Here is a 144,179-nt window from a genome sequence, read left to right as displayed (position 1 = left end):
TTTTTTTTTTTTACGTGTGTGAAAAATGCATGCAATCCAGATACAATCCGGATGGGAAAAAAAACACACACACTGAACACAATCGCAGAGAAACTGATTGAACTCGTGTTCAAAAGTTTTTTCCTAAACAGAGCCTGACACAATCCGTATCTCTCATGTGAAAGAGGCCTTAGGCCGAATGCACACGGCCATGTTCCGCGTCCGAGAACGGTCCGTGGTATGCCAGGCTGGATTCCTGTTCAGAGCAGGAGCGCACGGCGTCATTGGTTGCTATGACGCTGTGCGCTTCATGCCGCCGCTGCACTACAGTAATGCACTCGTATGATCTATACCAGTGTATTACTGTACAGCGGCGGCATGAAGCGCACAGCGTCATAGCAACCAATGACGCCGTGCGCTCCTGCTCTGAACAGGAATCCAGCCCGGCATACCACGGACTGCTCTCGGCTACGGAACACGGCCGTGTGCATTCAGCATTAGGCCTCATGCACACAAACGTTTTTTTTTACGGTCTGCAAAAACGGGGTCTGTAGGTCCGTGAACCGTGACCGTTTTTTCGTCCGTGGGTCTTCCTTGATTTTTGGAGGATCCACGGACATGAAAAAAAAGTCGTTTTGGTGTCCGCCTGGCCGTGCGGGGCCAAACGGATCCGTCCTGAATTACAATGCAAGTCAATGGGGACGGATCCGTTTGACGTTGACACAATATGGTGCAATTGCAAACGGATCCGTCCCCCATTGACTTTCAATGTAAAGTCAGGAGTCCCTTTTATACCATCGGATCTGAGTTTTCTCCAATCCGATGGTATATTTTAACTTGAAGCGTCCCCATCACCATGGGAACGCCTCTATGTTAGAATATACTGTCGGATTTGAGTTTGATCGTGAAACTCAAATCCGACAGTATATTCTAACACAGAAGTGTTCCCATGGTGATGGGGACGCTTCAGGTTAGAATATACTAAAAGAACTGTGTATATGACTGCCCCCTGCTGCCTGGCAGGTGCTGCCAGGCAGCAGGGGGCAGACCCCCCCCCCCCCTGTTTTTAACTCATTGGTGGCCAGTGCGGCCGGCCCCCCCTCCCCCCTGTAGTTAACTCTTTGTTGTCCAGTGCGGCCGGCCCCCCTCCCTCCCCTGTAGTTAACTCATTGGTGGCCAGTGGGCCCCCCTCCCTCCCCTGTAGTTAACTCTTTGTTGTCCAGTGCGGCCGGGCCCCCCCTCCCTCCCCTGTAGTTAACTCTTTGTTGTCCAGTGCGGCCGACCCCCCTCCCTTCCCTGTAGTTAACTCATTGGTGGCCAGTGGGCCCCCCTCCCTCCCCTGTAGTTAACTCGTTGGTGGCCAGTGGGCCCTCCCCCCTCCTAATTAAAATCTCCCCCCCTATCATTGGTGGCAGCGGAGAGTACCGATCGGAGTCCCAGTTTAATTGCTGGGGCTCCGATCGGTAACCATGGCAACCAGGACGCTACTGCAGTCCCGGTTGCCATGGTTACTTAGCAATTTGTAGAGGCATCATACTTACCTACGAGCTGCGATGTCTGTGTCCGGCCGGGAGCTCCTCCTACTGATAAGTGACAGGTCTGTGCGGCGCATTGCTTAATGATCTGTCACTTACCAGTAGGAGGAGCTCCCGGCCGGACACAGACATCGCAGCCTCGCAGGTAAGTATAATGCTTCTACAAATTGCTAAGTAACCATGGAAACCGGGACTGCAGTAGCGTCCTGGTTGCCATGGTTACCGATCGGAGCCCAAGCGATTAAACTGGGACTCCGATCGGTACTCTCCGTTGCCACCAATGATAGGGGGGGAGATTTGAATTAGGAGGGGGAGGGAGGGGGGAGGGCCCACGGGCCACCAACGAGTTAACTACAGGGGAGGGAGGGGGGCCGGCCGCACTGGACAACAAAGAGTTAACTACAGGGGGGAGGGGGGGCCGGCCGCGCTGGCCACCAATGATAGGGGGGGAGATTTGAATTAGGAGGGGGAGGGAGGGGGGAGGGCCCACGGGCCACCAACGAGTTAACTACAGGGGAGGGAGGGGGGGCCGGCCGCACTGGACAACAAAGAGTTAACTACAGGGGAGGGGGGGGGGCCCACTGGCCACCAACGAGTTAACTACAGGGGAGGGAGGGGGGGCCGGCCGCACTGGCCACCAACGAGTTAACTACAGGGGAGGGAGGGGGGCCCACTGGCCACCAATGAGTTAACTACAGGGGAGGGAGGGGGGGCGGCCGCACTGGCCACCAATGGCAGCAGGGGGCAGTCATGTACACAGTTCTTTTAGTATATTCTAACCTGAAGCGTCCCCATCACCATGGGAACGCCTCTGTGTTAGAATATACTGTCAGCTCTGAAAAAGCTTTTATGCAGACGGATCCGTCTGCATGAAAGTAACCTACGGCCACGGATCACGGACACGGATGCCAATCTTGTGTGCATCCGTGTTCTTTCACGGACCCATTGACTTGAATGGGTCCGTGAACCGTTGTCCGTCAAAAAAATAGGACAGGTCCTATTTTTTGGACGGACAGGATACACGGATCACGGTCTCGGCTGCAAAACGGTGCATTTTCCGATTTTTCCACGGACCCATTGAAAGTCAATGGGTCCGCGAAAAAAAAAACGGAAAACGGCACAACGGCCACGGATGCACACAACGGTCGTGTGCATGAGGCCTTAGCCTAGGTTCACATTTGACTAATTAGCTGCAGATTTTCTGCTTCTAATCGGCAGCAGAAAAACTGCAGATAAGGGCTCATGCACACGACCGTATGTATTTTGCGGTCCGCAAAACACGGATCCACAAAAAACACGAATGGCGTCCGTGTGCATTCCGTATTTTACGGAATGGAACAGCTGGCCCCTAATAGAACAGTCCTAACAGTCCTCCAGCAAAAACGCTGATGTGAAAGTAGACTTAAGTAGGTGCTTATGACCTCTTAGTAAATTAGAGATAAGGGTTATTAGATGACTGGTACAAAGTGTAAGCAAAAGTGCCAGTCACACAGCTGGACAGTTAACCCATTGTGATAGAACGGCTCAATATGTTTAATAAAGACCAATTGAAAAAAAATATTTTTTGTCCAAAATGAGTAAAATGCAATCATAAAAAATTTGCCCCTGAAGGTGTACATAGCCTTTAAAGAGGACCTTTCATGGGTCCAAAGAATATGAACTTAGTAGCAGGCTGCATGGAGCGGCGCCCAGGGATCTAAGTGCGCTTACTATTATTCCTGGGCGCCGCTCAGGGAAAAAAAAAAAATCCCTGGCTCTGAGCTCTGTGCTGTGATTGGACAGCGCTGCTGTCAGGGAGAAGGAGAGACACTGGCGTCTCCTACTTGCACCGAATGTTGAGAAATTACCGGGGGCCACAGCGGACGAACGGAGCGGCGCCCAGGAATAATAGTAAGCGCACTTAGATCCCTGGGCGCCGCTCTATGCAGCCTGCTACTAAGTTCATATTCTTTGGACCCATGAAAGGTCCTCTTTAAGTTCCCAGTATGCCGCTGGCCTCCTTTGCAGGCTTGATTCATTTTTTAAATCATACTATATACTGTTCATATCCAGGGGTTATGACCACCCTGCAATCCAGCACCTGTGTTTGGACACTATAGGAAAAAGCGCTAGCCTCTCTGGTGGCCCAGACAGTGGAAGCACGCATAGGCACACATGCGCAGGAGCTCCCATCCCAGCCATCCCCTATCTGTACTGCAGCAGTGGCCGTAATCCCTGGAAATGAGCAGTGTATAATGTGATGAAAAAATCACAATACATAATTTTTTTTCTATATTAATAGTTTTTATTGGAAGAATAAAACAACAAATACAAATTACCATACAATAATCCATAAACGTTATTGCTTTCCTTCTTTTTCACAAATTTTCAACCCGCCCTCCCCGTTGCGATGCGTCTACTATTACATCAGCAGATGGAAAAGGGATCTGGGTGAAGAGGAAGCAGGAAAACGTAAAACTTTCAACTCCCCCATATCCTATTCCATTTCTCCTCAGCTTTGCTTTGCTTATATACAATGTTTTCATATCTCTTAGGCCCCTTTCACATGGGCGAGTTTTCCGTGCGGGTGCAATGCGTGAGGTGAAAGCATTGCACCCGCACTAAATCCGGACCCATTGAAAATCGCAGCATGTTCTATATTCTGCGTTTTTGACGCAACACAGGCCCCATAGAAATGAATGGGGCTGCGTAAAAATCGCAAGCATCCGCAAGCAAGTGCGGATGCATTGCGATTTTCACGCATGGTTGCTAGGAGATGATAGGGATGAGCTACCCCGGACCCCATTAAAGTAAATTCACTGTATGGTTATAAGGGAAAATAATAGAATTCTTAATAAAGAATGCTTACTAAAATGTTGATTGAGGGGTTTAAAATAAAAAAAAATTAACTCACCTTATACACTTGATCGCGCAGCCGGCATCGTCTTCTTTCTTTTTCTTTCAGGACCTGCAAAAGTACCTTTTGATGACGTAATCATGCTCACCGCGTGGTGATGTCAGCGCAGGTCCTGCTGAATGAAGATAGAAGGATCTTCTATCTTCATTCAGCAGGACCTGCTCTGACGTCACCGCTCTCACCACGTGGTGAGTGCGATTACATCAAAGGTCCTTTTGCAGGTCCTGAAAGAAGAAGAAGAAAGAAGAAGATGCCAGCTGCGCGAACAAGTGGATGAGGAGAGTTAATTTGTTTTATTTTTTTTTATCAATTGTCTTTTTATTGACGATTTTTACAAGAATAAACATGAACATACAAAAAAAAGCATGACTTTGGAGTACATTATTCCTGATACAAAGATATAACTGAAGTAATTTGAACAGCAAAGAAAAAGTTAGCATACATCATATTTTTGTGCATGTATATCTCTATATTGAGTAAGTCTGAGAAAGTACACACACAATGGTCATAGATGAGTAGTACTGTAATAAAAGCCTACAGGCTACTAAAGTAACAAATTTTCTATTCTTCGCTTTAACTATGCAGAGCTATATAAAATTTACTATAAGAAGGATTCGGACATACAAAGGGGAATGACAAGACTTGACACATTAGGGTTAGGATGGGTAAGGTAAGGTGTAGATTCATTCAATTTGAGACATCAAACACCATGTCCCATTGCTTCCAAACCCGGTCAAATTTGTCCACCGAGGCAAGCAATGTAGCCGACATATGTTCGAGGCGTTTGACTTCTAATACACTATCTATGAGTTCAGCCCGTGATGGGCAATCTATTCTTTTCCAGAATCTTGCCAGCAAGCGTCTAGCCGCAGTCAAGATATATAACATTAACTTTAATAAGTGTTTCTTCAAAGGTATGTGTGGAATATTCAGCAAATATATGTAAGGGTCTAAGGGAAATCTTATTTCAAACAAGCTGTATAGAATTTCCTGTACCATAATCCAGAATGGAGTTAGAATCCGGCATTCCCAAAAAATATGGATATGTGATCCCACCTCCGTGTTGCATCTCCAACAACGATCCGAAACATCAGGGTTAAACTTATGTAGTAACTGTGGAGTGTGGTACCAAAACATCATTATTTTGTAAGTGTTTTCTCTATGAATAGCACACGTTGATGTCATCGCAGCTCTCTGCCAAATTATCCTCCAATCATCTACTGAAATAGAACGGTGTAAGAGCGATTCCCACTTAGACATATATGAATGACGGATAGATGCCGGAGAGGCCGGGGAGGAGAGGAGCACATATATTTCAGATATAAGACCCTTAGTAGACTCCAAGAGCTTACATGTCTTCTCAAAAGACGTGGGGACAGATACCTGTTTTGAGTGAAACAATGTAGTGAACAAATGCTGGATTTGCAAGTACTGATATCTAGTGACTTCCGTAAGTGACCGAGAACTTCTAAGCTCATCAAATGAAAGTAATTGTAGTGTTCTATAATCAATCATATCCGCAAACCTAAACATTTTCTTGGAAAACCAAGCTTTAAAAAAGGAGACTTTTGATCCAGCATTGAAAAGCGGTGTAAACAGAAAAGATGTCATGGAGGATTTCTCGAAAACCAGGGAGAAACGATGTTTACAATGTTGCCATATTTTGTACGTATATAACATTGGTCCTAATAATTCTGGCAATTGAACGTGTGGAATTGGGGACCATAACAAAGAGTTAGGATGTATCGGAGCAATCCACAATTTTTCAATTTCCATCCACCTAGAATAGGCATAGAGTTTAGACCATGCTGGTATCCGTCTAAGATGCGTGGCCCAATAATATTTGGTAATGTCTGGAACTGCCAACCCCCCTTGAGATTTCAGGGCCATAAGGGTACTACTAGCTATCCTATGCCTCTTCCCATTCCATATGAATGTCCTTGGTACATGTACTGGGAGGGTCTCAAATAGGTAGAGCAGTTTTGGCAAAATGGACATTTTAACTGCCGCTATGCGGCCAAACATGGATATGGGAAGAGACATCCATTTAGCCATCAGACGCTTAAGCTCTAGAAAAAGGGCGGGGAAATTATGGGAGTATATAGAAGAATACGTTGCCGCTAAATTCACACCTAAATAACGCAAGGCAGCATCTTGCCAACGAAAGCGATAGTTAGACCGTAACGGAGCTAATACAGCCACTGGTAAGTTTAAGGGAAGGGCTTCTGTTTTTGTTTTATTTTTTAACCCCTCAATTTACATTTTAGTAAGCATTCTGTATTAAGGATGCTATTATTTTCCCTTAACCCTAACCATGTTATAAGGGAAAATAATAAAATCTACAGAACACCTAACCCAAACCCGAACTTCAGTGGAGAAGTCCGAGTTAGGGTCTGGGTACCACATTCAGTTTTTTATCACGTGTGTGCAAAACGCATTGCACCCGCGGGATAAAAACTGAACGAAGCAACGCAATCGCAGTCAAAACTGACTGGTTTCCCGCAATGCACACGCGACGCATCCGGAGAAAATCCGGGACGCCCGTGTGAAAGAGGCCTTAATCTTATTCACCAAATTTAACGATTTATAAGCACCAGGGGTATTTCGTGAGAACCAGACTCTTGTAATCGTAAGCTTGTAATCAGAAGTCTCGCCAAAAACATTATTTTGATTAAAAGGGTCTTTTTATACTTGCACCTGCTCCTAGAGGCTCCATTCGCCCACCTCTTTCAACGCCCTTGTTCACTTGATTGACAGGGCCAGGCCAGCGTTGGTCTCCTCCTGCTGGCGAAATCTCGTGCCTGCTCCGTCCGTTTAAGTATTCGGCGCCTTCGCAGTGAGTAAAGGACGCTCGCCGGCTGCTGGCTTACTAACTGCGCCTGCGCTGAATACAGCCAGCATCGCAGAGAAGAGGGAGGAGAGAGCTGTGACGTCGCTTGATCCTCCTATGTGGTAAATATTTGCCTAATTGGCCAGCGCTTTATTCCCACTGATACAACCAATGATCAAGGGGGCATTAGAAGAATAAATATTTTATACAAAAAACGTTCTACCAATAATAATTATATTTATGACCACTATATCACAAACAAATCAAATTAATTAATTTGGCCACCAGATAATATATATATATAAATATATATATATATATATATATGTGTGTAAATCAAGTGTACAAGGGCATTGAAAGAGGTGGGCGAGGGGAGCCTCTAGGAGCAGGTGCAACGCCCCCCCCCCCTGCTCCTAGAGGCTAAATAGCATATAATAAAAGTTGAAATTGTGCAGTAAGGGGCGCATCCATAAGCATAAGAATAGGCTAGTTAGGGTCTGCTGACATTAGCACATCGCTAATGTCAGACAGTTTAATAGGGTTAATCCTGGTGACAGAAACCAATTAAGACAGTTAACCTGGGAGAGATCGCCGAGTATCCAACATTGTATCGTAAACGGAATCACTACTTTCAGTTTTTGGGCAATGTAATTATTAATTGCCCTCCAAAATTCTATCAAATCTCTATAGGACCAGAACATATGTCCATAATCAGCTCTAGGTGAATCACATTGTGGACAATTAGAAGTATTTCTTAAACCACACTTATTAAGCCATACTGGCGTGACATACTGTATACTCTATGTAAAATATTAAATTGAACTACCAAGTGATTAAAGTTATGAGACACTAGTCTTAAGTTACCCAATACATTTCCCCAATCACCTAGTTGAATCGTTGAGCAATCCACTCCCCAGGCCCTTTGTCCGGGGGAGCGTATATTATTGAATAGTGCTTCCAATAACAATTTATAAAGTTGGGAAATCGTGACCTTCCGACCCAAGTTTCCCATTAAATCATTCAAAGGTGTAGAATTGTCTCAAGGATAGACTTATCCTTTACATTAAAGGGAGTCTTTCATGCAGATTCACCCTAATAACCTAATAACAGTGTTATGTCCACGGCATCCCCCCTATTAAAACTGTGCTTACCGTTAGTTCCTTGCTATCATCGTTCTGCAGAAAAACACTTTTAATCCACATGCAAATGGCAGTTCCTTCCCTGAGGCTGAGGCCAGCACAGGGAAGGAACACTATATCGGGACTGCGCATGCGCGAGCTCGCATATCGCGAGATTACGGCAATCTAACTGTGACAAAAGGAGGAGATTCGGAGGACGCAGGCGGTGCTGGGCTCCTTCACGGGGGGGCATGGCTGGGCACCAAGAATGTTAGTACAGCCCCTTGGGCTCCTTACAAGGCTCATTTACATATATATAAAATAATTTTTTAAACAAAATAAAAGCACACAGCCCTATAGGACAGGTATACTGCGGACATGCTAGCGGCGATCTAGCCGTGCACGTCCGAAGCTCTATAGCCTAAAACGAGGTGACAGAATCCCTTTAACTTTCTCTGATTGATTTGCTGAAGTGAGACAACCCCTTATATTTTTATACCTCCAAAACAGAGCTATTACCTTTTGAAATTGCTTGGAACATTGATCTATCTCCTTGCCTTGTCAATCAAAGTATGACTGTTCTCCAGTCACACCTGCAGCAGATTGAGGAGCCGCTGAATTCCTACACTGAACCATTTTCTGTTGCTAACTAAATGCTTTGCAAAACCCTGGTACCAGGGGTGTAGCTAAAGGCTCATGGGCTCTGATGCAAGACATCAGCTTGCCCCCCTTCCCTCAGTGCTTTGTGGCCAGGGCAGGGAAGAACATTGCCTTTGTGCTGCCTGAGGCAAAAATTGAAACGGCAAACCCACAACCACCCCAGTGTGCCATGCCAAATTCTTGATCTAACTCCTTCCCTCCAGCCAGAGGTGTAACTTGACCAGCATGCGCTTTCTATAATACCAGTGTCTGCTTAGCGTACTTTCACACTAGCGTTTTTGTTTTCCGGTATGAGTTCTCTCCTAGGGGCTCAATACCGGAAAACAAACTGATCAGTTTTATCCTAATGCATTCTGAATGGAGAGAATTCCGTTCAGTATGCATCAGGATGCATCAGTTCAGTCCCTCTTACATTTTTTGGCCGGAGAAAATACCGCAGCATGCTGCAGTTTTCTCTCCGGCCAAAAATCCTGAACACTTGCCGGAATGCCGGATCTGGCATTAATTTCCATTGAAATGTATTAATGCCAGATCCGGTACTAAGTGTTTTGGAAAACCGAATCTGGTTTCCCGATCTGTGAATGCGCACACCTTTAAAAATGAGAAGAAAAAAAATACCGGATTCGTTTTTTTCGGATGACAACCGGAAAGACGGATCCGGTATTGCAATGCATTTGTGAGACGGATCCGCATCCGGATCCATCTCACAAATGCAGCTGTTTGCGTCCGGATTGTCGGATCCGGCAGGCAGTTCCGGCGACAGAACTGCCTTCCGGAATCCTCTGCCGCAAATGTAAAAGTACCCTTATGCGGCACAACGGTCTTTTGCTGTGGCATAACTAGAAATGACTGGGCCATACCGAAAATTTTGAATGGGGTCCCCCAGGCAACTTCGCAGCCTGCTCCTCCCATGAAACCCCCACTCCTGTGGCTAGTCAAGATCGCTCTCTCAGACCAGGCCCGGTAGCTGCTCCGTCCATTTCCTTTTACTTATCTAAGCCATTGTGAGATTGTTTTCTCGTGACACATTGAACTTCATGACAGTGGTAAATTTGAGTGGATATATTTCACCTTTATTTATAAAATAATCCAAAATTTACCAAAAATTTTGAAAAATTTGCAGTTTTCTAAATTTAAATTTCTCTGCTTTTAAAACAGAAAGTGATACCTCATTAAATATTTATTACTTAACATTCTACTATGTCTACTAGTACTATGTCTACTTTATGTTCGCATCATAATAGAATATTTATTACTTAACATTCCACTATGTCTACTACTACTATGTCTACTTTATTTTGGCATCATTTTGCAAATGTCATTTTATTTTTTAGGACGTTAGAAGGCTTAGAATTTTAGAAGCAATTCTTAAAAAATTTTAAGAAAATTTCCAAAACCCACTTTTTAAGGACCAGTTCAGGTCGGAAGTCACTTTGTGGGGCTTACATAGTGGAAACCCCCCATTAATGACCCCATTGTAGAAACTACACCCCTCAAGTTACTCAAAACTGATTGTACAAACTTTGTTAACTTTGTTGACATTTCTAAATTTCACATTTTTGGCAGATTTTCCATTTTTATTAATTTTTTTCTTTAACACATTGAGGGTCAACAGCCAAACAAAACTCTATATTTATTACCCTGATTCTGCGGCTACAGAAACACCCCATATGTGGTCGTAAACTGATGTAATGCTACGCGGCAGGGCGCAGAAGAAAAGGAGTACCGTATGGTTTTTGGAAGGGAGATTTTGCTGAACTGGTTTTTAGATGCCATGTCCCATTTGAAACCCCCCTGATGCACCCTTACAGTAGAAACTCCCAAAAGATTACCCCATTTTGGAAACTAGGGGATAAGGTGCCATTTTTATTGGTACTATTTTGGGGTACATATGATTTTTAATTGCTCTATATTACGTTTTTTGTGAGGCACGGTAACAAAAAAATGTCTGTTTTATATTTTTTCTTTTTTACAGCATTCATCTGACAGGGTAGATCATGTGCTATTTTTATAGAACAGGTTGTTACAGACGCAATGATATCAAATATGTCTACTTTGTTTGTTTGTTAGTAATGGCCAGACTTTGGGGCGGTAGCCTTTAGGGGAGGCTATCATGATGGGGGATTGGTTTAAGGAAGACCCCGGGGTGGCAATTGGCTAGTTCAATTTAAGGGGGGCGGGAACCAGAGGGTTAAGTATCTGGAGTTTGGGGAAGAAAGAGGCCATTTTGCTTGGAACTTTAGCTTCTAACAGGTTACCAAGTACTCACAGTGATGGAGCTGGACGCGATGCTAGCAGAGATGAGGGCGGCAGCAACGGTATAAGGAGCCGGGGCAGCCGAGGCACGTACCTCGCCTCAGCCATCTTCATTACGGCGCTCCTCAGCCTAGAATTGTCTTTCCCTCGGGCTCAGTGTGCCCTTCCCAGGACCCTTCACGCCTGCAGGCGGCGGGTACAGCTCGGAGCCTACGAGAAGGCCATGGCAGGCCTTCCCAGCATGTGACGAGGGCGTCTAGGGGAGCAGGAACGGCGGACATCCACTGGAGCTCGCTTTGCCAGGACCAGTGCAGAGGACCGGACATCAGGAGGCAGGATCTACGGCTGATGGGGTCACAGCACCCAGGGAGCCAGGTGAGATGCTATGGGGACTGTCACAGTCGTTACCTCTGACTGTGACCTTCCGTCCTTGCTCGTTCAGCGCTCCTCACTGAGGTTTCGTTTCTGTGTGTTTGTGGTTCTGTATGGGTTAACTCCCCTGTGTTCCTATTAGGAGTTAATCCTCTGTCTGCTCCATGGGTGTGGCCTCTCTGCTGCACCCATGGAACCTGCATTTAAGGCTGAGGTTTCCTCAGTTCTGTGTCAGCTCTCCTGGTGTGTGTTGTCTGTCCTGCTCCTGGTTTGTACTCTCTCTCCCATGCTGCTGACCCATGGGATCTGTGTCTGTCTGTCTGTGCTCTGTGAGTTTCCCTACTTGTTCATTGATGTCTTCTTTCCTGTCTTTCTGTTATCTGTTCTGCCAGTTATGTTTTAGTTACTTTGTATTTGCCTGTATGTTATGTATGCCTATGTGCCGTCGGTACCTTCTGGTACCTGTTGTCCATTTGCTCCTGCTGTCACTGTCTAGTTCACGCTCCAGAGTGGACCCTGGCAACTTCCTGCGGCAAAGCCTAACCTTACCTTCTGAGGCCCTAGTGAAAACCAGGAGTTGCTTAGTCACGCCCCTCTGGAGTATTACTAGACAGTGGCGCAGTGGGGGTTTTCTCCCACTGTGCTGACGGTACATAGAGCTCATGTTTTGTCTGTGCTGCCTTCCATGTTTTTGTTTGTGCAATAAACTCTTATGTGTCTGTACCTGATTTCCGTTTATTGCTTGACGACGCGGTGGTCTCTCCTGGGACCTCCAACTCGTGACAGAATGAACAAGTGAACTTTCACAGAGTTTTTTTTGTTCTGTTTTCTGCTTATCTGTGGTCTGTGTGCATTCTGTATTTCTCTCTTTATGCTACCTGTAGGTATCGGATTTGGTTGCCTTGGTGTACTGGCTGCGGTGTTCTCCGTGTATGCTGGTTGCCAGGGGTGACGTCCGGTTTAACCTTTTGAGCTTGCAGTTCTGCCTACGGCCGTGTTTTCCTTTATCGGCGCAGGTATCTGCTTCTGGTCCTGGCCTCCGGAAGGGGGTGTCAGCATGTCTGACCAATCAGTTCTTGGCAGACATGCCATTCTCCGGAGGGAGAGTGGAGGGGGAGGTGTTAGCACACTGCAGTTCACCATGACTTTTGTGGCCGTGTAGGCTGGCTGCATTCCTCTTGGCGTACTGGCTGCGCTTACCGTGTAGGCTGGTTGCTAGGGGCTGCGTGCTGGCTGCAGTCGTAGTATGTGTTCTGCTTGTGTACCTCTGTACCCCTTTGATTCTGATTTTCTTTGGATTTGAGTTTGGTTCCTGTTCATGTCCCACGCCTCCGGAAGGGGGTGTCAGCATGTCTGACCAATTAGTTCTTGGCAGACATGCCATTCTCCAGAGGGAGAGTGGAGGGGGAGGTGTTAGCACACTGCAGTTCACCATGACTTTTGTGGCCGTGTAGGCGGGCTGCATTCCTCTTGGCGTACTGGCTGCGTTTACCGTGTAGGCTGGTTGCTAGGGGCTGCGTGCTGGCTGCGGTCGTCTTATGTGTTCTGCTTGTGTACCTCAGTACCCCTTTGATTCAGATTTTCTTTGTATTCCTGTCTGGTTCCTGTTCCTGGTCCCTATCCTCCGGAAGGGGGTGTCTGCATGTCTGGCCAATTAGTTCTTGGCAGACATGTCATTCTCCAGAGGGAGAGTGGAGGGGGAGGTAACTTCTTGGTGCGGTTCACTTGACGTGTATGCCGTGTTGGCTGGCTAGCTTCCCCTGGCGTACTGGCTGCGGACCTTCCGTGTAGGCTGGTTTTCAGGGGTTGGGCTGGTTGGGGTCGTCGTGTGTGTTCCTGCCCTTGTACCTCGTCACCCCTTTGATTTCTGTCCCCTTGCCTGGTTCTGTTTGGTTTGTTGCCCCACTTCCCCTTTCTGTTTGGGAGGAGAGGGGGGGGGGGCGGCTTTGAGGGGTGGGAGTGTCACAGTCGTTACCTCTGACTGTGACCTTCCGTCCTTGCTCGTTCAGCGCTCCTCGCTGAGGTTTCATTTCTGTGTGTTTGTGGTTCTGTATGGGTTAACTCCCCTGTGTTCCTATTAGGAGTTAATCCTCTGTCTGCTCCATGGGTGTGGCCTCTCTGCTGCACCCATGGAACCTGTATTTAAGGCTGAGGTTTCCTCAGTTCTGTGTCAGCTCTCCTGGTGTGTGTTGTCTGTCCTGCTCCTGGTTTGTACTCTCTCTCCCATGCTGCTGACCCATGGGATCTGTGTCTGTCTGTCTGTGCTCTGTGAGTTTCCCTACTTGTTCATTGATGTCTTCTTTCCTGTCTTTCTGTTATCTGTTCTGCCAGTTATGTTTTAGTTACTTTGTATTCATATGTCTGTGTTCAGCAAGCCTTTGCAGCAGAGTGGCATGGCAAGGCCATGCAGTTTACTACTGGTGGAGCAAGTCCTTCTCTGCTCATTGCCACTTCTGCTCCCTTGCGTGAACTCCTGCTTGTATTATTAGTTGCCCTGTTTTGTATTTGCCTGTATGTTATGTATGCCTATGTGCCGTCGGTACCTTCTGGTACCTGTTGTCCATTCGCTCCTGCTGTCACTGTCTAGTTCACGCTCCAGAGTGGACCCTGGCAACTTCCTGCGGCAAAGCCTAACCTTACCTTCTGAGGCCCTAGTGAAAACCAGGAGTTGCTTAGTCACGCCCCTCTGGAGTATTACTAGACAGTGGCACAGTGGCGCAGTGGGGGTTTTCTCCCACTGTGCTGACGGTACATAGAGCTCATGTTTTGTCTGTACTGCCTTCCATGTTTTAGTTTGTGCAATAAACTCTTATGTGTCTGTACCTGATTTCCGTTTATTGCTTGACGACGCGGTGGTCTCTACTGGGACCTCCAACTCGTGACAGGGACATTTAGTTCAGTTGGTGGCTAGTTCGGCCACTGGGGGATTTGGAGTCCCCAGACGGAGTTGGGTATGGGGTTAGGGTAGTTGTTGGGGGGTTTAGCGGGGTTATTGGCAAATTGGAGCATGGGGAGGGTGTCCCCATTGCCAGCATGGGGAGTGGGGTTCGAAGGTTCAGGGGCGGCCATGTTAGGTTTACGGGGAGCGCGGCGTCGGTGCAAACACAGGCGGCGGTTATGGGGAGGAGGAGGTGATACGAGTGGATGATATGGCGAAGGGAGAAGTCTAAGTCTATGGCGCATTTTAAAACAGTAGGTTAGGGAGCGAATTTGGAAAGGGGAGTATGTGGATATATTTTCTCTTCTCCCCTTGGAAAAGTTCAACTTAGATAGAGCAAGGACGGATGAGGGTAGGAAGGAGGATGAGAAAAAGCGTAGGCACCGTTTAATACCGCGTACGTTCCCGAATTGGTTACAGACATTCGCGATATTAGCTAGCGTGATAGGTGAGAAAGCACCAAAGTGCTGCTCGGTGCTTTTTTGTTATTTGGACACAATTGGGGAAGCTTGCCGGATGTATGGGGGATTGGCGTGGCTGCATTACGACGAGAAGTTTAGACAGCGGAAGGCGGTACGTCCGAATATTAGATGGGATCACAAAGACATCGCGTTGTGGTTAAAAGTGACGGCGCTGGTTAGGTCGGTTCAGTCCTTTCGGGGAGAATCAGGGGCCGGGGGACAATCCAGCTTTGCGGCAGCATCCGCAAAGGTATTGTGCTTCTTATTTAATGAAGGGGGGGTAAATTTGGAGCTAAGTGCAAGTTCAGGCACGAGTGCTCCACTTGTGGTGGGTCCCATGGAGCCACGCGGTGCTTCAGGGGTGGGGGGGGCAAGGGTACTAGCAAAGGGGGAGATGCCGGTTCCTCTGGAAAGGATGGAACCGTTCCTCGATAGATACCCGGATAAAAGGGACGCAAAGTTGTTGTGGGACAGGTTTTTGTTGGGGTTTTGAATTCCGTTTGTTCCGTCTGGTGCGATGTTAGTTAAAAATAAAACTTGCGATCGGCAAGAGAACACCCAGGCATAGTTGGGGAAAAGTTGGAAAAGGAGGTTAGGCTAGGTAGGATGGCTGGCCCGTTTTCGGAACCGCCTCATTTGTCTTTTCCGAAGGAATCATCAGTGATCTATACCTCGTTTGACGCGGCAGTGCAGTGGGTTAAGAAGTTCGGGGAAGGGGCGCTAATGACGAAGACGGACATTGAGGCAGCCTTTCAAGTTATTGCCAGTGCATCCGGATAGTCTGCATTTGTTGGGGTGCTTTTGGGATGGGGGGTTCTTTGTGGATCGTTGTTTGCCGATGGGCTGTTCATTGTCATGCACGTATTTTGAGACGTTCAGCTAATTTCTGGAATGGGCAGTCGTGGACTCGTTTTGATGTGAATCACGTGTGTTCTTTGTTGCTGCACATGCAGGTGTAGCGGCACAGCACCATTAGGTTAGGTCGGGCGTTAAGGGCGGATTTACAAGTTTGTTCATTTTTGAGATGTTATAATGGTCGTTCACTGTTCATTGGGGAGGCAATTGATGCGTTTGATTTTGAGCTTTTTTCTGATGCGGCGGGGGGAGGTGGCTATGGAGTTTACTGCAGGGGTCAATGGTGTGCGGGGGGTTGGTCTGAGACCTGGGTAAGGAGGGGCTGGGTGAGGAATTTGGCCTTACTGGAGCTTTTCCCTATTGTAGTAGCGGTAATGTTGTGGGGGGAGAATTTCAGAAACAAGAAAATTAATTTCCACTGCGACAATTTGGGAGTGGTTCAGGCAATTAATGGGTTGTCGGCCTCGTCACCGTTAGTGGTGCGTCTATTACAGAGGCTGGTCTTGGAGTGTCTGTCACTTAATGCGTGGGTGGTAGCTGTGCATGTACACGGGGTCGACAACTGTATTGCTGATGCTCTCTGTCGTTCGCAGTGGGAGCGCTTTCGTCAGCTGGCTTCAGAGGCAGAGAAGGGCGGGCGGGACTGCCCAAGCTGCCTATGGGAACTTCTGGAAAGCACCATACTGGGGCTTATCCGGTCATCACTTAAAAGCCTGGCAGTGTTGGGAAGAGTGGAGAGCTAGATTGGGGGTTGAGAACGACGATTTGGAAATACCAATGTTGTTGTTTATAGGTCAATGTAGGGAGGAGGGTTGGTCAGTTTCGAAAATGAATAGTTGTATTTTGGGATTAGCTTTTGGTTTTAGGCTGTGAAAATTGCCGGATGTCACGAAGTCTTTTTTAGTTGAAAGGGCGTTGAAAGGGTGGCGCCGGTTTCGGGGGCGGGTGAGGATGATCGGAGGCCGGTGTCATTTACCTTGCTTCTGAGGTTGGGGGAACAGCTTGGCAAAGTTTGCAACGCAGTGTGGGAGTTACGGCTTTTTCACTGGCATTTTCTGGGGCGCTGCGTTTAGGTGAACTGGTATGTCCAATGGTTCGTAGAAGGGGTGGGTTGTTTGGGGATGATGTGGACCTTTTTCCAGATAGAGTGGAGTTTCTTATTAGGAGATCGAAAACGGATGTGGAGGGTAGTTCTGCTTGCGGTACCGGGTTGCTCAATGTGTCCGGTTCATTGTATGCAGGAGTATGGAGCTGAGGTATGTGGGAAAGATTTTCCTTTGTTTGGTCAATGCGGATGGGTCTTTCCTTTCCCGTTTTTTGAGTTCATAGCGGTTTTCAGGAAGTGTTTGGTCCAGTTGGGCATAGGGCTAGCGGGTTACTCTAGTCATTCTTTCAGAATTGGGGCGGCGACGGAGGCGGCTCGATGGGGACTGGGAGAGGATGTCATAAAAAGAATAGGGAGGTGGGAATCTATTCGGTTTCGGTCATATATCCGTCTGGAGCGGTTGTGATAATGGGTTTAAAAAAGAAGTAAAATTTTTTTTTAGATGTAGCCTCTCTTTTCTGTGGGATGCTTCTTTGTGTTTTTGTTCATCTCATTGCAGGTTCAGATCCAGTGTTAGTTTGGATATTGGGACATTCGTATGTCTTCTGGGGGGCCATTCGGGCAGCGGTTCGGCCAGATGGTAAGCAGTTGGGGTTTGCTCGTTCAGTAGCATCGGTAAGATGGCTGGGTCGTAGTGGAATGGTGTGTGTTGGGGGGGGGGGGGGGTTGCCTGAGGTCCACAGGTTCATCAGGCAGGACAGGGCTCTGGATGTGTTGGTTCTGCATATAAGTGGCAACGATTTAGGGGCACGGCCTTTTAGGGAACTGGTGAAGGATATCAAATTTGACCTCCTTAGGTTGTGGGCGCTGTTCCCGAGGCTCGTGAAAGTGTGGTCAGATATAGTTCCACGGAAAGTGTGGAGGGGCGCGCGCTCGATGGAAGGAATCAACAAGGCTCGGGTAAAGGTTAATTGGGCAATTGGGCACTTTATGGCAATGAATGGGGCAGCGGCGGTGAGGCACGTGGAACTGGAAAAAGGGGTTGGGGAGTTTTGGCAGGCTAATGGCGTTCACCTGAACGCTGTAGGGCTGGATATGTGGTGTCTGGCCTTACAGAAGGGCATTGAGACTGCTGTGCGGATGTGGAGGGACGCACAGGCTTAAAGGGAAACTGTCACCGGGATTTTGTGTATAGGGCTGAGGACATGAGTTGCTAGATGGCCAGTAGCACATCCGCAATATCCAGTCCCCATAGCTCTGTGTGCTTTTATTGTGTAAAAAAAACTGTTTGATACATATGCAAATTAACCTGAGATGAGTTCTGTCCCTGAGATGAGTCAGGGACAGGACTCATCTCAGGTCAATTTGCATATGTATCAAATCGGGTTTTTTACACAATAAAAGCACACAGAGCTATGGGGACTGGATATTGCAGATGTGCTAGCGGCCATCTAGCAACCCATGTCCTCAGCTCTATACACAAAATCCCGGTGACAGGTTCCCTTTAAGGAGTCAAGCCTGTACGTTTTTTTTGGCGGTGGGAGGTCCTTGAAGTTGGAGAGATTTTAAGGTGAGGAGGATGGGAGGGCTCCACGGTTGGGGCTGGACTCCCATGGTTGGTGGTCGGTTGTGGCGGAATTTTGGGGGGCCGTCAGTGGAGCCTCCAAGCTGGCGCTTAACGGCTGGAGGCAAGACGGCTTAACCTGGCAGGGTAACCCCCTTTTTGTTTGGGGCTTCAAGGACTTCCCCCGTTTGGATTCAGGAATATATGTTATACATATGTTATGGTATTTAAAAGGTTATTTATATGTATTTTATGTTAATAAAACGGCTCCTGTGGCCGATATAATCCAACATGGTGTCTGTGTCTTATTGGGTTGGTCAAGTCCGGGTTACGGAAGGGTTGGGGGAGGGTTGGGCTAGTTAAGTAGTTAATAGGGGTCGAGTGGAGAATAACCAATACCTCTGTCATGTTTCAGTTTTACATAATAAAAGTTATTATTTTTTTATTATGTTTTGTGTCTCCATTTTCTAAACGCCATATTTATTTATTTTTTCTGCCGATCGTCTTGTGCAGGAAGTGTTTACGTTTTTATTGGTACCATTTTTGGGTACATATGATTTAGCACAAATTTTATTAATTAATTTTTCACCTGAGGGGTTAGATCATGTGACATTTTTATAGAGCAGATCGTTACGGACGTGGCAATACCTAATATGTATACTTTTTCTTATTTATTTAAGTTTTACACAATAGCATTTTTTTAAACCAAAAAAATGATGTTTAAGTGTCTCCATAGTCTGAGAGCTATAGTTTTTTGTTTTTTTTTTGAGCGATTTTATTATAGGGGGCTCATTTTTTGCAGGATGAGGTGACGGTTTTATTGGTACCATTTTGTGGGGCATACATTTTTTTGATCGCTTGGAGTTGCACTTTTTGTGATGTAAGTTTTTTTTTATGGTGTTTATCGGACGGGGTGGATCATGTGATATATTTATAGATCCGGTCGTTACGGACGGACGCGGCAATACCAATGTCAATTTTTTTTTTCTATTTTTTACTTTTTTTTTATTTCTTTATTGGGGCTTTTTTTTTTTACATGTGAAACCTTTTTTACATTTTTTTTTAAACACTTTATTTATTTATTTTTTTTACACTTTTCGACCCCCATAAGGTCATACTAGACCTCTGGGGGACATTTAACTTCCCTTTTTTTTTTTTTTTTCACTATTGATTTCTTTTGTAACTGGGGCTGACATAGTAGCCCCAGTTACAGGGGAAATACAGCCCCCAGATAGGCTGTACAGAATAATACAGTGCTGTACAGCCTTAGTGCAGGGCTGATCGAGGTTTATGGAAAACCCAACAGCTCCTGCATTCTCCCGGCCCCAGCGGTCACATGACCACCAGGCCGGAAGAGGTAGCGCATAGCGATCTAGAAGGTAGGGACACCCAGGAAAGGTACCTGCCTTCTCTCTGGGGTGCCCTGCTGTCACTAACAGCGAGCCCCCCGCTCGGCAGCTGCACAATTAGCGTGCAGCTGCCATCTCTGAATGGACGTTCCAGAACGTCCATTCAGAGATAAACATCCACCCATAGGACGTTTATATCCTATGGGCGGATGTGAAGTGGTTAAGCATGTTGAATTTCAGTGCCCAATTGTTTTGTTCACAAGGTTTCTTGCCTTCTCCTCGTGCAGAACACTTTCACAGCCAACATACTGTGAACAGTAATGTGCATTGCCAGATTTTACCACAAGAGGTCACTAAATCCTTGTTTTGCCTGATTAAGTGGAAGCACAATTAAGGAACGGGGGGGGGGGGGGATTTTCCATTTTTGCATTTTTGTTTTTCACTCCCTGCCTTCCCATAGTCCAAACTTTTTTATTTTTCCCTTTACATAGCCTTATGAGGGTTCATTTTTTTGTCGGGACAAGATGTACTTTCTAATGGCACCATTTTCGGTTGCATACCATGTAGTAGGAAGCGGAGAATCCAAATGAGGTAGAATTGGGAAAAAACACAATTCTAATAAAGGTTTTTAATATATATATTTTTTTACACTATACACTATGCAGTAAGATTGACCTGTTATCTTTATTCTCCAGGTCAGTACGGTTAAAACGATACCACACTTTGAGGAACCTTTGAGGGGAAAAATATATATAAAAAAATGTTATAACCATATTCTGACCAACTATAACTTTTTTGTAGTTAGGTGTATGGCGTTGTGTGAGGGCTCATTTTTTGCGGGACAATCTGTTCTTTTCAGTGATACCAATTTGAAATGTGTGCGACTTTTTGATCACTTTTTATAAAAAAAATTATTGGGTAGTTGAAGTTACATAAAATGGCAAATTGGCTGTTTTTATTTTTTTCCCGTTACGCCATTTTCCATATGCCAATTAATATTGTTATATTTTAATTGTATGGTCATTTTCGCACGCAGCGATGCCCATGATGTTTATTTTTTTTGTTGGTTAAGTATTTTTATTTTAAGGAAAGTTTTATTTATTTATTTATATATATATTTGTAAAAACTATATATGTGCTGCGGGTCTCTGCTATTTAAAATAGCAGAAACCAGGCGACTTTGGCGCCCGCTCGCACGTGCAGCATGCGCCAAAGTCGCCGGGTTTCTGCTATTTTAAATAGCAGAGACCCGCAGCACATGTATGCGATCAGCCAAAAGGCTGATCGCATAGATTTTACCCTTCAGATGCCGCGGTGAAAGCGGAAGCGGACTGGACTTCCTCTGTACATGTACGGTGGAGGTCCTTAAGGGGTTAAAGGGAACCTGTCATCAATTTTATGCAGACCTTACTTAGGGCCACATAAAATTGTGACAGAAATGCTGATGTCAGCGGTGTGTCTCTCATGAACTAAAACTAAGTTTTTGCTAAGAACCAACATCATAATGATTACAGCCCAGGCCTTGAAAAGAGTCACATCTACCTGAGAAGAGTCCTGGTTATACATAATCTCCTGCTCTCCTCGCCCATCTGCTGATGGTTGGCAGTTCTCTCCTAGAGAGAAAGGGAGAAAACTAGGTAGAAGACGGTCAGTCATCAGCAGGAAGAGCAGGAAGTCATGAATAACCAGGACTCTTCTCAGGTGGCCGGGACTCTTTTCCAGGCCCAGTCTGCAATGATTATGATGTTGGTTCTCGGCAACCACTTTTAAATGCAAGACTGACAAAATCATCTCGCCTGTCTGTACTTTATACTTCCATTAGTATGGGCAGCATTAAGTTGATGACAGGTTCCCTTTAACACAGTACCACAAAAATCCCACAGCTTACCTCAGCCAATGGTAAGAGTATTAAAAGCCATCAATAGGTATGGAACAACCGGGTCTGGTACTGTTATATTGGCCAAAAAAAAATACAACAGGTTGATTTTTCATATCATAATTCTGCCCTAGTTAGGCAGAACTATGGACATCTTGCAGGATGGTGCAATCACATGACTAGGTCACATGACTGCTGTGTGTAATATCAGTATGGACCTCACGCCGCTGAAGGCCACTTTTATTACATGTGACCCTAAGTTTATAGCAAGGGCCACAATGGAGGACCACAGCATTAATTATAATAAAAAAAATATTAGTAAACTGTCCAATTCACGAGTAGAATAAAAATCTACAAGTAAAATAAAAATCAATTCCTGAAAATCTCTTAAAGCCTGTAACAGAAGATGTGAGTCTTTCAAAACGTATTTCCTCATTGGTCACATCAGAACATTAGCCCTCACGTATGAACCACACATCTGCTCATTCCATTAGCTGCAGCTGGAGTTTCACAGGGGTAGAAATCAGATATGGCAGCTGAGTATAGAAGACCGCAGCTGGTAGAAATAGTAGTCACCTATTTTGCATAATCTATTCCTTTATTAACACCTCTAGCATGTCGACCGCACCCTCATAATGACAGGTAGAGTTCCCCCATAAAGCCACTATCAGACAGTGCATTTTAGCGTCTGTATAATAGGTGCACCTGAACATGCTTCTACTGATGACTCCCATGTTGAATCAGTTTTTTTTCGGACCCATTGCCTTCAATAGGTCAGTAAACCGGGCAGTTATAGGACATGTGCTATCTTTTGCCGAACAGACAACAGACATACAGATGCAGAAAGCAGACGGATCATCAGTGTGCTTTCCGCATCTGTATGTCCATTCCGCGAAGGATAGAACATGTCCTGTTCTTGGCCGCAAATGCGGACCATCGACCCTGTAAAGTCAACTGGTCCGCAAAAAAATAAATAAAAAATCACACGGGGACGCCATACGTATTTTGCAGATCCGCGTTTTGCGGACCGCAAAATACACGCAGTCATGTGAATGCCCCCCAATTCAGGGAAAACGCAGGATGTCCAGGCTTTGGAGTCATATTATGAACATCTAAAGGCAGCCTACAAGTGGTCGTGCAGCTGCAACAGCTAGTGACTAAATACTCGATGGGCCAACAGCCGTTTCGACCCCCCTCTCATCCATATACAGTACATGCACACTCATCTGGGCATGCATGTATTCTGAATAGAGGAAGGGGAAAAAGCCACTGCCATTCAACTATGGCAGCTTCACATCTCCCTGGACATCTGCCACTGGGCAACAGTCAGGACACCCCCCTAATCTCTATAACCCCCGCTACAACAGATTCACAGATAGATTGTAGAAGACTTGCTTCATCTTCTATTGGAGACAGCTGGCAATCCAGGAGGGATTGGACCAAAGTTACACATTTCTCATTTCTGTATTCAAAAGTTTGTAGTCAGGGGCATAACTAGAAAAGGCTAGGCCCCATAGCAAACGTCTGACTGGGGCCCATCCAGCTGTACACTTATTAAACTTAAAGGGAATCTGTCAGAAGTGACCTGCTTGCTCTTGTTACACCATATCGTCAATCTTTTCTGTAGTCAGTCCCTTCCTGGCTGCTTTGTCACTGCCTGACCTCAGAAGACAGAAACCGTTTATTACTGCATCTGCCTACTTTCCTCAGTAAATAGCATTTAGGCTACTTTCACATTAGCGTTCGGAGCGGGTCCGTCTGATGTTTCATCAGACGGATCCGCTCCTATAATGCAGACGTTTGCATCCGTTCAGAACGGATCCGTCTGCATTATAACTTAGAAAAATTTCGAAGTGTGAAAGTAGCCTGAACGGATCCGTCCAGACTTTACATTGAAAGTCAATGGGGGCGGATCCGTTTGAAGATTGAGCCATATAGTGACTTACATTGTAAGTCTGGACGGATCCGCTTGCCTCCGCAAGGCCAGGCGGACACCCGAACGCTGCGAATGCATTAGGGCTGGACGGCTGCGTTTAAACGGAGCTCACGAGCGGACACCCGAACGCAGGTGTGAAAGTAGTCTAAATGAGCACCATGCAGTGAATAGAAGAAGCAGCTATGCTGCCTCCTCTATTGGATTGGACTTCCAGTATTTAGGTATGACCAGGCGAGCGGCTTGTACAAAAAATCTCAGGAGGCCCTTCTTCAAAGTGGGGATAGAACCAGGGAACATAGAAAAAAGCGCCCCTTCTAAAGTCCACCTTCCGTACAACCACTGACCCGGTCATAGAGGTCGTTCAGAGTTTTCCAAAAGGGTGTCAATCTACTACACTACCACCAAATATGGGCCATATTACCCTCCTCCTGTCCGCACCGCCAACAGGTACTGGGGCATGAGGGATAAAAGGAATGCAACAATTCGGATGTCCTGTACCATCTTGACATGATCTTAAAATTATTTTCCTGTAGTCTGCAGCTAATGGACGCCATTATGTGATAACACAAATGCCTTTTCCCATCGGTCCGAAGAGAATGTTTTCCCTAGTTCTCTTTCCCAAGCCCTTACAAAAGGCAAGTCAGAAAGGGAGTCTCCCTTCTTCTGGAGCTGCCCATAAACCAGAGATACTAGATGTGTAGGGGGTGTAGATTGGAGACAAAGTGATTCAAAAGAAGTGAGGTCCCTAGAGAGTTTAGAAAAGTTTTCAGACTAGCGTAACAGAACCATGCCCCACCCGCCAGGCCATCTGGGAAGGAGGACAGCGTCCGAATAGAGCCATTCTCAATGACCTGAGATACAGTAGGATTGTCAACACGTTCAATACCCAAAAGTGAAGTTCGACCTATACACAGAGGAAAGTCAGGATTGTCAAAGAGAGCGATCATGGGGCCAGGGAACGTGGTGAGACCTAGAAATACTGCACTTCTATCCCATATCCGTAGTATACCAGAAGTAAGCAAAGGCAGACGCGGGGCAGCCTTATGGTATTTCGGGAGATCCGGGACCCCCGTGCCTTCCCTAAGCTTGTGGTGTACCAGATATCGGATCCCCAACCTAGGGTTAGAACCTGCCCAGATGAATTTCAGGAACATGGATCTAAAGGTCTTGAAGAAACCATTAGACAGGGGTATAGGAATGGTGCGAAAGAGGTATAAGATCCGACGGAGTATATTTATTTTAAGCGCATGTATCCTACCAAACCAGGATAACGGTAAGGTCTTCCATTTCTGTAAGTCCTTCCTAATATCTTCTATAAGGGGAGAAAAGTTTAGTGAAAAGAGATCTGAGGAGTTAGAGGGGATAACTGTGCCCAAATAAGTGATATGACCAGGAGCCCAGCGAAATGGAAATGAGGATTGCAGATGATGAACCATGTCTGGAGGAAGTGTAACGTTAAGTACCTCGGACTTATGGAGGTTAACTTTGAAGTTGCTAAGACCTCCAAAGGTCGAAAATTCCTTTAGTATATTAGGGAAACCGACTAACGGATCGGAACACAAAATAAGGAGATCATCTGCATAAATCGCGATCTTCGACTCAAGTTCACCTAGTCTCAGGCCCCTAAGAGATTCATTGGCTCTAAGAGCTCTAGCTAAGAATTCCATAACCATAATATACAAAAGAGGGGAAAGCGGGCACCCCTGTCTGGTACCATTATGGATGCGGAAGGGTGACGATAGGGAGCCATTGACCAGAACCTGGGCACTAGGATCCCGATACAGAGCAAGGATTCTAGTGATCATGCTAGGGCCGAAACCAAATGCCCTCAAGGACTCACCTAAAAAGGTCCAATCAACGCGATCAAACGCCTTCTCGGCGTCGACTGAGAGAAGGCAGAGGGGGGACCCCGTCGTAGTAGCCCTATTTATTAGGGCCAGAGAGCGTATGGTATTATCTATGGCCTCCCGCCCCGGGACAAAACCAGCCTGATCTACATGGATCAGAGAAGGCATGAATGGTTTCAACCTGTCCGCCAAGATTTTGGCGTAGATCTTTACGTCCACATTAATCTGAGAGATTGGGCGGTAATTGCTACAGGCCAGGGGGTCTCTACCCGGCTTCGGTATGACACATATGTGGGCCATCATGGCTTGGGGTGGGAAGAACGAGTCAGCTGCTAAGGAATTACACATACTGGTGAAAGGAGTAGAGACATCGTCCAGAAGCGGGGCGTGAAACCATCCGGGCCGGGGCACTTACCAACTACCAGCTCCTTAATACTCTTACGGACCTCAAATTCCGTTATATCTTTATCCAAACCATCTCTCTGGTCAGTGGATAGCTTAGGGCCCAGCAAACCCGAGATATACTCTCTAATTTTCTGAGTTTTAGTGTCCAGAGGTAGATCAGCGAACTTCCCCTGCAAACTATATAGTTCTTCATAATAGGAACGAAATTCCCGGAGAATGTCACCAGTTGCATGTACCCGTCCTCCCACCCTACAATTGAGGGAGGGAATATAAGAGGAGTTCAGTTTCGGCCACAACATTCTCGCCAGTAGTCTGCCACTTCTATCCCCTTGACCATAAAAAAGCTTCTGCAACCTATCTCTAGAGCTCAGGTAGTTTTGGTCAATTATTTTCTTAAGAGCCAAGCGTGTATCGCAGAGCTCCTGGCAAACCAAGGTGGAGAGTGAACCCTTATGTTTCTGTTCCAAAGCAGCCAACTTCTGCAATAGCGCCTTTATCTCCTCCGTATGGTGTATGTGGCTGCCTCTGTATGGTGTATAAAGCTGCTGCACATAAGTTTCTATTGGAACATAATGTAAGCCTTCTAGACTCCAATCTGATGATTGCTTGTTATAGTTGTTTATTGAAGCTATAAAAATTGTAAAACTGAATAAATAGATGTTTTTAAAAAAATAAAAAAATATATACATAAAATTAAAATAAAATCCCCCCCCTTAACCAAAATAAAAAAATACATAAACAATAAAAAAATAAACATCATGGGCATCCCTGCATGTGAAAACGCCTGTACTGTTAAAATATAAAAATATTTATCCCACGTGGCAAAAGGCGAAACGGAAAAAAAAGGCAGATTCACTTTTTTTTGGTTGCTCCACCTCCCACAAAAAATGTAATAAAAAGTGATAAAAAAAATCATACACACCCCAATATTGTATCAATGAAAAATACAGTTTGCCCCATAAAAAGAGCCTTCTAACAACTCTGTACATATAACTACAAACAAGTTATAGTGGTCAGAATATGGAGATCAAACGAACAATACAATTTTTTCAAGGTTTTTATTATTATTTTTAGTATTAAAACGCCGTAATCATACTGACCTGGAGAATGAAAGTAACAGATTCATTTTACCGCATGGCGAACGCTGTAAAAACAAAATCACAAAAAAATGTCTGATCTTTACAAAGGGCTAAATACGGACGGTTTCGAAACAAAAGTCATTGAGTGACAATAACAGGACGCACAAGGAATAATCCCCCTTTGATTGCTATCTGAATTTATTTGGTTTTAACTAAAAACAAGTGCTGGATTGTCTATTTTCTGGATTACTGGATGGTGAATTAAAGGAATTTCACTGTATCTGTTCCATGCAGTATAACATACATGGTGATGCTCCTAATTCATAGTAAAATGTTCTGTGAAGTCACAGATGTTCTAAGACGTAATGACAGAGGGCATGGCTTCTCCTTGTGGCGATCACAAACAACTCAAGCTCCCCCTCCCTCCTTTGTCGTCTCATTCATCCCCACGGTTAGAGCCCATGTGACCTAAGTCACGTGATGTTTTCATAGTCCTTGGTAGTAGCTCTTCGCTTGAAATATCCACCTCTAAAGCTGATTGGCTGGTGAAGGTCACGTGCTTGCTGGCCCCCTGGGTTGCGGCGTGTTTTGGTTGCTAGGGCAGCGCGGCTACTTCCTTTACAAGAATTTCCAGTGCACATGCGCAGATGTGAACGCCTGCTACTGAGTCCTGGAGAGGAGCAGCAAGATACCAACTGAGGTGTGGAGGGTGAGGAGCTCACTGCTTTACTGGGACTACAAGGTACATGTACTCTGTATGCATAGGGTCATGTGCATTGTTAAAACTTCTTGTAGGGTCTGCTCAATTACAGCTTGCTAAAATATTATTAAAAAACAAAACAAAAGGAATTACAAGGTATGGTGTGGGCAACCTGCCATACTCCAGCTGTTGTGAAACTACAATTCCCAGCATGCTCCATTTATTTCTATGAGAGTTCTGAGAAGAGCGGGGAGTTGTAGTTTGACAACAGCTGGAGAGCATTCACCTATAACTATGTCCCTTGACTCGTCATCACTTTCCCAGATTACGGTATGTATATACAAATATTTTATATATATTTGATAGCACCATTAATTGCATGGGGCTGTACATCAAGAGAGAGTTCGGCCCCTTGCACACGGGCGTCACGTTTTTTTGTCCGGATGCGTTGTGGGTGCATTGCGGGGAAACCCGTGCGAGTAGGCACGCAATTTCAGTCAGTTTTGTATGCGATTTGCGTTCCATTGTTCATTTTTTTTCCCGCACGAGTGCAATGTGTTTTGCACGCGCGTAGAGATGAGCGAACTTCTGTTTTAAGTTCGGCGTCTGGTTAGCGGAGGATCCCGATATGGATTCCGAATTCCGTTGTGGTCCGTGGTAGCGGAATCAATAATGGCCATTATTGATTCCGCTACCACGGACCACAACGGAATTCGGAATCCATATCGGGATCCTCCGCTAACCAGACGCCGAACTTAAAACAGAAGTTCGCTCATCTCTACACGCGCGTGATAAAGACCCGAACCCGGACTTATTCACTGAAGTTCGGGTTTGGGTTAGGTGTTCTGTTTATTTTATTATTTTCCTTTCTAACATGGTTATAATGAAAAAAAATTGGCATTCTTAATACAGAATGCTTACTAAAATGTCCATTGAGGGGTTAAAAAAGAAATAAAGTCGCCTCATCCACTTGATCGCGCAGCCGTTATCGTCTTTCTTCATTCAGCAGGACCTGCGCTGACGTCGCCTCGCTCACCACTTGGTGAGCGCGATGACGTCATTGAAGGTCCTTTTGCAGGTCCTGCAGGAAGAAGGAGGAAGACAATGCTGGCTGCGCGATCAAGTGGATGAGGCGAGTTAATTTATTATTTTTAACCCCTCAATGGACATTTTAGTTAGCATTCTGTATTAAGAATGCTATTATTTTCCATTATATTCCCTTTTTTCTTTTCATACTCGTCAGTTTGCTTCTCTCATATAGGCCTCATGCCCACGACCGTTGTTCTGGTCCGCATCAGAGCCACAGTTCTTGTGGCTCGGGTGCGGACCCATTCACTTCAATGGGGCCGCAAAAGATGTGGACAGCACTCCGTGTGCTGTCCGCATCCGTTGCTCCGTTCCGTGGAGCCGCAAAAAATATATAACGTGTCCTATTCTTGTCCGTTTTGCGGACAAGAATAGGCATTTCTACAATGCAAATTGCGGAAGGCACATGGACGGCTTCCGTTTTTTACGGTCGTGTGCATGAGGCCATACTCGAATTTCACTGTGTTCCTATGGAGCCCTGACACAGGCAGGCTCTCCATAGGAATTTATGTGCGGCAGATCATTCTGGAGGACCGAGGCTGCCAGACACTCCATCCGGCTCCCCCCATCCTCGCCGGGAGTGCTTGTTCACAGTTTTTGACTACCCAGATGCCGTGGTCACATTTGACCATGGCATCTAAGGGGTTAAATGTGTGTGATCAACATTATCCTTGATCACATACATTAGCTTCGGGCACCTCCTGTCTCGCTAGCAGACGCCATCTTTAAATACCCGACCGCAGACGCATATATGTTATTTTTCCATAGACCTCATTGTCCCGTTGATAGCATGGTATCCTTTGTTTATGTTTGCTGCATAAAGTGAAAGCTGGATGTTGATTGGTAATGAGTTGGCTACTGCCCACTGCTGGGCGTATTACGTCACTTGTGTTCAGATTGGTTTCTAATAATGATGTATTCTGACTGAGAAAGGCTGTGTGCCGAAACGCGTCATATTATATACTTATACTTATAAGCAAGACACGGTTGCTGGGACTTCTACATATATTCCACGTGGAGGCAGCTCCTACCCGCTGGAACGTGAACGCCTAGTCGAGTGGTGGCTGGATTTTGGTTTAGCATATATGTGTTAGGCGGTCGGGAAAGGGTTAACAAACTGTTACAGAGGGGGAGAGGACCATGCCCACGAGAGCTTGCAATCTACTATATATATATCTATGTACAAATACACTCCATCTCTTTGAACTTGCACATAGCTTGGCATATCTGCCTTTCAGCTCTACAAGAGCTCATTCACACATTGCTTGGTTCCAGTGTCTTGGAATTTAGCAAAAAATATAGATAAATTTGTAACAACAAAAAAAGCAACATATGCATACATTATAAGGACTGCCATTAAAGGGGTTATCCAAGGTTATAAAATACCCCACCATATGCCGAGCCCCTCACGTTGAATTTGTGGCGTAGCTACAGGGGAAATTACTACTGGGGGCAGTGTGGAGGACAATTACTACTGTGGGGGACAATTACTACAATGTCATCCACAGATGCCCCCATAACAGTGTGTCATCCACGGATGCCCCCATAACAGTGTGTCATTCACAGATGCCCCCATAACAGTGTGTCATTCACAGATGCCCCCATAACAGTGTGTCATTCACAGATGCCCCCATAACAGTGTGTCTACTGCATTAAATATATTTACTTAGCTCCCCGCGCTGCTCCCGGTCCCCGCACCGCCGCTGCTGCTTCTCCTCGTCCGCGGATGAATCATGGACGTGTGCCAGCCATGTCCTCCAGACACAGCACACGTATCCATTGATTTTAATGTGTTTGTTCACACATCCTGGTTTTTCCATTGACCACGGGTCAATGGAAAAAGTAAGGGGGTGTGCATTACTTTGGTCCATGATGTGGACCAAACATGCCCATTGAAGTCTATGGGTCCATGAAAACTACTGTGGCATCCAGGTTCTGTCAGAGGTTTTCACTGACCATTGGTAGGAGATGCTCCTTTTTCAGCCTAGCCGTGCATGTGGAATATGGATGACACATGGAGGGCAAAAAACGGACACACGGACCAACAGCGGATCCTTCATGGACATTTTAGGGCTCGTTCACACGACCGTTGGTGTCCCGTGCCCGTGCTGTGAACCGCAAATTGCGGTCCGCAAAACACAGGCACCTTCCATGGGGCAGGTGCATTGGGGATCGCAGACCCATTCACTTGAATGGGTCCGGGATCCCTCCGTTCTGCAAAAAGATAGAGCATGTTCTATCTTTTTGCAATGCGGAGGCACAGAACGGAACCCCAGAAAACACTCTGTAGTGCTTCCGTAGTGTTCCGTTCCGCATCTCTGGATTTGCGGACCCATTGAAATGAATGGGTCCGCATCCGTGATGCGAAATGACAACGGAACGGTGCCCGTGTATTGCGGATCCGCAAATGTGGATCCCCCATATGATGGAAATGCTGAAGGTTTGTGAAGGTAAAATTTACAACATTAAAGTAGCAGGCAATTTTATTTTTATTTTACAAATCTCATCCACATACTGAAGAATTTTTCTTACACATGGAAACTGACCCTCAGTGTGGATTTTTCAATCCACAGTAAGGGCTCATGCACACGACCATGGCTTTTGTCCACATCCGATCCGCATTTTTTGCTGGTCAGATGCGGGCCCATTCACTTCAGTGTCCTCATCCGTTTGTCCGCTCCGCAGGACCCGCAAAAAAAGAAAAAAAATAGAACATCCTACTCTTGTCTGTTCTGTAGAGCGCCGGACGTTCCATTCGGCAAAATGTGGAACGCACGCAGCCGTTGGCATTTTTGCGGCAACGGGCATGAGCTCTAAGTCAGTTTGTGTTTCTGGTATTGTTCGTGGATTTTTAACTGATTTTCCTCATTGACTTCAATGTGTAAGTCAAAATCCACAATAAAATTGTATTGTTGCAGATTTTGATGGAATAATTTATCTGCAGCAATATTGTCAGGAGACGAGGGAAGTGTTGGGAGCAACAGGGATTGGTAAGGTGAGTATAAGGTATTTTTTATTTTATGGATCAGCTATTTGAATCCACTTGTATCACAAGAAGTGTTAAATGGTACCCACGCTGTTTTAAAAGATGCATTGATCATAAAGCTATTTGAATCCATAGTCAAAAAAAATCAAAAAATCTTGAACACATTTGTGGACCGAACAAGACAGCACATTGGATCAATTGCATGTGTGATGTGATGTGATTTTGTGCGAGAACACAACACAAAATTGCACGCCATAAGTACATGGCCATTTTATTAAGTGTTGAATTACAGAAAATTACATGTATAAAATCATAAGCAGTTTTCTATGATTTTGGGGAAGGGCGTGTTTTTAAGGAAGGAAACCTCAAGATTGGATTATGAAATTGCATAAAATTTAGATTGTGATTCCAATAAAAAAAATAAAAAAATAATGAACATTATGGAATTGTATGGCAATCACAATATGGTGGTCACATCAATCCTCTGTACACGTTGAATTTCATGCATACATTACAAGCAGTATTGCAAGCCTGTAAAAATGGCAAAAATCTCCTAACCATACAGTTTCAGTGGAAGAACATATAACTTGTCCCTGTATGAATATTTTGTGACTTCCCAAATCACAGATATTTTTGTGTGAATCTTGTAGGTTCCTTGGTCTCTATAGTACTGCGTAAAGGCCTCTTCTAAAGGCTCCATATCTAATTGTCAGTTTTCCCTGACATTAGGTCCGGGAGGGGTGGAGATGAGCTGCCATGATGTCTCCTATAGACCAGGGCTTGACAAATTTCCTTGGAATCTAGGAGCCAGCTAAAAAAGGAGCCAGGTGGAGCCGTGTCATAAAGCCCCCAGTAGATGCCCCCATAGTGCCCCCCCACTTCTCCATAGAGCCCCCCAATAATGCATGCCAGTACATAGGGCCCCTAGTAGATGCCCCATAGTGCTCCTTCCCCTCTTCTCCACAGTGCCCCCATAATGTGCCAGTTGTCATGGTCTCACCTGCTTGCTGCTCTCCTTCGTTTGACATGTGCTGGCGGCCATCTTGGTTTCTGGGTTTCTTGTAGCCTTCCACCCTGCGGCTCCTCCTTCCCCTGGGAGGAGCTGGATGCCTAGCTCATATATATAGGAGGTCTGTGGCTTCAGTTCCTTGCTTGGTCCTCTTGTGTTCACATGCTTCTAAGACTGCTGCTGCTTCTGGTTCCTGATCCTGGCTTCGTCTGACTACCCTGCTGGTTCCTGATCCTGGCTTCGTCTGACTACCCTGCTGGTTCCTGATCCTGGCTTCGTCTGACTACCCTGCTGGTTCCTGATCCTGGCTTCGTCTGACTACCCTTCTGGTTCCTGACCTCTGGCTTCGCAAAGACTCTGCTTGGTTTCACCATCCGTTTGGACTTTTGCTTTACAGCTTTATTTTCAATAAAGCCTTCTTATTTTCACTTATCTCTTGTTGTACGTCTGGTTCATGGTTCCGTGACATTAGGACCAAGCCATGAATTCTGACGGTACAGGGCCATCCTCGCTACCCACGCTGGTTGCCAGACTTGATCAGCAGGATCACCTGTTGGGTTGGTTCGCTGTGGCGTTGCAAACCCTGCTTGAACGCACGGCTCATTTCGCTCCCGTTGCCGATGGGTCGGTTGTCGCTCCTGGGCTCGCTCCTACTGCCGCTCCGGTTGTTGCGCCAGAGTCTACCCCGACACCTGTTGTTGCGCCTGCGGTGTTTCGGGGTATGACCGGTTCTGCCCCTCTTCCACAGCGCTTTGGGGGAGAGCCAACTCAGTGCCGAGGTTTCCTTAACCAGGTGGGCATTTATTTCGAGTTGCTGCCACATGCCTTTCCTACTGAGAGATCAAAGGTGGGCTTCTTGATCTCGCTGCTCTCGGACAAGGCCTTGGCCTGGGCCAGCCCTTTATGGGAGAACAACAATCCGGTGGTTGCCGAGTTTTCCGGTTTTGTTGCTTCTCTTCGGAAGGTATTCGATGTGCCGGCTCGTGCTGCCTCTGCTGCGAAGCTCCTTATGTCCATCAGACAGGGTTCACGATCCGTAGCTGAATACGCCATTGAGTTTCGTACCCTGGCAGCAGAGGCGGGCTGGAATAATGAGGCTCTGGTCGCTGCTTTCTCTCATGGTCTCTCGGATGCCTTGAAGGATGAGGTTGCAGCTAAGGACCTACCAGTTGAGCTCGAGTCTCTTATTTCTTTCCTGATTTTGATTGACACCAGACTCAGGGAGAGACCTTCCTTTAAGGAGAACCTGCGGAGGTCTTCTAACAGATTGGTGCCTACGTTTGCTGTCCCACCCGTGCCTCCCTCTCCTCCCACGCCTCCTGGGGATGACTTGTCTGGGGGTGAACCCATGCAGCTGGGGTTTGCTCGCCTGTCCGAGGGGGAGAGGGCACTCCGGAGACGCGAGGGCCGATGCATGTACTGTGGTCTCGGTGGGCATTTTCGGTTGGCATGTCCGAACCGTCCGGGAAACGCTCGTACCCTGAGATCCTGTCGGGGGCAGATCTTGGGTGGAGTCTCCTCGTCCCCGGTTTCCCGTGTTGACAAACCACTGATCACTGTGGTCCTCTCCTGGGTCGGGGGCTCGGTGACGACCCAGGCGTTGGTGGACTCTGGTGCTGGTGGTTTGTTCATTGATAGTGTGTTCGCTGCCGCCAATTCCATTCCTCTGCAGGCTCGAGGTTCCCCACTGGCTCTTGAGGCGATAGACGGCAGACCCCTTCTGCCGCCACACGTGACTCATGAGACCCTTCCAGTGGGGATAGCCATTGGTGCCGTTCACAGAGAGTCGGTCTGCCTCCAGGTTATTTCGTCTCCACACTACTCGGTGGTCTTGGGGTACCCCTGGCTCCAGAAGCATAATCCGACTTTCGATTTGGAGATCGGTCGAGATCCTCTCGTGGTCACCGCAGTGTGGGGCTAGTTGCATCCATGGGTCTGTCAAGTTGCTGTGTACTTCCTCGGACTCTCTGTTGCCTCCTGAATACGAGGAGTACCGGGATGTATTCGATAAGGTGCGCGCCCTACCTCCGCACCGCCCATACGATTGTGCCATAGAGTTACAATCTGGTGCCGTTCCTCCTCGTGGCAAAGTCTATCCACTGTCGGTAGCGGAGAATGAGGCCATGGAGGAGTACGTGAGGGAGGCGCTTTCACGCGGACACATTCGCAAATCTTCGTCCCCGGCAGGGGCTGAATTTTTCTTTGTGAAAAAGAAGGGCGGTGAGTTGAGGCCTTGCATCGATTACAGGGGTCTCAATCGCATCACGATCAAGAACGCTTACCCGATACCCTTGATTTCCGAGCTGTTCGATCGCCTTAAAGGGGCCACGGTCTTTACCAAACTCGACCTGAGGGCGGCATATAACCTGGTAAGGATCAAGGCGGGCGATGAGTGGAAGACCGCGTTTAACACCAGGACCGGTCATTACGAATCCTTGGTTATGCCCTTTGGGTTGTGCAATGCGCCCGCAGTCTTTCAGGAATTCATCAACGATGTTTTCCGTGACCTGTTGCAGCAGTGTGTGGTAGTCTATTTGGATGACATCTTGGTATATTCTGAATCCATGGAGGCCCACATTCTGGATGTCAGACGAGTGTTGCAACGGTTACGAGAGAACAAGCTGTTCGGTAAGCTTGAGAAATGCGAATTTCACCGATCCCAGGTAACCTTCTTAGGTTACATCATTTCCGCTGAGGGGTTCTCCATGGATCCTGAGAAGGTTTCGGCTGTCTTACAGTGGCCCCAGCCCAGTGGTCTTCGTTCCCTGCAGCGCTTTTTGGGCTTCGCCAATTATTATCGAAGTTCATCAGGGACTTTTCCATGCTGGCCAAGCCTCTCACGGATCTGACCAGGAAGGGCAGTAATTCCCAGGTCTGGCCGCTCGAGGCCATCCGAGCTTTTGAGGCCCTAAAGTCCGCCTTTGTTTCGGCTCCGATTCTGTCGCATCCCAACCCTGGGTTGCCCTTTGTCCTCGAGGTGGACGCGTCTGAGACGGGAGTAGGCGCCCTTCTGTCTCAGCGTAGAACACCAGAGGGCCCTCTGCTTCCTTGTGGGTTTTACTCCCGGAAACTGTCTTCCGCGGAGTGCAACTATCAGATTGGTGACAGGGAGTTATTGGCCATCGTGCAGGCCCTTAATGAATGGAGGCACTTGCTCGAGGGTTCGGTGGTTCCGGTTCTCATCCTGACGGACCACAAGAATCTGACCTACCTTTCTGAGGCCAAGAGATTGACACCACGTCAGGCCAGATGGGCTCTGTTCTTGTCACGTTTTAATTACGTGGTCTTCTACCTACCCGGTTCCAAGAACATCAGGGCGGATGCCTTATCACGGCAGTACTCCGAGCTGTCCAGGGAGGAGTCGATTCCGACTTCGGTCATACCTCCGAATCAGATCCTGGCCGCCATTCGCACCAGCCTGACCTCTCCCCTGGGTGAGCAGATTTTGGCGGCTCAATCTGGTGCTCCCTCTGGGAGACCCAACGGCAGATGTTTTGTGCCTGAGGAGTTGCGCACTCGGTTGTTGCGAACCTACCATAACTCCAAGACCGCGGGGCATCCTGGAAAGAATCAGCTGTCCTGGGCTGTTTCACGTCTGTTCTGGTGGCCTTCCCTACGTTCCGACATCGCCGCATATGTAGCGGCATGCTCCGTTTGTGCCCAGAGTAAGTCCCCTCGGCACCTTCCGTTGGGCCTTCTGCAACCCATAGCCACCGGGGAGCGCCCATGGTCACACCTGGGGATGGATTTCATTGTGGACCTCCCTGCATCCCGAGGCCATACGGTCATTCTCATGATTGTGGATCGGTTTTCCAAAATGTGCCACTGTGTTCCTCTCAAGAAGTTACCCTCTGCACAAGAGTTGGCCACGATTTTTGCCAGGGAGGTCTTCCGGTTGCACGGTTTGCCTAAGGAGATTGTGTCGGATCGGGGGAGTCAGTTTGTGTCCAGGTTCTGGCGCGCCTTTTGCTCCCAGTTGGGGATTCATCTCTCCTTCTCCTCGGCCTACCACCCTCAGTCCAATGGGGCCGCAGAACGATCCAATCAGGCCTTGGAGCAATTCCTTCGTTGCTATGTCTCCAATCACCAAGACAATTGGGTTGACCTCCTGCCTTGGGCTGAGTTTGCCAGGAACACGGCGGTGAACTCTTCCTCTGGGACGTCTCCCTTCATGGCCAATTATGGGTTCCAACCTGCCGTGTTACCGGAGGTATTCTCTCCCCAGGATATTCCGGCTGTGGAGGATCACCTTTCCGTCCTACGTGCTTCTTGGGTACAGATCCAGAAGTCCCTTGAGGTCTCTGCGCAGCGCCAGAGACTCCAGGCTGATCGCAGACGAGCGCCTGCTCCTTCCTACCAGGTCGGAGACCGTGTATGGTTGTCCACCCGCAACCTCAACCTTCGAGTGCCCACTCCCAAGCTGGCGCCTCGCTTTGTTGGTCCCTTCCGAGTGCTTCGCAGGGTAAACCCGGTAGCCTATGCCCTTGCGCTTCCTCCTGGCATGCGGATCTCCAACGTGTTTCATGTCTCCCTGTTGAAGCCACTGGTGTGTAATCGTTTCACTTCCTCGGCCTCGTCCGGTCCAAGTGGGCAATCGTGAGGAATATGAGGTGAGCAATATCCTGGACTCACGCCTGGTCCGCGGTCGGTTGCAGTTTTTGGTCCATTGGCGTGGTTATGTTCCAGAGGAGCGTTCCTGGGTTCCCTCCGCAGATGTCCATGCTCCTGCCTTGCTCCGAGCCTTCCACGCACGCTTCCCTCAGAAACCGTTTTGTGCTCCGCGGAGGAGGGGCCCTTGAGGGGGAGGTACTGTCATGGTCTTACCTTCTTGCTGTTCTCCTTCGTTTGACATGTGCTGGCGGCCATCTTGGTTTCTTGTAGCCTTCCACCCTGCGGCTCCTCCTTCCCCTGGGAGGAGCTGGATGCCTAGCTCATATATATATATAGGAGGTCTGTGGCTTCAGTTCCTTGCTTGGTCCTTTTGTGTTCACATGCTTCTAAGACTGCTGCTGCTTCTGGTTCCTGATCCTGGCTTCGTCTGACTACCCTGCTGGTTCCTGATCCTGGCTTCGTCTGACTACCCTTCTGGTTCCTGACCTCTGGCTTCGCAAAGACTCTGCTCGGTTTCACCATCCGTTTGGACTTTTGCTTTACAGCTTTATTTTCAATAAAGCCTTCTTATTTTCACTTATCTCTTGTTGTACGTCTGGTTCATGGTTCCGTGACACCAGTATATAGGGCCCCCATAATGTGCCAGTATATAGGACCCCTATAGTGCTTCCCCTCTTCTCCATAGTGCCCCCCATATTGTGCCAGTATATAGGGCCCCCATAGTGCTTCCCTTCTTCATAGTTCCCCCCCCCCCCATATTGTGCCAGTATGTAGGGCCCCCACCCCTCTTCTTGCCACAGTATACTATAAATAATAAAAACAATAAACTCATATACTTACCTTATGCTGCTGTCAGTGATGCGATGCAGGCCTCTTCCGGCCTGTGTCCCGCACTGTACGGCTCAGGTGTCCCGCACTGTACGGCACTAGGCCTGTAGCCTATCAGAGGAACGGGCAAGGGAGACGCCTCTCCCATGCTCCTCTGCACCATTCATCTGTATCGCTGTCCTGAGGACAGCGATACAGATGAATATGGAGATGAGCGCTTCCACAATGGAGGTGCTCATCTCCACTCCTGCTGCCTCCGGACAGAACGGGCCCCCCTCCGGTGCCACGCACCCGTCGCCCGTGCACCTTTGAAAACATGTGTGTCATTCACAGGGGGGCACATGCTGAAGTCACTGAGAGCAGCATAAATTAGTGACAGAAATGCTGATGTCAGCGCTGTGTCCCTAATGAGCTAAAAGTAAGTGGTTGCTGAGAACCAGCATCATAATGATTACAGCCCAGGCCTTGAAAAGAGTCAAATCTACATGAGAAGAGTCCTGGTTATTCCTCATCTCCTGCTCTCTCACCCATCTGCTGATGGTTGGCAGTTCTCTCCTAGAGAGAAAGGGAGAAAACTAGGTAGAAGACTGTCAGCCATCAGCAGGAGAGCAGGAAGTCATGAATAACCAGGACTCTTCTCAGGTGGCCGGGACTCTTTTCCAGGCCCAGTCTGTAATGATTGTGATGTTGGTTCTCGGCAACCACTTACTTTTAACTTATAAATGACCGACCGCTGAAATCAACTCGCCTGTCTGTACTTTATACTGCCGTTAGTATGGGCAGCATAAAGTTGATGACAGGTTCCCTTTAAGTGAAAAAGTGCAGATACAGCCATATGTAGATGGATGAAGAGAAAGCAGAACTCACCCCTCCAGTGTGATGATCGACAGAGGCACCCCCATTAATCAGACATTTATGGCCTAAATTCCAGCAGAAATTGATATATTGCACAGTCAGCAAGATAATAAATTGAGGGATACAGCAATGTAGAGGAAGCAGGGTAGATGTTACTCACAGTCCTATGTAATACCACAGTTAAAACCCTATGATTATAGATATTGAAGTAGCTGTTACCTGTAGTCCTATGTAACACCACAGACATGGGTGGACTGGCTATAGACCCTACCGGGAGATTTCTCGATGGGCTGATGCCCAGAGGGCCATCCAAGCCCTCCTTTCGTCCGCCACCAAGACACATAAATATCTGATGCACTCAGCATTAATTAATGTAGGCAGTATTTTGTGCTGCACTGTGGTGTTTGGTTCTGCTGGGGCGGGATTTTGTTCTGGACTATGGTATTGCTGGCCCCTCCTACTTCTGTTGTCCTGCCTTCTGTCAATTTGCACCGCCTACAAAATAGGGACACTTTTAGTTTTTTTTCCCAGGGCCACCTTAAGTTCCCAGTCCACCCCTGACCACAGATAACAAAGTGATAACTCTCTGAGTACAGATAATGTAATAAATGCCACTTGCAGTCCTATGTAACACCACCCATACACTAACTAGGGAAGGGTGGGCACTATTTTCAGTTCAGGGGGGTGAAAGTGGAGTCCTGGAGGGGGGATGTGCAGAGTTCCCCTGATAACAGTATAGGGGGGGATGCTTTAATAAAAAAATAAAAAACCTTTTTCTCCCCATCCCCATGTGTTTTGTGTCGTCCTGAGGCTAAGCTCCCCTGCTGTACAGAGTCCTCTAGCCACAGCCAGCTCTAGCTTGTGTGTTGTGCTGACAGCATGATGTCCTGGAGAAGAAAACAAGCCTAGCACTCGCCTTGTGCTGTCGTTACCTTTGGGGCCCTGTACTCCAGATAAGTGCAGGTCCTGCATCTATCTGACATTGATGGCATATCCTCGCGATATGTCATCATTGTCCCAAATGGGCCAACCCCTTTTAAGTTATATTGCAGTTGCTTATCTTTGCTTGTAACTCTTCGGCCAAAATATTGAATTTCATACAGAGACACACAGATTTGGCTCCTTCATCAGGCGTATTACGGAGCTATTCTGAATTCTTCAGTGGGAACCCTGTTGTGGCGCAAGAAGTAAGCAACAAAATACTTTAATTAGCCGGAAAAACTATTGAGAAAACATTATTTAAATGGACAACTTTGTTCTGTTTCTTCACCTTCTTTAAATTTACTTTGTCCCTGAAATTTATGAAAAATGTGTCTTGGTGAGACTAGGACCTCTGTCTGCTCACTAAATGATAAGATTGCATTATCTCATACAAGAATATGGAGAGGAATAGGCAGGAGATGAGTGAGACAGGATTCCACAGAGACACCAAAGAGACTGCTGCAGCTAAATAGGAAGTTTATATCTTAGCCCACGTGCTTTATTCACATCCATACAGGTCAGTACTGTGCTGTAATGTCCTGGGACTGCTTTTAAGTGAATGTGAGAAAATTATGAAAAAGATTGTCCTCTACTTGCTGTCTGCAGTAGACAGGAGCTGGTCTCCACCAAACAGATTTAAGAGAACTACAAACTAAAGATACAGCATACAGATGAGAAAACTGCTAAAAAATGCCAGATACCAGTCATATAATGGCCAAAAATAGTGTTATTTCTCATGTACACACACTGTACTATAAAGTAATTCAAAGTTTGTCAAAGGTTGGGTATGCTTTAAGCGTTTACCTTACAATATTTTGTTCTTAAAGGGGTTGACCCATCTGGAACATTGATGCCATCAATGTCAGATAGAAGCGGGTCCCAGAGGTGAGACCCACACCTATCTCCCAAAGTGAGAAGAGAGCAGCTCTGAATGCGTAGCCATCCTCCATTTACTGCTATGGGACTTGCGAAAATAGCCGAGCGCTGGCTTGGCTATTTCCGGCAGTCCCATAGTGAATGGGGCAATGGCCGCACTTGGCCAGTGTTTTCTCCATTCACCACTATCAGACTTAACACGGGGTTCACACCTGAGCGTTCTGAAAGGAGCGCTCTGTATGTGCGATTGTACGGGCGTTTACAAGCGTGCATACAGAGACAAGCGAACGCCCATTGTCGCGCATTCCCGAAAGTCTATGTACGAGAACGCGCGACAAAACGCCCCAAAGAAGCTCAAGTACTTGTTTGCGCGTCGGGCGTTTTACAGCGCGATCGTACGCGCTGTAAAACGCCCAGGTGAGAACCATTCCCATAGGGAAGCATTGGTTTCTCCTTGTGCGTTTTACAGCGCGTAGGAACGCGCTGTAAAACACTCAGGTGTGAACTTAGGGTAAAAGAAAAAGAAAAAAAACTGAGTGCGCTCACTCAGATATTTTTGGAATTCCCATAGCAATGAATGGAGAGCATGACATGCTATCCTTTTACTTTGGGGGCCCTGCTCTGGAGAGAGGAGCGGGTACACCATCAGTGTCCCCGATGGGCCAACATCTTTAATGCATTCTTACTTGTGTTTTTTGAATGACATTAATCCTTTAGTCTGATCAAGTGAACTTAGGTCAGCTTCAGGTTCTTCAAGCTTGATCTTTTTTTCTTCCCTATAATTGAAGAGATATAAAATAAGCACTTGAAAGCAATTTTTATTTTATTTTACCAGAGATTTGCTTCTCCATATAGGTCCATTGGAAGAAGATGCAAAACAATAAAAAACATTGGGTTGAAGAGCTCTTCTCTCCACATTTCAGCGCCGAAGATTTTTTACATGGAAGTTTTGAACCAGAATTGCTGATATCAGAAAAACAGGCCAAAGAGAGAGCAAGAAATGTAGCAGAAATCTACAAGACTGCAGTGCATGACTTTCAGGAAAAGGAAAAAAAGAAGAAAAGAGAGCTCTTGTCTAAAATGATCGTCCAAGACTCTGTGCAGGACAAGGCTGTTCCAGCACAAGATGCCACCTGTGAGTCCTATCAAAAAGAGGAGAATGGTTCAGCTACAACCAGCGAAAGCAACGGTCATTGTATATGGAATGAGAAAGATTTAAATCTCTTAAGATCCGAAATGAATAAAAAACATTCTGAGGGAGCTCATTTGAACCTTCAGCTTAGGGCCTGCAAGCTTGAGATATCTGAATTGAAGGCCAAACAAAAGAAGACTGAAAGGGAGCTGGAGGCTCTGAAAATAGCATTGGCAGCATCAAAAAGAGTGAATGAATATAAAAATGTCCTGATTAATCAACTGAAGAAAGAGGGAGAGAAGAAGGAGGCAGATCTGCAGGCACTGAGGAAAGACAGGCATAAAAAATGTATGATGGTGCAGGACCTTACAACAAGTTTAAGTAAAGCCACAGAGGAGATAAACCATCTACAGCTCCAAAATACAGACTTGCAGCAGGAGCTAAATAATTTACAGCAACAACAGGAACTGAAAATCATCTTTGCTTCAGAAAAGACAAAACTTAAGTATGAGTCACAAATAAAGAAGCTGTGTCGGGAAACAGAGACTCTGAAAGAAGAGATGCAGTTGGAAAGACATCAGCATGGTCAAGATGTTGCTGAATTGGACTTATTAAGGAGACTGTACATCTATGGGAAGTGATTTGTTTTGTATGTGTGTTTTATATATAAAATGTAACCAAACTAAAAATATATTGCTAGTCAATTTTAGTTTAGGGTACTTTTAACACTTGCGGCAGGACGGATCCGACAGGCTGTTCACCCTGTTGGATCCGTCCTTCCGCTATTTCGCCGTGCCGCCGCTCCGTCCCCATTGACTATAATGGGGACGGGGCGGAGTTTCGGCGCAGTACGGCAGTTCGCGGTGAGAGGCCGCCGGACTAAAAAGTCGGACATGCAGCACTTTGAAAAAGCTGACGGCGAAACGCGCGTCGGGGCACAGTCTGGCGGGTTGTGGCAGATATTTTGGGTCAGTATGCTAGATTATCTGCTAGATATATGTTATTCTATTATGGCAGTATGTATGTTAAAGTCCTGTGGATCCAGGATCGGAAGTCTGATTCTGTGACCACACTATGTGGACAGAGGAGCATTACTTGTATGCACTGATTATATTTTCCCATGTATATTGTTGCACTCGCACTTTATATGATTGTATCAGTAATTGCCATATACCCGCAGTCTGATTAGGATTTTTAAATGTTCTTAAATTTTCTGTGAGGCCAGAAATGGTTATAACTCTGTGAGTATTAATAAAATTGAGTGTTATTTGAACTACAACTGATTATGGAGTTATAATTTATTTTTTGATCTATGTATCTTAAGATTGGTTTCGCTAAAGGTGATACTGGATTCCTTACGCAGTGAGTATAGGGAAACGGTGTTGGTTTTTCATGCAGGACTTTTAGTCGGCGGCCTTTCGCCGTGCTGCGCCGGAGCTTCGCCCCCGTCCCCATTAAAGTCAATGGGGACGGACGGATCGGTGGCATGGCAAAATAGCGGAAGGACGGATCAGACAGGGTGAACAGCCTGTCGGATCCGTCCTGCCGCAAGTGTGAAAGTGCCCTAATTTGGCTCTGTTCATTAAGGATAAGGACACCTTTTCACAGATTTTTATCGCTTATTTGTTTCCTAAATGCTAAATTAAAGGGGTTGGCCAGTTTGCTATATTGATGACTTATCCTCAGGACTCCTGGCAACTCTGCCGATCAGCTATTAAAAAGAACACATCGCTTGTATGTCTGCTCACCATCAGTGTTTGTCAGCACAAGGAAGAGCTGCATTGATAAGTGAGAGCTAGGGAAGACCGCAACATCATGGACACACAGACCTTACATTCAGCATATATTACTAGGATGTTTGCAGGATAAAAGTTTTGAAACTAGGAGCAAGTAATAAACTGCATATCAGAGTGTCAGAAAATTAACGGTCACTGCTGTGATGGCATTGTTATATTTTATATATATATATATATATATATATACTCACCTAAAGAATTATTAGGAACACCTGTTCTATTTCTCATTAATGCAATTATCTAGTCAACCAATCACATGGCAGTTGCTTCAATGCATTTAGGGATGTGGTCCTGGTCAAGACAATCTCCTGAACTCCAAACTGAATGTCAGAATGGGAAAGAAAGGTGATTTAAGCAATTTTGAGCGTGGCATGGTTGTTGGTGCCAGACGGGCCGGTCTGAGTATTTCACAATCTGCTCAGTTACTGGGATTTTCACGCACAACCATTTCTAGGGTTTACAAATAATGGTGTGAAAAGGGAAAAACATCCAGTATGCGGCAGTCCTGTGGGCAAAAATGCCTTGTGGATGCTAGAGGTCAGAGGAGAATGGGCCGACTGATTCAAGCTGATAGAAGAGCAACGTTGACTGAAATAACCACTCGTTACAACCGAGGTATGCAGCAAAGCATTTGTGAAGCCACAACACGCACAACCTTGAGGTGGATGGGCTACAACAGCAGAAGACCCCACCGGGTACCACTCATCTCCACTACAAATAGGAAAAAGAGGCTACAATTTGCACGAGCTCACCAAAATTGGACTGTTGAAGACTAGAAAAATGTTGCCTGGTCTGATGAGTCTCGATTTCTGTTGAGACATTCAAATGGTAGAGTCCGAATTTGGCGTAAACAGAATGAGAACATGTATCCATCCTCTGGCTACTTCCAGCAGGATAATGCACCATGTCACAAAGCTCGAATCATTTCAAATTGGATTCTTGAACATGACAATGAGTTCACTGTACTAAAATGGCCCCCACAGTCACCAGATCTCAACCCAATAGAGCATCTTTGGGATGTGGTGGAACGGGAGCTTCGTGCCCTGGATGTGCATCCCTCAAATCTCCATCAACTGCAAGATGCTATCCTATCAATATGGGCCAACATTTCTAAAGAATGCTATCAGCACCTTGTGGAATCAATGCCACCTAGAATTAAGGCAGTTCTGAAGGCAAAAGGGGGTCCAACACCGTATTAGTATGGTGTTCCTAATAATTCTTTAGGTGAGTGTGTGTATGTATATATGTGTGTGTGTGTGTGTGTGTGTGTGTGTGTGTATATATATATATATATATATATATATATATTATAATGTAAAAACGGGCAGCACTCCAAGAGATAAAAAATAGAAAAATACTTTATTTACCCACAAAGATCATCCGACGTTTCGGCTCTATACAGGAGCCTTCCTCAAGCCTATATTTTAAACCTATATATAAAATTAATACTGACCTACTGAACCCCATAGTGTGCAGCATTGGACTCATCTCATTTGCAGGGCTGGTGCTGCACTGGAGGCTTCCGCAGGTCAGTATTATAAAAGTACTGACAGCCATCACAGTGGTGACCGCCGATTTCAACAGGCTGATCTGTCACTACAGTATGATGCCCTTGATGAGGGCAGCATTGTACAGGTGACGGGTTCCCTAATGAATGCATTAAGCTTAGGTTACATGCACACGAACGTTGTTTGTTTCCGTGTCCATTTTGTTTTTTTTGTGGATAGGATGCGGACCCATTAATTTCAATGGGTCTGCAAAAAACGCGGACAGCACGCGGTGTGCTGTCCGCATCAGTATGTCCGGAACGGAACGTTGCCTAGCAAAAAAAATAGTGCATGTCCTATTTTTTTTCTAGTTTGCGGACAAGGATAGGCATTATTACAATGGATCCGCAAAAAAAAAACGGATGCCATACACATACGGTCGTGTGCATGTAGCCTTAGTGAAACTTTTCCAACTTAAAGGGGTTTTTCATGTAGTAAAGGGGTTTTACCATCACATACAGTACAATGTGGGAAATATCGCTAGGATCTGCCCCCATTGTCTGATAGGTGCGGGTCCCACCTCTGGGACACCCACCTACAAGGAGAACGGATTGGCTATTTCCGTCTGCCCCGTAGAAATGAATGGGAGCAAGCAGTGCACTCCCATTCACTTGTATGGGAGCAGCACTTGGTGGTGGACGGACCCCGGGAAACCCAGTGTCCTCCAGCCACAGGTCTCCCCGCTCCGTTCTCCTTGTAAGTGCGGGTCCCACCTCTGGGACCCACACCTATCAGACAATGGAGGCATATCCTAGCGATATGCCCCCATTGTATGTGATGGAAATACCCCTTTAAATATTGAATAGGTCATCAATATCACTGGTGATGGTAGGACTTCCGGAACCTCTGACAACGAGATGTTTGAAGAGGCCGCAATGCTTGGACAAGTGGTGCAGCCTTCTCATAGCATACAAAGCAGACTACCGTACATACAAAGGCTGTGCTTGGTATTGCAGCTCAATGCCATTGACTTGTGCAGGACTAAGCTTCACAAAGTCCATGCAAGCAAGGGATGGGACATCACAGGCCATGGTATATGCCAGTGGTCGGCAAACCGCGGCTCTTTATCCCCTTGAATGTGGCTCTTACAATACTAGAGCTACTAAGTTTTCTAACTCCACTACGCGCAGCTGCGCATGGAGTCCTGGGCGGCGCGTGGTCCGGACTAATATGGAAAGGAGGGGGCCCCCCCGCCGGCGGCCGCTCTGAGCCCCGCTCTGCCTGCCTCTTTAAGAGACTCGAGCGGTGGCTGTGAGTGAGCGTGCCGCACAGGCAGGCACGTCTTCGCGTCTGTCTGACGTTGCCACAGCTCCGCCCCCCAGAACAGAGAAGAAGCGAGCAGCGGCAGCCAGCCACAGCCCAGACTCTGCCAGGGAAGGCCCGCGGCCCGCACAAAGAAGAATCTTCTGAGACTGTGACAGGAGGCAGCCAGGTAGGTAGGTTGATTAATTATAACAACTTAGTTACTGGATCCCATTCCCACCATCTCACCCGTCCCAGTAGTGCCAGCCAGTGTACTAGCCCGCTCTGGTTCTGTTTTTTGAACTGGAGAAATGTGCATTGGATTGGGGGGGGGGAGGGGGCACAGTCATTAAAGAGATGTCTGTGTATGTACTGGCACTGCTGGAGAAATGTGCCATGGCGCCGCCCTGGTTCTGTTTGGACTGGAGAAATGTGCATGGGGGGGGGGGGCAAATGACTCAGAGTCATGAGGGGTCACTTGTCGGGTATTTATACTGCCCTGGCATTTTAGGGGACCTAAAGCGTGAGAAGTAGTTTGGAATCCAAATGCGTAAACAATGCCCTGTAAAATCGTAAAGATACTCTTTGAAATTTGGGCCCCTTTGCGCACCTAGGCTGCAAAAAAGTGTCACACATGTGGTATCTCCGTACTCAGGAGAAGTAGGGCAATGTGTTTTGGGGTGTATTTTTACATATACCCTTGCTGGGTGAGATAAATATCTCTATAAAAGACAACTTTTCCCTTTATTTTTTTTTATACAAAGTTGTCATTTTACAGAGATATTTCTCTCACCCAGCATGGGTATATGTAAAAAGACACCCCAAAACACATTGCCCTACTTCTCCTGAGTACAGCGATACCACTTGTGTGACACTTTTTTTGCAGCCTAGGTGCGCAAAGGGGCCCAAATTCCAATGAGTGAGGGCATTTTTAGGCATTTGGATTCCAGACTTCTTCTCCCCCTTTAGGGCCCCTAAAATGCCAGGGCAGTATAAATACCCCACAAGTGACCCCATTTTGGAAAGAAGACACCCCAAGGTATTCCGTGAGGGGCATGGCGAGTTCATAGAATATTATTTTTTTTTGGCACAAGTTAGCGGAAATTGTTTTTTTTTTTTTTCTCACAAAGTCTCCCTTTCCGCTCACTTGTGACAAAAAGTTCAATATTTCATGGACTCACTATGCCCCTCAGCGAATACCTTGGGGTGTCTACTTTCCGAAATGGGGTCATTTGTGGGGTGTGTTTACTGTTCTGGCATTTTGGGTGGGGCTAAATTGTGAGTAACCCTGTAAAGCCTAAAGGTACTCGTTGGACTTTTGGCCCCTTTACGCACCTAGGCTGCAAAAAAGTGTCACACGTGGTATCGCTGTACTCAGGAGAAGTAGGGCAATGTGTTTTGGGGTGTATTTTTACATATACCCATGCTGGGTGAGAGAAATATCTCTGTAAATTGACAACTTTGTATAATCTTTTTTTTAAAGTTGTCATTTACAGAGATATTTCTCACACACAGTATGGGTATATGTAAAAATACACCCCAAAACACATTGCTCTACTTCTCCTGAGTACGGCGATACCACATGTGTGACACTTTTTTGCAGCCTAGGTGCGCAAAAGGGCCCAAATTCCAATGAGAATCTTTACGATTTCACAGGGCATTTTTTACGCATTTGGATTCCAAACTACTTCTCACGCTGTAGGGCCCCTAAAATGCCAGGGCAGTATAAATACCCCACAAGTGATCCCCATTTTGGAAAGAAGACACCCCAAGGTATTCCGTGAGGGGCATGGCGAGTTCCTAGAATATATTTTTTTGGGCACAAGTTAGTGGAAAATGATTTTTTTCTTTTTTTTTTCTCTGACAAAGTCTCATTCCACTAACTTGTGACAAAAAAATTAAATTTTACATGAACTCGCCATGCCCCTCACGAAATACCTTGGGGTGTCTTCTTTCCAAAATGGGGTCACATGTGGGGTATTTATACTGCCCTGGCATTTTAGGGGCCCTAAAGCGTGAGAAGAAGTCTGAAATATAAATGTCTAAAAATTTTACGCATTTGGATTCCGTGAGGGGTATGGTGAGTTCATGTGAGATTTTATTTTTTGTCACAAGTTAGTGGAATATGAGACTTTGTAAGAAAAAATAAATAAAATAATCAATTTCCGCTAAATCTTCTATGAACTCGCCATGCCCCTCAAAAGTGATCTTTATAGCGCCGCAGCGATTTTACGGTGTTTTTGCAGTGATCAGAAAAAAAAAATATTCTGTCACTGCGGTGGGGCGGACTGAACGCAAGTGTGCGCACAAGATCAGGCCTGATCGGGTGAACACTGCGTTTTTTGTAGAGCCTATAGAACATGTCCTATTCTTGTCCGCAATTGCGGACAAGAAAAGGCATTTTCTATATAGTTCTGGCAATGTGCGGATCCGCAAAATGTGGAAAGCACATTGCCGGTGTCCGTGTTTTGCGGATCCGCAGTGTCCGTGTTTTGAGGATCCGCAAAACACATACGGACGTCTGAATGGAGCCTTACAGGGGGGTGATCAATGACAGGGGGGCGATCAGGGAGTCTATATGGGGTGATCACCCCCCTGTAAGGCTCCATTCAGACGTCCGTATGTGTTTTGTGGATCCGCAAAACACATACGGACGTCTGAATTGAGCCTTACAGGGGGGTGATCAATGACAGGGGGTGATCAGGGAGTCTAATATGGGGTGATCAGGGGTTAATAAGTGACAGGGGGGGTGTAGTGTAGTGGTGTTTGGTGCTACTTACAGAGCTGCCTGTGTCCTCTGGTGGTCGATCCAAGCAAAAGGGACCACCAGAGGACCAGGTAGCAGGTATATTAGACGCTTTTTTTTTAATTTTTTTTATTGGATTATACTGGATCCCTTGGGTTTCCTTTCTTTTTACTGGATACACCAGTGAACCATACTACATTATTCTTCCTGCCAGAAACCTGACGGAATATAATTGAAACAAGTGCCCAACAGACCAAGTCTTTTCAATAGGGTTGTCAGACAGCATGTCCCTAAGGGCTCATACACACGACCGTTGTTGTTTCGTGGTCCGTTTTTCACCGATCCGTTGTTTCGTATCTGAGGGTTTTTTTTTTCTCTGATTTAAGTCCTCTTCCGTTATTGCACAAAACATATCCGTATGGTTTTCGTATTTAATCATTTTTTTGCGGATGGTATACAGAAACAGTAAGGCCTGTACGGTCCATTACGCAAAATGTGGAATTCACACAGCCGGCATACATTTTCTGCGGATCCGCAATTTTCGGACCGCAAAAACGGCTATGGTTGTGTGCATGAGCCCTTAGAGAAATGGGAGCCTTCCCTAATACAGTGAAACCTCTTTGTGGCCAAAAGCGCCTTTCTCAGAGCAGATGCCACTATGTAGATACGGGGACCTGGATAAGGGCTCTTTCACACTTGCGTTGTTCTGTTCCGGCATAGAGTTCAGTCGTCGGGGCTCTATGCCGGAAGAATCCTGATCAGGATTATCCCCATGCATTCTGAATGGAGATAAATCCGTTCAGGATGCATCAGGATGTCTTCAGTTCCGGAACGGAACGTTTTTTGGCCTGAGAAAATACCGCAGCATGCTGCGCTTTTTGCTCCGGTCAAAGATCCGGAACACTTGCCGCAAGGCCGGATCCGGAATTAATGCCCATTGAAAGGCATTAATCCGGATCTGGCCTTAAGCTAAACGTCGTTTCGGCGCATTACCGGATCCGACGTTTAGCTTTTTCTGAATGGTTACCATGGCTGCCAGGACGCTAAAGTCCTGGTTGCCATGGTAAAGTGTAGTGGGGAGCGGGGGAGCAGTATACTTACCGTCCGTGCGGCTCCCCGGGCGCTCCAGAGTGACGTCAGGGCGCCCCGCGCGCATGGATGACATGATCGTATGGACACGTCATCCATGCGCATGGGGCGCTCTGACGTCATTCTGGAGCGCCCCGGGAGCCGCACGGACTGTAAGTATACTGCTCCCCCGCTCCCCACTACTACTATGGCAACCAGGACTTTAATAGCGTCAGTTCACTTGCGGTGTTACGGATCCGGCGGGCACTTCCGGCAAATGGAGTACACGACTGATCCGGACAACGCAAGTGTGAAAGAGGCCTAAGGGCCCGGTTCCATGGGTCACTGCACAGGTCAATGATAAGGAAGGATTCGTTTGCTCCAGAGCATTGTCCGCTCATTAAGGCCTCTTTCACACTTGCGTTGTTGGGATCCGGCGTGCACTTCCGTTGCCGGAGGTGCCCGCCGGATCCGGAAAAACGCAAGTGTACTGAATGCATTTGAAGACGGAGCCGTCTTCAAAATGCTTTCAGTGTTACTATGGCACCCAGGACGCTATTAAAGTCCTGGTTGCCATAGTAGGAGCGGGGGAGCGGTATACTTACAGTCCGTGCGGCTCCCGGGGCGCTCCAGAATGACGTCAGAGCGCCCCATGCGCATGGATGACGTGATCCATGTGATCACGTGATCCATGCGCTTGGGGCGCCCTGACGTCACTCTGGAGCGCCCGGGGAGCCGCACGGACGGTAAGTATACTGCTCCCCCGCTCCCCACTACACTTTACCATGGCTGTCAGGACTTTAGCGTCATGGTAACCATTCAGAAAAAGCTAAATGTCGGCTCCGGCAATGCGCCGAAACGACGTTTAGCTTAAGGCCGGATCCGGATCAATGCCTTTCAATGGGCATTCATTCCGGATCCGGCCTTGCGGCAAGTGTTTCGGATTTTTAGCCGGAGCAAAAAGCGCAGCATGCTGCGGTATTTTCTCCGGCCAAAAAACGTTCCGTTCCTGAAGACATCCTGAACGGATTTCTCTCCATTCAGAATGCATTAGGATAAAACTGATCAGGATTCTTCCGGCATAGAGCCCCGACGACGGAACTCTATGCCGGAAGACAAGAACGCAAGTGTGAAAGAGCCCTAAAGGGGTTGTGTCAAGTTATCCCCTATCCACAGGATAATTGATTGCTGGAGGTCTGACCGCGGACCCTCGCCATTCCCAAAAACGGGCTTCCAGTCCCATCCCCCCTCTTTATTCTCTATAGGACTGCCAGAGACAGCGGAGTACAGAGATCTCCTATTTCTGGCGGCCCCCATAGATAATGTATACAGCAGGGATGCCCAACCTCCAGCTGTTGAAAAACTACAACTCCCACAGTGCCCTGCTGTAGACCGATAATTGTAGGCTACACTTCATACAGAACCAGTGACTCATGTTCTCTCCCAGTCACAGCCTGCATGGCGCAGCACGGCAGGGAATCACTGCTTGCCTCAGGCCGTGAGGGGGTTAATGCGCGGCGTGCGTACAGGGGGCGTGTGACGGTTCTTCCCGCCGTTGGAGTGACGTCACTACGTCGTGCGTCTTCGAATGAAAGGAAACAAACACTAGAGATTACGGTGCTGTTCCCGGAATAAGAGTGACAGTGCGGGGCTCAGTGGGTGAGTGCGGGCCGGGGGCAGGCGGAGGGACCCCGGGGCTTCTGTGCCGCAGTGTCGGGGCTTCACAGGACGCTCCCTGTAGACAGGCCGGGCAGCCCGTGACTCCCGGCGGAGCCCACTGTGGGAGAAGGACATGAGGGGATGAATGAATCACTGGTGGGGGCGCTGTGCAGACTGACAGCGGGCTTGTGTGCTGAAGCCCGGCTCCTGGGGGTAGCAGGGGGCTGACTGTCTAGTGGGGCCCCTCATGGAGACTGGAGCCCTGGGTGACAGATGTAAGCAGGGGCCCTCAGCTGGAGCTGTCACCCCATGTCTATAATGATAGTGCTGCCATATGGCTAGGGGTACACAGCCGGGCATGACACCAGAGCGGGGTTGTCACCTGTGCCACCAGACTGCTGGGTGACCTGCCGACCCCACCCCCTAGGAGTGCAGGGGCTTCTGAGTAGTCACCCACTGGCTGCTGTGCTGGTTGCCAGGTAACAGTCCTAAAATATAAATATATATACATACACACATGCATGAAATCGGACAGCACTCCAAGACTTGAAAAAACATGATGTCTTTATTCACCCATGTGGAACAGTCTTGGAGCGCTGTCCCATTTCATGTGTATATTAAGGGTGAGAAGCTAATTCCCTTGGACTTTGCACCTGGGCCCGTTTACTGGTGCCGCCGAATTCCTTCTTTTTTCCTCTCTCTATATAGCGAAAAACGGACAGCACTCCAGATAAAAAGCAATGGTGTTTATTCACCCATGTGGAAGGCAACGTTTCAGCTCATACAAGAGCCTTTCTCAAGCTTGAGCTGAAACGTTGCCTTCCACATGGGTGAATAAACACCATTGCTTTTTATCTGGAGTGCTGTCCGTTTTTCGTCTTTATCTCTACGGGGTAAGCAGCTATATCCCTGGACCTAGCACCCGCTAGCATCTGTTTCTCCAGTGCCGCCATCATTTCCATTATATTTTTTTATATATATATATATATATATATTTATTTGTGTGTTCCGGCAGCACTCACTTTAGAGATCATCCGGTGCAAGCATCTCGCCCTTGACCACAGACTTGTACATTCATAGAAAATCAATGCAGCACTCTTCTTGTAAAAAACGCAGTGTCTTTATTCACACATGTGACACAAAATAGGCAACGTTTCAATCCCCTTCCGGGATCCTTCTCAAGCCACTGCGTTTTTTACAAGAAGAGTGCTGCGTTGATTTTCTATATCTGTAAATGGAGACAGGACTACCAGTTTTATGGGTTGGCCTCTCATGAGCCGGTGCCCCCTGTTTTGTTGAATTAGAAGGAATGCTGACAGAGGAGGATAAATGTCCACAGTTCTGTATCTCAGGGGTAATGGTGTGGCCAGGTCTAAGCGCAGAGGACGGACAGCCAAGGTAAACCATTGTGCCGCCTGTCTGCTGAGATGGGAAGGGGGGTCCAGGTGCCTTAGGACATTGGCGCGGTAAAGCGTGGGTTCAGCTAGGCAGAGGTTTACCGCCTGCCTACAGATGAGAAACTCATGCTGCCTCCGTTATCACTCATTGGATTCTACATGTAGGAGCCTTTATGGATCTAGGGCCCCAGGCAGGCTGCTGCATCCGGATGACCACAAGATCTGGCGAGTGCGACTCTACATTACTATTTCTTACAGATGAGAAACTGACAGCGGAGATCCATGGTAGATGCTAAAGAGCAACTGATTACTTTATTTATTTTTTTCTCTAAGAATTTTTTGTTTCAGTTTTAAAGGGGTTCTCTGGGCTTTTAATATTGATGACCTATCCTCAGGGTAGGTCATCAGTATCAGTTTGGCGGGGGTCTGACAACCAGCACCCCCGGCAATCAGCGCGTGCCGTCTCCAGCCTCTCTTCCTGCTTGCTATAGACATAACAGCAGTGAGCAGGAAGAGAGACCGTACGCACCTTCCCTTTATACAGCTGATTTGTGGGGGTGTCGGACCCCCGCCAATCTGATACTGATGATCTACCCTGAGGATAGGTTATCAATATTCAAAGCCCGGAGAACCCCTTTAAATTTGACGTTTGACCACTGGGACCCCCACCCCACTCAGTGCTCATCCTTGAGTTAAGGGGTCCCTAACTGACCGCAGAGGTTTGGTTACTGTTTAATGGGAGATAAGGAAAGGGCTGATGGAGGAGGCTGACTGTTCCCTTGTTTTCCATCCACTGTAGTGACATGTTCTGCCATCTCTGTGCTGAGAACAGGGATGGGCACTGCCGCTCACAATCCGCGGGGGTACTAACAGATCTCCCCCCCCCCCCCCCCCCAATCACATGTGTACAGGGACTGTTAGGGGCCTTTGTCGGAGATTTCGTAAGGTATTGTTAATTGAAGGATAGCACTGCAGGCAGCGCCATATTCTAGTCTGTAACAATAGACTCCTTCCTAAAACCCAAGTGACCCCTTTATACGTTAATGGGTTTGTCATGGGCTGCTGGGGTCTGTCGTGATGTATCCAGAACAGCAGAAGCCACAATGCAGGTGTGAACAAAGCTTTAAATGGGTTGTCCAGGGTGTAAGGATTTACAGGTGATGGCCTATCCTGAGAATGAGCCATCGCTATCTGATTGGTTGGGGGTCCGACACCACCCCCTCCCCTGCCGATCAGTAGATCTGCTGCCGGAATAACACAGTCCATTATGTAGTGGATGGAGCTGGTTACTTCATCGGGAGCAGCGCTGCAGTGACCATTACACAATGGATGGAGGTGTAGATCCGGAGCGGCTGCGGAATAGTTTATTGGTGCGGGTGTCAGACCCCCATTGATCAGATAGCCATGGCCTGTTCAGAGAATCCTGGACACCCCCTTTTAAAAAAAAATATATATTTTTTTTTTGTTTGAGAGATTGGTGCGCGGTCTGACTCCCGAGACCCCTATGATTAGCTGTGGAAATTGTCCACAACTTAATGAACAGTGGTGCACACAAAATCCACTGTGTGAGAGGTCAGTTCCTCTCCTGATCCACCATGTCCCATGAAGGAGAGCGCAGGAACATCTACAGTGCTCGCCCTCTTATCATGTGTAAATAGGACGTCATGTAGCGAGGCTGGGGTCTGTCCTTATGTTAGAGCATGATGGGAGAGGGGAGACTGCAGATCTTAGAGGCAGTATCTCCTGGTAAGACTGAGTTCACACCAGCATCCAGCCTTACCGTTCTCACTCTCCGTTATAGGACGGATTCGGCACATAACTGAGGCCCTATAAACTATAATGAAGATTTTTGAAGTAGAGACAAAAGTTGTGCACGCATGACTTTAGTCTCCACTTCAAAAATCTTTCTCTGAGCAGAAACCTAACGGACCCCATTAAAGTCTATGGGCCCCATAGCCTCCGTTCGTCTGTTATGTGCTGATTCCGTCCTTTTTGCTCGTATAATAGAGCAGGATAACGGAAAGGCCGAACGCTGATGTGAAGTTTAAACTCAGACTTAGGCCTCATGCACATGACCGTTGTTCGGGTCCGCATCCGAGCCATAGTTTTTGCGGCTCGGATGCGGACTTATTCACTTCAACGGGGCCGCAAAAGATGCGGACAGCACACGGAGTTGCACCGTTCCAAGGCCCCGCAAAAAAAAATAATAGCATGTCCTATTCTTGTCCGTTTTGCGGACAAGAACAGGCATTTCTACAATGGGCCGCCCGTTCCATTCCGCAAATTGCGGAAGGCACACGGGCGGCTTCTGTTTTTTGCGGACCGCAAAAAACGTCACGGTCGTGTGCATGTAGCCTTACTCATCTAAAATGGGATTCATGATACAATAGCGTATTTTATTTTTTAATTTTTTATTTTTTTTTCTCCTGATCCTTTCGCTAGTATTTTGTGAACTTGGCGTAGAGTGAGTTGCAGATCATGTCGGGCTCTTCTGGACAGAAAAAAGGAGCACTGCGGCAACGTAAATGTGGATTCTGCCGGTCAAACAGAGAGAAGGAATGTGGACAGCTACTGATGTCCAACAACCAGAAGGTGGCAGCACACCATAGATGTTTGGTTGGTATCAATTCTTGAGGAAAACACTTCTTGCCTTCATTTACCCTTTCTATATGTGTAAGTGATGTATCCGAGGCATGAAACGCGTGTCAGACTGTCTGTGCCTAGTTTATATCTTCTGCTGGGCTTTGTATAGTTGGAGTATAGTAAACTTCCCAAGAATGAGACTAATGATACAATTTCCATATTTCTCTAGCTGTTTTCTTCTGCACTTGTATCTTCACAATCTGACAATGAAAACCTTGGAGGTTTTTCTATAGAAGACATACAGAAGGAACTGAGAAGGGGCAAGAAACTGGTATGTCTTTTTGTATCGTACTATTAAATCTAATATGTATTCTTGTCTGACTATGCAATGAAACGTGTCAAATAGGCAACAATCTGCATGCAAGATCTGTTCTAATTTTTAAATGTGAATTTCTGGCCATATCCGCAATGAAAAATATTTGCTGCTTGGGCATATGACTTTACATTTTTTTTTTTTTCAGTTTACGTTCTGTTTTTTGTCTACGGACCGTATACGGAACCATTCATTTCAATGGATCCGCAAAAAAAAAAAACGGAAGGTTCTCCGTATGCTTTCCGTTTCCGTATTTCCGTTCTGTTCAAAGATAGAACATGTCCTATTATTGTCTGCATAACGGACAAGCATAGTACTGTTCTATCAGGGGCCAGCTGTTCCATTCCGCAAAAAATGGTATGCACACGGACGTGATCCGTTTTTTTTTTTTTTTTTTTTTCGGACTGCAAGATACTAAAAAAGCCATACGGTCGTGTGCAAAAGGCCGTACAGAGCGTGCTTAGTGATGGGCCTTGAGCACGCAAATGTACTACATGTCTGTACATAGATTATATTGGGCCCTACTATATATCAGATCCCATACAGAGGCTGTAGATCAAGCATGTCAAACTCAAAGGCTAACATGGGCCAAAAAAACAAAATTTAGGTTTATGTGGGCCGCATAAAAAAAAAATAAAAAAAATCGTACATTTTCATAGAACAACATTGTTGTTTCATGACTGCTGACCCCCAACATCCCGTTGCCCAATAACACAAGTGAGATCTGTGCATGACACTATTATGGGGGATCTGTGGATGACGCACTGTCATGTGGGGGACCTGTGGATGGCACTGTTATGGGGGACCTGTGGATGGCACTGTTATGGGGGACCTGTGGATGGCGCTGTTATGGGGGACCTGTGGATGGCGCTGTTATGGGGGATCTGTGGATGGCGCTGTTATGGGGGATCTGTGGATGGCACTGTTATGGGCATCTGTGGATGGTACTGCTATGGGGTGGGATATCTGTGGATGGTACTGCTATGGGGTGGGATATCTATGGATGGAACTGCTATGGGGTGGGATATCTGTGGATGGTACTGCTATGGGGTGGGATATCTGTGGATGGAACTGCTATGGGGTGGGATATCTGTGGATGGTACTGCTATGGGGTGGGATATCTGTGGATGGTACTGCTATGGGGTGGGATATCTGTGGATGGTACTGCTATGGGGTGGGATATCTGTGGATGGAACTGCTATGGGGTGGGATATCTGTGGATGGTACTGCTATGGGGTGGGATATCTGTGGATGGTACTGCTATGGGGTGGGATATCTGTGGATGGTACTGCTATGGGGTGGGATATCTGTGGATGGTACTGCTATGGGGTGGGATATCTGTGGATGGTACTGCTATGGGGTGGGATATCTGTGGATGGTACTGCTATGGGGTGGGATATCTGTGGATGGCATTGTTATGAGGTGGGGGGGATCTGTGGATGGAACTGTTATGGGGGGGATCTGTGGATGACACTGCTATATGTCATCCACAGATCCCCCTCATAACAGTGTCCCCCAATACACCGGCCCTCTGCTCACCGAAGTATTTATAAACGTGAATCCTTATCCTGTTATTAAGTTGAACTAACGCTGCCCTCTCCCATGTTCCCATGTTCCCCTGTATCCCCACAGCACTTACTTAAGCTTCAATAGCAGGCAGAGCGGACGGCAGCAGTAACGTCACTCACTGACGTCGCGCGTCTGCTCCGCCTGCTTCATTCATAAAGTGGGCGGAGCAGGCGCTCGACGTCAGTGAGTGACGTTACTGGTGCCGTCCGCTCTGCCTGCTATGGGAGCTTAAGTAAGTGCTATGGGGATACAGGGGAACATGGGAGAGCGCAGCGTTAGTTCAACTTAATAACAGGATAAGGATTCACGTTTATAAATACTTTGGTGAGCGGCGGGGCCCGGTGTAAGAGTACAGTGACTGCACCGGGCCCCGCCCCTAGTTACGGACTCCAGCCCCTCCTCTCTCCCGGCTCATACATAGCAGTCTGCGATGCTGCATCTTTGCCGGGCCGCATGTTTGACACCCATGCTGTAGATTGTGTTCTCCAAAACTCAGAGCTGAACCCGGACATAGCCTGAATTTCACCCAGGCAGCCCCCCTGTTATGAGCATTTCATGCCCCTATGCTCTCCCTTGCCCTGTGCTGGATCGCGCAGGGCAGGGGCTTCCAGCTCCTGCCAAACCAATCATAGCACAAATGGAGACTCGTATTGCTGCTGCCCACTGTTGCCATGTAGAGACTGGGAACATGCAGCAGGACTGCAGTATAAAGTCTTTTTTTTTATTCAAACTTTGAATAAATGGCAAGGTTTAAAGATTTTTTTTCTGACCCCCCTATGGGAATCATGGACAATGTCAGTAGTAGTTATCCTGTCCCTAAACTACATCTACTAGCATTATCTGTTTGAACTATTGCCTTTAGGGAAGATTATCTGCACATGTTCTGAGCAATGTGTACCGGCCCCCAGTGTGAACAGCTCCAGACCTACTCTGTGCACACGATTTCGCTGTTTGCATAAGGCCTTAATATGTTAAAATGGCAGCATCCATTGCATATCTGCAGTAGGCCCTGAGAATGCAGGTTACTATTTAAAGGGTTATTCTATCATTAATGTTAAAAATGAAAATTAGACCTCATATAGTACATGATGATCTTTTTAACAAAGCTAGAACCAGCCCTGCACTTCACATGGATCCAGAGATCTCCCCATTCATTGCTCTGTTAGATTTACATCAAGCTGACAACTCAAGGGGAGTGTCTTTTCTGCTTCAGCTAAGGGGGCGTGTCTCAGCTCTCCCTATCACAGCTCAGGCAGCAGTTGAAGGATGCAACTGAGCATGTGCGACCATCTCAGTGAGCAAGTCAAAGAAATAAGAAAAAAAAAAACAGCAGGTGGTGTTAGAGATGCATTTTATCGAATAACTCAGTGGCTATGCAAAATTTTAAATGCATGTAATTACAAAAGTATTCAGGTCCAGATGCTGGTTTAAAAACTTTTGAATATTTTTCGTGGGGCTATCCCTTTAAAGTAAAACGTAAAGATGAATATTTGCATATATAGTCTATCATTACCTCAGTAGAACTTGTTCTGTATGTGTTTCTCTAATGTCTTTCTTTCTGGTTGTCTTCCTAGATGTGCACTTTGTGTCACTGTCCTGGTGCAACGATTGGGTGTGAGGTGAAGACTTGTCACAAGACCTATCACTATCACTGCGCTCTGCATGATAAAGCCAAGATACAGGAAAACCCATCACAAGGAATATACCTGTAAGGATAAATCTTCCTAAAGGTTGCAGTAATTGGTGATCACATAGTAAAAGATGCTTTGGCAAAAAAAAAAAAAAGTCCCTGCACTGCATGCTGGTGCTAGCGCAGGACAGAAGGTATAACTGTAAATGGAATAGCTAGTGCTTTTTGGATCGGTGTAAGAATTCTTCATGGTATTTAAACACACCAGTATCCTTGTTTCTAGATCTGTTTCTTGCCTAAGTTTTGTAATTCAGTGTGTATTTTAAAGGTGTACCGAATCTGTCTATTTATGCTGCCTTCTGTGCTGCTTTGTCACCTGCATCCCATGGATGGTGCTGGGTCACTTGCGTTCAGATTTTTGTGGTAAAAAAAAAATTCTCCCCCGCACCACATTATTGTTCACCTGATGGTCATTGGATGTTTCCAGTGTGCGCTGCCAGGTACTGCAATTATTGCCTCCTGTGTGGCGAGTTCTCAGTTAAAGCTGTTGTCTCACTTCAGCAAATAGCATTTATCATGTAGAGAAAGTTAATATAAGACACTAATGTATTGGGATTGTCCATATTGCCTCCGCTGCCGTGATTCATTTTCATCACATTATACACTGCTAAATTTCAGGGGTTACGGCTACTGTTGCAGCGCAGATACAGCGCTTGTGTGCCTATATGCATTCCCACAGTCCCAGCCAACAGAGAGGCCGCTGCTTTTTCCTTTAGTGTTCAAGCATGACCACTGCTGCAGGATTGCAGGGTGGTCATAACCCCCAGATATGAGTAGTGTATAATGTGATGGGAATATTGAATCGAGGCAATATGGACACACAATACATTAGTAAGTGCCTTGTATTAAAGGGCTTGTCTCATCTCAGACAATGGGGGTATATCGCTAGGACACGCCCCCATTGTCTTATAGGTGCTGGTCCCACTGCTGAGACCTGCACCTTTATCCGGAACGGAGCCCGCAGAGTGGTGGCTGGAGGACTCCGGTCCGGCCACCACCAAACGCTCTCCCCATTTGAAGTTAATGGCAAAAAAGAAGAGAGGCGCTCATAGGGGTAAGTAAGTCAAACAACAATGCCTTCACCTATTCGGGTTGCACCAAATTAGGCGCAACCACAATGAAGGCAGGATGAAGATAGTTGTTGTTTGGTGCAGCCGGATTTGTCCAATAACCCTGGGCGGAAGCCAAACCACCGGTCAGGTGAGCAGTAGTACTAGAGAAACGCTGGACCATAGGAGTCAAGCGAACGTGTGGACAACACAAGGAGCAGGAGCACAACCAGGTGTCAAGTAAATTTTGATTTATTCAAGGGCAACGCGTTTCGGGGTACAACAGACCCCTTTGTCAAGTCAAAAAAAAAAAGATGATTATAATATATATACATGTATGTGTAAAAATGTGTATTACCAGATAAATAATATAGGAATTTATAAAATAATTACAAACAATTATGAAAAATGTAACACATCCTATATAAAATTAAACTCCAAATGAACCAATGAAAGGACGGCTCCCAGGAGCAGATCTCATAGTTATTCATACACACAATAGGGGGGAGAAGGGGAGGGGGGTTTAATGTGAGATCACATAATCATAATCAGTTGCCTGGTGTAGATGCCAGACAACTGATTATGTCAAAATTGTAATGAAGGATGATATGGAGGGATAGATAAATGTGCCTAATCTGTGGTGAGTGGAGGGAAATTATGTATGAGCAGAACTAGTGCCGATGAGCATGATATTGCCAGTGATGTTGCTTGAAGAACAGGGGGTGCCGGTGGCCAAAGATCTGGGGGTTGAAGGAAGATAGAATGAAAGGGAACCATGTATATGGTGTGCAGTGTGACCTAATTTGTGAAGTAAACTGAAGAAAAGCTGTTGCTGGCTGAGTGAACAAGTTGTGAATAATGATGTAAAATCAAAAAGTAAAATAAAAATAAAGGCAAATAGATTTGTATGAAGATAGACAATAAGTTATTAATCAATGAATTGATAATAGATTGGATGAATGATCGCAATTCCATAGGAGTATATATACACTGATGACAGTTGTGGGATCACTAAATTGGGGGTGTGGGCAAGATCAAACTAGGGGTACAGAGGGAAAAATTGGATGGATTTCCAAAAGGATGGGAATGGTAAAGAGGAGCTGCTTGCAGTATGAATGAACTAAAAACATTTGTTTTCTAAACTTTAAGCCATATGGTTCAAGGGTCTGTAATTTAAAAACCAGAACATTTCTCTTTTGCAGCGTTCTAAATCTATTGGAACAGGTATCAGTGATGTGTTCAATGGGTGTGATGGTCAGTTTGGAGGGGTCCTTTTCGTGGGCAGAGAGAAAGTGTCGGGACACACTATGCTTTGAAAATCCACGCATGATGTTCCACCATTGTTTGTTCAAGCGCTCGCTGACTGACTGGATAGTACGGCCCACATACTGTAGACCGCACTCCATATTCCAGAAGATAAACGATATATGAGGGTGAACAATTCACAAAACTTTTTATGGGGAAATCTTCTCCCGTTACATTGCTCCTGGAGGTTTTGGTTTGATTGGAAATGCTGGTACAGCACTTACATTGGGTATGGCTACATTTGTAGCTACCCACACAGTCGGGATAACAACTAGCAGTAATTGTTGGTATCAACACTTTCTTTTTTAATTTACTTGGCGCTAGTATGTTCTTCAGAGTCCTTGTTCTCCTGAAAGTAATCTGTGGTCTAGATGGAATGGGCTCCTTAAGATAGGGGTCTTTTTTTTTTTTTTTATATGTTCCAGTGTTTTGTTTAATATACTTCTCAGGACCTCATGATTGGGATTGTAGGTAGTGATGAATGAGGATTTATACTTCTTGATGTCCTCCACTTCTTTGGATTTGTCCTTAATCATCAAACACTCTTCTTGACTTTGTTTGCTAGCTCGCATAAAGGCACCTTTAACCACCTCAGCCCCCAGTGCTTAAACACCCTGAAAGACCAGGCCACTTTTTACACTTCTGACCTACACTACTTTCACCGTTTATTGCTCGGTCATGCAACTTACCACCCAAATGAATTTTACCTCCTTTTCTTCTCACTAATAGAGCTTTCATTTGGTGGTATTTCATTGCTGCTGACATTTTTACTTTTTTTGTTATTAATCGAAATTTAACGATTTTTTTGCAAAAAAATGACATTTTTCACTTTCAGTTGTAAAATTTTGCAAAAAAAACGACATCCATATAGAAATTTTGCTCTAAATTTATAGTTCTACATGTCTTTGATAAAAAAAAAATGTTTGGGTAAAAAAAAAATGGTTTGGGTAAAAGTTATAGCGTTTACAAACTATGGTACAAAAATGTGAATTTCCGCTTTTTGAAGCAGCTCTGACTTTCTGAGCACCTGTCATGTTTCCTGAGGTTCTACAATGCCCAGACAGTACAAACACCCCACAAATGACCCCATTTCTGAAAGTACACACCCTAAGGTATTCGCTGATGGGCATAGTGAGTTCATAGAACTTTTTATTTTTTGTCACAAGTTAGCGGAAAATGATGATTTTTTTTTTTTTTTTTTTTTTTTCTTACAAAGTCTCATATTCCACTAACTTGTGACAAAAAATAAAAAGTTCTATGAACTCACTATGCCCATCAGCGAATACCTTGGGGTCTCTTCTTTCCAAAATGGGGTCACTTGTGGGGTAGTTATACTGCCCTGGCATTCTAGGGGCCCAAATGTGTGGTAAAGAGTTTGAAATCAAATTCAGTAAAAAATGACCTGCGAAATCCGAAAGGTGCTCTTTGGAATATGGGCCCCTTTGCCCACCTAGGCTGCAAAAAAGTGTCACACATCTGGTATCCCCGTACTCAGGAGAAGTTGAGGAATGTGTTTTGGGGTGTCTTTTTACATATACCCATGCTGGGTGAGATAAATATCTTGGTCAAATGACAACTTTGTATAAAAAAATGGGAAAAGTTGTCTTTTGCCAAGATATTTCTCTCACCCAGCATGGGTATATATAAAATGACACCCCAAAACACATTCCCCACCTTCTCCTGAGTACGGAGATACCAGATGTGTGACACTTTTTTGCAGCCTAGGTGGGCAAAGGGGCCCATATTCCAAAGAGCACCTTTCGGATTTCACAGGTCATTTTTTGCTGAATTTGATTTCAAACTCCTTACCACACATTTGGGCCCCTAGAATGCCAGGGCAGTATAACTACCCCACAAGTGACCCCATTTTGGAAAGAAGAGACCCCAAGGTATTCGCTGATGGGCATAGTGAGTTCATGAAAAAAAATTTTTTTTGGCACAAGTTAGTGGAATATGAGACTTTGTATGAAAAAAAAAAAAAAAAAAAAAAAAAAATCATCATTTTCCACTAACTTGTGACAAAAAATAAAAAATTCTAGGAACTTGCCATGCCCCTCACGGAATACCTTGGGGTGTCTTCTTTCCAAAATGGGGTCACTTGTGGGGCAGTTATACTGCCCTGGCATTTTCCAGGGGCCCTAATGTCTGGTAAGTAGGTAAATGACCTGTGAAATCTGAAAGGTGCTCTTTGGAATGTGGGCCCCTTTGCCCAGCTAGGCTGCAAAAAAGTGTCACACATCTGGTATCTCCGTACTCAGGAGAAGGTAAGTAATGTGTTTTGTGGTGTCATTTTACATATACCCATGCTGGGTGAGAGAAATATCTTGGCAAAAGACAACTTTTCCCATTTTTTTTATACAAAGTTGGCATTTGACCAAGATATTTATCTCACCCAGCATGGGTATATGTAAAATGACACCCCAAAACATATTCCCCAACTTCTGCTGAATACGGAGATACCACATGTGTGACACTTTTTTTGCAGCCTAGGTGGGCAAAGGGGCCCAAATTCCTTTTAGGAGGGCATTTTTAGACATTTGGATACCAGACTTCTTCTCACGCTTTGGGGCCCCTAAAATGCCAGGGCAGTATAAATACCCCACATGTGACCCCATTTTGGAAAGAAGACACCCCAAGGTATTCAATGAGGGGCATGGCGAGTTCATTGAAAAAAAAAAATTTTGGAACAAGTTAGCGGAAATTGATTTTTTGGATTTTGTTCTCACAAAGTCTCCCTTTCCGCTAACTTGGGACAAAAATTTCAATCTTTCATGGACTCAATATGCCCCTCAGCGAATACCTTGGGGTGTCTTCTTTCCAAAATGGTGTTATTTGTGGGGTGTTTGTACTGCCCTGGCATTTGAGGGTCTCCGCAATCATTACATGTATGCCCAGCATTAGGAGTTTCTGCTATTCTCCTTATATTGAGCATACGGGTAATGAGATTTTTTTTTTCCGTTCAGCCTCTGGGCTGAAAGAAAAAAATGAACGGCACAGATTTCTTCATTCGCATCGATCAATGTGGATGAAAAAATCTCTGCCAAAAAAAGAAAAAGGAGGGGAAAGGCGTCTGCCAGGACATAGGAGCTCCGCCCAACATCCATACCCACTTCAGCTCGTATGCCCTGGCAAACCCGATTTCTCCATTCACATCAATCGATGTGGATGAATAAATCATTGCCGGGATTTTTTTTTTTATATATACAAAGTGTTTGCCAAAGTATATGAACATCGCCACCTCCTCAGCTCATATGCCTCGGCAAACGTATCTTTTACTGCTGAGGAGAAATCTCGTCTTGCAGCGCCGCATACACCGACTTGCGTGTAATCTGACAGCAGCGCAATGCTTCTGTCCGAATGCACATCAGTGCTGCAGCTAGTCGATCGGTTGGTCCACCTGAAAGGTAAAAAAAACAAAACAAAAAAGAAAAAACCAGGCCGCAAAGCAATAACTTTATTAACTTTAGAACAGAACATATTAACTTTTTTAAACTTTTTTAACTTTTTTACTTACCGGTAATTTTTTTTTTTGTTTAGTTTTTTTTACCTTTATAGAACAAACCTCTCCTTCCCCATGGGACAATGTGCAAAGCGCAAATCTCCCAAAGATGTGGCGAAGTACGTTATGCACTTTATCCCAGGTGAAAGGAGAGGTTTGCAGCAGCTGAGAGTAAAAGGGCCCTAATAGCCCTGTGTGCCTGTCCTGTGAGATGCAATCCCTATGCTAGGTGTACCTGTGTGTGGTACTTCCGGAAACACTCTCCATAGCATAGGGCAGGGTGGTCAGCACAGTCAGGACAGAAATAGCGGGTGTCACGCCTTATTCCACTCCTGCTACAGACACGACATCTTTTTCGGGGTGACGGTTGGGTTGAGGTACCAGGAACGACACTGGGGAAATGTCGCTCGTGTAGACGGCTAACTACACTGGGGGATGGGGCCACGGAACCTCCTGGGTAAAGGAGGTTCTCGATGATCTCTTCCTGGAATTTGAGGAAAGATCGTGTTCTCCCAGCCTTACTGTAGAGAACAAAACTATTGTACAGCGCCAATTGAATTAAATATACAGACACCTTCTTATACCAGCGTCTGGTTCTGCGGGAAACTAAATACGGAGACAACATCTGGTCATTGAAGTCCACCCCTCCCATGAGCGCATTATAGTCGTGGACACAGAGGGGCTTTTCAATGACACGGGTTGCTCGCTCAATTTGGATTGTCGTGTCTGCGTGAATGGAGGAGAGCATGTAAATGTCACGCTTGTCTCTCCATTTCACCGCGAGCAGTTCTTCGTTACACAAGGCAGCCCTCTCCCCCCTTGCAAGACGGGTGGTTACAAGCCGTTGGGGGAAGCCCACGCGACTAGTTCGCGTGGTGCCACAGGCGCAAATCCGTTCTAGAAACAAATGCCTAAAGAGGGCCACACTTGTGTAAAAATTGTCCACATAAAGATGGTACCCCTTGCCGAATAAGGGTGACACCAAGTCCCAGACTGTCTTCCCACTGCTCCCCAGGTAGTCAGGGCAACCGACCGGCTCCAGGGTCTGATCTTTTCCCTCATAGACACGAAATTTGTGGGTATAGCCTGTGGCCCTTTCACAGAGCTTATACAATTTGACCCCATACCGGGCACGCTTGCTTGGGATGTACTGTTTGAAGCCAAGGCGCCCGGTAAAATGTATTAGGGACTCGTCTACGCAGATGTTTTGCTCGGGGGTATACAAATCTGCAAATTTCTGGTTGAAATGGTCTATGAGGGGCCGAATTTTGTGGAGCCGGTCAAAAGCTGGGTGGCCTCTGGGACGGGAGGTGGTGTTGTCGCTAAAATGCAGGAAACGGAGGATGGCCTCAAATCGTGCCCTGGACATAGCAGCAGAGAACATGGGCATGTGATGAATCGGATGCGTTGACCAATATGACCGCAATTCATGCTTTTTTGTCAGGCCCATGTTGAGGAGAAGGCCCAAAAAAAATTTAATTTCGGAAACTTGGACTGGTTTCCACCGGAAAGGCTGGGCATAAAAGCTTCCCGGGTTGGCGGATATAAATTGTGTGGCATACTGGTTGGTCTCTGCCACGACTAAGTCCAAGAGCTCCGCAGTCAAGAACAGCTCAAAAAATCCCAGGGCCGAACCGATTTGAGCCGTCTCAACCCGAACTCCAGACTGGGCGGTGAAAGGGGGAACTACAGGTGCGGCTGAAGTTGGTGACTGCCAATCAGGGTTTGCCAGCACCTCAGGGATTCTAGGGGCTCTACGGGCCTGTCTGTGCGGTGGCTGCGACGGGGTAACTACTGCACGTGCCACCGTACCAGCTTCAACTGCCCTTCTGGTGCTCGCCACGTCACCATGTTGTACGGCAGTGCTGGTACTAGGTCCAGGGAGGGCTGCGCTGCTGGTGTATGCCTCACCACGTGATCCGGCAGCGACAGCCCCACTCTGCTGCTCTTGAAGCGGATCCTGCATAACCTGTGGTCTAGCGACATGGGGCCGGGTACGCCTGGTGCTGCCAGGGACCTCCACCTCCTCGTCCGAACTTTGGGTCAGAGAGCCACTGCTTTCCACAGGTTCATATTCTGACCCGCTAGATTCATCAGATGAGGGTTCCCACTCCTCATCCGACTGGGTCAGAATCCTGTAGGCCTCTTCAGAAGAATACCCCCTGTTTGACATTTTGGACTACTAAATTTAGGGGTATTCCCTGAGACTACCCAAGAAAAAAAGCAAACCTGTCTTACAAAGGGGAGGCTAGCGAAGTACCGGAGGCCGCTGCGGTTGATAAAAAATATCAAAACTGATTTTTTTATCGCCGCAGTGCGTGTAAAATGAATGTGCAGTGATCAAAAAATATATATTTTTTGTCACTGCGGTGGGGCGGGCGTGGGTGAACGCACGTGTGGGCGACCGATCAGGCCTGATCGGGCAAACACTGCGTTTTGGGTGGAGGGCGAACTAAAGTGACACTAATACTATTATAGATCTGACCGTGATCAGTTTTGATCACTTACAGATACTATAAAAGTACAAATGCTGATTAGCGATACGCTATTCAGCGAATAAAAGTGACTGCGGTGCGGTGGGGTGGGCGCTAACTGACGCTAACTACCTAACCAAGGGGCCTAAACTATTCCTAAAACCTAACAGCCAATACTAGTGAAAAAAAAAAAGTGACAGTTTACACTGATCACTTTTTTTTCCTTTCACTGGTGATTGACAGGGGCGATCAAAGGGGTGATCAAAGGGTTAATTGGGGTGCAGGGGGGTGATCTGGGGCTAAGGTGTAGTGTTGGTGCTACTCACAGTTCAGTCTGCTCCTGTGCTGGATCCAACCGACGAAAAGGACCAGCACAGGAGCAGAGAAGCCATATAACAGATCATATTTACTAATATGATCTGTTATATGGCTTGTGATTGGATTTTTTAAAAATCGCCAGCCTGCCAGCCAATGATCGTTGCTGGCAGGCTGGTGACGAACTTGTTCTTTAACTTTTGCCGGCCCGCGATGCGCATGCGCGGGCCGGCTTGGAGCGAAATCTCGCGTCTCGCGAGATGACGCGTATATGCGTGACTGTGCGCAGCGCTGCCACCTCCGGAACGCGAATCTGCGTTAGGCGGTCCGGAGGTGGTTAATGATCCCTCTAGGGTATTTTTTATTTAAAAATCTCGAACGTAAGATTTGGCTCTGTGAAAGTCATCCGTATTGGTGTAATTCCTTTTTAGTCGTTTAAATTGACTGAAAGGAATATTATCCTTCCATTTCTTATAGTGCGTACTTCTATAGTCAAGGTAACTGTTACCATCCACTTAAAAAAAAAAATATCTTAGATGTAATGGTTTCATTGTCCAAATATAAAATCAAATCCAGATATTCCATGGATGTGGTTGAACTGTTGGCTGTGAAAGTCAGATTCCACGTATTGGCATTGAGATGAGAGATGAAAGCCTCTTTACTACTGCCTCTCCAGATGAGGATCAGGTCGTCGATACGTTTGTAAAAGACAATCTTGTCCTTCCAGTGGTGTCCGCTGTGGATGTATTCCTCCTCAAAGCGGCCCATGTGCAGATTCACAAAACTTGGTGCGAATAGTGTACCCATCGCGGTCCCCTTCCGCTGTTTGTAGATTTTATCCTTAAAAGAAAACACATTATGTGTAAGGATGAAATGAATTGCATCTATAAGGAAAGTTTTATGCTTAGGGGAGAGGTGGTAGTCTGTTTCAAGATAATAACGTGCTGTACTAATTCCTGCTTCATGTGGAATATTGGAGTACAATGCAGCCGTAATCCAATGTCAACCAACTATAGGATGGTTCCCAATTGATGTCCTTCAATAGTGAGATGAGTTGTGAAGAGTCTCTCAAATAGGATGGGAGGTCCATAATGTGTTTTTGTAAAAAAAAAAACATCCACGTAATGGAAGAGATTACTGGTTAATTTATCCCAGAAATAATTGGTCTTCCCGATGGGTTATTAATGTCTTTGTGGACTTTTGGTAAGTGGTAAAATAATGCTGTATTCGGGTGGTCTATCGTTATATATTCCCTCGCCTTTATACACATTAGTTTATAAAGTAGATTGGCATCTGCACCAGGCAACTGATTATGTGATCTGACATTAAACTCCCCTCCTCTCCCCCTATTGTGTGTATGTATACCCATGAGATCTGCTCCTGGGAGCCGTCCTTTCATTGGTTCATTTGGAGTTTCATTTTATATTTATGTTACATTTTAAATCTTCATTATTTTTAGCAATTTTTTTAAATCAATTCCTATATAATTTATTTGGTAATACACATTTTTACATATACATTCATCTTTTTTTTTAGACTTGACAAAGGGGTCTGTTGTACCCCGAAACGCGTTGTCCTTGAATAAATTAAAATTTACTTGACACCTGGTTGTGTTCCTGCGCCTTGACTCCTATGGTCCAGCGTTTCTCTAGTACCATTGAAGTGAATGGGAGCGCACCGCACATGACTGACCACCACTCCCATTCACTTCTATGTGCCTGACAGAAATGGCCAAGCCAGCGGCCCCATAGAAAATTAATAGAAGACATCTGTGCATGCTCGGTGCGCCCTCCACCACTTTCGGGGCTCTGTTCTCAATATATGTGTGGGACCCGCACCTATCAGACAAATGGGGCATATTCTAGCTATTTGCCCCCATTGTCTGAGATGAGGCAACCCTTTTAAGGCACTTAGTTTGTCTACATGATAAATGCCATTTGCTGAAGTGAAATGACCACTTTAAGGTAATTGCTGTGTCTGCCTAAATCTTGCATATCATAAGGTACTGTAGTGAAGCCATAGTTTGCGTGAGTTTGGGGCTCCCTGTACTTGTAATTGTTCTTGTGTTCTGGCATTCCTTTTTTTTGCATAGTGATTTTCTCCTGGACCAGTATTACTGCAGTTGGCATCAATATGTTGCTGCATAGATCGTTTGAAGCAGCTAAATTTAGGTTGTCCTTATGAATTGATCATATTCACATTTTATACTCTTGGCTTAAAAACTTAAACCTTTTCTTTTCTGATTACGTAGGATCTATTGCCGGAAACACAAAGAACAGATGCACAATTCGGAAGGTAAATATTAATCTGGAAACCTCTAGAAATGCCAAGAGTTTGACTGCAGAGCTTAGGCTACTTTCACACTCGCGTTCGGTGCGGATCCGTCATGGATCTGCACAAATGCATCCGTTCAGATAATACAACCGCATTTATCCGTTCAGAACGGATCCGTTTGTATTATCTGTAACATAGCCAAAACGGATCCGTCTTAAACACCATTAAAAGTCAATGGAGGACGGATCCATTTTCTATTGTGCCAGATTGTGTCATAGAAAACGGATCCGTCCCCATTGACTTAAATTGTGTGCCAGGATGATTCAGTTTGGCTCAGTTTCGCCAGACGAACACCAAAAGTTCTAGTGTCCGCCTCCAAAGCGGAATGGAGACAGAACGGAGGCAAACTGATGCATTCTGAGCAGATCCTTTTCCATTCAGAATGCATTAGGGCAAAACTGATCCGTTTTGGACCGCTTGTGAGAGCCCTGAACGGATCTTACAAATGGAAACCAAAACGCTAGTGTGAAAGTAGCCTAAAAAAAGGTCACCTCACCTCCTAAGAAAATGGGATTAAAGTTATTTTCCCACAAATGGTAGGTCCCCCAAAAAACAAGCCCTTACACAGCTGCCTCGATAGAAAATTAAAATGGGTGTTAGAATTAGGGTTGTCGTGATACCAAAATTTTGATTTGATTTTGATACCATAAAGTATTGCGATACTCTATACCACGCGGAAACACATATTGTGTTTTTTTCAGAATAAACTAAACAAGCATTCATACCTATGGCAAAGGTATATTGCGGACACGCTATAGGAGATCTGGCAGACCCTATAAACTGCTCTCTATGCAAAATCTAGGTGACAGAATCCCTTTAAAATGGGGTAATTTATGGTGTGTTTCTAATGTATCAGCCCCCTAAATCTTCAGAACTGAATAGGTCCTTAAAAAAAAAAAATAGGTTTTGGAAATTGCTGAACTTTAGTTAGAACTGCTTTCTAACCTCCTCAAATAAAATTACGCTTTTTGATGTCAGCATAAAGTGGAGTCATGGTAAATGTAATCATTACAGGGGTTATCCAAGTCTATAACAGATGTCCCTTAGTGGCCGACTCGCGGTTGTGATCATGCGATCATACTTACCTGATCCCCCACCACTGGGTTTGGTCTCCATTGCTCCACAGCTGTCTCTTCATCTCCGATTGTGAGTGGCTGCATTGGTCATGTGCCCTCCGGTCAACAGGAGTTGTCCCATTAATAATATTCTACAGTTTTCAAACTTGTTTCTGAACACTTTTTTTTTTTTTTGTAATTTGATGTAATTAGAGCTACTAAGTTATTCGCTGAAATCTCTCTGTAGATATTTGCTCTTTTTCTAATTTCTCTGTCCTGCTCACTGAGATGGAAGAACGTGCTCAGTTTCATCTGTCAACTGCCATCTGCTGCAGCAATCGGGACATGCCCTCTGAGAAATGACATGCCCCCTTGAAATAAACTTGGCAGAATAATTGGTGCAATGAATGGGGAGATCTCTGGATCCATGTGAGGTACAGGGCTGTTCTAGCTTTGTTAGAAAGAGGTTGTGATGCGCTAGATTATGTATGATTTTAATTTTTTACATTAACCATGGGAATAAATCCTTTAAAATCACATTCTTAGCATTCAAGATCGCTGATCACACTAAACTGCTGTGTTGAGCCATGTCCTCAAGGTGGCAGCATTCCACACAAGCTGATGGGGTTTTCTTTTGCATATGCTATGTTCCTGTTGATCACAGGCTCTGAATGCACATTGTGGTTGACACTACAGTCAGATTTATTTTTTGTCATTCTTTAGATGAATTAGAAGAAGAGTTTGGCCACAGAGGCCTAAGTCCATCACCTCGTAATCGTGGCAGGGGAAGGGGCTCACGTGGAAAGTCGCGGACTACAAATTCCCGAGGGCAGTCTGAGGAGAGCAGGCTCACGTCTTCACACTGTACAGAAGAGACCGAAAGCAGCTCCAGTGTAAGATGTGGCAGGGGGTATAGGGGAGATGATGTCAGTGTTCAAGGAATGAAACCAAAAGGTGGAAATGTTAGGAAAGAAATAACAAAAAACATTGTTCACTGGTAAAATCCTCAGCTGCCCTAGCTACAAATGCTTTCCTACGATTGCTTGTTAGCGATTATCTGACAGATTCTCGGGCCCTTAAGAAAGCATGTAAGAACATGATCAGGGACCACAGGAAAGTTTTTAAAGGTAATCTGACTGAGAGGTTCCCTTTAAAGGGATCTGTCTAGTGACCTGTTCCCTCTAAAGTAATATTTTGTGAATGTGGCAATATAAGAAGACTGTAAAGCCGGCGTACTATATATGTAGCTTATTCTCAGATTTACAAGTGCAGAATAAAAAAATAATACTACTCTTCAATTATCTGTTTATCATACAGAGAGACAGGTCACCACACAGAAGCAGTCCCAGTGACGGTAAACCGAAATGTGGTTTTTGTCATGCTGGTGATGAAGAAAATGAAACTCGAGGAAAGCTTCACATATTTAATGCCAAAAAAGCAGCAGCCCACTACAAGTGCATGGTGAGTATTTATACTTTAGATTTGGTTCAGAATAATAGACTGCCGTATTCCTATTCCAGTTCTGAGCCATATTCATACGTACATTAACCCCTTCGCTACCAGTGCCGTACATGTACAGTGCTGGAGCGACGTGTAAACATTGAGCCCGCTCGCACGTGCAGCGCGCATCATGGCCGGCAGATCTCTGCTGTTTCATACATCAGAGACCTGCGGCTAATTACCGTGACAGGCAATAATTCAGATCGCGGTAATTAAAGGCTTTAGATGCCGTGATCAAGCGAGATCACGGCTTCTAAATGCGCAAAAGCCCGGAAGCTCGCGCTTCTGGGCTTTCTACCGATGCTTTGTGTGGCCAATTCGTACATCAGTAGTTGCGCTGAATACTTTCAGCCTCGCCGATGAGGCTGAAAGTGTTCATGCTGCAATTCTTATTTTGGCCACCAGATGGAAGGCCAGGATAAGAGATGAGCAAATTGGGGTTTAAATGTCAATTTAAAAGGGGTTGTCTGAGTTCAGAGCTGAACCCGGACATACCTCCATTTTCCCCCCGGAAGCCCCCCTCACTTGAGCATTAGAGCATTTCATGCTCCGAAGCTCTCCTTTGCCCTGTGCTAAATCGCGCAGGGCAAAGGCATTTTTTCCGGTGTTCCGGTGACGTACTGGTGCTCTCCATGGGGCTGCCAGGAAGCCCGGTGATGTCACAGGCCCTGATGGGCGGGATTTAGAGCTGCCCTAGCCAGTAAAACGGCTAGGGCATCGCTAAAGCCCGCCCATCAGAGCCGGTGATGTCACCGAACACACTGCCGGGCGGAAGCTTCCGCCCAGCAGTGTTATGATAAACAAAAGAGCCCGTGCCCTGCGCGATTTAGCGCAGGGCAAGGGAGCACATCGGAGCATTAGATGCTCCGATGCTAGCCTCAGGGAGGCTGCCTGGGTGAAAATAAGAGTATGTCCGGGTTCATCTCTGAACCCCTTTAACAATCCCTGATAGAACAAAATCTCAAAATGATCTCAATTAAAAAAAATATATATATATAAATTTAAATCGCCCCTCTTTCTGTATAATTTTAAAAAATAAATACCCAAATAACAATAAATATAAACATCATGGGCATGAGGGGGGCGTGGCCAGCAGCCGGCATGTAAGCACGCTTTTGTGAGCAGCTCCGCTTACCCTCGTTAATCCTTCACCATCCTGACAAACTGCTGACTCCTGGCACAGAGTGGACGGTGTGTAGGAGACGGAGGAGACCCCTCACACCGACTATGGGGCCCAGCAAAACGCAAACGGCTGCGGAGAAGCTCAAAGAGTTCGCCAGGTCAGAGGCCCAAAGCGGAGCCGCGACCGCAACTTCTACACGAGCGGCTGTTACCCGCGGGCAGGCTGCCCAACAGGCGGATGCAGAGGAGGGCGCTGAGCAGGAGTTCACCCTCAAGGCAGCGTATGAGCAGTTACTAGTGGCAATATCAACATGCCAAACCTCACTCACCGGGAAGCTGGAGGTGGTAAGAGTGGATGTGGGCCTGCTCCGCCATAACATGCAGCAACTCGGAAACCGGGTCAAAAACACAGAAGACCGCGTGTCTACGCTGGAGGATCTGACCAGACCCATGGCAGGGAAGATGCAAGACCTGGAGCGATCCGTAGGTCAGTGGAAACAGAAATGTGACGATCTGGAAAATAGATTGCGCCGCAACAACGTGAGGATCTTGGGCCTACCAGAGAAAGCTGAAGGCAGAGATCCTGCGGCCTTCCTAGAGGCCTGGTTTAAAGAGCAGTTCCCTGAGGCGCCCTTTTCTCCTGCATATACCGTAGAAAGGGCACATCGGGTCCCAGCCAGATACCCCCCACCAGGGGCTCTCCTCCTAGACCCCTTTTGGCGCGTCTGCTGAACTGGAGAGACCGGGATCTTATCCTCAGCCAGGCCAGAAGCAAGCAAGACATCAGGCATGAAAATGCAAAGATCTCCCTTTTTACCGGATTTCTCTGCAGATCTCCAGAAGAGGAGAGCCACATTTGTTGCAGTTAAACGTCGCCTTCGGGATCTAAATCTTCAATACTCGATGGCTTACCCTGCTCGCCTTAGAGTCATAGACTGCGATAAAACCGTGTTTTTCAGTGATCCTCGTGAAGCAGAGGACTGGGCCTCAAGAAAATCTGCGCGTCCCGGACCACGCTGAACTTTTCACTGACTGTTCACAGCAAGTATTAAAACATGCCCATATGTCTGATTCTAAGGGGACTTGATTTGGTCTCCCCTGAGCATGATATTCTTTAATACGCAACACAGCTGCTTTTGGTCACGTTTTCATGTTCTGGACTGCATTTGATAGTTTTATGTGAGATCTCACTTAAGTATAGGGTGTTTCCCTGTATACAGCACCGGACGCTTTGTCATCATGTCCCATTGTCATGTATTAATGCTAGCAGTTATACCTGTATGGTTATAACATCTATTTGCACTATACAGGTCCCCGAGTTAAGGGCCACCAAGTTAGTCTGATCGGGATCCGACACCTTCATGTTTATAATGTTATTGTTCCGTATTATGTTTTTGTATGCTCCAGCTTATATGTCTCAAGTATGGCCATCTCTCTTCATGATAGCAACAGGGGAGCTTATGCTTCACATTGACCAAATGCCTGAACTATTTGTCCTTGATTCAAATCTAGTGATGCCATAGCCTCCATAAGAGTGATGTCCTGGAATGTGAGGGGACTGGGAGACCCTAATAAGAGGATCGCGTTTTTTTCTCAAATACGCTCCTTTAACCCACACATTCTGGGCCTTCAAGAAACCCATCTCACCCCGGAAACAGGGAATAGGTTGAAAAAGCCCTGGGCGCAACACTTATTCAACTCATATGGGAGTTCTCACTCCAGAGGTGTGGCCCTGCTGTTCCATAGAAGTCTTAGATGTGAGATTCACTACTCCGCTGTAGATCAGGGAGGGCAGTACATCTTCATACATGCTCATATTAACTGTGTCCCCTATGTGATTGTTAATTTGTATAACTCCCCTCCTGCATCTCTATCCCTTCTACAAGCAGTCACAGGTTTTGTGGCTAATTATCCCAATGCCCGTATCCTATGCATGGGAGACTTTAATCAAGTAGTTAGTGAGGATTTAGACAGATTTAGCTATAGAACAGATAGAGGAGAGATGGGAGGGAACAGCACGGTTCTTGCCAGAATATCGCAGGAGATGGGATGAGTAGACATGTGGAGAGCCAAGAATCCACTAACAAGGGAATACTCTTGCTTTACCCCTGCCAGGGGAGCCCTGTCTAGAATGGACTACATGTTCGGTAATGACATAGTATATACTGACCTGGTGAATATCAGATACGGGCCACAGGGTCCTTCCGATCATGCCCCATTGTTGGCGGAGTTGGCCCTGACTGATCATGCCAGCAGTAAGATGCGTGTACACCCTTTCTGTCTGTCCTTGTTTGGTTTAAATGACAGAATCCCTGATCAACTGAGGATGTTTTTTGAGGTACAGGGCGAGTCCACAGACGCTCTATTGCTTTGGGAGACTATGAAAGCGTACCTTAGAGGATGCATCAAATCCTCCATTTCATACGTTAAGAGGCGTAAGGAAAATGATTTACATGCCAGCTGTAAGGAGGCAGAGAGGGCGTTCAGAGTCCCCCTCTGAAGAGAGCAGAGTTGAGTGGTTATCCAGAGGGAGAATGTACATGCTGCATCTGGAGGAAAAGAGCAAAAGGAAGCTCTTCTTCCTTAAAGGGGTTATCCGAGTTATGGGAAAAAAATAAAACCTAACAAAATTAATCAGGATATACATATACATTAGTCAAGCTTGATTTTTTGAAAAAAGAACGATCCTTACACCTTTTCCAGGTTCTGTTATTGCTGTGTTTACATGCAGCAGTAACAACAATGACTCATCTCTCCCTCATGAATATTTGTGGGAGGGGTTAATTTCAAAAGAAAACCCTCCACCCCCCCCCCCCCCCCCCAATATAATAAATGGGGATGGAGTGGCAGCACGGTGGGACATATGTACTAGCGGCAGGGCCAGTCCGGCAAGGTGACAGGCTATTCGCTATTAGCCGCAGGGAGGAACTTGGAGGGAGCCGCGGCACAAGTGAGGATCGCGCATGCGCGATCAACTCACAGCCGCACGGACTGTAATGCAGAGAGGTGGGGGCGTGGCCAAGGCTGATGACGTTCCGTTGACATGGCTTAGTCACTCCGACAAGCAGAGAGCTCCATGTCAACGGAACGTCACAGCTGATGACGTGGGCGGTCACATGACTGTTTAGTGTAGCAGAGAAACGGCACAAGATAGGTACAGTAAGTGATTTAGGAAAACTAAGGTATAGGAGAAATAAAGCCATAGAGATAAGGTTAAGTTAACTCGGATAACCCCTTTAAGCAACAGGCGTTTGAAACAGGCAATCAGACAGGGAAGATACTTACACATATAGCACGCACTAATAATATGTCTCCCCCGGTACTCGGGATACAGGAGACTGGCGGTCGCATAATGGAATCGGTGCAAGACATATTGAAATGCTTTCATAATTTTTACAGAGACCTATACAAATCAGCAGCTACCTATTCAGGGCAAGATTTAGAGTCCTACCTCACTGAAGTGTCTCATCCTCTGCTAGCGGACCTAGATAAGGGTCTTATGGAGGAGGATATCACATTAGAGGAAGTGGAGAGAGCCATTAAGGATCTACCGACAGGGAAAGCCCCTGGCCCAGATGGCATCCCGATAGAGGTATATTCTAGGTATGGGGAAAATCTAAACCCTCAGTTGTTGAACCTGTACCGAGCGGCGCACTCCCGTGGCTCCTTGTCAGATTCCATGTATGATGCTTCTATTGTTGTGATCTTGAAGCCTGGCAAGGACCCATTGGAGTGTGGATCTTATCGTCCAATTTCACCAGAATTATATAGCCAATAGGTTGAATAAGGTTATCACGTCAATAATTCATTCTGATCAGTCGGGCTTCATGCCTGGAAGGTCCACATCAGACAACATTAGGAGGGCTCAAGTAATTGCGCAGTTGGGGGTAGCTAAGAAGGAGAGATGGGCTCTGGCTTCACTAGACACGGCCAAGGCTTTCGACTCGTTGGAATGGCCCTTTTTGACAGCAGTGCTAGGTAGCTTTGGCTTCGGTCCTAAATTCATTAAATGGATAGAAATTTTATACAAAAAACCCACTGCTAGTATTCAGATGGTTCCCACTCTGACAGGTTCCCCTTACTCAGAGGCACGAGGCAGGGATGCCCGCTCTCGCCTTTGCTGTTTGCAATAGCTATAGAGCATCTGGCCATCAGATTCAGACAGGATCAGGTTTATGCAGGTGTCTGTGAGGGAGATAGGAAAGACAGGATTGGACTGTATGCAGACGACTTGATCCTCTTTATGTCGGACCCGGAAGTGTCTCTACTAAGAGCTATTGAAATCATAGAGTGCTTTGGGCAATACTCCGGACTGCACAAAAAACTGGGGCAAGTCTGCCATCATGCCCCTCTGGATGCACGACTGGCCTAGTTATCGAAACAACCTGCCTGTAGTCGATAGGTTTAAATACTTAGGGGTAATAATCACTAAAGAGCCTAAACTCTCCTATGTCTTGAATATTGAACCCTTAGAGACCATATTCCAAGATAAGGTAAAAACGTGGGAGACCCTCCCACTGTCAGTTATGGGTAGACTAAATTTGGTAAAGATGGTACTCTTGCCCAAAGGTCTATATTTGCTGTCCCACGCATGCACGCCAGTTCCCAGGGGATTTTTTAAACATATCCATGCTATAATAGCTTCCTTTGTGTGGGGTAAATCTAGGAGGAAGCTCTCACTGTCAGTTTTACAGAGACCGAGGCTACAGGGAGGAGCTTCCCTTCCAGACTTCTTTCTTTATTATATAGCAAGCCAATTTAGATTTCTGAGATATTGGGTCACTGATGCCTCAAGGCCAAACGCAGAATACTACCTGCACGAATATTTGCAAGTCCCCACGCTATGGCCTGTTCTGGAAGGATCTCGTCATATTCAAAAGGGTCTTCTCCCAGTACATAAGCTAGCTCATCAGATATGGCATGCATCTAAGTTAAACTCCTACAAGGATTTGCCAAATGAAGTCCCCGTATGGGATAACTGTATGTTCCCACATCTGGCAAAGTTGGAAGGTGTGTCTGATTGGAAGAGGCATGGAATATTCATATTGGGAGATCTATATGAGAGTGGGCAGCTAAGATCATTTTCCCAGATTCAGGATAAGTTTCAGGTGCCACGCACTCTTCTTCAGATACCTTCAATTGAGACATGCACTGCAGGCCCAATTCAGAAGTGATAACAGGAGTATTTCTAAATACCCTATTATAGGGGTTTTGAAATCACAAGGCCCTAGAGGCATAGTCTCAGCGCTATATATACATTTGTTGGACTGCCGCTTGCTGGTGACCCCGTTGGCTGTTGAGGACAGATGGAAGTTGCTAATACCTTCTTTGTCTTCTGAGGATTGGGAGGAGGCATTGATGGCTCTGACCAAGGTATCACCCACTATAAACAATAGGATGATTCAGCTTTTTATCCTTCATTGCAGTTACCTCACACCCACCAGACTTCAAAAGATGGGTAGGATTAGTCACTCCAGGTGCCATAGATGTGATGCCGAGGGAGCCAATTTTTGGCATATGATGTGGGATTGTGAGTTTATTCGCCAGTTCTGGATTTCAGTTCTGGAAGTCCTTGCAACTATGGTTCCTGTGGCACTGCCGTTCTGTCCCAAGATGTGCATTCTGGGAATCATTGATGAAGAGTCGTGGTCACACTACCACAGAATCTTCTTCCTCGAAGGGACAATGGCTCACTCTTGTGAATCACGCAGTCTCCATGGAGAACATTGTGTATAAGCATAGGGGATGCCCACAAAAATTTGAGAAAGTCTGGGGTGACTGGTGTGCCTCTCCTCTCACCTTACATTCTCCGCGTCTGCACTTGACAGCTGACGGGCCTCATTGATCTTCGAACCAATATGTAGGTACTTTGCAGTGTTGTTGTCACTGATGTTAATGTTGGAGCATTTATGTGTGCGATATGCCTATCCCGTGAATAATGTATATCATTAGAGTAAGAATCATGTCTTTTTACATGCAAGAATCCTGATAAATACCAATGTCCTTATGTATCACTATTTTCTTGATATTTCTGAAGCGCCCCTGCGTGGGCCGTCACATTGCTATATGTATGCCATACTTGTATCATTCTCTTTTAATAAAACGAGTTTAAAAAAAAAACATCATGGGTATCATCGCGACCGAAAACGCACATACTAAATTCCAATATGGCGAATGACGTAAGGGGGGGGGGGGGGGGGGGGGGGTGGGAATGGTCAAAATACCCCAAAAAATAAAATGTGATCAAAAAGTCACGCACACTCCAAAATGGCATCAATAAAAACTACAGATTGTTCTGCAAAAAATGAGCCCCTAAACAGCTCAGTTATTTTTTTTTTAATCAAAGTTAAAATTACTATTTTTGGGAAGTAAGCGTTCCTACCCAACAGTTGCCTGCTCGCCAGTGAAAGAGGTCGCTGCAATTACACAGTATGGGGAGAAGTCATCACTAATGCCATCGCTCATCCCCAAAAAGAACCATTGTATGCCGGCAACAGAGGCAGTTTAGGAGGCACAATCAGCCCCGCAAACTGTGATACTTCCCGATGAGCAAGCATTTTGCACGTTCATCATGTAATCAGCAGATTATCGATTAACGAGCTTTCATATAAACGCTTGTCTGCGATAATCTGCCCCCAATCTGCAGTTTAAAGGGGGTCTTAAGCTTTTTTGGCTTTGTGTTTGCTGCAGTCATAGTTTTGAGTGGAGGACGTTCTTTGAACCTCCTTCTAAGGCCTCTTTTACATGAGCGATACAGATTGTGTCAGGATCTGTTCAGGGAAAAACTGACGGTTTTGCAGACAAGTTCAATCAGTATTTTCTGCAATTGCATTCAGTGTTTGCTTTTTGCACTCCAGATTGTATCCGGATTGCATGCATTTTTCACACACATGAAGGAAACAAACTGAAGAATTACACACCTGTCCTAGCAACCATAAGTGGAAAAACGCTTTGCATCTGGTTAACTTCCGTTTTTCACACAAGCCCTATTAACTTCCAAGGGACCCAGGGCTGCACAATATAGAACATGATGTGTTATAAAAAAAAATTACCTTATTAACCCTACACGCAGAGATGATGCGTGAATGTTCAGGAGAGAGGGGGGGAAGGAAGGAAGGAGGGATTGTTTGGGTCCCAAGCGATTACTGGGGAATTATTGTTGATTTAAATGACTGTCATTACCAAAGCATTCATTTTGCTGACCAATGATAACATTCGATGTCAGATATCATATGTAATGCTTGATTTATTCAGTCATTTTTCTTTGAAAAAACAATGTGTAAAATAAAAAAAATAAATGAATGAGTTTGGATCCACTCTGGATGCAATGTGTGCTCTACACACATCACATCCAGACGGAAAACTCTCTTATATGAAAGAACCCTAAACCTGTGCTGGGAACTGTTATTACTTATGGCAAAACCCCATGTGAATACATATGTGAGTATTGCATTGTGGTACTCGCCGCTGCTTGTGAATGTTCCTTGTGCAGCTCACTTTGAATATTGCAGGTATGTGTGTGTAACAGGAAATGCATACAAATTTGGGAGTTGAGGGTTTTCCAAGACTTTCATACTGTTGACCTAGCCTCTGGGATCGGTCATCAGTATCTGATTGTTGGGGTCTGACAACCGGGACCCTCACGATCAGCTGTTTGAGAAGGCACCGGTACTCCTGTGAGCACTGCGGTCTTCTCCCCGCTCACCAACCACAGTGCTGTACATTGTATAGCAGCTGTGCTTAGTATCGCCTCATTCATTTCTATGGGGCTCAACTGCGCCTAGGTCATGTGACCTGTGAACATGTTATCACTGGCTGAGGGATGGCCGCTGCGCTACTGGGAGCGCTGCTGCCTTTTCAAGCAGCTGATCAGCATGGGGTCCGAGGTGTCGGACCCCCACTGATCAGATACTGATGACCTATCCAGAGGATAGGTCATCAGTATTAAAGTCTCAGAAAACCTCTAAGTGTATGGGTACATTCCGTGAAATCTGTATGTGAGCAACCTTGTCCACCTCTTCCACGTCTCAAATTTTATATTCCAATAAACTTGGTATTTTGTCTTGGTATATGGCCTCTCACAGCCTGTAGTGACTGCTGACATACTGAGCTTCCAATTCTCTGCTTTTATGGCAGTCTTTCATAACAGTCCGAACCATTATATGGCTGTTCTTGAATAAACCTCAGTTCTTGAGTAAACTATAAAGCCTAGGGACAATTACATATGAAAATTCATTGAGAAAGTTACAGGAGGTGGTAAAACCTCTTTTGCCGTAGTGCTGCGTTCCTCACAATACATGGAGGTTCTGCATTATAGAAAGTGTGCAAAGAACTAGTTATTGCAAGCCACTGACACAATTTTGTCTTTCTCTAGCTTTTCTCCTCTGGTACTGTCCAGCTGACAACAACCTCAAGGGCAGAGGTTGGAGATTTCGACATCAAAACTGTGATACAAGAAATGAAACGTGGCAAACGCATGGTAAATACACTTTTTTTGCTGCTTTATAAGATGCATATGGTCTAGGAAGCACCTAGGTTTTAGAGGAGGAAAATAAAAATAGATAGATATATATTTTTCATCAGGGCCTGCACTGCACTGTGACCTGACTGTTCACAGTGTTAGGTGAATAGCGTGTGCACCACGTCCTGATGCTGTATGCAGTCAGGACACGTACATGGTTATGCTTGGAGGAAGACCAAGGAGCAGTGAGTGCAGGCAGCGCTAGATCATAATGGAAGCACTCACTAGTAGTCTCTTTATAAGACTTACTGCCGTTTCTCTCCCCCCCCCCCCCCCCTTTTGGGGCGTGCGTCTTATGAATCGAAAAATACAGTATATGTACGTTTTACTTGCACACTACAACTGTTCTGTTTGGTGTGATATAATTTGGGCAAAGCACATCTGTTCAGTGTGTTGCATAGGTTAACGTGGGTATGCTGAAGTTGTAAACTTACCCTTTGGGCTTAGTTATGAAAGGAAAAGACTTTAAAAAAATTACCAGTTACCCTCTCCAATTAATTGATGATAAAAAAACACCACTGGTAACAATCGCAGGCCATAGCGTGCACCAAAAATGTATGGTCCGCCAGGTTAGGGTACTTTCACACTAGTGTGTTTTCTTTTCCGGTATTGAGTTCCGTCCTAAGGGCTCAATACTGGAAAAAAAAATGATCAGTTTTATCCTAATGCATTCTGAATGGAGAGCATTCGGTTCAGTATGCATCAGTTCAGTCCCTCTTACGTTTTTTGGCCGGAGAAAATACCGTAGCATGCTGCATTTTTCTCTCAGGCCAAAAATCCTGAACACTTGCCGGATCCGGCATTAATTTCCATTGAAATGTATTAGTTAAAATTGCCGTATTGACGGATCCGTTCTTCCAGGCCGCACATGCGCAGACCTTTTAGAAATGTAAAAAAAATAAAAACCGGATCCGTTTTTCCAGATGACAACCGGAAAGACGGATCCGGTATTGCATTTCATTTGTCAGACGGATCCGCATCCGCAGCGATGGAACTGCCTGCAGGAATCCTCTGCCGCAAGTGTGAAAGTAGCCTTACAAGAGTTGTGTTTTTTAAGGCGTTGTCTTCACTGCTGGAAATGACATTTATCATAGACATGGGTAATACAAGCTGTCTGGGGCATTTGTTCCAGCTTTCCTTTGTACGTGTTTTTATACATTTCTACTGTTCACTAATTGCAGTGAGATAATGAAAACCTAAAAGGAAAAGACTGTTCTGGACATTACTTATTTTTCACCTTTCTTTTCATGTCTGTCCTATGTAGAAGTGTACGTTATGTGGCCTTCTAGGAGCTACCATTGGATGTGAAATCAAGGCCTGCGTGAAAACATATCATTATCACTGCGGCGTACAAGATAAGGCTAAATACATTGAAAACATGTCCCGAGGAATTTACAAGTAAGATTTGATTGTATAACAAAGCTGCAATGTTTGTAGATGTTTTCATTCCTCACTTTTCAAGATCTGAACAGAAATTGAAATCCTGTCCCGCTCTCACACTGCATAATGTAAGTGTATCAGTCATCGTGTGTTGCCATGCATGTATGCGTCAGCAGGACCGCTTTTCTGGGTATGTTCATTGTATGTATTCTCATGAACGCTTAACTGCAAGCAGAGATATTGGAATAAAACAGAGATCCAGAACGCTCTACTTTACACTTATTAATAGCTTTTAAATGTGTATCTGTAATGTGAGACTGGCTTAGTGTCTAAAAAGGAAAGTTAAAATTTACGTAGCCCCAGGGGCTTCAGGGGTCTTGCTAATCATGTTTTTCTAATCCTGTACATCTATTTTAACCAGTTGTGTGCCACCTGTTGGCATCTGGGTTGTCTGCATTTATCTCTGCAAAGACCTTACCGAAGTCCTTGCAGAGTTTGCAGCTGCAGGAGTGGGGAACCGTTAGTTACAGCCGGGGTCCCGATAGAGAAGGCAGAGAGGTGTGTTTTTTTTTTTTCTGCTATTACATAGGTACTTCAGGATCATAGCAGATGTCCGTTTGTGATCAGTGCCGTTCCCCTGGTTTATTACGGTCTGCTTCTCAGTATAACTATATCAATAAGTGGCTTATTGCGCTGTTTCCAGCACATTTGAAAATGTTAGTGGTTAACCCCTTTTTAAAGGGAGTCTGTCACCACCATATGGCCATATACATTGTCGCACACCTATACATGATTGTGATGGTACCTTTTTGTTATTTTCTTTACACTTGCAGAAGCAGGAAAAAACATGTTTAATTCACATGCAAATGAGCACTCAAGTGTCCAGGGGCGGCGTTCAGCGTGTAGGAGCCCTGGCTGCTCTGCCTCATTTTATTGTTTCCCCGCCCCAGCCTTTGCCCGCCCTCCTATTCCCTTGCGTCATCCTTCGGTCCAGCCTCGCCGGGGGATGCACACTGCGATGCCCATTGTGGGCACGACATCGCTTCAACTAGTGCACATGCGAGGCAGTGCGCAGACGCGGGATCTCAGCCGGACCGAAGGATGACGCAAGGGAATAGGAGGGCGGGCAGAGGCTGGGGCGGGGAAACAATGAAATGAGGAAGAGCCGCCTGGGCTCCTACACACTGAACGCCTCCCCTGGGCACTTGCGAGGGCTCATTTGCATATGAAGTAAACTTAATTTTTCCTGCTTCTGCAAGTGTTAAAGGGGTTGTCCGGGATCAAAGTAATTTTTAAAAACGTTAATAATCACCTTGATATTACACAGTAAAGTCATTCTGATGCTCTGTGTATTTTTTTTTTTCATCCTCTTTGCTCCTATGAGTCTCTAATACTGCTGTCAGTATTGTTTACATAGCAGCTCCTGTGCTATGTCATTTCCGGCCACACTGCCTTATGGGTCCCACAAGGCTGCATGACTCTGCAGCTGGATCTCACAAGCCTTTCCACTCCCCCTAATCAGTATTCCGCCTCCTGCCACTCATACTCCTCATCAGTATTCCTCCCCTAAAACCACTTTTTTCTAAGCCTACAAACTGGATCCCTCCCTGCTTCCATGTATCTGCTCTCTGCTAGCATTGCATAAAAGACAATAGTGTCAGGGAGCGATCTGACTGGCATGTAGGGACATGGGAGGCGTGGTTAGCACCCATACTGTAGCACATCCCATTCATTGCAAATGACCATGGGGGGCGTGCACTATGCTAAATAGCATAGTTTGCTGCCTCCAATAGAACCTCCTTCTACTCCTAATAACACTCCTCTATGGCCGGTGACATCATCGGCAGAGGGGGGCGTTCCTTAGTGAGGCGAGTTCCCTCCTCCAATACTGCCTCCTTCCTCCCAGACTAACGCCCTCTGTGCCCGGTGATGTCACAGAGGGGAGTGGTTTAGCTCCGACATTTCCCTCCTACTGACAGCCTCCTTGCTAGCTGCAGAACGATCCTGTGTGCTGGTGACGTCACCGGGCTCCTTGCTAAGCGGAAGGAAGAGGCTTAGCACACCAGTAAGGAGTCGGTACGTCACTGAATCTTTGAAAATCTGAACTTCCGGCTGAGAATTTATGAAAGAAATACAGGGCATCAGAAAACTCTGGCAAAGGTAGGACAGGAATGTATGTAATATTTATGTGCTTGTTGTACCCTTACAACAATGTCCCCAATCCCGGACAACCCCTTTAAGAAAATAACAAAGGTACCATTACAATCATATATAGGTGTGCAACAGGGCCATGTAAGCACTGTATAAGGTCATATAGTGGTGACAGACTCCCTTTTAAGGTGTTCATACCAACTATATAATATCCATATGCTTTACTAGACTTCATAGATGCATATGGGAGGTCCCCTGCTCTAAATGCCTCTGCATTTCTCCCACTATTAGCCTGATTGGACTGGGGGCCATGTCCTTTTAATGAATATCTTGTATTGCATTTCCCCTGCAGAAATGTGTACCAGCCCCTCAGCTTCCCCTGGCAACATCAACTGATCGCCAGGGGGTTTAGCGCGTATACGCGCATTTAGGCCTCATGCACACGACCGTTCGGGTCCGCATCCGAGGCGCAGTTTTTGTGGCTCTGGTGCGGACCGACTCACTTCAATGGGGCTGCAAAAGATGTGGACAGCACTCAGTGTGCTGTCTGTATCCGTTGCTCCGTTCCGTGGTCCGCAAACAAAATATAACCTGTCCTATTCTTGTCCGTTTTGCAGACAAGAATAGGCATTTCTACAATGGGCCGCCTGTTCCGTTCCGCAAAGTGCGAAAGGCACACGGGCGGCTTCCGTGTTTTGCGGATCCGCAATTTGCTGACCGCTAAAAATGGAACGGTCGTGTGCATGAGGCCTTAGGGGCAGGTTTTTGGGCAATGGGTTAAAAATCTGACCATTTTACTAATCTCAGCCTTGACCCATTTTCTGAATTCACATATCTGCATATTCTATTCTGAACCTTTTTTCGTGTAATAATCTGTCTTCATATACTGCTGTCCCTCAGGCTATATTGTAAAAATCACAGTGGGAACGATGAAAGAGATGAAGAAGATGAAGAACGTGAGAGCAGGAGCAAAGGCAATGCAGCTGATGTACACGCCAATAACAACCCACCACAGGTCAATGGAAATTAAGAGCAAAGCAACTAAAATCAGTGGAATGTGCCAGAAGCATGGCAGTGCACCGCACATTTGTGATATGGGGGGGGGGGGGGGAGGGAATGCTGGACATTTTAAGTTGGATTTTAGTGAAGATTGCAAAAAAATAAAAAAAAACGTCGAGGGATGGGCCTTTTTTTTTTTTTTTTTGTCTAAAAATCCGAACTGTTTGCGGAATTAAATCTTAGTCAGTGCTCCAACCCAAGGTGTTTGGGGCAGGGTTTTTTTCTTTACTGCTTCATCATGCTGTTTTTTTATTTTTATTCTTTCTATTTTTTAATAATTGTTTTTAAAATGTTTTTTTTTTTTTCCTAAAGAATTCCTGAAATCAGGAAGAAACATGGAAATGGTATTTTGCTTCCCACGTGGCAGCAAATAAATATTTCTATATATATCATGTCGGTAGCCTTCCCCTCCCCCTCCCCCTCCCCGTCCCATGGCACTCCAACCTGTTCACGTGATCAAAAAAGACATTCTATATGGGAATGGCCATTTTACTATGGCAGTATTTTATTGTTTGGTACAGCAATATTGTACATGTCTATTTCCTTGCATAAATACATTGTGTATTCTCAGAATCTAGGGCCGTCTGCTGTTTAATTATTCTAGGAGGAATTAGTCTTTAAATCTCAAGCTATGTAGGTATGTCTACACGTGGTTGATTAGATGGCGTATATTCTGTGTTTGCTCCATACGTATGAATGCACTTGGTAGAAATCCACACACGTGTTGCAGAAAAAACCCCATTCAGATGTATGAGACCGATATTCAGTTTCATAAATTTCTGCTACGGATCTTCCGCTCGGGAACATCCCAAGACTGTTCAGACTTGCAGCATGGAGAAGTCATGGTTAGTACAGTAAATCCAGCTGGGTATAGGTACTTACAAAATGTGAACAAACTTGTCTCTTAGGGTCCATTCACACGCCCACAATTTCGTTCTGCATTTTGTGGACCCATCCATTTCTATGGGGCCGCACGATGTGCGGCCCGGCTCCAGAAATGCGGACCCGGAAGTGGTCCGCATTTCCCTTCCCAAAAAAATTGCGGACAAGAATAGGCATTTTCTATTAGAAACACAGAATGTGTCGGCAGATAAGAACCATTTGTCCCATCTAGTCTGCCCAATATACTGAATACTATGGATAGCCCCTGGCCCTATCTTATATGAAGGATGGCCTTATGCCTATCCCATGCATGCTTAAACTCCTTCACTGTATTTGCAGCTACCACTTCTGCAGGAAGGCTATTCCATGCATCCACTACTCTCTCAGTAAAGTAATACTTCCTGATATTACTTTTAAACCTTTTCCCCTCTAATTTAAAACTATGTCCTCTTGTAACAGTTTTTCTTCTTTTAAATATTCTCTCTTCTTTTACCATGGATCCGCAAAACACGTTACGGACGTGTGAATGGAGCCTTAACGTGGGTTATCACAGCTGTCGAACCCTGCAGCTATGTAAGCACAATGAGGTTTTTAGCCTTTGGATGTTACCGGTAATAAGAAATTTTTTTCTTTCACTGGCAGCAAGGAGAGGTTTTCTTGAAAATGGCGATTAAGTGAAACATGTGATGTGTGACTTTCATAACTCTTTAGTTTATACAGTTATGGCGCTTTGCGTACCCAACTAGAAAACCACTTCAGGTCACATTCAGTTGGAGTGATCTGCAGGGATCTGACGGGATGTTCTTTTTTACGTGTCTTTGCTTAAAGGGAACCTGTCACCGGGATTTTGTGTATAGAGCTGGGGACATGGGTTGCTAGATGGCCGCTAGCACATCCGCAATACCCAGTCCCCATAGCTCTGTGTGCTTTTGTTGTGTATAAAAACCGATTTGATACATATGCAAATTACCTGAGATGAGTCCTGTCCCGGACTCATCTCAGGTAATTTGCATATGTATCAAATCGTTTTTTTACACAATACAAACACAGAGCTATGGGGACTGGGTATTGCGGATGTGCTAGCGGCCATCTAGCAACCCATGTCCTCAGCTCTATACACAAAATCCCGGTGACAGGTTCCCTTTAATGGTGGATGTACGTGGTTGTCATTTTACTGATTGGTAGATATCATGAATCAAATTCTTTAGATCTCTGCATGTGTTACATATAACAATTGGTTCTAGGACCAAGAGAAACAAATTGGTTTTGCAGTATGTAGTGAGACCCGCGTTAGGCTCCTGTAAATAAAGCCTGATTCATTTAAAGGGAACCTGTCATCAACGTTATGCTGATATCACTGAGGGCAGCATAAAGTAGTGACAGAAATGCTGATTTCCGCGCTGTGTCACTCATGAGCTAAAAGTAAGTGGTTGCTGAGAACCAACATCATAATGATTACAGCCCAGGCCTTGAAAAGAGTCAAATCTACATGAGCAGAGTCCTGGTTATTCCTCATCTCCTGCTCTCCTCGCCCATCTGCTGATTCCTCCCTCTCTCTCTAGGAGAGAACTGACAAACTAGGTAGAAGACGGTCAGTCATCAGCAGGAGAGCAGGAAGTCATGAATAACCAGGACTCTTCTCAGGTGGACGGGACTCTTTTCCAGGCCCCAGTCTGCAATGATTGTGATGTTGGTTCTCGGCAACCACTTAATTGTAAATGACTGACCGCTGAAATCAACTCACCTGTCACTACTTCATGCTGCCCTTAGTATGGGCAGCATAAAGTTGATGACAGGTTCCCTTTAAAGGGGCATTAGATTTAGCACATATAAAAGGGGTTGGCCAATCTATATATACTCTTGTAAAAAGGCCATTCACTGTTATATTTCATGCATGAAAGCACAGCTGATCAAATGCATCTGTCAGCAGATTTGTACCTATGAAACTGGTTGACCTGTTAACTGTGCGCTTGGCAGCTGAAGTCATCTGTGTTGGTCCCACGGTCATATGTGCCCCATTGCTGAGGAAAATGTTTTACTATATGCAAATGAGGCTCTAGGAGCAATGGGGGCGTTGCCGTTACACCTAGAGTCTCAGCTTTCTCTCCCTCTCTATTTTGACCGGGCCAGGCATGATGATGTTTTTCACTGGCTGGCCCTGTCAATCAAAGTGCAGAGGGAGCGTCCGGGGCAGGGAGAGCAGAGCCGTATTTTTCTCATCCAGTTTTATAGGTACAAATCTGCTGATGGATGCCCTCTGGGAAGTTGGAGGCTGCTGCCCCTGTGTCAGCAATGTCTGGAATCCTCTGTGTCCACAGCACACAAGATGGCACATTACCACTGTCTGTTCTTGGCTTCTTTCACATGTCTAGCGCATGTGCAGATAAAGCTAGCAGAATACAGTTTCTATGCATGCTTTGGACTTATCCCATTATTGCTCAGCGCTTGCCCCGTAGTGGAGGAAGCCAGAAACTGGCCATGGGAGCAGTTGCATAACTGCCACCATTTTGCGTCCTATGGACGCGGAGCGTAACGGCTTGTTTCGGTTCTACTGGGGCAGCTAAATGTTACAGTAAACGTATGTATGCCTTGGCCAACCTCTTTAGCAACCTATGTGAATACTTAGTGTAATAGATTTTTTTTTATTTTTTTTTTTACATCACTCCATGTATTCTAGTTCCTGTCTTTGCTTTTTACCTTCATCCCTGTCTGGACCTTTAGCACGGCAGAGTGTCTCACTTAACAGTCTTATCAGACCAGGGAGGAGTGAGGGCTGGTGACTGTTAGCATGTTATCTAGCCTAGCAAGAGCTCCGTCACTTCAGTCTATTATTCTAATGAGGATTACCTTTCCGATAATGCCAAACTATGGAGAAGAGATATGGATTGTACATCCACATGCCCTGCATGGATCTACTGCTTCTCAATGTAATTTATAAACTCCACACAAATCCTTTAGTATAAGTTTTGATCAAAATGAATGGGCCCACTCACCACGTCAAGGTGGACTCGTATGAATGGGTCCTTAATAGGTATGAGCAAATCGACTTCGGATGAAACATCCAAAGTCAATTCGCATAAAACTTTATTGGAATGTATGATGAGCCTACGTTATTTAGTGAAGTCTCGCGAGACTTCGGGTAATAACTTCGAAAATTAATTACGGTACTACTGTTAAAAACCTTTTCCCGAACTCTGGATGTTTCATCTGAAGTCTATTCGCTCATCCCTAGTCCTTACTATAGTAAGTTCTGTGCATGTCTATTGTACAGACCTCTGGGATGTCCTTAGTAGGATGACTGGGTCGTAGACCCTCCCCCCCCCCCCCCACAATGAGCAGAGCGGCAGGTCAGACATGCACAGAACTGCTTCATTCATCTCTATGCGAGGACAGTTCTTCCCCATCCTGTGGATAGGAGATGGCATGTTACAAGCGGAATACTTTAATTATACCATTGTATATTCAGGCCAGCAGTTGGGGCAACTCCGACTTTTAAATTGCAACTTTACAAAATAAAAATTGTCACATCTCTCCTTTTTTGCCGTCCTCACCGCTTTCCTTAAAGTTGGTGAGCCAAGGGGGCGTGGCCAGTCCCAGCCGCAAATTTGTCTTTATTTACGCCAGTTTTCTGGTGTAAATGAAGACCGAAATCTACGGCCGCTCTGAGCTGTCGTAGATTTCTGGTTAGGTGCACAGACTGCAGGAGGTGTTGCGCCTAATTTATGACAAGCCGTACACCTAGTTGTAAATCAGGTGCATCCTCTGGCATCGCAGGGGATATCAAGACAGACGCAGAAAACACCAATCTTGATAAATCTCCCCCATCAATCCTGGGACAAAAGCATAGCTTACAGATATATATATTATCTATATCTCTCTATTACATAAATTATTTACTTATTTTCCTGCTGCGTCTAGGTATTGCCTATATTCCAGTCATCAGACATGGCAGTCCTCTTCCAGCCTGCATAATAATCATCTTTACAATTTTGGGTCTTTTTTTTATGGTTTAAGTGATGGAATGTGTGCGAGTACATTTTAGGTCTTGATTCACACGGTGAACTTTTGCTGTTTTTTAATCCAAAAACAGAAATACAAAGTACTGCATCTCTTAAATACAATCTTAGTATTAGCTGGAGAAAAAGCTACAAAAACTGCACCAAATCTGCACTCTGTGAACAAGACCTTAGATCAACCCTTTTAAAAATAAAGACATTTATTCTTCCAGATTACTGACCTTCCAGATTACCTAAAGTCTAACCTGCCCTTATTGGGCAGACTAGATGGGCCAAATGGTTCTTATCTGCCGACACATTCTAGGTTTCTAGTCTACTGCATGGTCCTGGAGACACAGCTTCTGCTGTGTAAAGGGCCGATTCCCAGTCAAATAATCATTCATAGGAATACTTTTTAGCGAATATCTTGGGTTGTAAACGCTCATTCATCGGGTAATCGCATTATTCATGCGGTCACAAAAATCATTGTTTGCCGGCAGCAGATCGTGCTGTGTAAACAACCTCTGCTGCCGGCAGATAATTCTGTATTTGGACAAGCGATGGCATTAGCAATCGCTCCTCCCCATACTGTGAAAGAAGTCGCTGCATGTAAATGTGGCAAACTCTTACGCTGGCGAGCAGGCAATTGTCGGGAAGAAACACTTACTTCCCGACAATCGCCTGCAAAATTTTGCCGTGTAAAGGGGCCTTTCATGATGATGTACAGACAGAATGGAGTGCATCCTCCCCTCTGTGGCGGTCGCATGATGAAGACGCTGGTGGACTCAGCACATTAGATAAGCCAGTCACCAACTCTGTCTCTGCATCAACTGTGCTAGAGAACGAGGCTGGTTTATCTACTGAACTGAGCCATCAGGTCACCAAGACAGCTTTTAATTCTGTCCCTTCCTTTAGACACTCCATTTAAAAAAAAAAAATTATATATATATATATATATATATATATATATATATATATATATATATATATATATACATTTCTTTCAGATTTAATTTTTACATAGTCTGATTGGAAATTCGCTGGGATTTGAAAATAACCCTAACAAACCCCCCTCCAAAAAAAAAGTGCAACATGTAGTGTGAAACATACCGGTTGTGTATTACCCTTCTTAAATGATGGCCACAATGGAAAAAACACTGCAGTGCAGAGCTCTCCCATAGAAATGTTCGTTATAGTCACTAATATTGGTGTAGTGCTCCACAGTATGCCGCTGCTTAATTGTACTGTATATACCATATGCAGCTTGAATTATGACTGTTTCTTTTATGCATACAGTAGTATTTGCCATAAAATGTGGCAGCGGGTGCTTGGCATGTATGAACTTGGTGCCAAGCATAATTTTTGTTTATAAAAAAAAACTAAAAACTAGAAGACTGGTATAATTGCAATCATGCAGCCTATTACTAGCATAAAGGTCCTCATGCAGGAAACCTATCTGCAAAGAACCTCTCTGAGATAGAGATATATAATTAATATATATCTCTATCAAATTTTTCCAGCTCCAGCAGATTCTTTAATCTCAATGCCCACCTTTTTTTTTTATTTTTTTTTTATTGTTTTTTTTGGTCCAAAACTCAGCGCTAATTCATTTTCTTAATTGCTGCCAGAGAGCTGTTCTCTAAAACAGAGCACCAAATCCCCTGCATAGAGATGTAATTGAAAAAAAAATATAAAATCTATTTTTTCCGCCCTGCAGCCACCACTAGAGGGAGCTTACTGCGTACTTTCGTACGATGATCCCATTTAGAACAAGCTCCCTCTAGTGGGGGTTCCAGGCGGACAAAATGTTATGTTTTAGATCCATGTGTACGCAGGGGATTTGGAATTCTAACTGCTATAATTTAAAAAAAAAATTATGAATAATATTTTCCAAGGGTGGAACTTCACATCATGTAAATGCTTGTAAAAATATGATACGGATACACAACAGGATGGTACACTCCCCTTTAGGGGTCACGTTACATAATGACTCATCCTCTGTGCACACTTTGTGTTTGGTTTTGCATCATGTTACGAGATTGAAGTGATGAGTGAAATATACGGCCATAGGGAATATTGATTTCACTGTATTTGAAGGCCGCATGCGCTGCACTTGCAGGTTACTCTACAGAGGCAATGTGACGGGAAGGACGCCCTGTAATAGAAGAATTTACTGTAGACTGGGCCGTGCTGTAACGTTTTGAATGCCAGTGAGCGGCAGGGGTATAAGGGCACATGCATGTTTTATACTGATCCTCATAGGAGCTGTTTACTGCTTTCTAATCGAAAAAGAATATTGGGTACAGACCAGGGGGGAACCCTGCTGTATAATATAGCCTGTGGTCTCGTTAATGTCATGTTCTTGAGAAGTGCCTTACCATGTAAATAGCTGTATTTGTATATTCTCTACAAGCATCTTCTGCATAGTGACAAGATACTGTGTAGTATAATGTATCGCCGTGTACGTAGTATATAAGTGTAGTTGTACTAGTGAGGCATGAAGAATTATTTATAGTGGTATGTAACATTTACATGCATTTATTTCACGTCTGCCGTTGGTTTATAGCTAGGAATCGCTCACGTAAGCTTTTTACTAAAGCTCGGCTCTGGGTAAATATAGATTTAATGGCAGATGTTTTTGTCGTCATTTTTTTTTCTTTTCTTTTTTTTTTCTATTGATGTACAGCAAAGGTGGAAAAGTGGACGGCCGACCACTGTAGTGCGAAAGATTGTCTATTGTACAGGATTAATTTTATTAACACCTATGGTAATGATTTTTTTTTTATTAAAATGATAAAAAAAAAGTTTTGCTCTACTGTTCTTTATTGGGGAAAATGTAAAAAAACTCACACTCTTGGTTTTTGATAAAAAAAAGTTTAATGGGAGCCTGTCACTACCTTTTTTACTTCCTCCTAAACCACTGCTGCCTTAAGGGGGTTTTCAAGCATTACTATTTTTTATTTATTTTTATCAGATATGCTCATGTAGTTACTTGCATCATGTCCATCTTCCCCGTGCATATATTTTTTTTTTTAACTTTTGAATTTGGACTTTCCTGACCCGTTTTCACATGGATCACTCTGGTTGGTTTCCATCTGGTATGTGGCACTTCCTGCTGCTGCATCCAACCAAACCCATGATGCACTTCTCCTTTCTCTTGCACAGCTCTAGCACCGCCCCTAACAGCTCCCAGCTAGTTTATAGCTCCTCCCACACTGCTAGTTACATAGACGCTCCCCTATCACTGCCCCGCCCATGGACATAACGCAGGGAAAAAAAGAGCCACATGGTCATGTGAACACAGCCTAGAACGGGAGATAGGAGCAATAAAGGTAAAAGAAATGCATTACAAAAATTACTGCTACCTAGAAATGATTTTAAAGGATCTTGATGCAAACCGGAAAACCCCTTTGTAGCTAGGTTCACATCTGTGGCAGAGGCTTCAGGAGGAGCCTACAAAGCAGATTTTCAGCCCAAAAAAAGACAAATACCCTGCGTGTATTGTTGTACACACCAGAAACCCGAAAGACCATGTTAAAGCGAATGGGACCCACTGGTGCAAGACACCTTAATACTGTGCCGATTGCCTGAAGAACGAGCAAACGCGCCATCATCGGGCAATCCAAAATAACCATCTGCCACCGGCAAACCACTATATAGCATGGGGACGAGTGATGGCAGCCTGGGAGTCCCAGGCTATGAGCTGTGCGCTACGATTGGCCAGCGCTGCAGCAAGTGACAACCCTACTACAAAAACTCCACCCCGTACAACAGAGGGAGCTGAAGACACCGGAGCCTATACCGGGCGAACGGAGCGGCGCCCAGACATACTAGTAAGTGCAGGGGGACCCCTGGGCGCGGCTCTGCCCACTGATATAGTTAGTTTTTAAACTAGTGAAAGGTCCTCTTTAAGGGTACAACTATATTGAAATGTGTGTCATACCAATGTCGCGCAACATTTAGGCTCCATTCACACGTCTGCAAATGGGTCCGCATTTGTTCTGCAATTTTGCGGAACGGGTGCGGACCCATTCATTTTCTATAGGGACAGAATGGATGCGGACAGCACACAGTGTGCTGTCAGCATCTGCATTTGCGAAGCCCGACCCCGATCTTCAGGTCCGCACAAAAGATAGAACATGTCCTATTCTTGTCCGCAGCTTGTGGACAAGAATAGGCATTTCTTTAGGGGTGCCGGGCGGGTGTGTTGCAGATCCGCAACACACCACAGACGTGTGAATGGAGCCTTATTGTAATGATAGTTGCACAAACATTCAACTTGGATGGATTTTTTTCCGACTGATGTTGCAGTGTGACACCATAGACTATAATTTCAATAAATGTCGCATGACACACGTCGCCATGTAACCCTAGCCTAACTTTGTATGCAGCAAGAACTTAGTACCAAAAAGGCAAAAAATTGGTCATTTGTGTAATCCTAAATGTTTCATTGTATCTAGAATTAAAAAGTGAAACTACTCAAATAGATTTCATTGAAAATCTTACTGTTCAGTGTGCGCAGGTCACATGCAGATCTGTGTCTCCGTGCTTACAGATGAAGCAAATCCCTTTTACGTTCCTTGATTCTTGCTAATTTATATCTGTAGGTTGGCAATAAATTGGGGCTATACAGTGAATATAACAATACTTAGGTATTCAGGGAGGAGTCCACAATGGAGCTACAGTGCGTTCAAAAGTGGGTGCGCTTTATAGATGACGTTTTCGTCATCTGGAAGGGGAGCATGGAGACCTTCTCCGCTTGGGTTCAACAACTAAACCGAAATGAGATAGGCCTCCACTTCACATCAGAATGTGATTCATCTAAACTCCCCTTTCTGGACATCTGCGTCAGTATAAATCGGATGGGCTGCCTGGAGACATCCATTTATCGAAAACCGACCTCTATGAATTCCCTCCTGAGATGGGAAAGTAGCCATCCGTATCCCCTCAGGAAGGGAATACCGAGAGGCCAATACTTGCGATTAAGGAGGAATTGTTCCAGGCGTTCGGAGTTCATCAAACAAGCCGATGACCTGAAAACCCGATTTTTAGACCGTGGATACCCAGGAGGTGTACTTACCACAGCGTACCAGATGGCCCTGAATAAGGACAGAGTGTCTTTACTGGCCCCGAAAGTTGATACCCCCATGAACATTAGCCCCAGTGAAAACAGGGAGATCCGTCTGATTAGCACATACAATGGTTGTTCCTCTGCAATTAGAGACATTATATCCAAACATTGGCATGTGCTTCAGATGGACCCTGATATTTGTAGGGTCGTAAAGGGGCACCCCAGCATCACGTATAGACGTGGCAGAAGCATCCGTGATATGATGGTGCATAGCCACTATACACCAGTGCCCCATAAAAAAACATGGCTTGAGAGAGGCATCAGTGGTAATTTTAAATGCGGAAGATGTGTGGCGTGCCCCTTTATGACCAAGGCAAAGTCATTTAGGAGTAACAATACTGGCAAAACATACATAGTTAAGGACATCATTAACTGTAAAAGCATGGGATTGGTATACAAAATCACATGTAAATGTGGAATGGAATATGTCGGCAAGAAAGGTAGGGAATTGAGGAGAAGGATAGGAGAGCATGTGAGCGATATCAGAAATGGTAGAGACACATCGGTGGCACGACATGTGAACACCGAACATGACGGTAGGCTGGATTGCCTTTCCTTCATGGGGATTGAAAAAATCAAGCCAGGAATGAGAAGGGGTGACTTTGATAAAAGGATCCTTCAATGCGAAGCGAAATGGATCTTTTATCTTAGGACGGTCCACCCCTCTGGCCTAAACGAACAACATAACTACTGCTGTTTTACATGAGTATCACCTACTCGGAATAAGTGCAGTAGGATTCCACCATTCAAAAGTGGAATTAGGAGAGGTGGAGTAATCTGCCCAAACTTCCCTTATGCTCACATTAGCTCATCTAAAGTGATGAGCATGTGGGATATGATGGTTTATTTGGCCCGAGCACTGATTAGCCACTCGGATGGAATATAAATATCATATTTTGTACTGAAGTTAATGTATTTGTCTCCATGACCCAGTTGGTGGCTGTTATGCCGAGTGCGGTGGCGTGGGCTCGGCGGTCCTGTCAAATAAATCCGGTTTGCGATTGCGCACATATACAAAAAGCAGGCAAGTCATCATTTGCTTTGCGATCAGGCCGTGCGGATATGAGCCTAGAAGTTGCTAGGTCCTTACCTCACTTCCGGTTAGCCCGCACCATGTGGTTCCAGCTTCCGGTCCGGTGGAACGCATGCGAGCGGCGTGCGTTCCACTTGCAGCAACATGCACCGTTATGGATACGGACAGGTGAAACAGGTAATCAGGGGGGCGTATATTCACTGGGAGGTGAGGTATATAAAGAGGTGGATAACAACTGTTGAGTGCTCACCCAAATCATTGCTGTTTGTGGTGAGACACCGGCTGTCATGGGACACTTCCCATGTTACAGCAAGGATAAGAACTACCCACTATCCTGAGTGAAGATACGAGGCCGAAACTACCTTGATCTTTAGTAAGTAATCTGAGTCTGTTGAAAGTTATCTTATATGCGGTACTCAGCAATACGTGTGACCTGTATTTAGTGTATGTTTGTGATTTTATTTTTAGTTGTCCCTGAACACATGTGTGAAGTCCCCTGATGATGTCTCAAACGCAAGACAGAAACATGGCATGTAGGGCGTTGTAATTAGGGCCATATAGAACACTAGACCCATACTGAGGGAAAGGTTCGGTGTGGGGTCGCCCCTGTCAGGGCGGGTGCTCCATGTGTGTTAGGCAGGCACTGATAATAGCTCCTAACCCTCAATGAGGTAGGAAAGATACAACAGGGCCTATTAGGAGCTATTTACAGTGCCATTACCAACATAAGCACCCAGGTCGCGCCGGTTCCTGGTATCCTCTACCACCAGGACCTCCTCCATTGGTTGTGGATCTTGCAAAAGACGTGGTAAGATCCACCCTTTTTTCATTTATTTGAATTGGTATAGTGGAGGTATATGTTGTTGTCCATCACCTTGTGAAAAAATAATATTTTAAATGACCTAGTAAATGCTACGTTTTAAGAATCCCAGTTTGCAAAATAAATCTGTTTATATTTTTGGGTGTAATCAGATACCACCACAGATATATCCAGTGTGGTGATATAATTAATTCTATACAGTGAATAGCCACCTTATTGGGTGTCATTAGACTGCCCAATCTTCCGGCAGCGTGGCCGCCAACGGTTTGGATTACACATGCCGATGCATACTGCATGTGGGAGGTATGATCACCACCGCAGTCATTCCCTCGTTTTGCCCTTTTCTACATTACACCAGTGAGTGCCGCAGCCCCTTCGTACCACTAAATAATGGGGGAGGGGGGTTGAATAACACCTCTGATCACACATTGATACCTTTTACGTGGACCAATGCGTCAGGCTGTGAACGAACCAGACGATCCGGCTACTTTATGGTGAGGTGGAGTTGTCTTTTGCCAAAATTTACCCGTGGAAACAGGTGTAAATGGTAGCAAATTTGCCAGGATCCATATCCCAGCCCCAGAGCAAAAATGCCCATGCAACAAAATATTGTCGCACTGTCGTTTAAAGAGTTGCAAAAACATGATTTGCGACTTTAACACCTAAATGACTCTTCCCCCCCCAATCATTCCTGGGCAGAAGATCGCTGTTTAAGGCCTCTTGCACACGACCGTATGGCTTTTTCAGTATTTTGCGGTCCGTTATTAACAGATCCATTGTTCAGCTTTTTTGTTTCCGTTCCGCAAAAAATCTCTGTATGGTTTCCGTATGGAATGCTTTCCGTTTTGCAGATCCGTTCAGGGCTCTCACAAGCGGTCCAAAACGGATCAGTTTTGCCCTAATGCATTCTGAATGGAAAAGGATCCGCTCAGAATGCATCAGTTTGCCTCCGTTCCGTCTCCATTCCCCTTTGGAGGCGGACACCAAAACGCTGCTTGCAGCGTTTTGGTGTCCGTCTGACGAAACTGAGTCAAACGCCCATCAGAGCGTTTCCGCCCGGCAGTGTGTTATTGAAAACAAAAGAGCCCGTGCCCTGCGCGTTTTAGCGCAGGGCAAGGGAGCGCATCGGAGCATGGTTGAAAATAAGTGTATGTCCGGGTTCAGCTCTGAACCCAGACAACCCCTTTAAAGATAATACAAACGGATCTTTTCTGAACGGATGCAGACGGTTGTATTATCTGAACGGATCCGTCTGTGCAGATCCATGACGGATCCGCACCAAACACGAGTGTGAAAGTAGCCTTAATAAAGGGCACAGAATGGATGGCACTGCTCAGCCTCCTCCACGATCGGGCAGCCAGGATCAGGACTTCAACAACACCTCACTACTGGCGGTGCTCTGCCCACATAGTCCTTTGAATGTAAACAGATATATAGAAAAATCGGGCGGCACTCGCAAAAATGTGAAGCAATATTCTTTATTCCACGGACAAAAACATAACAGGCGTAGGGCGGAACCACACACTGCAGGCAAACACTTCTGGCTACAAGTGGAATAAAGAATATTGCTTCACATTTTGGTGAGTGCCGCCCGATTTTTCTATATATCTGTTTACATTAATGTAATGTACAGTAATGTGTGTTAACAGTATGCAAATGGATAGAGCGGGCATGGATCCGCAAAAAACGGGTGACATATGGATGTGTTCCGTATTTTTTGCGGACCCATTGACTTTAATGGAACAAAGGATCGTTATTTGTGGGCAATAATAGGACAAGTTCTATCTTTAAAGGGAACCTGTCACCGGGATTTTGTGTATAGAGCTGAGGACATGGGTTGCTAGATCGCCGCTAGCACATCCGCAATATCCAGTCCCCATAGCTCTGTGTGCTTTTATTGTGTCAAAAAAACGATGATACATATGCAAATTAACCTGAGATGAGTCAGAGCTTGAAAATATGACTCGTTTATGTTAATTTGCATAAAAGACAGGAAGTACAAAAATGCATAATACTTATTGAATTTGTCTGCAAATGAAATTAAAAGTGTAATTTATGTTTAGGGTAACAATGAACATTTAGAAACGCTCAGTGAGGGTAGCATAGTAGAGGTGACAGGTTCCCTTTAAGCGGAACGGAAATAAGGAAACGGAATGCATACGGAGTACATTCAGTTGTTTTTTTTTTTGCGGAACCATTGAAATGAATGGTTCCATATACAGACTGCAAACGGAATCCGCAGAGGCCTAAGCTTGATCTGCTGCACAGGAATAATGATTTTTTTGGTCCCGGTACAATGATGATCACCTTATGAATGTGCATTTGCTTGTTCATTGGGGTAATCGCCGGCACCTTTCACACAAGCCAATTATCGTACAGAAGTGTTTATACATATGCTCATCTCTGATAGTCAGCCTGACTATGGATCTGTGTAAACGGACTTTTGGGAAACCCGTTTAATAAATGCCTAACAGCTAGCACACCTGCTCCCCCTTCACTGTCCTTCCAGCTGAATCCACACTGTGTAATGAGCAGCGTGTGTTCAGAACCGCCATTAATAATTGACCTGTTTCAAAGTCCAGGTTTTCGTGTTTATTTTTTCCACTCGGTTACTAAGCCAAGTCATACTTTATATCTCCTGTACTGAGATCTTCCCAGACGTATGGTTCTCTAGGAGAACGTGTACATCTGACCACGAATATAGAACAAGCTCCTTATCTGTTTTAGGGCTCATGCACACGAGCGTGTGCCCCGTGCCCATTCTGCAATGCACAGGCTCCGGCTGTGTGCACGCCATTTGCAGATGTGGACCCATGGACTTGAATGGATCCGCAACCTGCAAGAAAAATAGGACATGTTCGATTGTTTAATTTTTTTTTGCGGTGCAGAGCCACAGACTAAAATCCCAAGGAAGCGCTTCATAGTGATTCCGTTCCGTGCCTCTGCTCTGTATCGCGAGGATCGCGGACCTATTCAAGTCAATAGGTCCATCTGTGATACGGAGTGCACTGTATATTGTGGACCCGCTGTTTGCAGTCCTCAATACGGTCACAGGGCACACATGCTTGTATGCATGAGCCATTAGGGCCCTATTAAAGATTTGTAACAGGGTTGATGTTCCTGGAGGGATACACCAAATGGAAAAGGATTTAGGAAAACTAGAGGAATCGTCAAAAATCTGGCAACTAAAATGTAATGTTGATAAGTGCAAGATAATGCACCTGGGGCGTAAAAACCCAAGAGCAGAATATAAAATCAGTGATACAGTCCTAACCTCAGTATCTGAGGAAAGGGATTTAGGGGTCATTATTTCAGAAGACTTAAAGGTAGGCAGACAATGTCATAGAGCAGCAGGAAATGCTAGCAGAATGCTTGGGTGTATAGGGAGAGGCATTACCAGTAGACAGAGGGAGGTGCTCATGCCGCTCTACAGAACACTAGTGAGACCTCATTTGGAGTATTGTGCTCAGTACTGGAGACCATATCTCCAGAAGGATATTGATACTTGGGAGAGAGTTCAGAGAAGAGCTACTAAACTAGTACATGGATTGCAGAATAAAACTTACCAGGAAAGATTAAAGGACCTTAACATGTATAGCTTGGAAGAAAGACGAGACAGAGGGGATATGATAGAAACTTTTAAATACATAAAGGGAATCAACAAGGTAAAAAAGGAGAAACTATTTAAAAGAAGAAAAACTGCTACAAGAGGACATAGTTTTAAATTAGAGGGGAAAAGGTTTAAAAATAATATCAGGAAGTATTACTTTACTGAGAGAGTAGTGGATGCATGGAATAGCCTTCCTGCAGAAGTGGTAGCTGCAAATACAGTGAAGGAGTTTAAGCATGCATGGGATAGGCATAAGGCCATCCTTCATATAAGATAGGGCCAGGGGCTATCCATAGTATTCAGTATATTGGGCAGACTAGATGGGCCAAATGGTTCTTATCTGCCGACACATTCTATGTTTCTATTAGACTGAGCGAGTTTCGAACCAATTATCGGGAACAAGCATTCATAGGAACACTTGTTTCTGATAACTGGGCCTTATAATCGCACCACGACTAAATGCTTTTTTGTCAGGTGATTTGCCTATTGGCCTCTGTGCCTTCTGGGCTTTCCCTTCCTAGTGGCCTCTGTCTTTGGATTGGCCTGCAAACCTTTTTGTCCACAGGAAGAGGTGGATGAGCATTGGATTGTTGGAGTGTCCCTCCCTCCTTGGCTTGATTCATATTTTAGTCTTGCAGGGGTGCTGTCATGGGCAAAGAGAAAAAGACAATTTTACTTACCGGTAATTGCTTTTCTTGAAGTCCATGACAGCACCCCAAAATTTTGTACCACTCATATTTTTTTATTTTTAGTCTATGTGTTTTTGTTTTTTTGAGGCAGACGGTTAAGTCACTGGTCCAATAATAATATGGGAGAATAGCTCCCCTTTTTTTTCCCCCCTTTTTATTTATTTTTCTGACTTTTTGTCTATCCTCCAGACTTCCTTGCAAATCACTGAGGTGTGGAGGGGGTGTGAACTTTTTTTTTGCTACTGGATTTTTTTGTTAATTAGGTAGCTTTTTGGGTCTCTCTGTTTAAGTGCAGGTCTATCATTTTGATATCTCTATAGGAGATCAAACAGCAGGAAAAAACTGTTTAGAAAAAAGTAATTGACCACAAAGCCATAAAAACCATGTGGCAAGGAAAAAACACTAGTGGTTTCCATGGTGTTTTTTTTTAAAACGCTAGAATAAGTCTGTGTGTGTAGGGGACTTAAAGGGGTTTTCTAGGATATGTCTCTACAGCTGGATTCACACACATTTTAACACTTTTGAATGACTAAAGTGCTGCTCCTACGGCTAGATGTTACATTATAGTCCATAGCAAAATATTCTGTAGCTACATACACAAAAATATAAGTAAGGGATCATGCACACGACCATATGTATTTTGCGGTCTGAAAAAAAATACGTGCATTCCATATTTTACAGAACAGCTGGCTCCTAATAGAACACTACTGTCTTTGTCCGTAATGCGGACAATAATAGGACAAGTTCTATTTTTTTGTTGAATGGACATACAATATTTTTTTTTTTGTAGACCCGTTGAAATAAATAGTTTTGCATATGGTCTGCAAAAAAAAAAAAATACACGGAAAGAAAATACGTTTGTGTGCATGAGCCCTAAGTGTGAAGGTGCTCCTACTGTGGTACATTTTGTAAATACAAACTTTTCATATTTTTTTTAAAGCTCCTTGGGGGGGGGGCGGGGAAAGAGCTGCAACACAATCCTGGCCACGAAAAACTAAGTAAACCGGATCGAGTGTAGGCTGCCCCTCCACACACTAAGGCTCCATTCACACATCCGCAATTCCATTCCGCATTTTGCAGAACGGAATTGCGGACCCGTACATTTCTATGGGGCCGCATGACGTACGGCCCTGATCCGGAATTGCGGACCCGCACTTCCGGGTCCGCAATTCCGATCCTGCAAAAAATAGAACATGTCCTATTCTTGTCCGCAATAGCGTTCAAGAATAGGCATATATTCTTAGTGTCGGCAATGTGCAGTCCGCAAAATGTGGAACGCACATTGCCGCTGTCCGTGTTTTGCAGATCCGTGGATCCGCAACACACACACGGATGTGTGAATGGACCCTAATTTAGGCTGGCATTTTTTGCTCCCACTGAAAGATGCTCTTGTTTTTCCACACTACATGTGAGTGTTTTTTCATATTTGCCATAAACGTCTGGATGCAGCTAGCGCCTGTCCTCATACCAGAGCGCAACTCTTAGGCCTCTTTCACACGGGCGTCATGTTTTTTGCCCGGATAAGATGCGAGTGTGTTGCGGGAAAATGCACGATTTTTCCGCGCGAGTGCAAAACATTGTAATGCGTTTTGCACGCGCGTTAGAAAAATTGCCATGTTTGGTACCCAGACCCGAACCCGGACTTCTTCACAGAAGTTCGGGTTTGGGTTAGGTGTTGTGTAGATTGTATTATTTTTCCTTATAACATGGTTATAAGGGAAAATAATAGCATTCTTAATACAGAATGCATAGTACAATAGGGCTGGAGGGGTTAAAAAAAAAAGAAAAAAATTATTTTACTCACCTTAATCCACTTGATCGCACATCCGCCATCTATTCTGTCTTCTTCTTTGCTGTGCACAGGAATAGGACCTTTGATGACGTCGCTGTGCTCATCACATGGTCCAATCACATGGTTCATCACCATGGTGAGGGACCATGTGATTGGATCATGTGATGTGACGTCGCCACAGGTCCTTAGCCGGCAGCTCAACATTACAGAAGAAGACAGAGATCTGCAACTACGCGATCAAGTGGACTCGGTGAGTTAATTATTATTATTTTTTAACCCCTCCATCACTATTGTACTATGCATTCTGTATTCAGAATGATATTATTTTCCCTTATAACCATGTTATAAGGGAAAATAATACAGATCGGGTCCCCAGCCCGATCGTCACCTAGCAACCATGCGTGAAAATCGCACCTCATCCGCACTTGCTTGCGGATGCTGGCGATTTTCACGCGGCCCCATTTTCTCTATGCGTTGCGTGAAAAACGCAGAATATAGAGCTTGCTGCGATTTTCACGCAATGCACAAGTGATGCGTGAAAATCACCGCTCATGTGCACAGCCCCATAGAAATGAGTGGGTCCGCAATTTGCAGTCCCCAATGCACGGGCAATGTCCGTGCGGCGGTCGGGACGGATCGCGACCCATTCAACTTGAATCGGTCCGTGATCCGTCCGTACCGGAGGCACAGACAGAGACTCCGTAGTGCTTCCATGGGGTTCCGTGCCTCCGTTCTGCACCGCAGCTCTGGATTGCAAACCCATTCAAGTGAATGATGCCTCAACCGGTTCACTACCAGTGACGTACATGTACAGCGCTGGAGCGATGTGTAAACATGGCGCCGGCTTGCACGTGCAGCGGGGGCCATGGCCGGCAGATCTCTGCTGTTTCAAACAGCAGAGACTTGTGGCAATAATCGCGGTAATTAAATGCTTTTTCACTTGGTCGCGGCATCTAAATACCCTGTGTGGCTGACGAGGCTGAAAGTGTTCATGCTGCAATTATGGCATTTTAAAAATCCCTGATAGACCAAAATTAAAAATTTTAAAACATATTTTATAGGCTCATATCATCACAAAAAATAAAATAAAAAATGTTTAAAAATATAAAAGTTAAACTCACCCCCCTTTCCGTATAATTAAAAAATAAATACCTAAATAACAATAAATATAAACATCATAGGTATCACCGCGACCGAAAATGCCCATACTATTAAAATAACAACTAAAAAATTCCAATAGGGCGAATGGCGTAACAGAAAAAAGGGTAAAAATGGCTGATTTACCATTTTTCATTGCTTCTCTTACCCAATAAAATGTAATAAAATGTGATCAAAAGGTCACCCACACTCCAAAATGGTATCAATAAAAACTACAGATTGTTCCGCAAAATATTAGCCCCTAAACAGCTAGACATAAGTATAAAAAAGTTATAGGGGTCAGAATATGGTGATGTAAAAAAAAAAAGAAAGAAATTATCAAAGTTAAAATTTCTTTTTATACTATTTAGACATAAAGAACCTATACATATTGTGGTAATCGTACTGACCCAGAGAATGAAGGGCATGGGTCAGTTTTACCGTAAACGAAACGCTGTGGGAACAAAACCCGTAAAACAGTGGAGGAATTGCATTTTTTTTCAACTCCACCCCATTTGGAATTTGTTTACCACTTCCCACTACATGTTATGCCATAATTAATGGTGGCATTATAAAGTACAACCTGTCCTGCAAAAAATAAGCCATCATACAGTTATGTGACTGGAAATATAAAAAATGTATGGCTCAAGGAAAATAGGGAAGAAAAATTAAAATGCAAAAACTAAAAAAACCTCCGGTATCCTAAGGGTTAGGGCTCATGCACACAAACGTATTTTCTTTCCACTTCTATTTTTTGTGGACCGTATGCGGAACCATTCACTTTAATGGGTCCGCAAAAACAACGGAAGGTACTCCGTGTGCATTCCATTTCCGTATTTCCGTTCTGCAAAAAAGTAGTGCATGTCCTATAATTGTCTGCAAAACACGGTCTGAGGCCCCATTCAAGTCAATGGCTCCGCAAAAAATACGGAACACATCTGTATTTCATCCATATTTTGCGGATCCATACTGTAGAAATGCTATGCCCAGCCCATATTTCTCATATGTTTGGTGATTAATAAGTTACTGTTTCCGTTTCTGATCCGCAAAAAAACGAATCACATACGGAAACCATACGGATATGTTTTGTGGAACAACGGAATGGAAGAGGACTTAAATCAGATACGGAACAATGGATCCGTGAAAAACGGACCGCGAAACAACAACGGTCGTGTGCATGAACCCCACAAGTGGTTATCCTGGGAAAGATAATGCTGACTTATCCTCAGGATAGGTCATCCGTATCTCATCAGCAGGGGCCCAAGTCCCGGCAACCCTGCTTATCAGCTGTTTCAGGGCACCACTGTCCTTACCTGAGCTCTGCTGAGTGATGCAAGCACCCGGCAGCTTTCCAAGGACAACGCTGTACTTCTACTCCAGCCGCTGCCGCACACATGGCTCTAACACTTGTGCTATCAGGGCTCGTGCATACAAGCGTACTTGCTTAGTGCCCATGCTGCAAACCGTAAACGCCAATCCACAATATATGTGCACTCCGTATCACAGATGCGGACCCACTGACTTGAATGGGTCCACATCTGCCAGATATGACCGAAGAAAGGACTTCACCTATCTTTTTGTGGTGCGGAGGCATGGATTGGAAGCACTGATCCGTGTGTCAGCACAACAAAAAGATAAAACGTGTTCTATCTTTGGCTATATGTCGCGGATTGTGGACCCATTCAAGTCAATGGGTCCGCATCTGCAAGTGGAGAGCACATGGCTGGTGCCTGTGCATTGCGGACCACAATTTGCAGTCCGCAGCACGGGCACTGAGCAAGTACGCTTGTGTACATGAGCCCTAAAGCCTCATTCACATGTCTGTGCTCAAATCCATGATGAGGTGGTCAGTGATGCATCCGTGTTGGGTCCGTATGTCTGTTTTTTGCTGTCCGTGTGTCATCTGTGTTTAACTGACACTGCACAGCTAAGAAATTATTTTCAAAGCATCTCTTCCTAATGATTCATGAAACACGGATGCAACAGGGATAGCATCAGTGGTTTTCACGGACCCATAGACTATAATGGGCGTGATGGATGGAAAAAATAGAGCATGCATCCGTGCTAAAAACAGGGACCCATGGATAGTGCTTAAAACACTGATGTGTGAATACTCACACTAAAAAGGAATAGGGACGTGTGCTGTCCGTGGAGAACACATACAGCACTCGTCCGTGAAACATGGACGTGTGTATGAGCCCCAAGGATGATGCGTGCACGGCTGGACAAGCAACAAGTGCCTTGGCTTCTGCAGCTGAAGCAGAGTCTGCGAGCAAAGAACACGGGTCAGATCTGTTCTGCAGCCAAGAAGCCCCATACACAACAAGCTGTTCTAATACCACAGGCCGAGTCTACAAGACCTGATTATCGGGATGGAAATATTCATATGAATGCTCCTTCCAGATAATCTATGTAAGGCGAAGGCTACACGACGACAATAAGTCGCGCGACACAACTACACTGTAACATGTCACGCGACATCCTTGGATTGATTTTTTGCTACTGTCGTGTCGCAGTGTGACAACATAGACTCACCTAAAGAATTATTAGGAACACCTGTTCTATTTCTCATTAATGCAATTATCTAGTCAACCAATCACATGGCAGTTGCTTCAATGCATTTAGGGGGGTGGTCCTGGTCAAGACAATCTCCTGAACTCCAAACTGAATGTCAGAATGGGAAAGAAAGGTGATTTAAGCAATTTTGAGCGTGGCATGGTTGTTGGTGCCAGACGGGCCGGTCTGAGTATTTCACAATCTGCTCAGTTACTGGGATTTTCACGCACAACCATTTCTAGGGTTTACAAAGAATGGTGTGAAAAGGGAAAAACATCCAGTATGCGGCAGTCCTGTGGGCAAAAATGCCTTGTGGATGCTAGAGGTCAGAGGAGAAAGGGCCGACTGATTCAAGCTGATAGAAGAGCTTTTCCGTATGTGCTCCGTTTTTTTGGCGGACCCATTGACTTGAATGGAGCCACGGAACGTGATTTGCGGGCAATAATAGGACATGTTTTATCTTTCAACGGAATGGAAAAACGGAATTACGGAAACTGAATGCTTACGGAACACATTCCGTTTTTAATGCGGAACCATTGAAATAAATGGTTCCGTATACGGACCGTATACGGAACACAAAAAAACAGCCCGTACACTCGCAAAAAAAAACTATCGCGTGAACTAGGCCTTAGGCTTATTTCACACGACCGCATGGCTATTTCAGTGTTTTGCGGTCCGTTTTTCATGGAACCGTTGTTCAGTTTTTTGTTTCAGTTTCTGTTCCGTTTTTCCGTATGGCATATACAGTATACAGCAATTACATAGAAAAAATTGGGCTGGGCATAACATTTTCAATAGATGGTTCTGCAAAAACAGAACGGATACGGAAGACATACGGATGCATTTAGGGCATGTTCTATCAACGGAACGGAAACGGAATGCATACGGAGTACATTTCATTTTTTTTCCAGAACCATTGAAATGAATGGTTCCGTATACGGAACGCATCTCTGGATTTGCAGACCCATTAAAGTGAATGGGTCCGCATCTGTGATGCGGAATGCCGATGAAAGGGCGCCCGTGTATTGCGGATCCGCATCGTGTGCAATAGGCCTTACACAGGAAATGCCATCAATCACTGATAACACCTCCCCCATGCACAGCTATCAGTGACCGACAGCTATCTCTGTATACACACTTAGGCCTCTTTCACACGACCGTTTTTTTTTTCCGTTTGCGGGCCGTTTATTGCGTTCCGTATACGGAACCGTACATTTCAATGGTTCCGCAAAAAAAAAAACTGAATGTACTCCGTATGCATACTCCATATGTACTTTGTATGCATTCCGTTTCCGTATTTCTGTTCCGTTTAAAGATAGAACATGTCCTATTATTGCCCGCAAATCATGTTCCGTGGCTCCATTCAAGTAAAAAAAAACGGAACACATACGGAATGTACTCCGTATGTCTTCCGTATCCGTTCCGTTTTTGCGGAACCATCCATTGAAAATGTTATGTCCAGCCCAATTTTTTCTATGTAATTACTGTATACTGTATATGCCATATGGAAAAACGGAACGGAAAAACAGAACGGAAAAGAAAACAAAAAACGGAACAAGGGATCTGTGAAAATCCAGACCGCAAAATACTGAAAAAGCCATACGTTCATGTGAAAGAGGCCTTTCACAGAGAATGTTACATCCGGTAAAGTAGTTCCTTTCCTTCTTAGTTTGGAACAGACCGCCATGATGACTTCTTTCAGCTGCATCTTGTCTCTGCAGAGTTTTGCCACACAGACATCTTAAATGCCTCACTTTTCCATCAACCTCCCCATCTTCTCAGCACAAACTCCTTATCTTGGTTCTCCCACAATGTTACCCTGCTGGCTGCTGCCACCCCTTAGGCCCCTGTGGACAATCACAATACATTAGTAAGTGGCTTGTAATAACATTGTCTACATGATAAATGGCATTTGCTGAAATGACACAACCCCTCAAACTCTGAAAGGGGAGTGCTCTAGTGGCCCCCCAGGGAAGTTCCTCTGTAGGGTCTATGGCCAGTCCACCCCTATCATTTTACACCTTTGCAAAAAAGAAAAAAATATATATAGTAACATTGGACAAGCTACAGCGTACACTGTGGAGACTGATGGATATTTATGAATAAACGCCTTTCTGCATTGGAGTGCTGCGAGGTCGTCTTGTGTGCATATATATGTAATGTATGTGTGTGTGTATATATATATATATATATATATATACACTTACCTAAAGAATTATTAGGAACACCATACTAATACGGTGTTGGTCCCCCTTTTGCCTTCAGAACTGCCTTAATTCTACGTGGCATTGATTTAACAAGGTGCTGATAGCATTATTTAGAAATGTTGGCCCATATTGATAGGATAGCATCTTGCAGTTGATGGAGATTTGAGGGATGCACATCCAGGGCACGAAGCTCCCGTTCCACCACATCCCAAAGATGCTCTATTGGGTTGAGATCTGGTGACTGTGGGGGCCATTTTAGTACAGTGATCTCATTGTCATGTTCAAGAAACCAATTTGAAATGATTCAAGCTTTGTGACATGGTGCATTATCCTGCTGGAAGTAGCCATCAGAGGATGGATACATGTTCTCATTCTGTTTACGCCAAATTCGGACTCTACCATTTGAATGTCTCAACAGAAATCGAGACTCATCAGACCAGGCAACATTTTTCCAGTCTTCAACAGTCCAATTTTGGTGAGCTCGTGCAAATTGTAGCCTCTTTTTCCTATTTGTAGTGGAGATGAGTGGTGGGGTCTTCTGCTGTTGTAGCCCATCCGCCTCAAGGTTGTGCGTGTTGTGGCTTCACAAATGCTTTGCTGCATACCTCGGTTGTAACGAGTGGTTATTTCAGTCAACGTTGCTCTTCTATCAGCTTGAATCAGTCGGCCCTTTCTCCTCTGACCTCTAGCATCCACAAGGCATTTTTGCCCACAGGACTGCCGCATACTGGATGTTTTTCCCTTTTCACACCATTCTTTGTAAACCCTAGAAATGGTTGTGCGTGAAAATCCCAGTAACTGAGCAGATTGTGAAATACTCAGACCGGCCCGTCTGGCACCAACAACCATGCCACGCTCAAAATTGCTTAAATCACCTTTCTTTCCCATTCTGACATTCAGTTTGGAGTTCAGGAGATTGTCTTGACCAGGACCACCCCCCTAAATGCATTGAAGCAACTGCCATGTGATTGGTTGACTAGATAATTGCATTAATGAGAAATAGAACAGGTGTTCCTAAGAATTCTTTAGGTGAGTGTATGTATGTAATGTATGTGTATATATATATATGTAATTTATGTGTGTTTATATATATGTATGTACTGTATGTGTATATATGTAGGTCATGTATGTGTATATATATTTACTGTATGTGTGTATATATATATATATATATATATATATATACAGTGGCGGAAATAATTATTTGACCCCTCACTGATTTTGTAAGTTTGTCCAATGACAAAGAAATGAAAAGTCTCAGAACAGTATCATTTCAATGGTAGGTTTATTGTAACAGTGGCAGATAGCACATCAAAAGGAAAATCGAAAAAATAACTTTAAATAAAAGATAGCAACTGATTTGCATTTCATTGAGTGAAATAAGTATTTGAACCCCTACCAACCATTAAGAGTTCTGGCTCCCACAGAGTGGTTAGACACTTCTACTCAATTAGTCACCCTCATTAAGGACACCTGTCTTAACTAGTCACCTGTATAAAAGACACCTGTCCACAGAATCAATCAATCAATCAATCAATCAAGCAGACTCCAAACTCTCCAACATGGGAAAGACCAAAGAGCTGTCCAATGATGTCAGAGACAAAATTGTAGACCTGCACAAGGCTGGAATGGGCTACAAAACCATTAGCAAGAAGCTGGGAGAGAAGGTGACAACTGTTGGTGCGATTGTTCGAAAATGGAAGGAGCACAAAATGACCATCAATCGACCTCGCTCTGGGGCTCCACGCAAGATCTCACCTCGTGGGGTGTCAATGGTTCTGAGAAAGGTGAAAAAGCATCCTAGAACTACACGGGAGGAGTTAGTTAATGACCTCAAATTAGCAGGGACCACAGTCACCAAGAAAACCATTGGAAACACATTACACCGCAATGGATTAAAATCCTGCAGGGCTCGCAAGGTCCCCCTGCTCAGGAAGGCACATGTGCAGGCCCGTCTGAAGTTTGCCAATGAACACCTGAATGATTCAGAGAGTGACTGGGAGAAGGTGCTGTGGTCTGATGAGACCAAAATAGAGCTCTTTGGCATTAACTCAACTCGCTGTGTTTGGAGGAAGAAAAATGCTGCCTATGACCCCCAAAACACCGTCCCCACCGTCAAGCATGGGGGTGGAAACATTTTGCTTTGGGGGTGTTTTTCTGCTAAGGGCACAGGACAACTTATTCGCATAAACGGGAAAATGGACGGAGCCATGTATCGTGAAATCCTGAGCGACAACCTCCTTCCCTCTGCCAGGAAACTGAAAATGGGTCGTGGATGGGTGTTCCAGCACGACAATGACCCAAAACATACAGCAAAGGCAACAAAGGAGTGGCTCAAGAAGAAGCACATTAAGGTCATGGAGTGGCCTAGTCAGTCTCCGGACCTTAATCCAATCGAAAACCTATGGAGGGAGCTCAAGCTCAGAGTTGCACAGAGACAGCCTTGAAACCTTAGGGATTTAGAGATGATCTGCAAAGAGGAGTGGACCAACATTCCTCCTAAAATGTGCGCAAACTTGGTCATCAATTACAAGAAACGTTTGACCTCTGTGCTTGCAAACAAGGGTTTTTCCACCAAGTATTAAGTCTTTTTTTGTTAGAGGGTTCAAATACTTATTTCACTCAATGAAATGCAAATCAGTTGCTATCTTTTATTTAAAGTTATTTTTTCGATTTTCCTTTTGATGTGCTATCTGCCACTGTTACAATAAACCTACCATTGAAATGATACTGTTCTGAGACTTTTCATTTCTTTGTCATTGGACAAACTTACAAAATCAGTGAGGGGTCAAATAATTATTTCCGCCACTGTATATATATATATGTACAGGTGAAACTCGAAAAATTTGAATATCGTGCAAAAGTCCATTTATTTCAGTAAGGCCTCATGCACACGACCGCTGTGTGCATCCGCGTCCGTTCCGTCATTTTTCACAGTTTAGCGGAGGTCCCATTCATTTCTATAGAGCTGTGAAAAAAAACTGATAGTCCTCCGTTTTTTTTCCGCATCCGTGATTCCAGTCCTGTCCTATTCTTGTCAGTGGAAAACGGAGGAGGGACCCATTCAAGTCAATGGGTCCATAAAAAAAAAACGGATGCACAACTGGTATGTCTACCGCGTCCGTTTTTTTCTACAAGACCTTGGTGCAATAAAATTACACTTTTCATTAACCTTCCTTTTTTTCCTCCGTCAGACAAAAAAAAAAGGAAGACAGAAGGAAACACAACTGAAGCAAAATCGGACACGGACCACTGAAGCCAAATGACTGACAGTGAAAAAACATGTTGTGTGCATGAGGAATTCCATTAATGCCGCTTAAAATTAGAATTTTGTGAAAAGGTTCAATATTCTAGGCTCAAAGTGTCACACTCTAGTCAGCTAATTAATCCATACCCCCTGAGCAAAGGGTACCTCAAAATTGTGACTTTGGGGTTTCATAAGCTGTAAGCCATAATCATCCAAATTATAACAAATAAAGGCTTGAAATATCTCGCTTTGCATGTAATGAGTCTATCTCATATATTAGTTTCACCTTTTAAGTTGCATTACTGAAATAAATGAACTTTGCACAATATTCTAATTTTTTGAGTTTCATCTGTATATATGTACTGTATGTGTGTATATATATTTGTATTGTATGTGTATATATGTACTGTATGTGTATATATATATTTGTATTATATGTGTATATATGTACTGTATGTGTGTATATATGTATATTTGTATTGTATGTGTATATATACATTGTATATGTGTGTATATATATATATATATATGCACTTTATACAGTCTTGGCCAAAAGTTTTGAGAATGACACAAATATTAGTTTTCACAAAGTTTGCTGCTAAACTGCTTTTAGATCTTTGTTTTAGTTGTTTCTGTGATGTAGTGAAATATAATTACACGCACTTCCTACGTTTCAAAGGCTTTTATCGACAATTACATGACATTTATGCAAAGAGTCAGTATTTGCAGTGTTGGCCCTTCTTTTTCAGGACCTCTGCAATCCGACTGGGCATGCTCTCAATCAACTTCTGGGCCCATTCCTGACTGATAGCAACCCATTCTTTCATAATCACTTCTTGGAGTTTGTCAGAATTAGTGGGTTTTTGTTTGTCCACCCGCCTCTTGAGGATTGACCACAAGTTCTCAATGGGATTAAGATCTGGGGAGTTTCCAGGCCATGGACCCAAAATGTCAAAGTTTTGGTCCCCGAGCCACTTAGTTATCACTTTTGCCTTATGGCACTGTGCTCCATCGTGCTGGAAAATGCATTGTTCTTCACCAAACTGTTGTTGGATTGTTGGAAGAAGTTGCTGTTGGAGGGTGTTTTGGTACCATTCTTTATTCATGGCTGTGTTTTTGGGCAAAATTGTGAGTGAGCCCACTCCCTTGGATGAGAAGCAACCCCACACATGAATGGTCTCAGGATGCTTTACTGTTGGCATGACACAAGACTGATGGTAGCGCTCACCTTTTCTTCTCCGGACAAGCCTTTTTCCAGATGCCCCAAACAATCGAAAAGAGGCTTCATCGGAGAATATGACTATGCCCCAGTCCTCAGCAGTCCATTCACCAAACTTTCTGCAGAAAATCAATCTGTCCCTGATGTTTTTTTGGAGAGAAGTGGCTTCTTTGCTGCTCTTCTTGACACCAGGCCATCTTCCAAAAGTCTTCGCCTCACTGTGCGTGCAGATGCGCTCACACCTGCCTGCTGCCATTCCTGAGCAAGCTCTGCACTGGTGGCACTCCGAACCCGCAGCTGAATCCTCTTTAGGAGACGATCCTGGCGCTTGCTGGACTTTCTTGGACGCCCTGAAGCCTTCTTAACAAGAATTGAACCTCTTTCCTTGAAGTTCTTGATAATCCTATAAATTGTTGATTGAGGTGCAATCTTAGTAGCCACAATATCCTTGCCTGTGAAGCCATTTTTATGCAACGCAATGATGGCTGCACGCGTTTCTTTGCAGGTCACCATGGTTAACAATGGAAGAACAATGATTTCAAGCATCACCCTCCTTTTAACATGTCAAGTCTGCTATTTTAACCTAATCAGCCTGACATAATGATCTCCAGCCTTGTGCTCGTCAACATTCTCACCTGAGTTAACAAGACGATTACTGAAATGATCTCAGAAGGTCCTTTAATGAAAATGCAGTGGAAAGTTTTTTTGGGGATTAAGTTAATTTTCATGGCAAAGAAGGACTATGCAATTCATCTGATCACTCTTCATAACATTCTGGAGTATATGCAAATTGCTATTATAAAAACTTAAGCAGCAACTTTTCCAATATTTATGTAATTCTTAAAACCTTTGGCCACAACTGTATGTGTGTATATATGTACTGTATGTGTGTGTATATATATGTGTATATGTAATTTATATATATACTGTATGTGTGTGTGTATATATATATATATATATAATGTATATATGTACTGTATAGGTGTGTGTATATGTATGTACTGTATGTATATATGTACTGTGTGTGTATATGTATGTGTTTATATGTAGTGTATGTGTAAATGTACCGTGTATATATGAATGTACTGTATGTGTATATATGTAGTGTATATGTGTATGTACTGTATAGGTGTATATATATGTATGTACTGTATGTGTATATATGTACTGTATGTGTATGTACTCCATGTATGAGTAGTCCATGCAGTGAGAGGCCCCCACACTCGCGGTCCGGCCATGGATGGAGCCGTGGTGTGATCTGTGATGCAGGCCGGGCTCCTCCTCCTCGGCGGGCGGGCTCCGGGCCATGTGTGTGACTGCGGGCTGCGGCCTGTGAGGGTTGTGCAGTGAGCGCGGCGCCCGCCGGAGGACACACACCGTCACCTACACGCAGCCTGTCCTCTCCCCGCTGACGTGGTCCCGCACAGAAGACATGGCGAGCCCCTGTATCGTGGTGAGTGAGGCCGGCCCCGGTCACTTCTGCGGGGGGAGTCCGTGCACGGGTAGCGGCGGAGAGGAAGGTGACACCGGCTACAGGAAGGGAACGAGGGCTCGGCATGCAGCGCAGGGTGTGATCGGGCGCCATGGCAACAGCAAGCGCCTCAGCCTCACATGCTGCACCGGGGACGGGGAGCCTGGAGAAGGCCCGAGGAGTGCTGTATGTCACGATATACATCAGGAAGTCATGAGGCTTGGCGCCGGTTGCGATGTCTGATTGTAGCATATAAGAAAGTATTGAGTCTTGTGTCGTGATGCGGCATATGAGAACAGGAAATCAGGGGGATGGGGGAAATAAGGACTGAGGGACTTTAATCTATCAGGCTTAATTTCTTGGTCAACAAGTAAGCACGTGTATGTCATGATATAGAAAAATCCTAACGTCAGGAAGAATGTAGGTGGAAGTGTGTCACAATATGGAGAAGTCATAATGTCAGACTATATTAAAGTGTTGGGTCAAGTTTCTGATATGAACAATGTGAGGTATTTGAGTATATGTCACGATAAGGAGTTTAAGAATATGCATGTTTGGAGAGATCTTTGTGAAATATCGTGATAGAGGGAACATAGGTTCACAGGGTGGAAATATGTTGAAATTAGAGGAGTTTTAGTATCGTGTTGGGGCCACTAAGATCTGTATATCGTGTATAGGTGCTTCTATGTGAATTGGGGCTAAAAACTGATGTGTGTATATATATATATATCTCTATCTCTGAGGGAGGAGCAGCCATTACTGATGGGGTACATATAGAGCAGAGATCAGCAACCTTCGGCACTCCAGCTGTTGTGAAACTACAATTCCCAGCATGCTCCATTCATTTATATGGGAGTTCTGAGAAGAGAAGAGCAAGTATTCATGCTGGGAGTTGTAGTTTCACAACAGCTGGAGTGCCGGAGGTTGCCTACCCCTGATATAGAGTGAGGGGGGGGGGGGGGTATAGCTATAGGCACCCTAGCATGTCATGACTAGGAGAACATGTGCTGTTGAATTGGGTGTTGGTGTCATGACTGTGTGTGGTCACTAGGTGGAGCTGTTCAGAGTTGAGCCCCACATTGGAGGTGAATGTGTGAGGCCTGGGCTCCATTCCTGTGGTCTCCTCAGAAGGGTATTACTGGATGTGGAACATTTTGGTTGTGGACATCTAGGATCCCACCTGTCTGGGAAATGATGAGTCAGGTTGTATTCACACTGGCCGTTCTGATGAGGTGTCTGGAGGCCTGTATTGTATCTACTGGGCTACTGCAGAGTCAGGAATGTCCTGAGGGTCACTAGTAACGGAGAACACTTTAGGTTTTGTATTAATATTTATGAAAGTTCTTATTTCTGGGCCCCCAAAGACCTCAAGTAGTTGTAGTGTCTGCTGAAGTCTCCAGTAATGTGTCCTCTGATCCGCTACATGCCAAGCATGCACAGTCTTCTGCGTGTGTCGCCTCCTATATGTGCTGTCTTCTACGTGTGCCTATCACTTTTACACTGCTTAGGCTCCATTCACACGTCCGCAACGTGTTTTGCGGATCCGCAAAACACGGACAGCGGCAATGTGAGTTCCACATTTTGCGGAACGCACATTGCCGGCACTAATAGAATATGCCTGTTCTTGTCCGCAATTGCAGACAAGAATAGGACATGTTCTATTTTTTTTGCGGAAATGAAGTGCGGACTCAGAAGTGTGGGTCCGCAATTACGTGTCCGCCCATAGAAATTAATAGGTCCACAATTCCGTTCCGAAATTGCGGACGTGTGAATGGAGCCTTATGGTGAAATATGGTTTCAGTAGAACTCTGCTCCTTCCCCTTCTGAGACACACGGGTCTCATCTCTCAGAGAAGAAGTGGCCTTCAGGGTTGTCCCTGCCTGTATAGGCTGCCATTGACCGGTGTAACTAGCTGAGAAGTCTACAGGGTTCTCCAGCCCTGGTTATGGTCCTTGAGTCATGGACCATGACTGGTCCTGCTGTATGTGCACAAAAAGTCTGCTCTTACTAGTAGGGTCCTAGCTTTTTTTTTTTTTTTTTTGCACACTCTTTCTCCGTAGACATGGGACATACGTGGCGCCGCTTATCACATTAGTGTAAGAAACCGTGGAGTGTGTCCAGAGAGTCTGTGCTGTGGGTCTCATGAAAACGGCTTCTATTCTTGGGCAGGCTTCATGCCTTTAAGAACATCCTGTCAATATGACGTCTATGGGGTGGTGAATGTGAACATCTGAGTCCAGGACACTGGTCTCCTGACTGACAACCGGGGCCCCACGTGCGGGGATACTCTGCAGCACACGCTGAATGGAATATCTTCTATTTCTGGAGCACGGGATATATACGTACACGGAGAGCATATGGATGGCGGGGCCGGAAGGTCTCCTATAACAACTGTGGCTCCTTGGCTTATTAGTGCAGCCTCATTAGTAGAACCCCCCCATCATACGTGTACATTGCGGTATGAACCGACACATCAGGGTGGCTGCCAGTAACTTGGTACTGTAACTGTACTAATGACAAAACCTCTGCTGTTTAATCCCATAGACCTCAGAAATCTGCCTGATTTCTGCAGGGTCTGCTCTGTGCTGTGGGTCAGAGGGGTTCAGCTACCAGGGACTGGCATAGTTTCTGAGGTTTTACCACTGAGCGCACACTTCGGGGTATGTAACGTGTCATATGACATTCTGTATATGAAGTGATGTTGCTGATAACCCGGCAGGCGCTCAGTGAAGTTGATTCGCTGCAGGTACAGAAACTTACAAGGTGACATATATTTTACAGAACGTTTCGCCCTTGAAAAAAAATCTGTGTTTAAACAATATGAGGTAAAGCGACTGTAAGTGGAGGTAGAGCTGGGAGAATCCATAGGGGGCAACAGGAGGTAGAGCTGGGGAAATCAATAGGGGGCAACAGGAGGTAGAGCTGGGGAAATCCATAGAGAGCAACAGGAGGTAGAGCTGAGGAAATCAATAGGGGGCGACAGGAGGTAGAGCTGGGGAAATCCATAGGGGGCAACAGGAGGTAGAGCTGAGGAAATCCATAGGGGGCGACAGGAGGTAGAGCTGAGGAAATCCATAGGGGGCGACAGGAGGTAGAGCTGGGGAGATCCATAGGGGGCAACAGGAGGTAGAGCTGAGGAAATCCATAGGGGGCAACAGGGGGTAGAGCTGAGGAAATCCATAGGGGGCGACAGGAGGTAGAGCTGGGGAGATCCATAGGGGGCAACAGGAGGTAGAGCTGAGGAAATCCATAGGGGGCAACAGGGGGTAGAGCTGAGGAAATCCATAGGGGGCAACAGGAGGTAGAGCTGAGGAAATCCATAGGGGGCGACAGGAGGTAGAGCTGGGGAGATCCATAGGGGGCAACAGGAGGTAGAGCTGAGGAAATCCATAGGGGGCAACAGGGGGTAGAGCTGGGGAAATCCATAGGGGGCAACAGGAGGTAGAGCTGGGAAAATACATAGGGGGCAACAGGAGGTAGAGCTGGGAAAATCCATAGGGGGCAACAGGAGGTAGAACTGGGAAAATCCATAGGGGGCAACAGGAGGTAGAGCTGGGGAAATCTATAGGGGGCAACAGGAGGTAGAGCTGGGGAAATCCATAGGGGGCAACAGGGGGTAGAGCTGGGGAAATCCATAGGGGGCAACAGGAGGTGGAGCTGGGGAAACCCATAGGGGGCAACAGGAGGTAGAGCTGGGGAAATCCATAGGGGGCGACAGGAGGTAGAGCTGGGGAAACCCATAGGGGGCGACAGGAGGTAGAGCTGGGGAAATCTATAGGGGGCAACAGGAGGGAGAGCTTGTGGTGGCAGAGCATTTCAGGGGGGATCTCTGAAGCTCTCAGTCCTGTACAAAGCCATGTGGGGAATCAACAGCTGTGCATATTTAAAGAACTCTTCCCCTCTTAAAATGATTGCACATTGCCAAGATAAGCCATCACTTTATGATCGGATGTTGCCTGACCTTTGGAACCCCCTCACTCCTTAGGAAAAGGTGGATTGTGGCCCTTCACAGACCATCTTGGTGCTCCTAGCAACCTGCTGTGCGGGGAAATGCAGCACATCTCCATTCAAATGAATGGGACCAGTTCACCCGGCCTTGCAGACCCATCTTATAAGGGGATGTGGGCGTTTATTCTCAGGATGGGTGATGGTTACAGACGTCAGACCACCGATCATAATATATCCTAATGTGCAGTAAGGCCTCTTTCAGATGAGCGTGTGGGAGCGTGACTTCCCGTTATGGACCGTATCGCACAGCATTATAGTGATTTCTAATGCTGTGTATCTCTGCTTACCCTTACTTCCACAGCTTTACGTCTGCATATTTTAGTTGATGTGAGGTCATGCAGAGACACACAGCATTATAATGCAGTGCGATACTGTGATACCAAAATGGGAAATGTGTTTTCTGCACGCGACACGCTGGTCTGTAAGAGGTCTAACTTTAAATAATCCATCACCTGAAAATGCCAGATTGTCAGACATTTACTACAAGAGTCGTGAAATAATAATCCCTGCAAATGATGAAGGAGCTTTTGGCCTAATTCTGTGGATCGCCTCCCTCACAGCGCTGGATCTTGCGTTTGCATATGTTGTCGTTTCCGCTGCGGAACGTGGACGCTTCGCCTTAGAATTACTTATTCAAATACGCTCTTATTTTATATTTGCAGCTTGCTGATGACGAACAAGGATACGATCTTGACCTCTTCTGTATTCCTAAGCATTATGCAGCGGATCTGGAAAAGGTCTACATTCCCCATGGGCTAATAATGGACAGGTACGTTGCACTTTTGCAGTTTTTAGAAGGTCTGTAACCTAGAAAGTCTGCGTACAGTTTTTGGCGCCAAAGCCAGAAGTGTGTTGAATAGAAATTATAAAGGAAGCATTTAGGCTGGATTCTCTTCTGGCTTTGGTTTAAAAAAAATGCTTTAAATGGCTATGTTTGACACCTTCCTAAACCAGATTTGTTTGTGCAAGGCATGCTTGAGGTCTCGCCCCAGACCCTTGTCCTGGCAGCGGATCTTAGCACAGTACTTGTGACTGAAGAAAACTCGTCCAGACCGCTTATTTCCATACAGGAACCTGTACGGTGCGTGATGGTTATCAAACTGGAACCAAGGAAAAGCACAGAAGTTAATGACTGTCTAATAAACATAAATTGTGGTGACAACTTCTTTTGTAAATGAAGACCTGCCGCTGATTCTCATAAGTCAAGCTGCTGGAAACCCCTTTAAAAGGCTTCCCCAAGACTTTATAATGATAACCTATCCTCAGGATTGGCCATCAGTATCTGGTGGGGGACCCTCGCTTATAAGCTGTTTGAGGCCTTCTCTGTGCTCACCAGGCACAGCGCCGTACATTGTAGAGTGGCTGTGCTTTGTATTGCAGCTCAGCCGCATTCACTTTTATGAGGCTGAGCTGCTCCTAGGCCACGTGACCAATGAATGTGTCGTCACTGGCCTAGGAAAAGCGGCAAGAAGGCTGTGGCGCTACTGAGAGCCACACAGCTGATCTGTGGGGGTCCCGGGTGTCTGAAGCTCACCGATTAGATACTGATGACCTATCCTGAGGATAGGTTATCATTTTAAAGTCTCAGAAAACCCCTTAAGTCAGCTGGCCTGTTTAAGGGCAGGTGGGCACACAATCTGTTATATTACAGCAGTGAATGAATGGACTACCATGGTTGTGGCACGCCAGTCTTTCTAGTGCCCCTTCGCTGTGGTACCATACGGCCTTGTAACTGGTTACAGATGTTGCCAGAATCACAGATCCAATTTTTCCCATTTAAAATCCCTTTTTTAGAATGTGCAGTCCCAGTGAATGGTTGCACATTAGTCAGAAATAGTTGAGAATGTGAGAATAGAAGCATTGTTATTTTTAGCTATAATTGACTCATTGTCATCCATTCTTGCTGCATTCTGTATATTTCGCTGGAATCAAATGCATTATAGAAATGATATGGGGTAAAATGGTAGAGAATATTCTGTAGGATCTAATTACGTCGCCTGATTGGGTGACTGTTTTTGAAACCTAAATTATATAGTCTGTCATCTGTTCAGTAGTCCATGGGTAGTTGCACGAAAATTCCGCACTAGATTTTTTGCTATAGGAAAAAGACTTGATTTAAAGGGTAACTCCATATATATTTTTTATTTGCTAGTTTATTAGAGCTAGGCATGCATACCGGAGTTAGTCTGTCAATGATTATCAAAAGATCTGTAATTACCTTATAATAACAGCTTTCATTAATGTCCCCTGTCCCTTTCCACTGCTCCCTTAAAGAACGTTGCTAGGGCTTGTCTGTCTTCCTTTTAGTATAAACAGAAGACAGAGGGGCGGTCTTCCACACTGCATGCCTGCATTAGGCTTCAGAGTGAGGAGGCGTGTCTCTCAGTAATCCAATCTGATTGGCTGTCAGGGAGCTGCTGGCTACAGCAAGTGTGTATGGGAATGAGGGAAAGCAGTTTTGGTCTCGGAGAACTGGCAGAGGAACCATCTTGAGAAGGTTCTCATATTGTAAATGTTTAAACAGCCATAACTAAGGAAAACAGTGGTATGTGAAGAAACTAAAGGTTGCTTTATGCATAATTCTTTTGCAGCAGTTAACATATGCTAAAATGATTTTTTTGATGAAAACATGAGTTACCCTTTAAAGGGGTTACCTTGTACACAGCCCTTGTCCTGTGCCTATATGGGCACATGGGCATCATGAAGGGGGTATACCCCGCTCTGGATTCCTCTCTGTGAAACAGAATGGGGAACTATATATGATGTCTGGCACAACGCAAATTAGCAGGGCAAAATCGGCACCAGCAGTTTGTGGGGCGACTGGGCGTGGATCACTTCAGGAGCTCTGTCCGACTTTATGGTAATGAAGCATGTAGGAGTCCACTGTACTGTTTCTTTGACAGGGGGATTCATTACCATACAGAGCGGGACTGTTAGGCGCCATGCACACAACAGTATCCGTTTCGTGGTCTGCAAATCGTGGACTCGTTGACTTCAGTTGGTGCACATTTTGGGGAGAAGTATAGGACATATTTTGTCTTTTTGCGCAATGGACATATGGATGCAGATGGCACATGGATTATCTGTGTGCTTTCCGCATTCGTATGTTCGTAACTCAAAAGATAGACTGCCTAAAAAATGCGGACCACGACCCCATTGAAGTCAATGGGTCCGCACCATGATGCGGCATGCACACAGCCAGTATCCGTGCTTTGCTGATCCACGGTTTGCAGATGTATGAATGCCCCCTTAGCCGGCTTACTGCATGGGAAGGAAAGTGAGTTCAGAGATAATAATGACCTCACTAGAATCTGTGTCTCTTCAGTTATCCTCCCAACATAGTAGTTTCACGGTGATAGATGATGAGAATCTTATCTGTTCTGCTGCATCCTGGAAAATAATGTCATGTTCTTGCCCACAAGTGGAAGTTGCATCTTGCTTCATACATTTAGTGACCGATACTCTCAGTGATAAGTCTAGTGCATTGTCATGTGCTCTTCCTGTTTGTGTGACCCACATCTGTACCGGACACAGGGAGTCAGCGTCTTCAGGCCTCGCAAGGCACCAGGGTGAATACACCAAGGGCCGGTGATTGGGCTTATCCTTGTGTATCCGGCATTGTGCTACTGCAGTGGATACTGTGCTGTTCATGTCTGTGTGCTGTAGATTTGTAAAATGACTTAAATTTTGGATAATGCAAAAATATTAACATAATAAAACTTCTATTTAGTGGAGTATGTGACAGTATGTAAACAGGGAGCAGTAGGAGAGCCAGTTATACGAATGGCTTTGTGTCACCCAAATGACTAGTGTGTAGGGTTGGGTAATAAACTGGTATTAACGATATACCACGGTATTAAGAAACGCCGATATCGCCATTTCTTAATTACCGCGGTATTTTATTGACGTCATACGGGAAGTCGCACGTCACAGTGCTGAATGCCTCTAAAACGTCCAGCGCACATTAGTCGGCACAATGGAGAAGGAGAGTCCCTCCCCACTGTGATCCGGGTGCCCCTGCGCCACCAATGAGAAGATAATAGGAGGAGGAGAGGGGCTGTGGCTGCTGCGCCACCAATGAGAATTACCCTCAATTCAAATATAGACTGCAGGTGCCGGCTGTATCACATACCCAGCACCCGGTCTCAATGACTGGAAGTGGCGATCCCGCGAACCGAGGCAATTTACCCCTCAAATGCGGCACCTGAGGGGCTAATTGGCACAGTTCAGTGGGATCCCTGTCATTGAGGCCGAGTGTCGGCTGTGTGATATGGCTGGCACCCGCAGTCTAGATTTGTATCATGAGGTTAGATATATTCATTGGTGGCGCAGTGGCCTCCCCCCCCCCCCCCCCCCATACCCTAGTTTTATAAATTATAATTATTGGTGGCGCAGTGCACCCAAGCCCCCAGTATTATAATCATTGGTGGCAGTGGCCACAGGGTCCCCTCTCCCCTCCTCTTTATTGGTGGCAGCTTCTGATCGGAGTCCCAGCAGTGTAATCCCCTGGGGCTCCGATCGGTTACCATGGCAGCCAGGACGCTACTGAAGCCCTGGCTGCCATGGTAATGGCAGCCAGGGCTTCAGCGCAGCAGGGAAGAGTGTAAGATCCTATTCACCCTAATAGATCTCTATTGGGGTGAATAGGACAAGGGATGAAAAGATCCCAGGTTCTAGCCCCTTAAGCGGCCTAATAGTTCTTAAATAAAAAAGTTAAGAAAAAACTAAACGCCAGAATATTAAAAATTTTAATCGCCCCATTTGCCAATTTACATAAAAAATATATATAACCAATAAAAAAAAAAAAAAATCTGGAATCGCCACGTCCGAAAAAGTCCAAACTATTAAAGTATTGAAAAATATCTCCTATGTGGTGAACGTCGTAACAGAAAAATACTGTAAAGAACACGATTCTCCATTAATTTTTTTTAGTCTCCTTCTCCCCTAAAAAATAGGATAGGACTGTTCTATTATGGGCCACACGTTCCATAAATTGTGGAACGTACACTTTTTTTTTTTTTGGCATTTAGTTTTTCTTTTGCGTGGTATAGAGTATTGCATTGCTTTTTTGGGACCGAAATTGAATCTAAATTTTGGTATACCCCCGTGACTAGGGTTGTCGCAAGTCCTTTAGGTCACAAAGAAATGGAATCTTGTGGCTGTAAACCCCTAGAGCCAGGAGACCGGCACTGGATAACAGTCGCTGGGGGGCTCTGGGGGCTGAAAACAGGCACTGAGAGGCCGGGGCTGAGAACAGGCACTGAGAGGCCGGGGCTGAGAACAGGCACTGAGAGGCCGGGGCTGAGAACAGGCACTGAGAGGCCGGGGCTGAGAACAGGCACTGAGAGGCCGGGGCTGAGAACAGGCACTGAGAGGCCGGGGCTGAGAACAGGCACTGAGAGGCCGGGGCTGAGAACAGGCACTGAGAGGCCGGGGCTGAGAACAGGCACTGAGAGGCCGGGGCTGAGAACAGGCACTGAGAGGCCGGGGCTGAGAACAGGCACTGAGAGGCCGGGGCTGAGAACAGGCACTGTGCTCTGGGGGCTGCGGTAATATGGCTAAGGGACTAAGACCCATATGGGAAGCGCCAGTCTTTAGTAAATGACCCTCAATATTTTATTTGAAAGGCGTCTTTATGACTGTCAAGGTGCCCTTCCTGACAATGTGCACCTATAACGGGCACACTGAACAACCCACTTATCAGGGTTTTCCGCTAGGATGTCCCATTTTATATGGGAGCGGTGAAGATGGCTGATCGCTGCTATCTCCAGCACTCCCATATAGAATGATTGGAGCAGCAGGGGGCACGGCCGCTCCATCAGATTTGGGGGGGGGGGGGGGGGGGAGACGGTGAAACCGCGGTTGGTGGGCAACTAAGAGATATTACTGCATGGGGGCATCAAGGAGACATTATAATGTACGGGGGCAACAAGGAAACACGAGTACATGTTTTAAGTTGTTTTTTTTTCCCTTCTAAATGGGAATTTATCGCGATATATATCGTTGTCACGATAGCTTTCTATACATTGTTTTCGTGGGAATATTTTTGATATCTCCCAACCCTACTCCAGCCACAACTCTCCCCGCTCCGTTCTCGTTGTAGGTGCTGGTCCCAGAGGTGGGACCCCCATGCCCCCATTGTCTGTGATTGCAAAACCCCTTAAAAGTAGCACTCCCACAAAAGAAATGTATTCTCTGACCTGTTAGAAAGGTACATGATGTAAACTGTAGTAAAGGTAATTTTCTTACCAGTGACTGTATTTGTGAGTTATAACCTCCCTTCTGATCCTCAGCTGTGTCATGTGACCAACACTGACTTCACAAATAACACAGCGTCTTGTGTGGACGGGAAGCCAGTTTCTCTGTTTTCCTATGTCAGCCTCAATGTCCGTCTAATAAGAATAAATAGAGAAGTAATTGACTTTGCTTATGAGATTTTATTTCTATGAAATGTTCTGCTGAGAACCGGCATAAAATTATCTTTGTTTTTCATGACCAGGACAGAAAGATTGGCCCGAGACATCATGAAGGATATGGGCGGCCACCACATCGTTGCACTCTGCGTTTTGAAGGGTGGATACAAGTTCTTTGCGGATCTACTTGACTACATCAAGGCACTAAATCGAAACAGTGACCGGTCGATCCCCATGACAGTAGACTTTATAAGATTGAAAAGTTACTGTGTAAGTACTCACAGGAGCCTTGTGGCTGCAATGCCACCTAGTGGCCATAAAGCAAGTTTACATAAATTTATTTTTATTTTTTTACTATGAATTTGTAAACTTTCTGTTATGAAGCCACAGGTTGGCTTTAAGGGGTTCGCCGATCTGGGACATTGATGGCATATTGCTAGTATGTCATCAGTGTCGTAGGTGCGGGTCCCACCTCTGGGACTTAGGCTACTTTCACACTAGCGTTAATATTCATTGTCAATGGGACAAAACATAACTGAACAAAACGGAATGCTCCAAAATGCATTCCGATTCGTTCTCATACCGGAGAGCATCCGACCTGGGATGCGGAGCAAAACGGATCCGTCATGACCCACAATGCAAGTCAATGGGGACGGATCTTGACACAATAGAAAACAGATTTGTCCCCTATTGATTTTCAATGGAGTTCATAACGGATGCAGATGGTTGTATTATCACTAACGGAAGCATTTTTGCTGAACCCTGGATCCAGTAAACACGCTAGTGTGAAAGTAGCCTTACTCCAGTCTCCAGAACGGGGCCTGTGAAGTAAACACAGAGCGGCTGCATGTGCACGGCTACCCTCCGTTCACCACTATGGGAGTTCCGTAAATGGCCAAATTACAACAATTAGCTATTTAAAACAATCCCATATGAAGACTGTCTTAAAAATAAGAGGTGGCAGCGCTTGTACTGTGTACATTGTGTTCACCGCTAGGGGACTTACAAAAACAGCCGAGCACACCATTCATGCCTGGTCCTTTAACACTGGCTGATGATGGAAAACAAACGTATGTACGTGCAGTCATTACTGCACATAAACTTGCTCCCAGTTGCCCAGCAGATTAGCACATGCTTATCATTTTCTTCAGTAGCACATCTTCCTGCGTAAATAGGGCACATACTGCCGACAGTTGAAACCGTCATACTAATGATTGTTTGTCCTCATGCTAACGTAAACGGCACTTAATAATTACTGATCGTCATGCAGCATCATCAGTCGGTGCTCTATAACAGGCCCTTACACTCTCCGTTGTGGAATACTGATCATATTTTATGTTCTGATCTCCTTATGATCAGTATATTATAAGTCTTAAAGGGGTTGTGCAGGGGTTTTATATTGACGACCTATCCTCAGGACAGATAGTACAAAAATCGTGACGGCAGCATCTCCTCCATTCTAATAAGGCTTTATTCACACAAGGCGCATGAAACAGTACACACGGTCCAGATACAGCAACGTTTCGGCTACATACTAGCCTTTGTTATTATATCCATACTCGGGACAGGTCATCATTATCAGATCAACCCGGCAGCCCTGCCATTCATCTGTTTGAAGAGGAGGTGGCGCTCCACGTGAGTGCTACTTATCTTCATTAGACTGCCCATCTTCTCGGTAGTGCCGTGAAATTACAAGTACTCCATTCTCTTAGAAGAGATATTAGGTGGGGCTGCCGGGGGTTGGACCCCTGCTGATCTGATATTGATGACCTATCCCGAGGGTAGGTCATCAGTATAAAACCCCTGCACAACCCCTTTAACTGCCTAGGTCAGTACTCCCAGCACTGAGGGTTCAGATGCCAAGGTCGTTGTAGGGGGTTAAGGTGGGCGTAGAGAGCAAAGTGAAATCATGGAGATACAGATGCAGCCAAGTTAAACTTGAAGTAACGAACAGCAAGAAAAAGATAACTAACTTTTCAATGGATTTCAATGGCTTTTGCCATCTGTTATCAGTGTCAAGTTTAGCTCGGCTACATCTGTAGGTATGAACACTGTCTAGCTGATAATCGTGTCCACATCCGATATTAAAGGGAATCTGTCAGCTTCAAAACTCCTCCCAAAATAGTGCAAGCCGGGTATAGTGTAAATGAAACTGAGTGCGATTATGGAATTATCATCTTCACACTGGTTTGCATTCTGCTCCTCCAAACCAGCCATAAAATACATTGAGAGAACTGTCTCCATTATGCGTGCGCATGAGCAGAATGCATGCAAGTATGAAAAGAATGACTGACATAATTGGACTCGGTGTCACTTGCACTATACACCGCTTGGGCTACTTTCACGCCTGCGTTTAGGTGCGGATCCGTCTGGTATCTGCACAGACGGATCAGCACCTATAATGCAAACGCTTGTATCCGTTCAGAACGGATCCGTTTGCATTACCATTTGCATTTTTTTGTTCATGATAATGCAAACGGATCCGTTTTGACTTACATTGAAAGTCAATGGGGGGCGGATCCGTTTTCAATTGCACCATATTGTGTCAGTAAAAACGGATCCGTCCCCATTGACTTACATTGTAAGTCAGGACGGATCCGTTTGGCTCAGTTTCGTCAGACTGACATCAAAACGCTGCAAGCAGCATTTTGGTGTCCGCCTCTAGAGCAGAATGGAGGCTGAACGGAGGCAAACTGATGAATTCTGAACGGATCCTTATCTATTCAGAATGCATTGGGGCTGAACTGATCCGTTTTGGGCCGCTTGTGAGAGCCCTGAAACGGATCTCACAGGCGGACCCAGAAACGGCAGTGTGAAAGTAGCCTTAGGCTGGGTTCACATCACCATTCGTTTTTACGTTCTTCTGATCTGTCAGAAGAACAGGAAAGAAAAAAATATGGATACTGCGCGTCAGTTATGCACATTTGCAGTCATTTCCGTAATTTATTTTTTTTGACTGATCAGAAGAATGCAAAATGAAACAATGATGCGAACCAGCCTTACCCTAGTTTGGGGAGTGTTTCGGAGGTGACAGATTCCCTGTAAATCTACTTGTATTACATGTCTCTTTGATATTTCTTACAGAATGATCAGTCTACAGGAGACATTAAAGTTATAGGCGGAGACGATCTTTCTACTCTAACAGGGAAGGTAAGTAGTTAACGCTAGAGGACAGCCAGCAGTGTGTAGGATGAGATGCTTCAACCGGTTCATAATCACACTTTTATTAGCAGTAGTTATGGCTTTGTATGACAGTCACCAGTCAGCGCTACTGTGGAGCAGGCCCTAACAAGTAGTCTACCACTTATGGTAGGGATACCTTATGCAGGGATGGCCAACCTGCGGCTCTCCAGCTGTTTCAAAACTACAACTCCCAGCATGCCCAGACTCCCTACAGCAGGGCATGGTTGGAGTTGGAGTTTTACAACAGCTGGAGAGCCGCAGGTTGTCCACCCCTGCCCTAATGTATTACAGCTCATATTGCATCAGTCTAGGAGATCCACAATACTGATGGGGTTGTCTTCTAGGGAGGAAATTCAATCACATAAAACTGGCCCTTTGAAAAACTTGATGCAAAACAGATCACATACGGATGCATTTGTATTTCAACCACTTTCCCTAGACTTCAATGGTTGATAAAAAATCCACTGTATTTTATGGTCTGAAGCTATGAATGTCCACTGATTATTAAGTGTGTATATGTGTATATGTATATGTGTGTGTGTGTATATATATATATATATATATAATATTTTTATTGCTTAGTTTTATAAATGTGTTCTCTTTTCTTGCAGAATGTCTTAATTGTTGAGGTAAGTTCACATTTAATCTGATTTACCTTTTTAGCAAATACTTCATATGTATTTAATGATATTAATCCCTGTTGATGAGTAAGATTTACTAGGAATTGATATTTGGTGGAGGGGGGCTGGCTATGTTCAAAGCTTATTAGGGCTAAGCCTTGGTTACTTCTTTCCAAGAATCTTCATGTCCCTTGTTAGAAACTGCTAGAGATGTTTGACTGTAGGGAAAGTCTAATTACCCTCTGGATGTGTCAGTTGTTAACTGGCTATAGCAAATTTTTGGCTAAAACCAGTTTTAAAAGTGAATTCTCTGGCTAAAATGCTTGGCACAGAAAATTACCGCACATCTGAGCTCTGATGTACAGTACTGCTCCCAAATGAAGAAGCATTGGCTAATTTCTTTCTGACTACCTGAACCTCTTCTGTGCCTCTAAGAGACTTGTCAGTGTAAGGCCTCATGCACACGTCTTTATCCATTTTTGTGATCCGCAAAAGGATACTGGTCGTGTGCATCCCGCATTTTCCCTTCTGCAGGTCCCTCAGTATATTTAAGGGTCCATTCACACGTCCGTGTGTGTGGATCCGCAAAACACGGACATCGGCGATGTGCGTTCCGCATTTTGCGGACCGCATATCGCCGGCACTTAATAGAAAATGCCTTTTCTTGTCCGCAATTGCGGACAAGAATAGGACATGTTCCATATTTTTCGGGATCGGAAGTGCGGATCCGCAATTCCGGATCCGGGCAGCACATCGTGCTGCCCCATAGAAATGAATGGGTCCGCAATTCCGTTCCGCAAAATGCGGAACGAGATTGCGGATGTGTGAATGGACCCTTATTAGAGTCCTATTGTCCGTTTTGCGGACAAGAATGGGCAATGTTCTACTCCTCCTCCTCCTGCCTTTTTTTTTTTTTTCTTCTTTTCTTCTCCTCCCCGGGGTTACGGAATGGATGGACATATGGATGTGGACAGCATATTTTGTAGCGCCATTGAAATGAATAAGTCTGCATCTGATCGGCAAAAAATGCTGGTTGGATGCGGACCAAAACTACGGCCGCGTGTAATATGGCACTTGTAACAAAACGTCACTGAAATCGTGATGCTATAGTGATGTATCTGAATAGTGTATGTCAGATAGTAGTTAAGTGTATGAATGACCGCTTATCCTCCTATTATGTACAGGATAAGAGTCAGATTGTGGGGGTCAAATGCACATGTTCACCTCTCCATTCAAACTGTGGGACTGCAGGAGGTGTAGCGAAGTACAGTGCCCATCTATCTCTAACAGTCTCATAATGATGAAGTGGCAGTATAAATGCTGGGTGCCACTCCATTTAAATGGAGGACACAGGACCTTGTTCTCGTCATTGGTGGGGGTCCCAGTGCACCGATCACTTAGGCCTCATGCACATGGCCGTTGTTTGGGTCCGAATCTGAGCCGCCGTTTTGGCTGTTCGGATGCGAACCCATTAACTTCAATGGGGCCGCAAAAGATACGGACAGAACTCCGTGTGCTGTCCGCATCCGTGGCCCCGCTAAAAAAAATAACATGTCCTATTCTTGTCCGCGCTTTGCGGTCAAGAATAGGCATTTATATTGAAGGCTGTCCGTGCCATTCCACAAATTGTGGAACGCGCACGGAAGTAATCCGCGTGTTGGGGATCCGCGATTTTCAGACTGTAAAACACACCACAGTCGCGTGCATGAGGCTTTATTCTGTGGATAGGTGACAAGTTGTCATTCTGGGACACCCCCCTTTAAGGGTGGAGTGGCCTTTTTAGCGGTAGCCTAAAGCTTATGATGTAGAATAATTGTCACTGGGACAGTCTAAACTTCCAGGTAACAGAGACTGCCCTGTCATGTTTAAAGGGTTTGGCCACTTTCTGACTCCTTGTGACCAATGTGTATGTAAGATGACTATATGGCACTTGCTAATATAGCCTTTGACATATCCTGTGCCGTTTATTATATTTCATAAGCCATGTCTCCTTGTTGGCAGATCTTCTGTGCTGTCCATAAAATGGCTGCTGATGGAGGGTCATGTGATCAGACACATCATTCAGCTTCCTCCATTCAAACGCACGGCACTTGCACTAAACTCCCAACAAGTGCAGATTGCAGGAGCAGTGTATGTGAATGGAGGGGATTTGCCTGGTCACATGACCCTCCGTCAGCAGCCATTTTTTTTGGACAGGACCTCCAGATGGACAACACAAAAGACTTGGCAAACAAGGGGACTTACCTTATGAAATATAGAAAATGGTGCAGAATTTCAACAAAGGTTACATTGGTAAGTGCCATATAGTCATCATACAAACACATTGGTCAACAGTAACCAGAAAGTGACCAACCCCTTTAAAGGGGTTGTCAGTTATTTTTTTGTTCTTTCTATGTTCCTCACTAAGCAAATGTAACAGTTTTCCAATTAACTCACTTTATCTCCAGTGGCTGGTTTCTCAGATTTCACTGAGGGTCACATGACCTGTGATGTCAGCTTCTCTCCCTGCTCTGATAAAGGTTGTTTACAAGCCTGTAAAGATGTCAATGTGCTGGCCACGCCCCCCTTCACTGCTGTCTGCTCTGTCCTAGGATTCTTAACCCCTTCAGCTGCACATACTGGGTAGCTGCAGCAGTGACAATTCTGGGCACAGAATCTGACAGACTAGAGAGAGCATTGCACAAGAAGGTAGGGGGAAGATCCTGTATGTATTAGCAGTGTCATTATACAGCTGGTACTTGTAGTCCTACACATACAACATGCTGCAGAGTCTCCCAGCAGGCAGACATGTCACTCAGGGCAGCTCGTGTATCCACTCCCTTAGCAGAGCAGGGGGAGAGGCAGAGATTGTTTTTATTGCATGCAAACAAAGGGCCAGAAAAGAACCAGGGAAATGAGGAAATATATTTATTTTTTTTGCATAAAACTTGCTTAGCTTCGTTATATATTGCTGCCCATCAGATTTTCAGTGCTATATTATTATTTTTCATAACTCGGACAACCCCTTTAAGCAGTGGATGAATATAAATTTACAGGATAAGGACTTCATTTTATACGTTTCTTCCAGGACATCATTGACACGGGAAAGACGATGAAGACATTACTTGCAATGCTGCAGCAGTACAATCCCAAGATGGTTAAAGTAGCTAGGTACCAGTGTAACAATAAGGACAGAACCACTCTGATAGATAACATCTAGCTCGCTGGTTGTGGAAATATTACAATACATGTGGGGTTTTGTAAAGAGAAGTGGGACATCTTTTGTAATAATTTCACATCTTTAGATATCTCTCGTTTAACCACTTGCAGACTGCCCGTTGAATATAAATGTCTGGTCTGCATTGATCTCTGCGGGGACTCTCCTGAATGTTCCTGAAGTTAGTGGCTCCCCGTAGAGAAGGCAGGGACAGTTTTTCTGCCCCTGCCTTCTCCTTCACCGTATACTAAGCGCTCAATGAGCACTGTATATAAAGATGAGGAATCGGCAGTGCCGCTTCTTTCTCCGGTCCTGTCGATCATGTGATCTGCACAAGCTGCTGGGTTTTAATGTAGGGACTGTATTCCCCATGTAACTGGGACTAATAGCATTCCTAGTAGTGATGAGCAAACTTCATGTTTTTGAAGTTCAGGTTTTCTGGCGATTCTGTTGGGGTCCGTGATACCGGAATCCATAACAGAATTCTATGACGAAATGCACAACAGAAGCCTTTAAGAGGCATTCCGTCATAATAGACGGATCTGTCCGCTTTTCCGTTATGCAGGAGTCCTGTCCTGCTTAACGGAAACCGGACAGATCCTTTATGCTGCCCATAGACTTCTAATATGACTGCCTCTTAAAGGCTTCCGTGGTGCATTCTGTCATCGAATTCCGTGATACCGGAATCCATAACGGAATTGCCAGAAAACCCAAGCTTCAAAATATGAAGTTCGCTCATCCCTAATTCCTAGTTATCCTTGTCCAAGTTTTGCAATATCAGCATTTGAAGAAAATGTAATGTTAAATATCCCTCAAATGTCTTGTATGGCCTTTTAGGGTGTTCACAAAAGGGAAAAAATGTAAAAATAAGTATAAAAAAAAAAACACTAGCTGCTACACCGCAGCTTCTAGCCAGTGAGCATAAACTATATCTTCCCCTATAACAATGTAAACCAGTATCTTCGTTGCACTGCTGATTAGGGAACACGTGTTTCCTTTTTCTTAGGCTACTTTCACACCTGCGTTCAGGTGTCCGCTCGTGAGCTCCGTTTGAAGGAGCTCACGAGCGGTCCTGAACGCAGCCGCCCGGCCCTGATGCATTCTCAATGGAGGCGGATCCACTGAGAATGCATCCGCCTGCCAGCGTTCAGCCTCCGCTCCGCTCAGTGAGCGGACACCTGAACGCTGCTTGCAGGGTTCGGGTGTCCACCTGGCCGTGCGGAGGCGAGCGGATCCGTCCAGACTTACAATGTAAGTCAATGGGGACGGATCCGCTTGAAGATGACACCATATGGCTCAATCTTCAAGCGGATCCGTTCCCCATTGACTTTCAATGTAAAGTCTGAACGGATCCGCTCAGGCTACTTTCACACTTAGAAAATTTTCTAAGTTATAATGCAGACGGATCCGTTCTGAATGGATGCGAACGTCTGCATTATAGGAGCGGATCCGTCTGATGAAACATCAGACGGATCCGCTCCGAACTCTAGTGTGAAAGTAGCCTTAGTTGTGTTTTTTTTTTTTTTTACATTTTCCTGGGTTTTAAAAAAGATACAAAAACATGACATAAAAATAAACCCCCCTGTATCACTGAAAAAAGGCGCCTAAACTATTTACATAACTAAATGGAAATTATGACTTTGAAAGAGGCATGCACTAAAAAAAACTGAAAACATGTCTGTTAAGGAGGGTGGGGGTAAGTAGCCCGGCCTGGAACTGGTTTATTAGGTTACAGTATTTGATATGTGAGGCTGCTGCCAGCAGAGGGCGCACACTTGTAGTAAATGTAGCAACTACTGAGCTTGGCTGGATGCCATAGGGTACGCAAGTAACCCCTAGATTGCCATGCAAAGAAGCAGTAGTTTAGGCCAAACTGACCTCCAGAGAGACAGACCGCTCTGCTCTTCCCTATACAATTCTCGCCACGCATCGATATTCCACTGCTAAGCGAACAGTAATCTGATACAAATTTGGATTAAAATTTAGTAAATACAGGGATATACCACCGGCGCTAATTACAGTGGATAAGCAGCAGTGTCAAAAACAGCTCCGCAATAACTGTTATAAAAGGGTTACACAAATCATTTGTAAAAGAGAAAAGAGACACCGCGCTCAGCCTAGTAAACCTGACCCTTATTAACCTCTGGTTCTGATCGTGTACAACCTGTCCACCTCAGTTTGAAATAACAAGAATACCTTGGTTCTGATGTGTGGGATCGGGGGACCACCTTCTCGGGCGTTCCAAATATGCACGTTTTCTTCTACACAGAGGCAAATAGCAGGTAGAATAGGCTGTACGGAGTTCGCCCCGGCCGGTGGCGAAACTCCACTTGTACTTACGCTCACGCTCGCAAGGGGAGCTGGTGACGTCACCTGTTGAGCTACGGGCTGCTGTAAGCACCAAGAAACCTTCCTACGTGTTTCGAGTACTACAATACTCTTCGTCTTCCCTGACTAAGAGTATCGTAGTACTCGAAACGCGTAGGAAGGTTTCTTGGTGCTTACAGCAGCCCGTAGCTCAACAGGTGACGTCACCAGCTCCCCTTGCGAGCGTGAGCGCAAGTACAAGTGGAGTTTCGCCACCGGCCGGGGCGAACTCCATACAGCCTATTCTACCTGCTATTTGCCTCTGTGTAGAAGAAAACGTGCATATTTGGAACGCCCGAGAAGGTGGTCCCCCGATCCCACACATCAGAACCAAGGTATTCTTGTTATTTCAAACTGAGGTGGACAGGTTGTACACGATCAGAACCAGAGGTTAATAAGGGTCAGGTTTACTAGGCTGAGCGCGGTGTCTCTTTTCTCTTTTACAAAAAATTTAAGAGATAAGTGTCTGATTGGCCCCTTTTCTAGTGATCGGTGGGGGCCCTAATGGTCGGACCCCTGCCAATCAGACACTTAGCCCATATCCTATTGATAGGGGATAAATTGTTAGATTGGGAAAACTCCTTTAACAAATAGGTTGTGTTATAATATTTTTTTTCTGTTATCGGAACAGCTTGCTTGTGAAGAGAACCCCTCGCAGTGTTGGTTATAGGCCTGATTGTAAGTAGTCTTGTATGGTAAATTATTCATATAGATTTTGACTTGACAGATTGCCTGCAATGGTATTTACTAAAAGGGGTTGGCTCCCCTGAACAACTCTTTTCCATTTGTTATGGAGTATGGACTTTGCTCAGGAGTAACTCTGATCTAGAATGAAGATTTTCTAACAAGTAGGGGAACCAGGTCCATCCATGAATTACATGGACCACCTTTCATTTGACTGGTCATTGCAGGAGACATTAAACAGTTTGCCAGGTCTTTGATGAGACCACCTATTTTAGTAGTAGAGGAAGTAAGATGTATAAAGTGATATAAAATGAAAATTATTTTCTATTGCGTTACCTGCCTTGTCACAGGCATTCATTATAAACGAGGTCTTACTATGAGAATCTCTCTTCTCCTTTGGCCCGGTCTGTTATATTCTGAATAGCTGTAGATGTATTGCAGTGATGTGTAACTATTACTCCATCCGCCACCATGGGGGAAGAGTTACATGCCAACCACACAGAGCACCTAATGGCAGTTTTGGCAAAAGGCATGGTTTATTTAGAGCACCTCAGACACCTTAGTGTCTGTTCACACAGAATTTGCAGTGTACATGAGGAGGCTTTCCTAACGTATAGATGCCTCTCTCGTATGCCATTGTATAGGCCTGCCTTTATGAAATGGCACAGCAGGCTACTCTATACAAACAGAAGGCAAAATAGCACTCTTTTGGCTTACTTCTGATGACTGGTGGTCTTTGAATACATTTGACATGCGTGCCAGGAGGCCTGAATTGAGGCTTAGTTTGGGGGATCCATGATGCAGTTCGAGGAAGGAAAACGATTGAATCAGACTTAACAGTATGAGGCCAGACACAAACGAGCGAGTTGAATGCGAGGAACTCACAGCATGTGTCAGTGCAATGTCCCGTCCTGACCTCACTCCTCTGACAGGATTGCACAGCATTATACTGATTTATAATGCTGTGTGACCCTGAGAGTCCTGAAATCGATTCTATTACATTGACATAATGCTGTCAGTAGATTTCAGGACTTTCAGGGTTACACAGTATTATAAATCAGTATAATGCTGTGCGATCCTGTCAGAGGAGTGAGGTCAGGATGGGACATGACACTGGCACGTGCTGTGAGTTCCTCGCATTCAACTCGCTCGTGTGTGTCTGACCTTATGCTGTAAGCTATACTGATAGGTATATACTGGCTTTATTCAGTTAGTATACATAATTCTGTCAGTGTAATTCGGCAGATTTCAGGACTCTCAGGGTTAGGGCTCGTTCACACGACCGTTGGTGCCCCGCTCCCTTTTTGCGGACCGCAATAGACGGGCACCGTTCCGTTGTCATTCTGCATCACGGCTGCGGACCCATTCATTTCAATGGGTCTGCAAATCCGGAGATGCGACGCCCTACGGAGTGCTTTCTGGGGTTCCGTTCCGTGCATCCACACCGCAAAAAGATAGAACATGCTCTATCTTTTTGCGGAACAGAGGGATCGCGGACCCATTCAAGTGAATGAGTCTGTGATCCCCATGCACCTGTCCCACGTAAGGTGCCCGTGCATTGCGGACTGCAATTTGCGGTCCACAGCACGGGCTTCACATGTTCATGTGAACGAGCCCTTACACAGTATTATAAATAAGTATAAGGCTACATGCACACGACCGTGCCGTTTTTTGCGGTCCGCGACGGACAAGAATAGGACATGCTATATTTTTTTTGCTGCTGGGCCACGGAACGGTGAAACGGATGCGGACAGCACACAGAGTTAATGGGTCCGCATCTGAGCCACAAAGACGGCGGCTAGGATGCGGACCCAAACAACGGCCGTGTGCATGAGGCCTTATGCTGTGCGATCCTGTCAGAGGAGTGAGGTCAGGATGGGACATCACACTGGCACATGCTGTGAGTTCCTCGCATTCAACTCGCTTGTGTGTGTCTGACCTTATGCTGTAAGCTATACTGATGTACAGTGGTACAGTACTGCCCATAATTATTCATACTCCTGGCAAATTTTGACCTAAAGTTACTTTTATTCAACCAGCAAGTAATTTTTTGACGGGAAATGACATACCGTATTTTTCCGCCTATAAGACGCACCGGCCCTAAAGACGCACCTAGGTTTTTTAGGAGGAAAATAAGAAAAAAAATGTTTTAACCAAAAGGTGTGCTTTTGGTGGTTTGAACTAATGGCGGTCTGTGCATGACACTATGATGGGGTATCTGTGGATGATGCACTGTTATGGGGTGGGGGATTTGTGGATGGCACTGTTATGTGGGGATCTGTAAATGGCGCTGTTATGGGGGGAGCTGTTGATGGCATTATGATAATGGGGGGGATCTGTGGATGGCATTATGATAATGGGGGGATCTGTGGATGGCATTATGATAATGGGGGGATCTGTGGATGGCATTATGATAATGGGGGGGGGATCTGTGGATGGCACTGTAATGGGGTGGTGAATCTGTGGATGACACTGCTATATGTGTCATCCACAGATCCCCCCCCCCCCCCCCATAACAGTCCCATCCACAGATCCCCCCCCCCCCCCCCATCATAATGCCATCCACAGTACATACTAGCGGGGCCTGAGTACAGCGCCTGCACTGCCCCACCGCTCTCCCCGCCTACTACAGTCCCTCCTCACTAATACATCGCAGACTGCAATGTAAATTGCCAGCATTCGCTCTATAAGACGAAAAAGTGGGGGGGAAAGTGCGTCTTATGGGGTGAAAAATACTGTAGGTGTCTCCCAAAAGATAAGACGGCATGTACAGGAGGCATTATTGTGGGGGAAAAAATAATTCTCAGCTGTTATTTACATTTGTGCTTAAAGTGTCCAGTCCAAAATTATTCATACCCTTCTCAATAATCAATAGAAAAGCCTTTATTGGCCATTAATGCAATCAAACGCTTCCTATAATTGCAGACCAGCTTTTGGCATGTCTCCACAGGTATTTTTGCCCATTCATCTTTAGCAATGAACTCCAAATCTTTCACAGATTCTCAATTGGATTCAAGTCTGGACTCTGGCTGGGCCACTCCAAAACGTTAATGTTGTTGTCTGCTAACCATTTCCTCACCACTTTTGCTGTGTGTTTTTTTTTTTGTTCATTGTCATGCTGAAATGTCCACTGGTGCCCAAGGCCAAGTTTCTCTGCAGACTGCCTGATGTTGTCGTAGAGAATCCTCATGTATTGTTTTTTTTTCATGGTGCCGTTTACTGTGATTAGGTTCCCTGGTCCATTGGCTGAAAAACACCCCCAAAGCATTAGGTTCCCACCACCATGTTTGACAGTGGGGATGGTGTTCTTTGGGTTGAAGGCTTCTCCTTTTTTACGCCAAATGCAGGAAACATCATTGTGACCAAACAATTCAATTTTTGTTTCATCTGACCATAACACAGAAGACCAGTAGTCTTCTTCTTTGTCCAGATGAGCTTTTGCAAAGGCCAAGCAAGCTTTTGTGTGCCTTATCTGGAGAAGTGGCGTCCTCCTTCGTCTGCATCCGTGGAACCCAGCAGTGTGCAGTGTCTGTTGGATTGTCTGCCTTGAGACATTGCCACCAGCAGAGCCCAGATTCACCAGGATGGCCTAACTATCTCTAACTATCCTCCTGGCCAGCACAGGTGTCACTTTTGGCTTCCGACCACATCCTCTGAGATTTTCCACAGTGCGGAACATCTTGTATTTTTTAATAATACTTTGCACTGTAGCCACTGGAACTTGAAAACATTTAGAAATGGCCTTGTAGCCTTTTCCTGACTTGTGAGCAGCCACAATGCGCAGCTGCAGGTCCTCACTGAGATCTTTTGTCTTAGCCATGACTGTCCACAAACCAACTGCAGAGAGCTGCTGTTTTTCACCTGTTGAGTTGATTAAAACAGCTGTTCCCAATTAATCAGGGTAATTAGGATGCTTTAGAACAGCTTAGACTATTTGGACTGATATAGAACTTTTGATTTTCCCACAGACTGTGACAGTTTGTGAAGGGTATGAATAATTTTGGACTGGACACTTTTTGCTCAAATGTAAATGAAAGCTGAGAAATGTGTTTTTTTCCCACAATAATGCCTCTTGTACATTGTCTTATTATCTTTTGGGAGACACCTATGTCATTTCCCGTCAAAAAATTACTTGCTGGTTGAATAAAAGTAACTAAGTCAAAATTTGCCAGGGGTATGAATAATTATGGGCAGCACTGTATATACTGGCTTTATACAGTTAGTATACATAATGCTGTCAGTGTAATTCAGCTAATTTTAGGACTCAGGGTTACACAGTATTATAAATCAGTATAATGCTGTGCGATCCTGTCAGAACGGGACATCACACTGACACATGCTGTGAGTTCCTTTTATTCGACGTGCTGGTATGGGTCTGGCCTTAGTCCTGCATTTATGTGGAGATGGTAACCCTTTTTTTTATTCTGTTCTCCAGCTAACACATTGTTCTTCTCTAGTTGTAGGATTTGAAGTGCCAGACAAGTTTGTTGTGGGATACGCATTAGACTACAATGAATACTTTAGAGACTTGAATGTAAGTACCCTTCCCCGTTGCGAGGTTTTCAGCCTATGGTACATGTTCACCCCCTGCTTTTCTGCATTTTGCAAAGAAAGATGTCTGCTCCCCGGTGCTCTGAGGGAGGATTAGTTACTCTTGCTGATAGAGGTAGGAAGAAGCAGAAGAGCAAAAATTGTGTGTACATGTAGCAAGAGACCATCTGTGTCTCATGAGACATCTTTGAGAAGAGGTTTGTTTATAAAAAAAAAAAAAAAAAAGTTGGGGCTGGAATGTGACGTTGTGGCAGAGGGGGTGTATATGCTGAAGCAGGGGGCGTCATGTGAAAGACAGGAGGAGGCGGGCTTGGGCTCTGCATGAAGGCAGGCTTAGTCACTAGCAAGAGGTCTTGGCTCCTTCTGCGGATATTAACGCCCCAGTTCTCTAAGGCCTCATTCAGATGGCCGTAGTGTTTTGCGGACCGCACATGGCCACAACCATAATAGAAAATGCCTATTCTTGCCTGCGATTGCGGGCAAGAATAGGCCATGCTCTGTCCTTTTCCGCAGAACAGAACCACGGATGCGGCCAGCACACGGTGTGCTGTCCGCATCTTTTGCGGCCCCATTGAAATGAATGGGTCCGCACCCGTTCTGCAAAATTTGTTGTCTGAATGGGCCCTTAGGTTGAGTTTACACTTCAGTTATTGTGAAGCCTACTCAGAGATGAAGTATAATGGAAAGATCTGCACCTATTCTGTGTTTTTGACCCGCACCTGGTTTTGGCTCACAATACCTGATGGAAATGACTGAAGTGTGAACTCAGCCTTAGGGCTCATGCACACAAACGTACATTCTTTTCATGTCCGTTTTTTTTTTTTTTTGTAGATCGTATAGGAAACCAGTCATTTCAACAGGTCCGCAAAAAAAACGGAAGTTACTCCGTGTGCATTCTGTTTCCGTATTTCAGTTCCGCAAACAAAATAGAACATGTCCTATTATTGTCCGTATTACGGACAAGGATAGTACTGTTCTTTCGGGCCAGCTGGTCTGTTCCGCAAAATACGGAATGCACGCTGACATAATCTGTATTTTTTTCGGACTGCAAAATACATACGGTCGTGTGCATGAGCCCTTACTTACCGTAGATAGTGATGATGGAGGTGACAGATTCCCTTTAAGCACAAGCCATCCATTTTTAAAACCTGGATAACCCCCTTTATCCTCTCCAGTGCACACTCCCTGTCTTGTCTAACACACTGTATTCTTTTTATTTCAGCACATTTGTGTTATTAGTGAGGATGGGAAGGAGAAATACAAGGCATAGAAGATAGTTGAACCATTGATCAGTTGTCGACTCCTGAGGCTGGGATGGATTTCCTGATGTCATACCCCTAGACATCATCCGCATCACACATTAGACTCCTTAGTCAGTGCATGAAAACAAATATACCTCGTCTCTTCTTTTACCTTCAGAATGTAATGCCCATGGATGGGGCTCTGCGCTGTACAATAGTGTTCATTATCTATGGAAGATTTGCATTTTGACGGCTAGCGCTTCTTTATTTAGTTTCCTGGATCATGTAAATTTATAGCACTTAAGAAACCTACAATGAATGATGAGTGTATTGGTGAATACAGTTCCACACTGGGTTATTAATGAGAGCAGCTTTCTCTATCATACAGTCAGGGTGTATCTTTGATTTGCCCCCTTTCCTTTTAATATAGATGTGGAAATATCAGAAAACTATGTATACAGAGAAATATGTTCTTTGGTCTGCTAATGGCATCTAAATCATTTTATTTAAATTTTTTGGTAAAAAGGAATGTCCTCAGAAAATGGTCTGTTTATGTTTAAATCACATTATGTCACTATATATTTTTAAACAAAAATCCCCAAATTGTTTTTCGCACTGGCCACTAGCA

General features: G+C 45.2%; 3 protein-coding genes across 6 annotated transcripts; all 3 read left to right on the top strand.

Moving 5' to 3' along the window:
- The first annotated feature begins 27,723 nt into the window (after nucleotides 1–27,723).
- Nucleotides 27,724–88,422, top strand: PHF6 (PHD finger protein 6). 3 transcript variants are annotated; one of them, XM_040405444.1, is made up of 10 exons: nucleotides 27,724–27,743; nucleotides 55,963–56,136; nucleotides 56,333–56,434; nucleotides 59,620–59,753; nucleotides 70,629–70,672; nucleotides 72,490–72,659; nucleotides 73,084–73,227; nucleotides 82,763–82,867; nucleotides 84,174–84,307; nucleotides 87,341–88,422. In XM_040405444.1, the coding sequence occupies exons 2-10, from the start codon at nucleotides 55,999–56,001 to the stop codon at nucleotides 87,468–87,470; spliced, it is 1,101 nt and encodes a 366-aa protein (XP_040261378.1). In that variant the 5' UTR covers nucleotides 27,724–27,743; nucleotides 55,963–55,998; the 3' UTR covers nucleotides 87,471–88,422. The 3 variants fall into 3 exon arrangements, with proteins under 3 accessions (XP_040261378.1, XP_040261376.1, XP_040261377.1); XM_040405442.1 differs by lacking the exon at nucleotides 27,724–27,743 and adding an exon at nucleotides 52,010–52,123; XM_040405443.1 differs by lacking the exon at nucleotides 27,724–27,743 and adding an exon at nucleotides 53,368–53,521.
- Nucleotides 27,948–42,795, top strand: CCDC160 (coiled-coil domain containing 160). 2 transcript variants are annotated; one of them, XM_040405445.1, is made up of 2 exons: nucleotides 27,948–28,031; nucleotides 41,789–42,795. In XM_040405445.1, exons 1-2 carry the CDS (start codon nucleotides 27,996–27,998, stop codon nucleotides 42,704–42,706), a joined length of 954 nt encoding a protein of 317 aa, XP_040261379.1. In that variant the 5' UTR covers nucleotides 27,948–27,995; the 3' UTR covers nucleotides 42,707–42,795. The 2 variants fall into 2 exon arrangements, with proteins under 2 accessions (XP_040261379.1, XP_040261380.1); XM_040405446.1 differs by having other exon boundaries at nucleotides 27,968–28,031; nucleotides 41,769–42,795.
- Nucleotides 88,423–117,102: 28,680 nt separating the features above from the next.
- HPRT1 (hypoxanthine phosphoribosyltransferase 1) lies at nucleotides 117,103–143,926 on the top strand. Its single transcript, XM_040442775.1, has 9 exons — nucleotides 117,103–117,270; nucleotides 121,959–122,065; nucleotides 127,796–127,979; nucleotides 130,794–130,859; nucleotides 131,504–131,521; nucleotides 134,580–134,662; nucleotides 137,707–137,753; nucleotides 142,217–142,293; nucleotides 143,533–143,926. Exons 1-9 carry the CDS (start codon nucleotides 117,250–117,252, stop codon nucleotides 143,578–143,580), a joined length of 651 nt encoding a protein of 216 aa, XP_040298709.1. The 5' UTR covers nucleotides 117,103–117,249; the 3' UTR covers nucleotides 143,581–143,926.
- The last annotated feature ends 253 nt before the right edge of the window (nucleotides 143,927–144,179 follow it).

The sequence above is a fragment of the Bufo bufo genome, chromosome 8 (genome assembly GCF_905171765.1).
Source record: "Bufo bufo chromosome 8, aBufBuf1.1, whole genome shotgun sequence".
Classification (NCBI taxonomy): Eukaryota; Metazoa; Chordata; class Amphibia; order Anura; family Bufonidae; genus Bufo; species Bufo bufo.
The sequence above is the reverse complement of the archived record's forward strand: the minus strand, read 5'-3'. Positions and strand labels throughout refer to the sequence as shown.

What these genes read in the sequence shown, in the direction of transcription:
- PHF6 (XM_040405444.1), top strand. Translation starts at nt 55,999, where the DNA reads ATGTCGGGCTCTTCTGGACAGAAAAAAGGAGCACTGCGGCAACGTAAA. An exon ending in CCATCACAAGGAATATACCT is followed by an intron (nt 59,754 to 70,628) that starts GTAAGGATAAAT and finishes CTGATTACGTAG; the next exon opens with GATCTATTGCCGGAAACACA. An exon ending in AGACCGAAAGCAGCTCCAGT is followed by an intron (nt 72,660 to 73,083) that starts GTAAGATGTGGC and finishes TTTATCATACAG; the next exon opens with AGAGACAGGTCACCACACAG.
- HPRT1 (XM_040442775.1), top strand. Translation starts at nt 117,250, where the DNA reads ATGGCGAGCCCCTGTATCGTG. An exon ending in CATGGGCTAATAATGGACAG is followed by an intron (nt 122,066 to 127,795) that starts GTACGTTGCACT and finishes TTTCATGACCAG; the next exon opens with GACAGAAAGATTGGCCCGAG. An exon ending in TGTTGGTTATAGGCCTGATT is followed by an intron (nt 137,754 to 142,216) that starts GTAAGTAGTCTT and finishes GTTCTTCTCTAG; the next exon opens with TTGTAGGATTTGAAGTGCCA.
- CCDC160 (XM_040405445.1), top strand. Translation starts at nt 27,996, where the DNA reads ATGTCCCTTGACTCGTCATCACTTTCCCAGATTACG. An exon ending in CATCACTTTCCCAGATTACG is followed by an intron (nt 28,032 to 41,788) that starts GTATGTATATAC and finishes TTCTCCATATAG; the next exon opens with GTCCATTGGAAGAAGATGCA.